This window comes from Trachypithecus francoisi, unplaced genomic scaffold (assembly GCF_009764315.1).
Source record: "Trachypithecus francoisi isolate TF-2019V2 unplaced genomic scaffold, Tfra_2.0 Lachesis_group5, whole genome shotgun sequence".
NCBI classification, from domain to species: domain Eukaryota; kingdom Metazoa; phylum Chordata; class Mammalia; order Primates; family Cercopithecidae; genus Trachypithecus; species Trachypithecus francoisi.
This window is the reverse complement of record NW_022681470.1, coordinates 81,185,102-81,329,280: the sequence shown is the minus strand read 5'-3', so window position 1 is coordinate 81,329,280 and position 144,179 is coordinate 81,185,102. Positions and strand designations below refer to the sequence as shown.

The window sequence follows — 144,179 nt, the reverse complement described above, 5'->3', positions numbered from 1 at the left end:
CCAGGGATCCTATGTGTTCTTAAAACACCCTTCATCCAATCAATCTGCTTTTAGCCCTCCTTCCCCCTCACTTCTAGTAGAACCTCGTACCACCAATTCTTGAGCCTTTTAGAACTTCAGGGGTGAATATTAAATTGCTTTTTGGCTTTCCTCATTTCTAGATTAAGAACTGCTTTCTCAGATGTGCTAGTTAGTTACCACTTGGTCATCAGCTTTTCAAATTCCAAAATTTTATCGCTGTTATGACTTTTCTATCCTTCTTTGTGAGTTTGTGCCTTAGAAAGAATCCTGTTATGTTGATTCATTGGGGTTTTAGGAGGAAGCAAAAATAAACACAGGGTTCCATCTGCCCTTTTAATTTAGTAGTCCCTCAGCTAGGCTTCCTAGTTAACTCCTTGCATTTCTGGGACTATTTCCTATTTCTTTTTCCTTGAAGATCCATTACTGATTCCTTTTTGCCTTGGACTTTTCTTATAGAATCTTTCACAACATTAATAAGATGAAATCCAACAGGGTTGGATAAAAACTGTAAGGTTTTATACTTGGAATTAAAATCCTGATTAAACAACCCAGAATAGAAGAGGTGTTGCTTAATGTCCACATGTGGAAAAAACTGTAAGATAAACATGCAGTAATTCAATGATGTGATATGACTGTTCTTCAAATGCTAATTCATAAGTGGGCCACATTAATGAAGAATAATACTCAGAACAGGGGAGAGAAGATGATACTCCCTCTCGCCTTAGTATTTGCTTCTGGATGCTCTGATGTCCCCTACCCCATACTTTAAGAAGGACAATGACAGCAAATAACAGAAACAGACAGAAGTGAGTGGGTGGGGTGTGGCATGGCGGTGTGCATTTATATTCTCAGCTACTCCAGGAGGCTGAGGCAGGAGGGTCCCTTGAATTTAGGAGTCCAGCCTGGGCAACATAATGAGACTCCATCTCTAAAAAAAAAAGTGAGTGGTTGGAGATAGGGTTTAAAGCCTCAGCATATGGGCCAGACGTGATGGCTCACACCTGTAATCCCAGCACTTTGGGAGGCTGAGGCGGGTCGATCACTTGAGGTCAGGAGTTCGAAACCAGCCTGGCCAAGATGGTGAAACCTTGTCTCTACTAAAAATACAAAAAATTAGCCAAGCGTGGTGGTGGATGCCTGTAATTCCAGCTTCTTGGGAGGCTGAGACAGGAGAATCGCTTGAACCCAGGAGGCAGAGGTTGCAGTGAGCTGAGGTCATACCATTGCACTCCAGCCTGGGCAACAGAGTGAGACCCTGTCTCAAACAAAACAAAATAAAAAAACCTCAGCATATGAGGAATGTGTGAAGCAACTAACGGTGCTTTGCTTGAGACAGAATTTGAGAGGGGAATGTGAAAAGCTGTCATGTGGGTTAAGGATTAAATTTGGATTATGTTTTCCGGGAGACCAGAATTTGAACGAACGGTAGAAAATACAGAGAGAAAGGTGCCAGTTCAAGATAAAAAAGACCTTTCTTCTGATAAGAGCTCTTTGGAAAGGGCATAGGCTGGCCCAGGAGATGCTATTGTCTCTGTCCCTGAAGGATTAGTGGTTGAATTAAGTAACTAAGGTCCTTTCCAGTCCTATTATTCTATGTCAAGGTCAAATAATCATTCAGATCAGGAAGGGCTATAAATGTGATTTAGAAGCATATTCCTCAATTTTTTTTTTTTTTTTACAGAGAAATTGAGAGCCAGCTGATCAGTGCCTGAGCAAGTTCTCCAACCAAGTCTTCTAATTCTCCACTGTGCATTCCTTTTGGTCTTCCACGCCAGCCTTTTATAGTCCAAACTCCATTTGTTATTTTATAGCCCCTACCATATTTGAACATTTATAATGAGAGTTTCCTCAAAAAAAATGTGTAATTTTACATACTGTGCATTTGTATTTGAAAGGATGAAGACTTTCCCAGAATTTGTGCACCTCTTGCAGCCTCTCAATGCTCAGGTCTTAAATAGATACCAAACTTGTCCTCAGGGCACGGGTGACACTGTCAACTCAGCAACAGTGACTACATACGTCTGCATATTTTTGCCCTATGATCTGAGGTGCGTTTTGAGAGCTATGCCTTGTGTTCCCTGACCTGGGTTTGAAAAGTCTTTCACTTGTTAGTGTCCTGACACTGGCTGTAATATATGAACCTCATATATACAATATGCAAAATCTAAGGCCTTATGGCAAATCATTTGTGAACATTTGTATGGTTAATGACTCCTTGAACTGTCTGTCCTCATTAATCATAAACTCTGGGCTTAGCTATTTCAGTCTCACAATGGTTTCTTTCTCCCCAGACTATAAGGATTAGCCTGGTCCAGAAGTCCAAAAATCAGAATTAAGAATTGGGCAGAAGGCAAGGATTTATGCATGCAGAGCAAGTGTTAACGAGTTTACTGTTGCCAGAGGTCAAGGACAGGCTGGAATCTAGGGGGGCAAGTCACAAGCTAAGGGAAGGCAAATTTCCAAATCCAGGCAGACAGGGGGTCAGGCCCAGAGGCCAGCACTCAGAACACTGGAATGGTAACCTCCTGGCACACATCAGAAATCTAGGAGTACGTGGGCATAAACTTGAAAGTCACTTGTCGCCGTAATTATCTGCTTAGAGAGGGGATCAGATTCTTGGTAGAGTCTGCTGGCTTAATTAAAAAATAGCTCTAAGAATGCCACACTTCCTTCTAATTAACCATTTAAGGAAAAAACTGTATGGTAATACTCATAATATTCCTGCCCCAAACACCAATTACTTCATTTCCTTAAACTTTCATTGGGGAAAACAATTTCACTCTTGGGAGATAGGTAAAGGGTAGTTATGATGATGCATTTTCATGTTGCAGTTTTAGGAACTGATGGGACAAAATTTGCAGCAGCTTTTCATATCTGACCATCAATGAGCCACAACCCCCAACATTATTTTATCTTCTATCTTTTTCTGTGTAGGTAAAAGCAGGATAGTATCTCTCTGTTTGATTAGGCAAGGATCAGGAGGTTATGGTGGTGAATAAAAATTGGTGAGCAGTGTTTCTCTGTAGTGACTACATGTCAATTTCTTCATAGGCAGGATGAGTGACCACAGATGAAATGCTCTGTAAGCTATGATGAGGCCACTGAATCATCTAGTTTGACAGGGTACTATTAAAGTAAATCACACCGTGATGAAAGGAGACCAAAAAAGAAGTACTGACCTTCTTCTTTAGAAACCTTTTCATTTTCTTAGCTTAGGCTCATTTTATTTTTAGGAGGTATAATTGTTCTTTTCGGTCCACTCAAATAGGAGCTTCTTTTCTTACATTTTTTGGCAGGACTTGAATATAATAACCTTATCCTAGGAGACTTCCTGATTACCTTTGAAATGAGAGAGAGGGAGAAGCATATGACAATTAAAAATAAAAGCCATGGTTGGAAAAAACTTTTAGAGGTTATTTAATTTAACTCTCCTATGTAGTAGTTTTACTTGAAACCTGTACTATTTCAGGAAACTGAATTTCTTTGCTTGAAGATTCTCGGGAAAACACTCATAACTATCCTAGACATGTAGGCAAGTACTTAAGAATTGGGTCTCAGCTAAATTCACCCTGGTGTTTCTTGCTTCTAGAAAGGATTAAACCCAGTGATAATCTACAGAGCCTTTTTTGTTTTAAAAGATTCAATAGGGAAATTAATTCTTAAAGGGGGGTCGGGTGCAGTGGCTCATGCCTATAATCCCAGCACTTTGGGAGTCTGAGGCATGCAGATCACTTGAGGCCAGGAGTTTGAGACCAGCCTGGCCAATGTGGTGAAACCTTGTCTCTACTAAAAAAATACAAAAATTAGCCAGATGTGGTAGTGCATGCCTGTAATCCCAGCTACTTGGGAGGCTAAGGCAGGATAATCACTTGAACCTGGGAGATGGAGGTTGCAGTGAGCTGATATCATGCCACCGCACTTCAGCCTGGGCGACAGAGTGAGACTCCATCTCAAGAAAAAAAAAAATTCTTAAAGGGGGAAACTACGGGTTGCAATGCTCAAGCTCCACTCAAATTTTCCTTTGGATCTCATCTTAATATTGGTAGTACACTTTTAAAACCAGTACTAGGTGCAAAATTCCTGAGGCAAGAAAAAAAAGTTAAAAAAAGAAACAGTACTAGGGCATTCATACAACTGCGTAAGGCAATTACAGATGAGGAAACTGAGGTACAGAGCGCCCTGGTATACTGTTAGACCATCTGGCTTTTGGGACAAAGATGACGCTTCTTCTCCGGGTAAAGATTTATCCAGATAGTGGTTTCTACAGATGAAAAACGAGTTCCAGTAGAGCCCTCAGCCTTTGTCTGCTCCATATGATCACAATCTAAAATGTAAAGCTGATGGTGATTTGTGAGGTGTGTGCGCTGTTCCTTGGAGTAATTTTTTTTTTTTTTTTTTGAGACAGAGTCTCACTCTGTGGCCCAGGCTGGAGTACAGTGGCACAATCTTGACTCACTGCAACCTCCACCTCCTGGGTTCAAGTAATTCTTCTGCCTGAGCCTCCTGAGTAGCTGGTATTACAGGTGCCCACCACCACGCCCAGCTAATTGTTGTATTTTTAGTAGAGACGAGGTTTCACCGTACTGGCCAGGTTGGTCTCAAACTCCTGACCTCAAGCGATTCAGCTGCCTTGGCCTCCAGAAGTGCTGGGATTACAGGCATGAACCACTGCGCCCGGCCTTGGAATACATTTTTATATTTCAGGGAATTTTTCGTGAGAAAAGTTTTGTTTTTGTTGTTTTTTTTGAGACAAGGTCTCGCTCTGTTGCCCAACCTGGAGTGTAGTGGCATGATCATGGCTCACTGCAACTTCAACTTCCTGGGTTCAAGCAATTCTCCTGCCTTGGCCTCCCAAGTTGCTGGGACTGTAGGTGTGTGCCTTGATGCCAGCTAATTATTTTATTTTTATTTTGTAGAGACAGAGGTCTTACTATATTACCCAGGCTAGTCTCAAACTCCTGAGCTCACACAATCCTCCTGCCTTGGCCTCCCAAAGTGCTGGGATTATAGGCATAAGCCATGGTGCCGGGCCCATAAGGAAAGTTTATAACTGATTTTGAAAAAATTTAAGTAAAAACAGTTAAGAAAATTATTCTTAAAAATGACCAAATAGCAATGGAATTTTCATATATCAACTGCCAGGAATTTTCATATATCAAACCACCCCCCCGTGGGGATGGTTTCGTGGTTCACTTAGGTTGCAACTTCCTTGTACACTTTCACCTTTTACTTCCCTTCACTCTCCTGCCAGAAAGGTGACAGGTGGGGCCTTTCTAGGCAGTCAGAACATAATTACTGTTTACTTTGGCAATCTGTTCTTACAGAAGGTGATACGCTTTTCTTTAGGGTTAGGCTTCTGAAGTAATTGCTTGACCAGGATCATTTTGTACTTTATGAATCAAGAGCTTAAAAAACAGATTTTCTGAAAAGTCTCTTCTTTCCTTTTTATCTTAGTTTGCCTTCTTTGTTTTTCTTTTTCTTTTTCTTTTGAGATGTGACCCAGGCTACAGTGCAGCGGTGCAATCTTGGCTCACTGCAACCTCCACTTCCTGGGTTCAAGCGATTCTCATGCCTCAGCCTCCTGAGTAGCTGGGATTACAGGCGCCTGCCACTGCACCTGGCTAATTTTTGTATTTTTAGTAGAGATGGAAGTCTCACTATGCTGCCCAGGCTGGTCTTGAACTCCTGACCTCAGCCTCCCAAAGTTCTGGGATTACAGGCATGAGTCACTGTTCCCAGCCTCTCAGTTTGTCTTCTGCATGGCACATTATCAGAGTTCAAAAAATCTCACGATTGTCAAAGGAGTGATAAATAATAATAATAACAGTAACAACAACAACAACAGACAGACTTCCCAGTCACTGTTCTGAGATGTGTCTAGCATGCTTTTATAAATAAAAAGCCAAGGAAGCTACCCCTGTTGTCTTGGTAAATTACTTAGCAAATGCTGTGTGCCAGTGGGTACTTTGGGATGAAGATGCCAGCCTTTGCCATTCCTCATTCAAACTCTATGCCAAACCTCACCTTACATCTCACGTTTTCTGAGCCTCTTTCCTAGGGTTTTGGGTGTCTGAGCTTACTAGAAAACACAGTTGGCTTTGAAATCCTTCAAGATTCCCTTCCCTTAGTAAAAGTGCCAAAGTTCTATTACTGTAATAATCTTGCAAAAATTAAACTGAAAAACAAACCTGCCCTACAAAAAGATTTAAATCACTATTGCTCACAACTAAGAAATCTTTATGAGCTGCGGATAAAGTTTTGTAACAGCCAACAAATATTAGCAGCCATACGTCCATAAATTAACTATGAATGTCAAGGAATGTGCCTCTTGAATCAGATACCTGATACATTAGATTGTTTGAAAAAGGAAGGCCTCAAATAACACAAACCAGGAGCCCAGGAAAACATCTTTTCGTCTCCTTTTGTCTAATGTGGGCATGGATAGTCGGGTTCACCCAGGGAGGTGGGAACCCTGGATCTGCTTTCTTTTCCTTCTCTGTTTTCATCCCTCCCATTGTTTCCCTAGCAGGTGCCCAGTGGAACCTCTGCAGGAGTACTCTTTCAAAGATTTGGCTCTCCAACCAGCGATCAGGAGCTCCAAAAAAAAAAAAAAAAAAAAAAAAAAAAGAGAGAGAGAGAGAAAGAAAGAAAAGATTTGGCTCAGAATTCACTATCTTAACATGGTTTCTTTATTCTATTCTGTTCTTGGGTTGCCCATTTCTGCTCATGTAAGCTCCCTGGCTCCTACCCCTAATAAGAGTTTTTCTATTTTCTTTCTCACATGTCTGGATTTAGAAGACATATCCTCTTTGATTCTTTAGTTGCAGTTCTTGCTCCATCTTACAGATTTACCACTGTCTTCCTCATATTTGACTGGCCTCCTGTGCAGTGTTACTATATAATAAGTGCTTTGTAAATATTTGTTGAGATTTGAATGAAAATGAAGTCAGAAAGCTGGAATAGCCTGAGTTTATTACCTGTGAGCTGTGTACAGCTGTAATCTGAGAGCTGGCAGGAGACACCTGAGAGGAGCATGATGAATGCATGATAGGAGTCACAGCCTTGCCCCTCTGATTTCACATGGTTTTTGGATTTTGTTCTCCCTAGGTAACTAGATGTTACACTTATAAATGTCAGATGTATTTATCAAATTGGAAAGTAGGAACTTAGTAGTTTTAGAAAATCATATGACTCATTTAAAAACCTTCCTAAGCTCATTCACTGACAATATTCCATAAAAATGCTTTATTGGGCCGGGCGTGGTGGCTCATGCCTGTAATCCTAGCACTTTGGGAGGCTGAGACAGGCAGATCATGAGGTCAGGAGATCGAGACCATCCTGGCTAACATGGTGAAGCTCTGTCTCTACTAAAAATACAAAAAAAAAAAAAAAAGTTAGCCAGGCCAGGTGGCTGGCACCTGTAGTCCCAGCTACTCAGGGAGGCTGAGGCAGGAGAACGGTGTGAACCCATGAGGTGGAACTTGCAGTGAGTCAAGATAGTGCCACTGCACTCCAACCTGGGCGACAGAGTGAGACTCTTGTCTCAAAAAAAAAAAAAAAAAAGATTTATTGCGAATCATTTCTTTTAAATTGCAGAATAAAATGGCTTTATGAAAATGTCGGACGGGCGCGGTGGCTCACGCCTGTAATCCCAGAACTTTGGGAGGCCGAGGTGGGTGGATCACGAGGTCAGGAGATCGAGACCATCCTGGCTAACACGGTGAAACCCCGTCTCTACTAAAAATACAAAAAAATTAGCCGGGCTCGGTGGTGGGCGCCTGTAGTCCCAGCTACTTGGGAGGCTGAGGCAGGAGAATGGCGTGAACCCGGGAGGCGGAGCTTGCAGTGAGCCGAGATCGCGCCACTGCACTCCAGCCTGGGCGACAGAGCGAGACTCCGTTTCAAAAAAAAAAAAAAAAGAAAATGTCAAGCATCGTGATTATAATAATGCATGCAACCTTATACTGTACTTATCTGATAATTACCCTACAGGTGATTTAAATGTTTAATAAATGCCATTTTTGTGTCTGTGGACTTCTGAGTTCTCTCTAGGTGAAGAATTTGGAGTAGTAAAAGGTTCATTTCTCGAAGATGGAAGCAAAACCTCAAGAACACTGAGTAAAAGAAAACTTTTGCAATTCCCAGCAAATCAGAATTGCTCAGAGATCCCATTGCAGCAGCCTGTTTCTTTGCTTCTTAGAAGAACCATTGAAGGAGCAGCATTTAACACTGACATGCACACCCTCTTCTAAGTGGGGCAAGGTAGTGGTAGAAATAATGGAATTGAAGGCTATGACACCTTTAGAATTGGATTCTCAGTGGGCCACACAGTGTTCTGTGCAAATGAGCTTTTTAATGTTCATAAGGAGAAAGACACAGACTCGATAAAAGGAAAATGTAAAAATTTCTGGAAGGGACAAAGGATGAGTGGCCCCCTGTGGCCTGATGTAAATTCCTTCCCTGGTACTCTTTTTTACATTTTTAAATTATTTTACTTTATTTTTTGAGATAGAGTCTCACTCTGTCACCCAGGCTGGAGTGCAGTGGCGCGATCTTGGCTCTCTGCAACCTCCGCCTCCTGGATTCAAGTGATTCTCCTGCCTCAGCCTCCCAAGTAGCTGGGATTATAGGCACACACTACCATACCTGGCTAATTTTTGTATTTTTAGTAGAGACAGTTTTCCCCATGTTGCCCAGGCTGGTCTTGAATTCTTGTACTCAAGCATTTCACACACCTCAGCCTCCCAAAGTGCTGGGATTACAGGCATGAGCCACCACACCCAGCCTTTTTAAAAAACATTAATCGGAAATCAGCTCCACCTTCCCTAGTACTCTTTAGCCAATTCCTTCCTTCTCTGCTAACACTTAGAATCTTTTTCTACTTTGGCAACACCCTTTTTCTCCTGCCTATAAACATGTTCAAGTTATCTCCCATCTAAAAAAGAAGCTTTCTCACTTCAGTGAAATTTTTAGGGAAAAATGTAAAAAAATGTAAAAGGAAAAGAAAAAGAAAAAAAAACTTTCTTGATACTGCATTTCTGTTTCCTCCTTTATGTCATTACTTGAAAGAGTAATAGTCTACACAGTGTTTGACATGTAGTAAGGTACTTTATAGTTTTAGAATAGCAAAGGCATGCAAGTCGTAAAGACTGTGTCTTCATAAGGTTTTGTAAAATTTGTTTTGTAGAAAAAAAAAATATTTCCTTGAAAAGTAGGCATTGATAAGGAAGAAGAGGAGTTCTGAGCTTTGGTGGTTTTAAAACATGGCCCCCAAATTCTGTGATGCTCTTCTCATTGAGAAGTGGGGTCTATGTCCCCTTTCCTTGAATCTGGATTCTGTGCCTACTTGGCCAATGAAATATAGCGGAAGTGAACAGTGCCAGTCTCCAGGTCCAGGTCTTCAGAACCTGGCAGCTTCCACTTCCTATCTCTTGGACCCAGGCACAATGTGATGAAGAAGCCCAGGTCACACAGAGAGACCATCCTTAGATGTTCCAGCTGAGGGTCAAATAAAATGGTTATGGTACAACAGATACGTTTTGAGGTGGTTTGGTATGTAGTCCTAGATAACTGGAACTGAGCTGGTCTGTTCCTTTTCTAATCTTGCTTTCCATTAATCCTAACTGTCAGATGTAACTCCTTTAACTGGCCTGCAGCCTCCCATTCACTCGCATCTGTAGACCTATCTTGCCACTAGGCAATAGTTACAAACCCAAATGGCTTCAGGGCTGTGCAGGGCAGAGAACAAAAGAATCTAGACCAGCATAGCCTAATAGAATGTTCTGATGGATTCTTAATCTATGAATCCAATACTCTGGCACACAAAATGTGGCTAGTGTGAACAAGGGACTGAACTTTTAATTTAGTTTAATTTAAGTTTAGTTTTTTTTTTTTTTTTTTTTTTTGAGACAGAGTCTCACTCTGTCGCCCTGGCTGGAGTGTGGTGGTACAGTCTCAGCTTATTGCAACCACCACCTCCCAGGTTCAAGCGATTCTCCCGTCTCAGCCTCCCAAGTAGCTGGGTGGGACTACAGTCATGTGCCACCATGCCTGACTAATTTTTGTATTTTTAGTAGAGACAGGGTTTCACCATGTTGGCCAGGCTGGTCTTGAGCTCCAGACCTCAGGTTATCTACCCACCTCGGCCTCCCAAAATGCTGGGATTACAGGTGTGAGCCACCATGCCCAGCCAATTTTAGTTAATTTTAACATGAAATGTAAAAGTCACATATAGCTAGTGGCTAACTATATAGAACAGTACAGTTCTAGACAATGCCTGCTTATATGAAAGAAAACACAGGTCTAATTACATTGTTTTAGCATTTCTTAAGTCAAAGTTTTAGTGTTTTCTGATTCTTAAACATTGCGTTAGTAGTACAAAAACAGCAGATTCCTGCCCCATCTTTTAGTCTCACTCTGCAGAGGCACCCACTTTCACTTCTCTTGAGCATTTCTTTTGATAATTTACCTCCACATATAAAGAATATGTTTAAGCTGTTATTTTAAAATTTATCCTTTTTGGACACTATCAATTTATTTTCTGCTATAATAGATGAAGATTTAGCAAGTATTAGAGAATAGATAGTACCCAATCTTTTTAGCATCATAAAATAAGCCAGCTGGCTTGGTAGCTCATGCCTGTAATCCCAACACTTTGGAAGGCTGAGGTAGGCAGATCACCTGAGGTCAGCATGTCAAGACCAGCCTGGCCAACATGGTGAAACCTCATCTCTACTAAAAATACAAAAATTAGCCAGGCATGATGGTGCATGCCTGTGGTCCCAGCAACTTGTGAGACTGAGGCAGGAGAATTGCTTGAACCCAGACATCGGAGGTTGCAGTGAGCTGAGGTCATGCCTCTGTACCCCAGCCTGGGCGACAGAGTGAGAATCTGTCAAAAAAAAAAAAAAAAGCGCTAATGTATCAGTTTCTTATCACTGCTATAACAAGTAATCACAAGCAAGCCTAATGGCTTAAAACAACACACACTTATCTCACAGTTCTGGAGATCACTAGTGGGACAAACGCCTGGTTGGGCTAAAATGAAAGTGTTACAGGGCTGTGTCCCTTTCTGGAAGCTTTAAGGGAGAATCTGTTTCCTTGCCTTTTCTAGCTTCTAGAGGCTGCCAGATTTCCTTGGCTCATGTCTCCTTCCTCCCTCTGTAAAGCCCACAATGTTGCACATCTCCAACCATTCTTCTGTAGTCACATCTCCCTCTGACTATGAACTTGGACAAGAAAGGTTCTCTGATGAAAAGAACCCTGTGAATGGATTGGGCCCGTCCAGATAATGCACGACAATCTCCCCACCTCAAGGCCCTTAATTTAATCACATCTGCAAAGTTGCTTTCACTCCGTCAGATCCCGGGGATTAGAATGTGGATGTCTTTGGCGGGTTATTATTCCACCTTCTGGATGTACCTTTCCTCTTTCTATTTTCAGTGACATTACCTAACCTTTAAAAACACTGTAGTGGGGCAGTATATAAGATCTTCAAACTGTTCCCCTCAGACTTGTTCATTTACCTCTACTGGATTTGTATTTCACCATGCAGGGCATAACAAACCGTACCTGCAGGTCCTGTATGGAGGCTGGTCTCCAGTCCATGACAATTGCATCAGAAGTGCTGTAAAGAATCCTGCTTCAGTGAATCCAAACTGATGGTCCAATGAGTCTTGAAGGCAGGGACTATTCTCCATTATAGTCCAGAGACTGGCACATACTAAGTGCTCAGAAAATGCTTACCCCAAGACTGAAGGGTCTCTTCCTGACACTGGAGAACCAAGATTAAAGCCACCTCCCTGGGCTGAGGGTCCTTAACGTGTGTGGCCTGGAGCTTTGATCTGTAGGACCAATCCTGACCTCATAGAGAGGCACTTGACCATGTAAATCAACATTCTAGGACTGCCTCCAATTCACCCTTGCTTCTAGACTAGAGGAGTCTGTGAGCTGGTTCCAATGCCTGGTTCAATGTGATCACTAATGTGCTTAGATCTGTCTAGTACCCTTTCTATTCAAATCTCAGAGTTTACTTTCTTCTCACCAGTACCATCTACGCCAAAAAGCCAGTCCGTCCAAGGGCCATGGCCTGGAGATTGGTGGCCTGCTTTCAGCTAACAGTTACACAATGCTAACTCCCTGATTTCTGAGTACTATAGGTAGGGAGGGCTTCACCTGTCTCGCAGGACACCCCGAGACATCATGTTAGTCACTGGGTACTCACTATGACTTTGTATATCATCTGAGTCATTGTTCTGCCTTCCTGTGAGGCAGGAAAATAGGGTCTGGAAGCAGGGAACATTAGGCCAATTCACACTTACCCTGTAACAGAAAATATCCTCTCCATAGGGTGTACGCTGTAAATGACTGTAACTTTACTTCATCCTCTCTATTTACATAGGGCGTACCCAAAGTTACCAATGGAATTTTGTAGGGGGTATTTAAACTCCCAAAAATTCTGTAACAGGGCCTTTTGAACCCTATGCTCAGGCCCACTCCTGCACTGCGGAGTATACATTCATTTTCAATAATTCCTCCATTCCTTCCTTGCTTTGTGCGTTTTGTCCAATTCTTTGTTCAAGACACTAAGAACCTGGACACCCTCCACCTTTAACCCCTGAAGAATGTTCTCTTCGGTGCAGGTGCTGTCCTGCTACCTACTACTGGTCATTCCTCAAGCACCTACCACATTCCTGCTACCAGATCTAGTTCAGATCTACTCATCTTGCTGCCGTGCTAGCACTCAAACTGACATAGCGTGGCCATAGCATGACTCAGTGTATGGAAATGAAGATTACCAGATGGGACAGTGGTAAGTCTAAATAGTTTATGGTGGCACATGATTAGTGGTTTCTACATCATTGCAGAACAAGCAGAGCTGTGTTTTAAGGAATGATGAGCCTGCCATAAGGCAGATTTCATGTGTTTCCAAGTTTTATTATTTTCAGATCACTACAAATTTTTCCCTCTCTGGGAAGTTAAAAGGATATGCTCTTTCCTCCCTCCCACTCCATACACACTCCCTACATTTTGTTTACAGGTTTCTGCATCCAGAATGGGTTTTGAATGTCGTTACTCAGAGTGTCACAGGCATCCATGTTTCTGCCTGACATAGAAATCTCTTCAACTTGGACCCCCCGCCAACCACACCTTGTGTAATTTACTTTTGCTGCCCAAAGAAGCAGAATGTAAAATATTTCCTCTGTTACCCCAATGAGGGCAGAGCAGGGAACAGAATAGCTGAGCACAGAGGTCACTACCAGAGAACTCTCAAAGAAAGAAACACTCAGATCAGAGGCAGCAGAAGCTGTAACCAGCTGTGGGCATTTTGTATGGTGGGTGTGAGGGAAATAAAGAGCCCATATTGGATTTCAGTTGAACTTTGAGTTGGTGTGGAGCAAAGTGAAAGGCAGAGCCTTGATACGAAGTGAGCATTGACCCTCCTGCAGAGGAGCTGCAGGAGAAAAGGAGGAATAGGGAGGAGGTCCACGGAACCAGACAAGGCAGTGAGGGAAACTGGGGATGGAGGCACGTTAACATCACAATTCATCGTGGCCGAATTTGTGTCTTTCTCACTCCATGGTGTGGGTTCCTTCATTATCTTGGTCGTCTTTACAATCCCTGAGACTTATATACAGATGGTGGAAGGGGAAAGAAGGGGCCAGGGGAGCAGGGAAAGAGGCCCTACTTCTATTCTTTTTTTTTTTTGAGATGGAGTTTCACTGTGTTGCCCAAACTGGAGTACAGTGGCATTATCTCGGCTCGCTGCAAACTCCGCCTCCCAGATTCAAGCCATTCTCCTGCCTTAGCCTCCCGTGTAGCTGGCATTATAAGCACTCATCACTGTGCCTGGCTAATTTTTGTATTTTCAGTAGGGTTTTGCCATGTTTTCCAAGCTGGTCTCAAACTCCTGACCTCAGGTGATTCACCTGCTTCGGCCTCCCAAAGCCCTAGAATTATAGGCATGAGCCACCCCGCCTGACCCCTACTTCTATTCTTAAAGGCTTTGTAGCCATCCCTGACATGTGATGGTTAGGTAGATATCCAGACTCAGGACAGTATTCAATCCTAGTGCCAAGAGTAGGAATGCCAGATCAATGGTCCTCCCAACAAAATGCCGCCCCAGCAAGGGCTCTTTCTCCCTAGACGTCGTGTAGTAGCACGGTTAAGAGCATCAACGCTGGAGCCAGATAGACCTGATTTCAATTCCTGGCTCCTCCACCAAGTCATTTTGCGAGGTCATGAAATGTATTGCCCTCTCTGTGCCTCAGTTTCTTCATTTGTAAAAATGGGTAAATAATAGTACATAGCTTATAGCATTCTTGTAAGAATTAAATGCCTTAATACTGTTAAAAGGTTAGCATGACGGGGTGTGGTGGTGCACACCTGTAATCCCAGCATTTTGGGAGGCCAAAGTGGGAGGATTGCTTGAGCAGAAGAGTTCAAGACCAGCCTGGGCAACATGGGGAAACCTGTCTCTACAAAAAATTAAAAAATTAGCATGGTGGAGCATACCTGTGGTGCATAGCTGAGTGGTCTCAGCTACTCAGGAGGCTGAGGTGGGAGGATTGCTTCAGCCCAGGAGGATGAGGCTCTGGTGAGCCATTCATGCCACTGCACTCTGGCCTCGGCGACAGAGTAAGACACTGTCTCAAAAATAAATTTTAAAAAATAAAATAAAAATTAAGAAGGCACAGTGTTTCATATACAAGCATTTAATACTTATCCACTACTATCTTGTAGTGGATACACTATGTGCTTGTTGCCCAGTCTGGAGTGCAATGGCATGACCTCAGCTCACTGCAAGTTCTGCCTCCTGGGTTCAAGTGATTCTCGTGCCTCAGCCTCCCAAGTAGCTGGGATTACAGGCATGTACCACCATGCCAGGCTAATTTTGTATTTTTAGTAGAGGTGGGGTTTCACCATTTTGTCCAGGCTGGTCTTGAACTCCTGACCTCAGGTGATCCAACGACCTCGGCCTCCCAAATTGCTGGGATTACAGGTGTGAGCCACCGCGCCTGGCTCATCCACTACTATTATTTGTGAACATAGAAGAGCAAACTCTCCATTGGACCAGATGGGTAGAGGACTTCAGGATTAATTAGGAGAACCTATGAGGCAAATCAATGCCTTCTTGCTAATGAGGGAAAAAAACTGGTAGACCCATGGTATGGTCTGGCTCTGTGTCCCCACCCAAATCTCATCTTGAATTGTAATCTGAATTGTAATCCCCACATGCTGGGGGAGTGACCTCTTGGAAGGTAATTAGACCTCTTGGAAGGTAATTAGAGCATGGGGGTGGTTCCCCCCCATGCCATTCTCATGATAATGAGTGAGTCCCACGAGATCTGATGGTTTTATAAACATCTGGTGTTTCCCCTGCTGGCACTTTTTCTCTCTCCTGCTGCCATGTGAAGAAGGACATGTTTATTTCCCCTTTCACCATGATTGTAAGTTTCCCGAGGCCTCCTCAGACATGTGGATCTGTGAGTCAACTAAACTTCTTTCCTTTATAAACTACCCAGTCTCGTGTATTTCTTCATAGCAGCATGAAAATGAACTAATACAGTCCACATAACCAAATAACGGAATCCCTTTCCCAATGATCACTATTACTACTCAACTTAAAAATGCTACTGATAGGAGAGCTGCAGGTAAACTCTCCCCTTTTCTTACATGAAAAACCTATTAGAAAATAGAGGTGAAGCATCTGATTATTGAATGTTCGATTTTTGTGTTTTCTCTTTTCTCTTTCTAGAAATAATCCCAAACTTATAGCAGAGTTACGATAGTACAAAAATTTCCACATTTGCTTTGCCCCAATCCTTAACATTTTGCCACATTTGCCCATCACTCCCTATGTTATTACTCTCTATGTATTCACATTACTTTTTTCCTAAATGATTGGTGCCCTTTTACTTCAAAATACTTTAGCAGAAATCTCCTAAGAACATTCTCCCACATAGCCATATGTATTAGTCTGTTCTCAGGCTGGGTAATTTATGAAGAAAAGAGGTTTAATTGACTCACAGTTCTACAGGCTGTACAGGAAACAAGACTGGGAGGCTTCAGGAAACTTACAATCAGGGAGGAAGGTGAAGGGGAAGCAAGTGTGCCTTACCATGGTGAGGCAGGAGAGAGAGAGGGAGAGACGGGGAAAGTGTTATGCACTTTCAAACAACCAGGTCTTGTGATTATTCTATCACGAGAACAGCAAGGGGGAAGTCTGTCCCCATGATCGAATCACCTCCCACCAGTCCCCTCCTCCGACATGTGGGGATTACAATTTGACATGAGATTTGGGTGGGGACACAGAAGCTATCACCATGGCTCAATTAGAAAATTCAGGAAACTTAACCTTGATATAATATTATTATCTAATATTATATCAGTGGCTGTTCAAATTTTACCATTTGTCTTAATAATCTCCTTGAGGTGACTCTTTAGTCTCCTCTAATCTGGAACAACTCCTCAGCATGTGTTTACTTTTCATGACCTTGCTGTTAAGTGTGTAGGCCTGTAGTTTTATAGACTGTCTCTCCATTTGGGTTCGTTTCATGTTTTCTCAGGATGAAATTCCAGTTGTACATGAGAACATGGTGAGAATAGCCAGGAGTGGTGGTTCATCCTTCCTGGGGCTATACATCAGGAAACTCATAACTGTCAGTTTGTCCTGCTGTTGATGATGTTAATTATTTTCTGATGTTTTGATCATTGACAAGCAGAATAAGAACCAGGGGAACAAAGAATAACCAATGTGTTGGAATCCAGTTAAGTGGAAGGATTTCTTAGAAGAGTGCCATGCATCATCTGATTTTTTTTGGTGTCTGTTTCCAAGTTTCCTTTTGTGTACACCTTCTCATTTTCAATTTGTTTGGGAAAAGTAAATAATAGTAGTACTGTGGCAAGATGAATTTAAGGAAGGAGGATTTGAAACATCTCCTGACTAAGCCCAGGCAGGCCCAGGCTGGAGATGGACTGAAGGGCTGGTGGGCACCCCATCTTTGAGTAGCGGGTGTTAAGGTGGATGGGGTAATGAAGGGCATACTCTGGTCCTGGGACTTACCAAAGCCACAGGTGGACCCAAAGATTGGGAGGAGAGGCCTGATCACCCCCTTAATGCCTTCTTTCCTTCACATCCTGCGTTCTAATGTACAACTGGTGCCGGCCATCCTGTTTCCCACTTCTGGCCTTTGCATAGGCATGCTGGTCCAAATGGATGGGAAGAGGAGGGACTCATGTTTTTTGAGCTTCTGCTATGATCCACTCACTTTCATGACAAATAGATGAGGAATGGTCAACTGAGTAATCAGGAAGTAGAGCTCGGTGGAGAAGGGAATCAAACAAAAGCCCAGGGAGTCAGGTGTCAGTGCCCAGAAGTTCCTTTTGAAAGAGACTTTCCTTATCTTTTAAAATGCTTTTTACTTATTATTATCGTTATTTTTTAGAGACAGGGTACAGCTCTGTTGCCCAGGCTAGAGAGCAGTGGCATGATCATAGCTGACTGCAGCCTTAACCTCCTGGGCTTAAGTGATTTTTCCACCTCAGCCTCCCGAGTAGCTGGGATTCATGCGTTTTTAATGTCGTATCAGGACTTGTCACTTGGTGGGGGGTAAGGGGGAGCTGTCTTTCAGGCAGAGAGACCTCTGCTGAGGGTACTAATAATAATTCTATCAAAAATAGAGCTGAAATTAAATGCTGCTATTTTAATTACTCAGACTATCTCAAAGGATATTCAAGAGTCGACTGAATGACGGGAATAGTGTTCAATAATGAATGAGTCATTAAAAAAAGATAGTGAAGCAAAATGTGTATTTGTCTTTGTGAATCAGTTATCATTGTTATTGTTTAATAACAAAATATGTATATTGCCATGTTTCTGGAGAAGAATTAGAGGGTGTGCTGACGCAAAGGGATGGTTTTTTTTTTTTAAAGGTACTCAAATGTCAACTTTATTGTTTCTATATAAACACCTTTTTGTACTGAAAACTGTAAAAATAACAACGTTTGCTGTGATTGCAATCCAAATTTTTGAAAGCCAGAAAATCTAGTTATTATGCTATAGCCAAACTACCTAATGCTTTCTTTATCCACAAGTAACTTTGCTTCAATTTCTTGATGTTGGGTGTCATCTCACTGACTTTGGGCTTCTCAGACACATGGGAATACTTATGTCTTTGGGTCAAATCAAACAGTAAAGCTAAAGTTATTCAAATACATTCAAATGACACAGATCCCTTACAAATGACTAGTATCATAGTAGGAAGAAAAAGATACAAGAAGAAAAATATATCCTAGAACTTGTTAATATTATTGGTGTATAGTCTATACTAGCATAGAATAGCTTTCACAACCTGCTATATAGGATTACCAGCAAGAAGAAAAAGGTGCAAGAACAAGTTTTATGGCTGAAGTGGCTTGGTGTCATAATTCCCTATTCTAGCATTCTCAGAAGGATCCCATCCATTAGACACGCAGAAACTGCAGGGACATTTGAATGGTCTTGATTCCTTCCTAACTCCCTTAAGCCCAGTGTTTGTTAGTGTTCTTTCATGCGTACGAACTCTGCCTAGTAACATGTATCTGAATCTTGCCATCCTTTCTCTCTGCACAGACAGCAATGTTCTTGCTCCTCTCCTCCTGTAAATCAAGTCATCTCTGATTTCCCTGAGGACTGGTGCTCTTGCAGCAATTCCATCTATCACTCGATGGAGTGACTCTTCTGGTAGAGGGGAAGGGGATTCATTAGTGGCGTTGATAGTCAAGTTACTAAAGTTCTTTATCAACATCTGGGAACAGATTTCAGAGGCCCCTGAATCGTCCCGAGAATTTTCTTGGGTCAGCATTTGTGAAGACTCTGGGATGGAGGTTGGATTAAACTGCTGTGATGGGTCCATCTGCGTCTTGAACAACACTAAGCTTCTCCTGGATCTTTGAAACCAAGCAGAAACTGATGACTGACCTTCAAATTGCTACAAGATAGCCTGGAAAGAGCAAAGGGATGGTTTTGACTATTTAAATGCTAAATCTTGATTATTCACATGCAATAGTAATGAATTCTGCACATGGCATTTTCAGAAGAAGGAAGATAGAGATATAGATTGAGTATCCTTTATCAGAAATGCTTAGGACCAGAAGTGTTTTGGATTTCAGATTTTTTCAGATTTTGGAATATTTGCATATATATTTAATGAGATATCTTCGGGCTGGGAACCAAGTCTAAGCATGAAATTAATTTGTTTCATACACATCTTATATACATAGCCTGAAGGTAATTTTATACAGTATTTTATTATTTATTTATTTATTGAGACAGGATCTTGCTCTGTTGCCCAGGCTGGAGTTCAGTGGTGCAATCTTGGCACCTTGCAACCTCTACCTCCCTGCAACCTCCACTTCCTTGCAAACTCCACCTCCTGGCCTCAAGAGATCCTCCCACCTCAGCCTCCTGAGTGGCTGCAGGCGCACACCACCACTCCCAGCTAATTTTTTTATGTTTTATTTTTATTTTTTTGAGACAGAGTTTTGCTTGTCGCCCAGGCTGGAGTGCAATGGTGCGATCTCGGCTCACTGCAACCTCTTCCTGGGTTCAAGCGATTCTTCTGCCCCAGCCTCCCGAGTAGCTGGGATTGCAGGTGCCCATCATCATGCCCAGCTAATTTTTGTATTTTTAGTAGAGATGGGGTTTCACTATGTTGGCCAGGCTGGTCTCAAACTCCTGACCTCAAGTGATCCACCCACCTCGGCCCCCTAAAGTGCTGGAATTACAAGTGTGAGCCACCGTGCCCGGCCAGCCTGGCTAATTTTTTTGTATTTTTGGCAGAGATGGGGTTTTGCCATGTTGCCCAGGCTGATCTCAAACTTCTGAGCTCAAGTAACCCACTTGTCTCAGCCTCCCAAAGTGCTGGAATTACAGGTTTGAGCTGCTATGCCTATGCCAGTTCTGTTTTATGCAATATTTTAAATAATTTTGTGCATGAAACAAAGTTTCGGCTGTTTTGACTGTGACCTGTCACTTGAGGGCAGGTGTGGAATTTTCCACTTGTGGTGTCAGGTCAGCTTTCAAAAAGTTTCAGATTTAGGAGCATTTTGAATTTTGGATTTTTGGATTAGGGATGATTGAAGGTGAGAGAAGGCATGACTGAGGACCCTGGCAAAGATGAAGAGGAAGTAACAGGATTTGCCAGAAATAGTGATGATCTGTTAAGATGCTTCTATATGTATGTGAAGCTAACTAATACATTGTGGTCTGTCTAGGTCCTATTTAGTTTTTCTTGCTGCAGCTGCCCTCCAGGAATCAACTGAGCTGTAATTTTCTGATATAGCCACCAGGTGGCCTTTAATTCCCCTGGGTGACTGCAGGGCAAGTTGAGCCGGCAATTGGCCTGTCCTGGGTCCCAAGGCGGGTAGGGGCATCAGTAATTAATCCTGTCCTGGATATTCTTTCTACCAGTACTGACCTATTACTGTGCCCATCTGGTCCTCCTTGTTGTGTTGGACTGCCTGCCAGATGGATACGCTCTCTTCTGTGAATTTAAACAAGCATTCACACAACATAATGAATACATTATAAACTATTTCCACTCCTCCAAATTAATTTTCTACTTTTGATCATGTCTGCATAGACTTATATAATTTTAACAAGTGCTTATCCATTATTTGGTATACTGCTTTTAATTCAATATTATCTAACATGTTAGAATTAGTCTATCTACATACTTACATTTTAGAAAGTAAAATCATGGCTGGATGCAGTGACTCATGCCTGTAATCCTAGCACTTTTGGAGGCCAAGGTGGGTGGATCATGAGGTCAGGAGTTCAAGACCAGCCTGGCCAACATGGTGAAACCCCGTCTCTACTAAAAATACAAAAAATAGCAGGGCGTGGTGGTGTGTGCCTGTAATCCCAGCTACTGAGGAGGCTGAGACAGGAGAATTGCTTGAACCCAGGAGGTGGAGGTTGCAGTGAACTGAGGTCTCGCCATTACACTCCAGCCTGAGTGACAAAGCGAGACTCTGTCACACACACAAAAAAAGAGAAAGTAAAATCATGTTTTATTATGCTTCTAATTTTGTTTATTAACATAAGTAGCATTGACATGAACCTGGGAGCTTTAGACCCAAAGTAGAACTAGAGGATAAAAGAATGATTTCATAATTCTTATATATTCCTAAATTGCCTTACAGAAATACAAAATTCTATTTAATTGCCATTTTTTCCTAAGGCTGCTTACCCCCAATAAACAAGTAAGTTGCTGGTGCTGATGTCTTGAAAAGTTGTAAAATGCCTCCCTCCCCATCTCCTCTTCTTACCACTTGCCCTCTTTTCTGTGCAGCTGACATGCGAACTTGCTCCTTCCATAAGAGTAGGCTGGATGGGAATTTCCATGTATTTGAACTGATGTGTCTCAGCGTTATTTGGGAAAAGGTACGCACACATCATTCAAATGAGTGGAACCATTTGGAAAGTTCCAGTTTTACTGGTTTTCATTATTGATAGTATAATGCTTCTTGATGTTGCCTAAATCTGTGTTTCTTTCATTAGCAACAAGGCTCGGCCCTCCCCAGCAATGAACCTGCCTGTATTTACTTGTCTGAAACCACTTAACAACTCTGACCACTCATCAAGGGAAATCTGAGCACTAATGCTATCCATTTTTTAATACTATGTTGGTAGGTTTTTCACGCCTATTTTTTCAATTTTCATTAAAACCTTTAAGTTACATTTTTCTAGTGAAGAAGCTGTTTAATTGAATAATTACTTACATTTAAATAGTTTAATAAAAATCCAAAAAGTTTTTTTTTTTTTTTTTTTGAGATGGAGTCTCACTCTATCGCCCAGGCTGGAGTGCAGTGGCCGGATCTCAGCTCACTGCAAGGTCCGCCTCCCGGGTTTACGCCATTCTCCTGCCTCAGCCTCCTGAGTAGCTGGGACTACAGGCGCCCACCACCTCGCCCGGCTAGTTTTTTGTATTTTTTTTTTTAGTAGAGACGGGGTTTCACGGTGTTAGCTAGGATGGTCTCGATCTCCTGACCTCGTGATCCACCCGTCTCGGCCTCCCAAAGTGCTGGGATTACAGGCTTGAGCCACTGCGCCCGGCCCAAAAAATTTAAGACAGCATAAGTGAAAAGTTGTTTCAACATCAACCCACCACACCCCCACCAAGTCTTCCAGCTTCCTCCCCTAGAAGCAACCACTGTTTGGGCTTTTGTTTTTAGGTTCTTTTAGATATATTTAATGGATATAAACTATATATATGTCTTTTTGTTTTTAGACACTGAGAGTAACTACAAATACATCATTTTAGTGTCTTGCCTTTTAAAAAATTTAACAATATATCTTGGATATGTTTCCATGTCAAGATGTGTGAACTATCTCATTGTTTTAACAGCTGTGTAGTATTTCATTGTATGGATGGATATATTGTAATTCAGTGAACAGTGTCTTTTGGATGGACAGAAAGGGTATCCGTACATTTTTGCATCCATCCATGTATGTCTGTAGGATAAATTTTTTTTTTTTTTAGATGGAGTCTTGCTTCTTCACCCAGGCTGGAGTGCAGTGGTGCAATCTTGGCTCACTGCAACCTCCGCCTCCTGTGTTCAAGCAATTCTCCTGCCTCAGCCTCCAAGTAGCTGGGATAACAGGCATAGGACAGCATGCCTGGCTAATTTTTGTATTTTTATTAGAGATGGGGTTTCACCATGTTGGCCAGGCTGTTCTCAAACTCCTGACCTCAAGTGATCCACCTACCTCAGCCTCCCAAAGTGCTGGGATTACAAGTGTGAGCCACCACGCCCAGTCATGATAAGTGTTTAGAAGAGAAATTATGCGTCAAAAGTATCTGAATTTGAAATTTGATAGCTATTCCCATTTCCCCCTCATTGAGCTTTTTTCATTTGCGTTTTAAACATTTTAAGTAAAGTCAGGAATATTTTTAAAATTGCCTTGATTTTTTAGAGCAGTTTTAAGTTCACAGCAAAATTGAGCAGGAGGTACAGAGATTTCCAGTATGTCCTCTGCCCTACACATGTACAGCCTTCCCTATTGTCAACATTCCCCACCAGAGGGGGCACACTTATTACTGTCGATGAACCTGCTTTCACTCATCATTATCACCCAGAGTCCATAGTTTACCTTAGAGTTTACTCTCCATGTTGTACATTCTATGGGTTTGGACAAATGTATCATGACATGCATCCACTATTATAGCATCATATATAGTAGCTTCACTACCCAAAAAATCATCTGTGCTCCACCTATTCATCCCTCCATCCTCCTAACTCCCGGCAACTGCTGATCTTTTAACTATCTTCATAGTTTTGCCCTTCCAGAGTGTTATACAGTTGGAATCATACAGTATGTGGCCTTTTCACATTGGCTTCTTTTACTCAGTAAAATCTTGGTTGCTTCAGGTTTTGGCAATTATGAGTAAAGCTGCTATAAACATTGGTGTATAGGTTTTTGAGTGGACATAAGTTTTCAACTCCTTTGGGTAAATACCAAGGAGTGAAATTGCTGGATCATGTGGTAAAAGTATGTTTAGCTTTGTAAGAAATCACCAAACTATCTAACGCTGTAATGGCCTTTTAGAAAAAAAGAAAACAAACAAACAAAAGAAACCACCAAATTGTTTTCCACAGTAGCTGTACCATTTTGCATTTCCATCAGTAATGAACAAGAGTTCCTGTTGCTCCATATTCTCACTAGCATTTGATGTCAGTGCCCTGCATTTTGGCCAAATAGATGTGTAGAGTATCTTGTTGTTTTAAGGTTAAGCATTTTTTGATATAAGAAGTCAGTTTTTTTTTTTTTTAGACAGTCTTGCTCTGTTACCCAGGCTGGAGTGCAGTGGAGTGATCTCACCGCAACCTCCGCCTCCCAGGTTTAAGCAATTCTTGTGCCTCAGCCTTCAAGCAGCTGGGATTACACGTGTGTGCCACCAGGCCCAGCTAATTTTTGTATTTTTATTAGAGATGGGGTTTCACCATGTTGGCCAGGCTGTTCTCAAACTCCTGACCTCAAGTGATCCACCTACCTCAGCCTCCCAAAGTGCTGGGATTACAAGTGTGAGCCACCACGCCCAGTCATGATAAGTGTTTAGAAGAGAATTATGCGTCAAAAGTATCTGAATTTGAAATTTGATAGCTATTCCCATTTCCCCCTCATTGAGCTTTTTTCATTTGCGTTTTAAACATTTTAAGTAAAGTCAGGAATATTTTTAAAATTGCCTTGATTTTTTAGAGCAGTTTTAAGTTCACAGCAAAATTGAGCAGGAGGTACAGAGATTTCCAGTATGTCCTCTGCCCTACACATGTACAGCCTTCCCTATTGTCAACATTCCCCACCAGAGGGGGCACACTTATTACTGTCGATGAACCTGCTTTCACTCATCATTATCACCCAGAGTCCATAGTTTACCTTAGAGTTTACTCTCCATGTTGTACATTCTATGGGTTTGGACAAATGTATCATGACATGCATCCACTATTATAGCATCATATATAGTAGCTTCACTACCCAAAAAATCATCTGTGCTCCACCTATTCATCCCTCCATCCTCCTAACTCCCGGCAACTGCTGATCTTTTAACTATCTTCATAGTTTTGCCCTTCCAGAGTGTTATACAGTTGGAATCATACAGTATGTGGCCTTTTCACATTGGCTTCTTTTACTCAGTAAAATCTTGGTTGCTTCAGGTTTTGGCAATTATGAGTAAAGCTGCTATAAACATTGGTGTATAGGTTTTTGAGTGGACATAAGTTTTCAACTCCTTTGGGTAAATACCAAGGAGTGAAATTGCTGGATCATGTGGTAAAAGTATGTTTAGCTTTGTAAGAAATCACCAAACTATCTAACGCTGTAATGGCCTTTTAGAAAAAAAGAAAACAAACAAACAAAAGAAACCACCAAATTGTTTTCCACAGTAGCTGTACCATTTTGCATTTCCATCAGTAATGAACAAGAGTTCCTGTTGCTCCATATTCTCACTAGCATTTGATGTCAGTGCTCTGCATTTTGGCCAAATAGATGTGTAGAGTATCTTGTTGTTTTAAGGTTAAGCATTTTTTGATATAAGAAGTCAGTTTTTTTTTTTTTAGACAGTCTTGCTCTGTTACCCAGGCTGGAGTGCAGTGGAGTGATCTCACCGCAACCTCCGCCTCCCAGGTTTAAGCAATTCTTGTGCCTCAGCCTTCAAGCAGCTGGGATTACACGTGTGTGCCACCAGGCCCAGCTAATTTTTGTATTTTTAGTAAAGATGGGGTTTTCCCATGTTGGCTAAGCTGGTCCCTAATGTCTGGCCTCAAGTGACCCACCCACCTCAGCCTCCCAAAGTGCTGGTATTACAGGCATGAGCCACTGCGCCCTGCCAAGAAGCCATCTATTTTTTCTCTCTTGAGTAATATCTGTTCATGTTCTTTGTGCTTTGCTGAGTTTTAAAAATTGATTTATAAGTGGTCCTTTTTAAGGAAATTAGCCCTTTGTCATATGTGTTACAAATGTTTTCTGGAATTTCCACCTATGTCTCATTTTGTTCATTATATTTTCCTACAGAATTAAAAAATATGTAAAATTAAATACATGAAATTAAAGCATATACAGATGTTCCTTGACTTATGATGGGATTACATCTTGATAGATCCATGGTAAATTGAAAATATTAAGTCAAAAATGTATTTAATACACTTCATCTACCAAACATCACCAGCTTATCTTAGCCTACCTTTGAATGTGATCAGAGTACTTGTATTAGCCTACAGTTGGGCAAAATAATCTAATACATTTTATAATAAAGTGTTCATAATATAATACAGTGTTGAATATCTCATGTAATTTATTGAGTACTGTACAGAAAGTGAAAAACAGTATGGTTGTATGGGTGCTAAAAGTACAGTTTCTACTGAATGTTTATCACTTTTCCAACATCATAAAATAAAAAAAATTAAGTCAGGGACCACTTGTATTAAATGCATGTGCATACATAAATACATATCATGAGTTGAGATTCTTATCCAAATATGACATCACAAGCTTCTTTCCCAACTCTTCCTATTCACTATCGTATCTCCCTTATGCCACAGAAAATCTTGTGGGATTTTCTGTGGGATCTCAATTACTTTGCTCATTGTTCTATCCTATAATACACAACAAATAGTTGCAGCGCTGCATCACCAATGCCACTACTGACAATAAACCTGCTAAGTAAAACTCAATATTTCTTTCTGGTTATGGCCACCAAAGGAGTCTCCATTTAATAGCATTGGTCTCCTCGGCCCATTCCTGGCCAGCTATTGAGAAAATTAAGCCTGGATTTAGTACTGAACCTCTTCCTCAGTTCTTTTTGTCCTTACAATATGTCTCACTAATGGTGCATTATGTTAGTAATTTATTGAAATAAATTTCATTTGTGTAGTTATGAAATCAATGTAAAATGTAATATAGTTTATCAGTTTTTAAGAAATGGCATCTGGATTTTGTGTATACTTAGAACAGCTTCCCCTACCAAGATTATGTAGAACTTTCCCCATGTTTCTTTACGTACCTTAGTATTTTTATTTTTACATTCAACTGAAGCGAGGAATGCAAAATTAAATAGAAGAGTAATAGAGGAAAAGAGAATTTTTTGAAAACCACCGAAAACTACCGAAAATATACAAACAGGGCAGGGCTCTAGTCTTGGGAGAACCAGGATAGTGGTGACATTAACAGAGAAGGAATCCAGGGGCGCAGGATCAGGCAAATTCCCACTGCTGGGAGCAGGTGCACAGGGACGGGCTCTGTCCCAGGAATGGATCAGAGGCCCATGCCTTCCTCAACAGCTGTGTGACTTGATGCTCATCTGGGCTGCTCCATATGCCCTGATTCCCCTGTTTGAACACAGACTGGTTTTAGAGCCTGGGGAAACAGGTCCTCTGGCAGGTGATTTTCATACCATTGTAAGAGATTTAATGACCAGAAACTGGATTCAGATGCTTCAAATACTCACTCCCATTCCCCTTATTAAGGATGCTAGTGGTGTGGCTAATTTAAAAATATTTTATAGAGACGGGGTTCACGCTCTGTTGCCCAGGCTGGTCTCAAATTCCCAGCCTCAAGCCATCCTCCCACTTCGGCCTCCCAAAGTGCTGGGATTACAGGCATGAGCCACTGAGCCCAGCCAATGGTGTGGTTTTATTGTCTTGAGCCAGAAGTGGTCTCATAAACATTTTATTTTGTGATATGATTATTGTCAGAAAGAAGGATGGAGACTTCATATTTTAAATTATTGTTTTTGTGGATATTTTGAAAAGGTAGTTGTTATGATAGCAATTTAGCAGCTTGGTTGTTACTTAGGGCTGTGTGTGTGTGTGTGTGTTGTACATTTTTATTGAAGTGTAACACATCTACAGGAACCACAGAAATTGTAAGTGTACCTCCCTATGGTACCTTGATCAGAGAGAACATTACCACTCCCTGGAGGCTTCCCTCATGCTCCTTCCTTGCTCCTTTCTGTCCCTCTTGCAATTTACATCACCACAGATGAGCTTTGCCTGTTTTGAACTTAATATAAATGAATTGTGCAGGGTGTACGTTCTGTGTCTTGAGGCTTTCATGCAACACTATGTTGTGGTGTGCGGCAGTAGTCGGTTATGCTCATGCCTGCATTTCTCAGTGTTTCTCTCCCATTCTACTGTTACTGAGAATTTGGGTTCTTTCCAGTGTTTGATTATAAATAGTGCTGCCATGAATATTCTTGTGCATGTCTTTTGTGAATATATGTTTGCATTTCTGCTGGGTATATGCCCAGGAGTGCAAATGCTCAGTTATGGGGTACACGTGTGTTCAGATTTGGAAGAAATTGCCAAAGGTTTTCCAAAGTGGTTGTGTCCACAAATGTGAATTTTTCTCCTAACTCATAATGACAGATACTCTGAAAATTAGGTTGCTCAAAACCAAATATTTTACTGGAACCCTTTTTTAAGAACATTCTAAGTGAAAACCGTTTTGCCACTGTTCTCCAGTTTAGAACCTTGGGATCTTGCTCACTTTTTCATGTGCTGTGAAATGGGGTTATGGCCACCAAAGGACACTCCATTTAATAGCATTGGTCTCCTCAACTCATTCCTGGCCAGTTATTGAGAAAATGAAGCCTGCATTTAGTACTGAACCTCCCCCTCACCCCACCCCTGGAAAACACACAGTTTTTGACTTTTCATTTTATGGATTTGATGAAGCTTACATAGCTTCTTCAAATGGGGGAATGGAGCTTCATCAAATTGGGGAGGGGGGAGTGATGGTGGGGAAGGGGATGCTGGTGGGGAGGGGGTGCTGGTGGGGGGGAAGTGCTGGTGGGGAAGGGGATGCTGGTGGGGAGAGGGAGTGCTGGAAGGAAGTGGGGTGTCCTGGAGGGGAGAGGGAGTGCTGGAGAAAAAGTGAGAGTGTTTATGGGGAGGAGGGTGTGCTGGAGGGGAGGGGGAGTGTTGGAGGGGAGGGGGTTTGCTGGAAGGGAGGAGGGAGTGCTTATGGAGAGGAGAATGTTGGAGGGGAAAGGGGAGTGTTGGAGGGGACAGGGAGTGTACTGGGGGGGGTGTGCTGGAGGGGAAGGGGTAGTGTTAGAGGGGAGGAGGGTGTTGGAGGGGAGGGGGGAGTGTTGGAGGGGAGGAGGGAGTGTTGGAGGGTAGGAGGGTGTGCTGGAGGAGAGAGGTAGTGTTGGAGGGGAGGGATGGTTTTGGAGGGGAGGGGTTGTGCTGGAGGGGAGGGGTAGTGTTGGAGGGGAGGGATGGTTTTGGAGGGGAGGGGTTTTTGCTAGAGGGGAGGTGGGAGTGTTGAAGGGAAGGAGGTGTATTGAGGGGAGAGGGGAGTGTTGAAGGGAAGGGGTACTGTTGGAGGGGAGGGGGCGTGCTGGAGGGGAGAGGGGAGTGTTGGAGGGGAGGGGGGAGTGTTGGAGGGGATGGGGGAGTGTTGGAGGGTAGGAGGGTGTGCTGGAGGGGAGGAGGAGTGTTGGAGGAGAGGGGTAGTGTTGGAGGGGAAGGGTTGTGGTGGAGGGGAGGGGGGAGTGTTGGAGGGGAGGGGGAGTATTGGAGGGGAAGGGGGTTGTTGGAGGGGAGGGTGAGTGTTGGAGGGGAGGGAGAGTAGGGGGCAGTGTTGGAGGGGAAGGGGGGAGTTTTGGAGAGGAAGGGAGAGTGTTGGAGGGGAGGGGGGTGTGCTGGAGGGGAGGGGGGTGTGCTGGAGGGGGGGGGTGTGCTGGAGGGGAGGGGGGAGTGCTGGAAGGGAGTGGGGAGTGTTGAAGGGGAGGGAGGAGTGCCGGAGGGGAGGGAGGAGTGCCGGAGGGGAGGGGCTGTGCTGGAGGTTAGGGAGGAGTGCCGGATGAGAGGTGGTGTTTGGGTGTACAATTCCTCGCAGTGGGCATTGAAAGGAAATGTAGCTGCAAACCCCACCTCACCTCTGGCAGTCCACCCTAACCTCCACAACAACCTTGCTTTCGGAGATCAGTGTGGTGTGTTTTTGCTGATCTGGATGCTGGCCACTGAAAAGGACCCATGGCCACTTCAACATTTTTCAGACCAAGCATGTGTATTATGTAGGGCTCTATATTGAAGAGTGCACAAGATCTATCTTACTTATGTGAACATTCCATTTCCTCTGGTATTTAGAGTGTTTACTTATACTGACAACCGATATCTGTCAAAAAAGAGAGGTTTTAGATTGTCATTCTGTCTTTTGTAAATATGAGTTTGTAAAACACCGGTCTAGTGGGCTCACCTAACAGAGGCAGCCTAGATGTTTTGGTGATTAAATTGGATAGAAGTAACTGGATGACTGTTCGTGGGCTTATTTCCTGAAAGGCTGAGAAACTCTGCTCTGACTGGAAAATCTATGTAAAGACTCCAACATTGTCTCCCATGCAAGAGGATCATTCACCCATTCATCCATTCAACAAAATATTTAAAATACATTGTGAAAAAAATATATATATAGTGGCCCATGTACTATGTTTCTAGTGTGGTGGGAAACAAAGATAAACTAAAAGTAAAACTTAGATTTACCAAACTTGATTCTTCATATCTAGAAAGGGGTTAGGCCAAATGCATACAGAGCTTGAAAAGAAAGTTCAAGTGTCAAGATAAAACATAAATCAAGTGTGCCAGGGGTCCAGATAAGAGGGAGGTTCTTGTAGCCTGAAGAATTTGGAAAAAATTATAGGGGAGGTGGGATTTGAGCAGGGCCTGGAAGGATGCGGAGGATGCAGACTTGTGGAATTGAAGTAAAGGAATTCTTGTCATAACTCTCAGTGCTGGGGGGCTGGGAGTATCTGATACCGAAGATCAGATGGGCACAGTAGAAGAGAAAAATAACAAAGGCGGAGCCCAAGCTGAGACCCAAAACGTCTACAAAAATGGAAACTTTCCAAGAGGGGAAACAGGCACAAGCTTCTTGGTAGTAGCTGGGGTATATCTGGGAGTGCGCTCTTAAAGGGTGACTGAGAGCGTGCTCCTAGCTGTGACTGACCACTGGGAAACAGAATATGGAGGCTGTTTGTGGCTCTCACCTCTGCTATCTTTTGGTGCACGGTAGGTGCCTTAAAGGGATGAGCTTCATATGCAAAATGCTGCCTGACTATGCCAGGGGAAGGGAATGTATGATCAAAGATCTGAGAAAGGGTTGCCTGGGATCTGTTTAGGAAACTGTCAACAGTGTAGCTCAGTTTGGTCAGCAATGGTGTGAAGGGGAACCAGGAGGCACATGATGTGGATGATAGTTTGGGTGAGACCATGCAGGACCTTGATCACCAGGCAAAGTGCTCTGGACATTTTTTTTCTGAAGGCGATAATATTCCTTTAAAGGCATATGTGATCTGTGCCAGGAAGATGATTCTGGCAGCTGTGTAATAATGAACCCAATCTCCATACTTTGGGCTGTTTTAGAAGGTCCTTGAGGCTAAAGGTACTCATTGTAGTCACTGTTTATTACCATCATCCTCTTTAAAAGGACAAAGTCCGCTTTTTGTAGTGTCTGTGTTCCCATTCCCAAGGCCAAGGTGAGAAAGAGGAGGGATTGGGAGATTTCCTGGGAGCAGGTAAGGGGGCTTTAGCCAGGAAGGGTTTGAGCCACATCCTGGTTGAGACAGAAGGCAACAGGATGTGTTCCTGGAGTAGGCAGCCTCATAGAGGAAGAGAAAGCACAGCCAGAGAGCTAACAGAGGCGCAACAACTTCGAAGGGTGAGCTGAGGATGAAACGGGGTCCTGCTCTAGACATCAGTGGCCTGCAGAGTTGAGACTAGGGCAGACACTTGGACAGTCTGGGACTTGTCTCTAACTTTTTACTAATGCCTGTACATACGAGTTGTGGTGGAGACTGTGGTTGAGATCCTGAGCTCTCGAGTTTGTGTCCTGATGCAGAGATGTGTAAAAATGGTAAAGCAGGAGGAAGAGTGAAAATGCATGTGTGTATTTGTATATATTATGGACTATGTTCATTGCGGGTAGAAGGAAAAAAAATCAGGTATTTTCGTGGGCAACCAAATACTGAAAAATTACTTCCAAGCAAGGTCTTTACAAATGGTATCACTATGACATAGGTGTGACTTCTAAGCATTCTGATGTGAAAAGGGGTTCTTTGGAGGGGTGGGGTTGTTACTAATGGGAATCTAATGGGTCACACACAGGGCCCCAAGTGATACCTCTGAAGGGCTTGGCTCAACCCTTGGATTTTTTAGGTTCTGAGCCTGGATTTTCTTCATCCACCCTGCTGTGTGCTGAATTGACCACAGACATGTTCATCAGAATTCCAGCAGAATGATTTGCAACAGGGATTTCCCCTTACAGTGACAGATTGCCTGGGTCACCAATCCATGCCCTTAGGAGGAGCACTGCCATCATTTCTAGCGGACGGGCTCTCAGGTGACGCATCATTAATCAGAGGGCTCTTTGCTAAGCATGGAACCGGAAAGGAAAGCACCATGGCTGTAGGGTATACGTCACCTGCGTTCCCATAAAGCCTGATGGAAAATCTCTTCTCAGCATAGAATACTTCTCCAGTGACTGGTCTGTGTGTTCAGTGACCCCAGATGCAGAGTCTCGGATGGGGCTAGATGTGTTTGACAACTTATGTCTCCTTGTATCTATTTTTTCTTCCTAGCTCAGTTCCTCTCAGACACATTGTTTTTTTAGATGGCTTTAGTGCTACTGATTAATGCTACAGTCAAGGGCTATTTCTGCTGGCCTGGCAGATGACGCAGAGTCAAATGTTGCAGAATTTGAGGGGTGGATTACTGTCTCAGCTAATACTGTTTATTAAATCAGGAGCTTGGGAAGGATTTCAGCTTCCCTGCATTTTTTTCTACGTTGACTAGTCTGTTATTTATGTTGGGAAATCAACATGATCCCCTTTCCCAGAAGCCCTGATTACTGTCTTCTCTGCAGCCACAGTGAGAAGGGCAAGCCATTCTACAGAAACATTCTAGAGAATATACAAACTCCTGCAACACACCTTGTATTCCCCTCATTGAACTCCTGAACTCAAATGATTCTCTGGCCTCTGCCTCCCAAAGTGCTGGGATTACAGGTGTGAGCCACCATGCTTGGCATTGTCTGATTTCCAGTAGCTTCATTCACAAAAGTAGTAGGTAGCTTTGCTACAAGGAGTGGGCCAGGTCATTACCCTTGACACATTGCTTCCAGTGTGAATCTTTAGCTCACATTTCTCTGGTCTCACTCAGCAACTCTTCATTAATGCCTAATCTCTGACGCTACTTCCAGCATTACATACACCATGTTTCAGGAGTGTGTGTGTGTGTGTGAATATGTTTCCCTAAGAACATCTTAGAAAATCACATGGTAGGCTGGGCACAGTGGCTCATATTTGTAATCCCAGCACTTTGGGAGACCGAGGCGGGAGGATCATTTGAGCTCAGGAGTTTGAGACCAGCCTGGCCAACATGGTGAAATTGTCTCTACTAAAAATACAAAAGTTACCCAGGTGTGGTGGTAAGCGCCTGTAGTCCCAGCTACTCAGGAGGCTGAGGCAGGAGAATCGCTTGAACTGGGGAGGGGGGAGGTTACAGAGAGCCAAGATGGTGCCATTGCACTCCAGCCTGGGTGACAGAGCGAGGCTCCATCTAAAAAAAAAAAAAAGACAATCACATGGTAGAGATCCCCTTTTAGTCCCACTGCAACCCCCTCACAGAATGAGCCTGCAATGTGTGGACACTGAGGCAGAAGGTCCTTCAAATGGAAATCCCAGAGGGTGGAAGTAGGTACAGCTCAGGGTGAATGAATGACCTCAGGGTTGCTGGCAGGCTGATACATGGGCGAGGACCAAGTATGGTCCTCGAGCTAGGATGAGTCATCTCAGGAAACAGAGTAAACAGGTGGAGAGGGGAGGTAATGTCACACTGTGTGCACTTGTTTTAGAGTTAATGTGTTTATTGATCTGCAATGATTTAAGCAAACCATTCGATTCTGTTCTAGAAAACAAACATGGAAAACCCCATGTAGTCACGAGGTTGAGGTAAGAGATAAAGGGCCGTTGACCCAAAGGAAACAGTGCTGACCTGTCTCCTCGGTGGCATATCACTCTTCAGCCACCAAGCCCCCAGGTAGGTCAGGCTTATGTAGTAAGAAGGATGGGATTTGGAATGAAACTGACCTGGGTTTTAATTACAGCTCCTCCACTTACTTGGCTCAGGTTACTTTACCTTTTTGACTGTTGTTTTTTTTCCTCTGTGAAGTGGAGATATAATAAATAACTATTTCACAGAGTTGTGAGAAGTTAGTAAAATGATATTATAGATATGCTCTATAAATTGTAAGCACTCAATAAATGAAGTCTTCATTATCTAGGAGACTGAAAAATGCCCAATTGGAGCTCTGTCTAAAGAGCTTCTTCCTCTTTTTCTCTGTGGTTTGAAATGCAATCCAGCCCTCGACTGACAGTTCAAATGTAACCTGCACTCGTTTCTATTGCTGTGTAACAAACTACCACAAAAATAGCGGCTGGTGTGGTTTGAATATTTGTCCCCTCCAAAATGCGTATTGAAATTTAATGGCCATTGTAATGGTATTGGGAGGTAAGGCCTTAAGAGGTGATTAGGCCACAAGGGCTTCACATATATGGGTGGGTTTAATGCCTTAATAACAGGGTTTTCAGGAGTGGGCTCGCTTTCCTGGCCTTTCCACTTTCCGCCATGTGATCCAGCCGTCCTCCCTTCCAGAGGACACAGTGGGAAAGGCACCATCTTGGAAGAAGAGAATGGCCTCAGCAGATGCCAAAGCTGCTGGTGCCTTGACCTTGGGCTCCCCAGCCTCCAGAACTGTGACCCAAAAAGCTTGTGTTCATTATAAAATGCCCAGTCTCAGGTATTCTGTTTATTGAAGCACAAGTGGACTAGGACAGTGGCTTAAACCAACAGCCATTTATTGCCTTTTAGTTCCAGAGGTCAGAAGTCATAGCAGGCTCAACTGGGTTCTCTGCTCAGGGTCTCACCAGGTAGAAATCAAGGTGTCAGTTGGATTGTGCTGTTACCTGGAGACTGGGCAATAATCTGCTTCCAAGCTCCTCCAGGTTGTTGACCAGATTCACTAGAAATGAGGTCCCTATCTCCTTGCTGGCTCTTGGGCAGGAGTTTCTCCAGGTCTTTCCAAGGCTCTTTTCCATCTTAGCAACAGAGGACCTTCGTCAAGCCAAATTCCCCCTCACACTGAATTTCCTTGACTTCTACCACCAGCTGAAGAAAACTCTGCTTTTAAAACGATTCATATAATTAGATTGGGCCCAGCTGGATAAGCCCTCACTTTGCCATGTAAGGCAACATTATTATGGGAGTGATATCTCTTCATATCCATAGAGTCTGTCCGTACTCAAAGAGGAAGAGATTATACGAGGGTGAGGGGACATTGCGGGGCGGAGGGACGGTGGGGGGGGCCATTCTTAGAATTTTGCCTACCATACCACTTCTTCCAGAAAGCCCTTTTCTGACCCCTTCTTTTATTACTTATTTATTTATTTACTTACTTATTTATGAGATGGAGTCTCGCTCTGTCGCCCAGGCTGGAGTGTAGTGGCGCGATCTCAGCTCACTGCAAGCTCCGCCTCCCGGGCTCACGCCATTTTCCTGCCTCAGCCTCCCGGGTAGCTGGGACTACAGGCGCCCACCACCTCGCCCGGCTAATTTTTTGTATTTTTAGTAGAGACGGGGTTTCACCGTGTTAGCCAGGATGGTCTCGATCTCCTGACCTCATGATCCACCCACCTCGGCCTCCCAAAGTGCTTGGATTACAGGCGTGAGCCACCGCAACCGGCCTTCTGATCCCTTCTGGTGGGAGCTAGCTCCTTCCCCTGCGCCTCATAGCACTATATGCTAATGAATGTATTTTATATGCATGGAAGCTGCTGTGATCTAGCCTCCTCTCTGTACAGGGAGTAAGAGACTCCTGGCTTAGCTTATCTTCCATTCGTCTTTCTTGGTATTGATTCCTCAAAGTTTCTGAATCATTTTTTTGCCAAAATATATATTTAGTACTGTACTATATTTAAATATACAGAGACACATGAAGGACAAAATCTCAAACTGTTCAAAGAAATGTACAGAGCAATGAAATAAGTGAAGTTCTAGGGAAGAGAAAGTTCTCGAATCTAATTTTTATCAATGTTTTCCATGATATTTTTTGTTGTGTCTTCTTGGTGGGTTAATTATGAAATATCCTTCTTTATTTCTTTTATTGCTATTTCTTTAAATTCTGTGATTTTTTTATTGTGATATTAATTCTCTTTTCATAAGTGGTAAGGTATATGTCTTACAAAGATCATTTAGGCTGGGCGCAGTGGCTCATGCCTGTAATCCCAGCACTTTGGGGGGCCGAGGTGGGCGGATCACGAGGTCAAGAGATCGAGACCATTCTGGCCAACATAGTGAAACCCCGTCTCTACTAAATATACAAAAATTAGCTGGGCGTGGTGGTGCGCGCTTGTAGCCCAGCTACCCGGCTGAGGCAGGAGAATCGCTTGAACCCGGGAGGCGGAGGTTGCAGTGAGCCGAGATTGCACCACTACACTCCAGCCTGGTGACAGAGTGAGACTCTGTCTCAAAAAACAAACAAACAAAAAGATCATTTAACTGGAACTTTAAAATCCAATCTAAGAGTCTATCTTTTAATTAGCATGTTTACCATTTACATTTATAGTGATTACTAATGTATTTAGACTTGTCACTGCTATCTAATTTTGTGTTTTCTTTTTCTCATGCTTTTTTTCTTTTTTCCTGTCTTTTATTGAACAGAAATTGTTTTCTTGTTATGATTCTAGGTGCAATATTTTGATGGTTTTCTTAAATTTTTAACATCCACACTCTTTTTTTCCCAAAAAAGTTTAAAGTTAATCAGTATTTATATCCTCTTCCTGAATGAGGCAAGAATTTAGTGCATTTTAACTTCCTTCCAAACTGCACTCCTATACTTAGTCTGATATTGGTATTTGGTTCAGTTTGTTTTTAAACCTACCAAACCCATTATTATTATTACTATTTTTTTTTTTTTTTTGAGACAGAGTCCCACTATGTCACCCAGGCTGGAGTGCAGTGGTATGATCTCGGCTCGCTGCAACCTCTGCCTCCGGGGTTCAAGTGATTCCCATATCTCAGCCTCAAGCAGCTGAGACCATAGGCGTGCACCACCTTGCCCAGCTAATATTTTTTTGTAGTTTTAGTAGAGACAGGGTTTCACCATGTTGCCCATGCTGGTCTCAAACTCCTGACCTCAAATGATCCACCCGCCTCGGCCTCCCAAAGTGTTGGGATTACAGGCATGAGCCACTGCGCCTGGCCCCATTATTATTATTGTTAATTGACTGTTAGTGGTCAATACATTTTTATATTTAGCTATACGGTCATGCATCACTTAATGACAGTGATATGTTCTGAGAAATCAGTCGTTAGGTGATTTCGTCATTGTGCAAACATCAAAGAGTGTACTTACAAAAACCTAGATGGTATTTTAAAATTTATTTGTATTTTAAAATATGGAAAATCAAATGTCCCAGCACTGTTAACTGAATATTGATCATTTCCCCTACTTGATCTGCAATGCCAATATCAAATGCCACATGCCAGATTTCTATATATGCTTCATTACAGTTGTATGGGACCACTGTTATATTGCATCCATTGTTGATTGAAATGTCATCATGTGTCACATTACTGTGTTATCATCTATTACCAATATTTCTGTTCATTCTTATTTTTCATTTTCTTTATCTTCTTTCTTTCTTTCTTTCTTTCTCTTTCTTTCTCCCTCTCTTTCTCCCTCTTTCTCTCTCTCTTTCTTTTTCTTTCTTTCTTTCTCCCTCTCCCTTCCTTCCCTCCCTCCCTCCCTTCTTTCTTTCTTTCTTTCTTCTTTCTTTCTTCTTTCTTTTCTTTTTCTTTCTTTCTTTCCTTCCTTCTTTTCTCTTTCTTTCTTTCTCCTCTCCCTTCCTTCCTTCCTTTTTCTCTTTCTTTCTTTCTTTCTTTCTTTCTTTCTTTCTTTCTCTCTCTCTCTCTTTCTCTCTTTCTTTCTTTCTTTGTCTCTTTCTCTCTCTCTTTCTTTCTTTCTTTTTTTTTTTAGACTGAGTCTTAGTCTGTCGCCCATGCCGGAGGGCAGTGTTGTGATCATGGGTCACTGCAGCCTTGACCTCCTGGGGCTCAAGCAGTGCTCCCACCTCAGCCTCCCGAGTAGCTGGGATTACAGACACGTGCCACCACACCTGGCTAATTTTTGTATTTTTTGTAGAGATGAGATTTTGCCATATTGGCCAGGGTGGTCTCGAACACCTGAGCCTCCAGTGACCCGCCTGCCTTGGGCTCCCAAAGTGCTGGGGTTACAGACGCTGAGCCACCATGCCCAACTTCCTTATTCATTTCTATCCTTTGGTAATTTTTCAGTGAGAGTATTTGGGCAGTAAACGTTCTAAGTCATTGTTTATTTTAAAATAATTTACTTTCCCCCCCTACCTATTCATCCCTGCTCCCTAACCCCTGGCAACCTCTGATTTTTTTTTTTTACCATCTCCATAGTTTTGCCTTTTCCAGAATGTCATATAGTTGGAATCATACAGTATGTAGCCTTTTCATAATTGGCTTTTTTCACTTAGTAATATGCATTTTAAAATTGTACTTCTTTTAAAATATTGTTTTGGTTATTTGTGTCACTTTGTATTTCCAGATACATTTTAGAACCAATTTGTCAGTTCACACACACATTTGTGCATGCACATACATGTGCACAAATACTTGTTAGGATTATGGCTGAGATAATATTGAATATATAGATCAATTTGGGGGAAATTACTATATTTTAAATATTCAGTGTTACAATTTAACCTTTCATTTATTACATTATTCTTAATTTTTCTCAATAATGGCTTATACTTTTCTTAGTAGGGATGTTGTACATCTTAGAACCCTATTAGTTTTCTAATTATTCATTAATTAGCTTGGTAAACTGTACTTCACTAGGAATTAGCCAAGTTCACCTAAATTTGAAAATTCATTGGCTTAAACTTGTTCAAAGAGTCCTTTTAAAACATTTTTCATGTCTTCAGTTTCTATTAAGATGCTTCCCTTTTCATTTACAATGTTGATTATTTGAACTTTTTTAAAAAAAATTCTTGATCATTATCATCAGAGTTTCATCATTTGATTGGGGTTTCCAAAGGGGCCAAGTTTGATTCTGTTGTTCTTCTGTTTTGTGTATTTGTTTACAATTTGTATTGTTGTTATTTTTATTATTTCCTTCCTTCTGCTTTCTTTGAGTTTATTTTGCTATTTTTATATGACTTTCTTGGATTCTCATTGGCTCATTGATTTTCAGCTTGTCTATGCTAGTCTACTGGAGTGAAATGAAAGAATTACTTTTTTTAATTTGTTTAAAAATTTTTTAATAACATAAAATTCAAATATATTCAAAAGTGAATGCGTCGTGATCTTTCACGTATCCATCACAGCTTCAACTACTAGCACGTGGACATCATTTCATCTGTATCATTACTTCTACTTGCTCCCACTGGCTATTAATTATTTTGAAGAAATTCCACATTATTCTTGCAGTGACAACAAACAATAATTCCTTACTATCATCAATTATCCAGTCAGTGTTTACACTTCCCCAATTCAATTCCCCTCTCTCTCCCTCTCTCCATAGTTTAATATTTAAATTAGGATTCAAATAAAGTGCAGACACAGTTTCTCCATCTGTGTGCTCTTCCTATGCCCGTCTCTCACTCCCTCTTTGCTTTGCAAGGTGCTTTTGAAGAAATGGGACCATGTAACCTATGGAGTTTCTCTTTGGATTTTTCTAATTGTGTCTCCTGGGTGTCATCTAACACATGGGTCCGTGGCCTATTAGGAATGGGGCTGCACAGCAGGAGGTGAGTGGCGGGCAAGTGAACATGACTGCCTGAGCTCTGCCTCCTGTCAGATCAGTGGCAGCACTGGATTCTTACAGGAGCATGAACCCTGTGGTGAACTGCACAAATGAGGGATCTAGATTGCATGCTCTGTATGAGAATCTAATGCTTGATGATCTGAGGTGGAACAGTTTCATCCTGAAACCATCCCTCCTCCCCACCTGTGTCCGTGGAAAAATTGTCTTACATAAAACTGGTCCCTCATGCCACAAAGGTTGGGGACCGCTGATCTAACCTGTTGTTTGGTCCCCTGTATTTCCTGTAAGCCAGTAGTTAGATAAGAGGCTTAATCCTTCAGGTTTGATTGCTTTTGGCAAGGGTTTGTATCCAGAATACATAAATAACTCCCAAAAGTCAATAATACAGAAACAAACAACCCAACTTTAAAAATGCATAAAAGATATGAACAGATACATTTCACCAAAGAAGATATCTAGGTGGCAAATAAATACCTGAAAAGATCCTCATTATTAGTCATTACTAAATGATTTAATTTTAATTATTTAAACTAATTCATTAATAAAAATCAACTAATATGATTACATTAATAATTATGAAATTAATCATGAAAATTACTTGCATTAATGTATTTAAATTTTTATGTTAAATACAAATTAACAGCACAATGAAACATCACTGTCTAATTAGTAATCTAATTAGAATGGCTATAATGAAAAAAGACTGACCATACCAAGTGTTGGCAAGAATGTGGAGTAACTGGAATTTTCATACACTCCTGATGGAACATAAGATGGTGCAAATACTTTGGAAAATAGCTTGAAAACTTTTTAAAAAGTTAAATATATAGCTACTATATGACCAATCCTAGCCATCTACCCAAAAGAAATGAGAACATGTTGTGTCTAGGCAGACCTATACACTAACGTGTTCATAACAGCTTTATTCATGTTTTTTTGTTTCTGTTTTTGTTTTTTTGAGACAGAGTTTCGCTCTTGTTACCTAGGCTGGAGTGCAATGGTGTGATCTTGGCTCACTGGAACCTCCACCTCCCGGGTTCAAGCGATCCTCCCACCTCAGACTCCCAAGTAGCTGGGATTACAGGTGTGTGCTACCACACCTGGCTGATTTTTGTATTTTTAGTAGAGATGGGGTTTCACCACGTTGGGCAGGCAGGTCTTGAACTCCTGACCTCAAGTGATCTGCTTGCCTCAGACTCCCAAAGTGCTGAGATTATAGGCGTGAGCCACTGCGCCTGGCCTAACAGCTTTATTTGAAATAGCTCAAACCTGAGAACAACTCAAAGGTTCATCAAGAGATTAATGGACAAACAAATTTTGGTACATCCAGACCATGAAATACTACTTAACCGTCGTGATAACAACAAAGAAGAAATGAAATATTGAGATACATAAAAACATAGATAAATCTCAAAATAATTATGTTAAGTGAAAAAAGCCAGCTCCCCTAAGTATATACTGTATGATTATACTTAAATAAAATTCTAGAATATGCAAGGTAATCTATAATGAGAGAAATCAGATGGTGGCTACCTGGGGATGGAGTCGGGGAGGAAGGAAAAAAGAGGTAGGGATTTCAAAGGGTGCTGAATGTTAGGTTGAAACATAATCCCCAATGCAATAATATGAAGAGGTGAGGTCTTTGGGAAGGGATTAGGTAATGAGGGCTCTGTCCTCATGAAGGGATTAGTGCCCTTATAAAAGAGGCCCAAGAGAGCTTGTTCACTCCTTCTGCCATGTGAGGACACAGCAAAAAGGTGCCATCAATGAAGCAGAGAGTCCCCACTAGACATCAAATCTGCTGGTGTCTTGATTTTGGACTTCCCAGCCTCTGGAACTGTAAGTAATAAATTTCTATTGTTTATAATTCATCCCATCTAAGGTATTTTATTATAGCAGCCTGAATAAACTAAGACAAACGGGCACCAGGAAACTTTGGGATGTGATGGATATATTCATTATCTTGATTGTTGTGACATATTTTCATAGGCTTATGCATGGATCTAAGTCGTCACTTTGAATATTGCAATTTTTTATGTGTCAATCATACCTCAATGTGGTTGGCAGAATAATGGCCCTAAAAGATGTTCAAGTTTTAATCCCCAGAACCTGCGAATGAATATATTCCCTCTATGGCAAAAAAGGAATTCAGGTTACAGATGGAATTAAGTTTGTTAATCAGCTAACCTTAAAATAGAGAGATTATCCTGGATTATCTGGGTGGGCCCAATGTGATCACAAGTGCCCTTAAAAGTGGAAGAGGAGGCAGAAAAGTTGACCATAAAGATGCCACCGGAGAGGGATTTGAGTTGACTTTGAAGGTAGAGGCCGTGTGTGAAGGAAAACAACAACTTCTGGAAGCTGGGAACAGCCCCCATGTTACAGTCAGCAAGAAAATGGGGATGTTGGCTCTGCATCTACAGGAATTGAATTCTGCCAGCAGCAAGGAAATGGATTCTCCTTTAGAACTTCCAGAAAAGGGTATAGCATGCTGACACCTTAATTTTAGTCCAGTGAAACCCATACTGGACTTCTGAACCACAAAACTGCAAAATAATAAGTTTGTGTTGTCTGAAGCCATTAAGTTTATGGACATATGTTACAGCAACAAACTAATGTACTCAATAAAGCTATTTTTTTTTTTTACAATGAATCTATTTTTAAAATTGCACTTCATAGACAGTATTGCATACTTCTGTCAAGAGGCATATAAAGTCTAGTTACCTATCTGTGATGTTAGCTGCCATCAATTGCCTAGATTATTGCCTAGAACTATTAAGTCATCATCACTTCCTAGTGATGGCCTCTCAAGGCACAACATTTCCTTCTTGGTTAATTCAACCAAACTTCCTCCTGAGATTTCTACTCATTGAATCTAAGCCTTTTCTATGCTGTGGCTCCTTAAATATTTGAAGACATGTCCTTACTTTTAAAAATCATTTTATGAAAAAATGTAAACACTATACAAAAATATAATAATACAATGAACCCCTTTATGCCCATTTCTCATCTTCAACAATTATCAACTCCAGACCAATCTCATTTCATTTATACCCTCATCTACTTCTTCCATCCTTTATTATTTTGAAGCAAATCCCAGATCTCATATAATTTTACCCATATATAGTTCTGTATATATGGGGGAAAATTTTTTCATAGTAAGTGTATAAGTTGGTCATAACGGAATCGGGGATAGGTCGCTCGAATTCATAGGAATAGGGAGGTCAAGAGGAGTGTTTTGGTAATAAAGCATGTTGTGAATAATTCTGGTGAATGGATGGGATATAGTGTTCCTAGGAAAATTGTAGCTGTTAGGGCATTTATTATAATAATGTTTATGTATTCGGCTATAAAGAAAAGGGCGAACTTAAAAAATAACCACAATATTATTATTACTCTTACGTTTACAATAATCTCATAATATCATTAACTATTCAATTACTTACTCCTATTGGTTAAGCATATAATCGTTATTTATTTATTTATTTATTTATTTTTGAGAGAGTCTCAGGCAGGAGTGTAATGGTGCCATCTCAGCCCACTGCAGCCTTGACATCCCAGGCTCAAGTGATCCTCCCACTTCAGCCCCCTGAGTACCTGCGACTACAGGCACCCGCCACCATGCCTGGCTAATTTTTGTTTTTTTTCATAGAGACAAGGTTTTACCATGTTACCCAGGCTGGTCTCAAACTCCTGGGCTCAAGCGATACACCCACTGTGGCCTCCCAAAGTGCTGGGATTACAGGCTTGAGCTACCACACCCAGCCTCATATGATCTTTTTTTTTGAAACAATTCTCATGAAAAGATCTTTCTGACTTAGAAAAACAAAAATGAGACACTCAGAAGAGGAGTAAATAATTTCACCTCCAAGTTGCATATGGTGACAATTTTTGTGCACATGATAATGATAGAAACAGGCTCACTGGGAAAGCTGAGTAACCATGTATACTTTGTCATTGGCAAAAACCTTATTCAGACTTACAAAACAATGATGTTAAAATGTAAAAAGTAATGCCTTTATAGAATTCACAATTATATAAAAATGTCATTTTTTAATCCATTGAAAGTTTATTTTTGCAAATGTTTTGTTATAAGTTAATTATTAATTCAATTTTTCATAACCTTATTGCAACTATATGTATAAATGCATACATTTTGCCGTGTTTGCATATGCAAAAACATATCTGCATATGTATCACATGCAAAACAGATCTGCATATGCAGCATATGCAAAAACGCATATTTTGCATATGTAATACCTGAGATGAAATAATAAGTCTGCTATTCCCTGGGGCTGTCTTACAAACCTCCAGTTCCTACACATCCTGACATGCTTCTTAGCAGCCACTCCATGGGTGCCCTAGTTGCCCCTAGATTATTTCAGTACATCATGCTGCTACTGCTGCTTGAGGCATCTGGGTGGCATTTCGTTTGCAGTTAGAACACCTACACCCAGAGATTCTGCCTGCCCTCTTTGCAGCCCTTCTGTTGTGGAAAGCACCTCTTCTCTGAAGCACACGGAGTGAGCAGCTGGATGATCTCATTTCCCAGCTTTCTAGTTAACTGCTTGGGTTCTAGATACAGAGTTGACCACATGCTATGCACCCTATCTTGGTCTTGGACCATTTTGGTAGTTGGTAGCTAGGTTGCTTTTTCTTTTCCTCTGTCATTGCTGTGGTGGATGGCCTGAATTGTGCTCACTTGCTTGCTCTTTCCTGAAAGACACCCTTTTATTATTTTCTAAAATGGTTGACTCAACTCAAGAACCAGCATCTCCCCAGATTCAAAAGGGGTAAATATTCTTAGTCTGTGCTGCTATAACAAAATAGCTGAGACTGAGACTGAGTAGTTTACAAACAATAGAAATGTATTTCTCATAGTTCTAGAGGCTGGGAAGTCCAAGGTCAAGGCACTGGCATCTCTTCAGATGTTGCTTTTTGAGTTGAGTCAATCATTTTGACTTAAGTCTCCCATTTCTCCGTGAGGTTTCACTTCGCCTATATAATAACATCTGATCCCCATAGCAATCCTGTGAAGTAGGAAAAACAGGCATTATTATTCCCACTTAAAGACAAAAACTGAGGCTTAGAAAGAATCATGTAGGGTTTTGAGAAGGCATAGATCTGTGAGGGAATGACTTGAATTAAAAATTCTGGCTGGCAGCTGTGGCTCACGCCTGTAATCCCAGCACTTTGGGATGCTGAGGCAGGCGGATCACCTGAGGTCAGGAGTTTGAAACCAGCCTAGCCAACATGATGAACCCCCATCTCTACTAAAAGTACAAAAATTAGCTAGGCATGGTTGTGCATGCCTGTAATCCCAGTTACTTGGAAGGCTGAGGCACAAGAATCACTTGAACCTGGGAGGCAAAGGTTGTAGTAAGTTGAGTTTGTACCTTGGCACTCCAGCCTGGGCAACAGAGTGAGACTCCATCTCATAAAGAAAAAAAAAAGATTCTTAGTCTGTGCTGCTATAACAAAATACCTGTGACTGAGACTGAGTAGTTTATAAACAACAGAAATTTATTTCTCATAGTTCTAGGAGTTGGGAAGTCCAAGATCAAGGCACCGGCAGATTCACTGTCTGGTGAGGACCCGGTCTCTCTGCTTCCAAGATGCCGTGTTGCTGCTGTATCCTCTGAAGAGGAGAATCACTGTGTCCTCACATGGTAGAAAGCAGAAGGGCAAAAGGGGCAAATGCTAGTTCCTACTATCCGTTCCATAAGGTCACTGATACCATTCATGACTTAGTCACCTCTTAAAGGCCTCGCTTCTTCCCTTCCTTCCTTCCTTCCTCCTTCCTTCCTTCTTCCTTCCTTCCTCTCTCTTTCTCTCTCTCTCTCTCTCTCTCTCTCTCTCTCTTTCTTTCTTTCTTTCTGAGATGGAGTTTTGCTCTTGTCGCTGAGGCTGGAGTGCAATGGCGCCATCTTGGCTCACTGCAACCTCCGCCTCCTGGGTTCAAGCAATTCTCTGGCCTCAGCCTCCTGAGTAGCTGGGATTACAGGCACCCACTTTATGCCCAGATAATTTTTGTATTTTTGTAGAGATGGTGTTTCACCATGTTGGCCAGAATGGTCTTGAACCCCTGACCTCAGGTGATCCTCCTGCCTCAGCCTCCTAAAGTGCTGGAGTTACAGGTGTGAGCCACCATACCCAGCCAGGGCCTCACTTAATAGTATCACATTGGCAATTAAATTTCAACATATAAATTTTGGGGAAACATTCACACCATAGCAGACTGTTTGGGATAAGACTGGACAGCTACTCTGCTTGGGGGAATGCAGAATCTAAAGAATACCATGGAGACCTGGGCTTCAGAGCCAAGGGAGATGAGGATTCTGGATAGAGAGATTCAGAGTTTCCCAAAGACTTTGCTTTACTAATCAACACCAATAGCAAGTAGTCCTGAGTGGGGAGGGGTCTGACTCTAACACTGTGTAAAAATAGTTGCAGCTACCCCTTATGGAATGCTTACTATGGGCCAGGGTCTTGGCTAAATATTTTACATATACCATCTCCTGTAGTTCTCACAGTAAGTGTTTTCCTTATTTTACAGATGAGGAAATAGAGGCTTCCAGAGATTAAATACGTTGTCCAATACCACATGGCTATTAAGTGGCAGAGGTGGCTTCCAGTGGGGTTCTGTTTGACACTGCACCCATAATTTTAGCCACTCTATTTCTTTTCAGGGACTGACGTTCTTGAACACCAAGTGGGCTTTATTTCAGGGGCATAGCTAGGTGGACTTATGTTGTCCCTAAAGGAGCTAATTTTCCCCTGCTTGCGTCTAAGAGACATTTGTTAACAGAGACTCAGCAGGTCTTTGATATCTCTCTCTCTCTCTCTCTCTCTTTGAGACAGGGTCTTTCTCTGTCACCCAGGCTGGAGTGCAGTGGAATGATTATAGCTTTCTGCAGCCTTGAACTCCTGGACTTGAGCGATCCTCTTGACTCAGCCTCTCAAGCAGCTGAGACAACAGGCATACACCACTATGCCTGGCTAAGTTTTAAAACCTTTTGTAGAGATGGAGTCTTGCTATATTGCCTGGGCTGGTCTTGGACTCCTGGCCTCAAGTGATCCTCCTGCCTTGCCCCCCACAAAGTATTGGGATTATAGGCATGAACCACCATACCCTCTTGATGGACCAATCTGTTGCTGTCCTGAAGGTCTTGCTGCCCAATAACTAACATACTTGGTAGAGGTTTTATTCTAGTCTGTTGAAAAATCCTTTTGTTTATTGCCCTGTACCTTTGTTTTTGGAAACTTATTCTCAAGCTTAAAATAAAAATAAATTAAAAAAAAAAAGGGGCCGGGCATGGTGGCTTGCGCCTGTAATCCCAGCACTTTGGGAGGCCGAGGCAGGTGGATCACGAGGTCAGGAGATCAAGACCATCCTGGCTAACATGATGAAACCCCGTCACTACTTAAAAAAAAAAATACAAAAAATTAGCCGGGTGTGGTGGCAGGTGCCGGTAGTCCCAGCTACTTGGGAGGCTGAGGCAGGAGAATGGTGTGAACCCGGGAGGTGGAGCTTGCAGTGAGCTGAGATCACACCACTGCACTCCAGCCTGGTGACAGAGCGAGACTCCATCTCAAAAAAAAGATTTAGGCTCCTGGCATTATCTGAAAGTGACCACTTACCTTACCGTTGTCCACCAAGATCTGCAAAAACCGCTCACCATTTTTAGGTTCAATCTGTTTTGGGTTTGTAGGCTTAACTTACCCCCTGGTTTAATGTGCAGCTTCAGCTCATCTTTATAGTCAACATTGTCATATCTAAACCTACATACATACTCACCGGAAATGACTGTACCAGCTTGTAGCTATGAGGCCTCAGTTCATCTCAACCTTGCCTTCTGGGAGTAGCCAGCCTGTTATCTGGTTCAACGAGTTCTGTCAGTTAACCTGAAGCCCAAGAAGATACTATTGTTGGTTCCATGTATGTCCTTGCTAGGATGTTTAGACCTGCGTCATGTATTTGGGCCCTACCTCAAAATCACAAGGGCTGTGATTTGTATCCCTTTTTATGGTTACCTAGAACTTTTGGTAGCCTTGAATTTGGGGAAGAAATCAGATACTTAGTAAACACCTACGCATTTGTATTCATATAAAGAAGCAGATAAGCTGACCAAAAGAAACCTCTCCCAGTCCTCATGGAATTCTAAGAAATGATTAAATCCTTCTTGAGAATTTTTAATGCATACCCTATCCCACTTCAACTTTTGCAGCGTTGAGCATACTAACAAAAGTGACAAGCTTCAGCCTCTGCCAGGGAACTCACAAGCTGTAGCTGCTGCTCTTACTACTGCTGCTGCTGCTGCTGCTGCTGCTCAGAGTTCCTGCAAGGTTTCATTCAGCTTTAGGAGGCACTACAACTTATGGTTAGGAGCCAAAGCTGTAGCTTCTAATTCTGGTCAAGATGCAATAACTGGCACTGGACTAGCCTTCCTGCATGAACAAACATAAAACTCGATGAAATATATGAAGCAACTGTTTCAGGCATTAAACAACAAGACAGACCAGGATTAAGATCCTTGAGGAAAAGAAAATGCATGGGGTGAGCCCCATTTGCCCTGGCTATCTATCTGGGAGCAATTCCTAGGCTATGACAGCACTAGGTAGAGACCAAACAGAGCGTGAGAGGACTCCTCTGACCTGAGGAGGCAGAGATTAGAGATTAGGGCTGCTGATAAGGTTTAAACCTGTGGGACAGGGCACTGAAGAAGAGAGAATGCTTTGTAGGGGAAAGGGGGCATGGATACTGTGAGACATATAAATCAGTGGGACAGGATGGAGAGCCAAGGAACAAACCTGCATATATACAGTCAGTTGGTTTTTGACAAAAGGGCCAAGATAATTAAACAGGGAAAGGATCATTTATGCCACAAATTGTCCTGGGAAAACTGATTTCCATATAGAAAAAAAAAAAAAGAACTTTGGCTCTTACTTTACAACATTGTATTAGTCTGTTCTCACACTGCTAATAAAGACATACCCAAGACTGGGTAATTTATAAAGGAAAGAAGTTTAATTGATTCACATTTCCACATGACTGGGGAGGCCTCACAATCATGGCTGAAGATGAATGAGGAGCAAAGTCATGGCGACAGGCAAGAGAGCATGTGTGTGGGAATTGCCCTTTATAAAACCGTCAGATCTCGTGAGACTTATCATGAGAATAGCATGGGAAAAATCTGCCCCCGTGATTCAGTTATCTCCACCTGGTCCCTTCGGTGACACGTGGGGATTACAGGAACTATAATTCAAGATGAGATTTGGGTGGGGACACAGTCAACCATATCAAACATATACAAAAAATAACTAAAAATGGATCATGGACCTAAAATTATAATATAAAAGTGCTAGAAGCAAACATGGGAGAAAATGAAACCTTGGGTTAAGCAAGATTTCTTAGGATGCAAAAAGCACAGCACAAAAAAGAAAAAAATGGTAAATTTAACTTCATCAAAATTAGAATGTCTCCTCTTTGAATGACACTGTTAAGAAAATGAAGGGGAGGGGCCAAGAAGGTTGAACAGAAACAGCTCCTGTCTGCAGCTCCCAGTGAGACCAATGCAGAAGGGGTTGATTTCTGCATTTCCAACTAAGGTACCCAGTTCATCTCACTGGGACTGTTTAGGCAGTGGGTGCAACCCATGGAGAGTGAGCAGAAGCAGGGTGGGGCATTGCTTTACCCAAGAAGTGCAAGGAGCCGGGGGACCTCTCAAGGGAAGCCATGAGGTATTGTGCTACCCGCCTGGGTACTACACTTTTCTCATGGATTTTGCAATCAGCAGATCAGGAGATTTCCTGGTGAGCCTACACCACCAGGGCCCTGAGTTTCAAGCACAAAACTAGGTGGCTGTTTGGGCAGGTACCCAGCTAGCTGCAGGAGTTTGTTCATACCCTAGTGGCACCTGGAACCCCAGCAAGACAGAACCGTTCACTCCCCTGGAAAGGGAGCTGAAGCCAGGGAGCCAAGTGGTTTCACTCAGCAGGTTCCACTCCCACGGAGCCCAGCAAGCTAAGAACCACTGACTTGAAACTCTTGCTGCCAGCACAGCAGTCTGGTCGACCTAGGACGATTGAGCTTGGTGGGAGGAGGGGCAACTGCGATTACCGAGGCTTTAGTAGGCAGTTCTTCCCTGACAGTGCTAAGGAGACGGAGAGGTGTGGACTGGGCGGAATTCGCCACAGTGCTGCAAAGCGACTGTGGCCAGAGTGCTTATCTAGATTTCTCCTCACTGGTCAGGGCATCTCTGAAGGAAATGCAGCAGCCCTAGTCAGGGGCTTACAGATGAAGCGCTCATCTCCCTGGGACAGAGCACCTGGTGGGAGGGTCTGCTGTGGGCACAGCTTTAGCGGACTTAATCTTTCCTGCCTGCTGGCTCTGAAGACAGCAGCTGATCCTGACAAGGAGGATTCTCCCAGCACAGCACACCAGCTCTGCTAAGGGACAGACTGACTCCTCAGGTGGGTAACTGACCCCAATGCTGACTAGAGAGTTAAAGATGTGCTGAAGCTACACATTAAACCTCTGAACAGGGGTCAACAGACACCTCATACAGGAGAGCTCTGGCTGGCATCAGGCTGGTGTCCCTCTGGGATGAAGCTTCCAGAGGAAGGAGCAGGCTGCAATCTTTGATGTTCTGCAGCCTTCACTGGTGATATCCAGGCAAACAGGGTCTGGAGTGGACCTCCAGCAAACTGCAGCAGACCTGCAGAAGAGGGGCCTGACTGTTAGAAGAAAAGCTAACAAACAGAAAGCAACAACAACATCAACAAAAAGGACCCCCACACAAAAATCCCATCCAAAGGTCATCAGCCTCAAAGATCAAAGGTAGATAAATCCATGAAGATGAGGAAAAATCAGTGCAAAAATGCTGAAAATTCCAAAAACCAGAATGCCTCTCCAGTAAGGGCATAAAACTGGATGGAGAATAAGATTGACAAACTGACAGAGGCAGGCTTCAGAAGGTGGGTAATAACAAACTCCTCTGAGCTAAAAGAGCATGTTCTAACCCAATGCAAGGAAGCTAAGAACTTTGATAAAAGGTTACAGGAACTGCTAACTAGAATAACCAGTTTAGAGAGGAACATAAATGACCTGATGAAGCTAAAAAACAAACAAACAAACAAAAACAAAAAGCAAAACACAACATGAGAACTTCAGGAAGCATACACAAGTATCAATAGCTAAATCAATCAAGCAGAAGAAAGGATATCAGAGATTGAAGATCACCTTGGTTGAAAAAAGGCGTGAAGACAAGATTAGAGAAAAAAGAATGAAAAAGAATGAACAAAGCTTCAAGAAATATGGGACTATGTGAAAAGACCAAACCTACGATTGATTGGTGTACCTGAAAGTGACAGGGAGAATGGAATCAATTTGGAAAACACATTTCATGATATTATCCAGGAGGACTTCCCTAACCGAGAAAGACAGGCCAACATTCAAATTCAGGAAATACAGAGAACACCACTAAAGTACTCCTCGAGAAGATCAACCCCAAGGCACATAATCATCAGATTCTCCAAGGTTGAAATGAAGGAAAAAATGTTAAGGACAGCCAGAGAGAAAGGCCAGGTCACCTACAAAGGGAAGCCCATCAGACTAACAGTGGATCTCTCTGCAGAAACCCTACAAGCCAGAAGAGAGTGGGGGCCAATATTCAACATTCTTAAAGAAAAGAATTTTTCAACCCAGAATTTCATATCCAGCCAAACTAAGCTTCAAAAGCAAAGGAGAAATAAAACCCTTTCCAGACAAGGAAATGCTGAGGGATTTTGTCACCACCAGGCCTGACTTACAAGAACTCCTGAAGGAAGCACTAAATATGGAAAGGAAAAACCAGTAACAGCCACTGCAAAAACACACGGAAATATAAGACTATTGACACTATGAAGGAACTGCATATACTAATGTGCAAAATAACCAGCTAGCATCATGATGACAGCATCAAATTCACACATAACAATATTGATCTTAAATGTAAATGTGCTAAATGCCCCAATTAAAAGACACAGACTGGCAAATTGGATAAAAAGTCAAGACCCATCAGTGTGCTATATTGAAGAGACCCATCTTATGTTCAAAGACACACATAGGCTCAAAATAAAGGGATGAAGGAATATTTACCAAGCAAATGGAAAGCAAAGAAAAGCAATTTTTTTTTTTTGCTTGCAAGTAGGTTGCAATCCTAGTCTCTGGTAAAACAGACTTTAAACCAACAAAGATCAAAAAAGACAAAGAAGAGCATCACATAATGGTAAAGGGATCAATGCAACAAGAAGAGCTAACTATCCTAAATATATATGCATCCAATACAGGAGCACCCAGATTTGTAAAACAAGTTCTTAGAGACCTACAAAGATACTTAGGTTCCTAGACAATAATAGTGGGGGACTTTAACACCCCACTGTCAATATTAGACAGATCAATGAGACAGAAAATTAACAAGGATATTCAGGACTTGAACTCTGCTGCGGACCTAATAGATATCTACAGAACTCTCCACCCTAAGTCAAGAGAATATACATTCTTCTTAGTGCCACGTGGCACTTATTCTTAAACTGGCCGCATACTTGGAAGTAAAGGACTCCTCAGCAAATGCAAAAGAATGGAAATCATAACAGTCTGTCAGACCATAGTGCAATCAAATTTGAACTTAGGATTAAGAATCTTACTCAAGACTTTCGCTCGCCGAGGCGCGTTATCAGTCGGAATTTTGGGGAGCCAACTGCACCGTCTGTCCCTGGCAAGCCAGCGGCAGTTTAAAGGAGGTGGCGGGAAGCCTGTGTGTGCTCGAATTCGTGACCCTCATGGTCGCTCCGGTTTTTCACACCTGAAAATAACATAGCGAAATAAGCCAAGATGTCTGTGACCAATGACCTATGAGGCCCAGTTCTTTGGCTTCATGCCACAAACGTGCATGCTTCGAATCTACACTACATTTCAAGACTACCTATTTGAAGTGATGCAGGCCGTTGAACAGGTTATTCTGAAGAAGCTGGATGGCATCCCACACTGTGACATTAGCCCAGTGCAGATTCGCAAATGCACAGAAAAGTTTCTTTGCTTCATGAAAGGACATTTTGATAACCTTTTTAGCAAAATGGAGCAACTGTTTTTGCAGCTGATTTTATGTATTCCCTCAAACATCTTGCTTCCTGAAGATAAATGTAAGGAGACACCTTATAGTGAGGAAGATTTTCAGCAACTCCAGAAAGAAATTGAACAGTTACAGGAGAAGTACAAGACTGAATTATGTACTAAGCAGGCCCTTCTTGCAGAATTAGAAGAGCAAAAAATTGTTCAGGCCAAACTCAAACAGACATGGACTTCCTTTGATGAGCTTCAAAATGTTGGCAGGGATCATGGGACTAGTGATTTTAGGGAGAGTTTAGTGTCCGTGGTTCAGAACTCCAGAAAACTACAGAACATTAGAGACAGTGTGGAAAAGGAATCGAAACGACTGAAAATATCTTAATTGCTCAGTAGTCAAAAGGAGGAGCCTGTCAAAAAGTAGAATCATAAGAAATGTATACCAGTGACTATTCAAACCAACCATACTTTTTATTAGATTTGCTTTGTCAACTCTTTCTTGTATTCTGTGTCTTCTTCTTTTTTGGTCCACTTTCCTGAGGTATGTGTGTGCTACTTTGAACTAGGCTGCAGCATCTGTTCCTTAGAGTCTTCTAATGAGTGGGAAGGGATCAAACGAAGAAGCCGTGGCCAGTTAAAGATATTTGCAGAGTTACACCTTGGTCATAAGTCCTTTGTGACCTTGATGATTTTGACTTACTCTTTGGATGAGATCAGATGAGAAAAGGATTAAATGGGTGGCTCCTTTAGTATTATTATTTTTGAGGCAAGGTCCCCTTCTGTTACCCAGGTTAGAGTAGAGTTCAGTGGCACAGTCTTGGCTCACTGCAGCCTCTGTGTCCCGGTCTCAAGTGATCCTCCTGCCTCAGCCTCCCAAGTAGCTAGGACCACAGGTGCGTGTCACCATGCTTTGCTAAGTTTTTTGCAGAAACGAGGCCTCACTATATTGCCCAGGCTGAGTGGCTTCTTTATTAACCAGTCATTACACTGCGGGACAGCCAACATAGAGTACTTGCTGTCACCCTGTAAATTTTCTTACATCAGGGAGTCAATATGTGGTGGAAAGAAGCGTGTAGCAAAAAAGACAACCTTGGTCTTTAATAAAAAAGAAGTTGGTTTATTTCCAAAATAAATCTGACAAAAAACCTGGTGATGTTAAGCAATTTACTGTCTTAGAGTCCTGCCGGAGAAGACCTTAGACAAAAAAAGAACCCACTGGAATAGAGAAGGAAGCATGTAGCATACTCAGTAGTGAAATTTAATTTTACTGACTGTTAGGTATCTATGCCAATTTATTTTCATACTTCAGTTGGTTTCGGAATCTGCCTTATACCTAATATTTAATTATTTATTCACACTCACAAGCATCAAACATTTAATTCCCTCAGTGGGAAATTTGTGTTTAAACTCAATGGAATCTAATATTTCTTTATGTCATTAGTCCCTGTAAAATGTTAGGTCGCCCAAGGAAAGGGGAGAAATAGCAATGGCTGCTCCTAAGGTGTTGCTTGCCCTCCATGTCTTCCTAAAGAGCAGAACTTGGAGTTTCTCCTTTATGTAGAGAAGAAGTAACTTAGGGTGTATTTGCAATGAAATATTCATAGATACTGAAAGCTTGTGTTTACATGAAATATGTTTATTATCAAGAAGTCCTTTTTCCAATTCTGTACATTAAACAAATATGTTTTAAAAGGAAAAAAAAAAAAAAAAGAAACTTACTCAAAACCGCACAACTACATGGAAATTGAACAGCCTGCTCCTGAATGTCTTCTGGTTAAACAACGAAATTAAGGAAGAAATAAAGAAGTTCTTTGAGACCAATGAGAACAAAGAGACAATGTACCAGAATATCTGGGACACAGTTAAAGCAGAGTTTAGAGGGAAATTTACAGCACTAAATGCCCACATCTGGAAGCTGGAAAGATCTGAAATTGACACCCTAACATCACAATTAAAAGCACTAGAGAAGCAACCAGGTACTGTGGCTCACACTTGTAATCCCAGCACTTTGGGAGGCTGAGGCGGGTGTACCACGAGGTCAGGAGTTCGAGGTCAGCCTGGCCAACATGGTGAAATCCCATCTGTACTAAAAATACAAAAATTAGTTGGATGTGATGGCGGGTGACTGTAGTCCCAGCTACTTGGGAGGCTGAGCAGGAGAATAGCTTGAACCTGGGAAGCAGAGGTTGCAGTGAGCCGAGATCCCACCATTGCACTCCAGCCTGGGACAGAGCGATACTCTGTCTTAAAAAAAAAACAAAAAAACAAAAAAAACTAGAGAAGCAAGAGCAAACAAATTCAAACGTTAGCAGGAGACAAGAAATAACTAAGATCAGGTCAGAACTGAAGGAGATAGAGACACGAAAAACCCTTCAAAAAATCAGTGAATCCAGGAGCTGGTTTTTTGAAACAATTAACAAAATAGGCCACTAGCTACACTACTAAAGAAGAAAAGACAGAAGAATCAAATAGACACAATAAAAAATGATAAAGGACATATCACCACTGATCCCACAGAAATACAAACCTCCATCAGAGAATACTATAAACACCTCTATGCAAATAAACTAGAAAATCTAGAAGAAATGGATAAATTGCTGGACACATATACCCTCCCAAGACTAAACCAGGAAGAAGTTGAATCCCTGAATAGACCAATAACAAGTTCTGAAATTGAGAAAGTAATTAATAGCCTACCAAAACAAAAAAAGCCCAGGACCAGAAGGATTCATAGCTGAATTCTACCAGAGGTACAAAGAAGAGCTGATACCATTCCTTCGGAAACTATTCCAACCAATAGAAAAAGGACTCCTTCCTAACTCACTTTATGAGGCCAACATCATCCTGATACCAAAACCTGAGACACACACACACACACACACACACATACATGAAAACAACATTTCAGGCCAATATCCCTGATGAACATCAATGCAAAAATCCTCAATAAAATATGGGCAAATCAAATCCAGCAGCACATTCAAAGCTTATCCACCACGATCAAGTTGGCTTCATCCCCAGGATGCAAGGCTGGTTCAACATATGCAAATCAATAAACGGAATCAATCACATAAGCAGAATCAATGACAAAAACCACATGATTATGTCGATAGATGCAGAAAAGGTCTTCGATAAAATTCAACATGACTTCATGCAAAAAACTCTCAATAAACTACATATTGATGGAACATATCTCAAAATAATAAGAGCTATTTGTTACAAACCCATAGCCAATATTATACTGAGTGGGCAAAAGCTGGAAGCTACGAGCTGCCTGATAGACAGGTCATCACCAACGGCAATGAGCGGTTCCACTGTCCCGAGGCGCTCTTCCAGCCTTCCTTCCTGGGCATGGAATCCTGTGGCATCCGTGAAACTACCTTCAACTCCATCATGAAGTGTGATGTGGACATCTGCAAAGACCTGTACATCAACACAGTGCTGTCTGGCGGCACCACCATGTACCCTGGCCATCGCGGACAGGATGCAGAAGGAGATCACTTAGCCCTGGCGCCCAGCACGATGAAGATCAAGATCATAGCTCCTCCTGAGCGCAAGTACTCCGTGTGGATCGGCACCTCTATCCTGGCCTCTCTGTCCACCTTCCAGCAGATATGGATCAGCAAGCAGGGGTATGACGAGTCTGGCCCTTCCATCGCCCACTGCAAATGCTCCTATGCAGACTGTGACTTAGCTACATTACACCCTTTCTTGGCAAAACCTAACTTGCACAGAAAACAATATGAAATTGGCATGGCTTTGTTTTTTTTTGGTTGTTTGTTTGTTTCTTTTTTTTTTTTTTGGCTTGACTCAGGATTTAAATACTGGAACGGTGAAGGTGACAGCAGTCGGTTGGAGTGAGCATCCCCCAGAGTTCTACAATGTGGCCGAGGACTTTGATTGTACATTGTTCTTTTTTTTTTTTTTTAAATAGTCATTCCAAATATTGTGAGATGCATTGTTACAGGAAGTTCCTTGCCCTCCTAAAAGCCACCCCACTTCTCTCTAAGGAGAATGGTCCAGTCCTCTCCCATGTCCACACAGGGGAGGTGACAGAATTGCTCTGATGTAAATTATGTAATGCAAAATTTTTTAAATCTTTGCCTTAACGCTTTTTTATTTTGTTTTATTTTGAATGATCAGTCTTTGTGGGCCCCCTTTTTTGTTCCCCAACTTGAGATGTATGAAGGCTTTTGGTCTCCCTGGGAGTGGGTGGAGGCAGCCGGGGCTTACCTGTACACTGACTGGAGACCAGTTGAATAAAAGTGCACACCTTAAAAAAAACAAAAAACAGGCCGGGCGCGGTGGCTCAAGCCTGTAATCCCAGCACTTTGGGAGGCCGAGACGGGCGGATCACGAGGTCAGGAGATCGAGACCATCCTGGCTAACATAGTGAAACCCCGTCTCTACTAAAAAATACAAAAACTAGCCGGGCGAGGTGGCGGGCGTCTGTAGTCCCAGCTACTCGGGAGGCTGAGGCAGGAGAATGGCGTAAAAACCCGGGAGGCGGAGCTTGCAGTGAGCTGAGATCCGGCCACTGCACTCCAGTCCGGGCGACAGAGCGAGACTCCGCCTCAAAAAAAAAAAAAAAACAAAAACAAAAACAAAAACAAAAAAAAACAAAAAACAAAAAAACAAAACTTAGATGACGGGCTGATTGGTGCAGCAAACCACCATGGCACATGTATACCTATGTTAACAAACCTGCATGTTCTGCACATGTATCCAAAAACTGAAAGTAAAATTTAAAAAATTAAAAAATAAATTAATTAATTAAAAAAAAGAAAATGAAAGCAATGCACCTTTGGGAGAAAATGTTCTCAATACACATGTTTGTTAAAGGACATTTTCCCAGAATCTATAAAAAATTCTTACAACTCAATAATAAATAATTCAATTAAAGATGGGCTTAAATTTGGACAGATACTTCACAAAAAAATACAGATGGCCAATAAGCATATGAAAAGATGCTTATCACAAGTTATCAGACAATATCAAGTGTTCTCAAATATGTGGCACACCGGTACTCTTTTGTACATTGCTGGTGGGAATGTGAAACAGTACAACTGTCTTGGAAAAGTCTGCCAATTTTTAAAATAAAGGTAAACATACACTCACCAATTCTATTACTAGATATATATCAAAGAAAAGTGAAAACAGGTCGGGTGCAGTGGCTCCCAGCACTTTGGGAGGCCAAGGTGGGTGGATCAAACTCCTGAGGTCAGGAGTTTGAAACCAGCCTGGCTAACGTGGTGAAACCCCTGACTCTACCAAAAAATACAAAAATTAGCTGGGTGTGGTGGTGGGTGCCTATAGTCCCAGCTACTGGGGAAGCTGAGGTGGGAGAATCGCTTGAACCCAGGAGGCGGAGGTTGCAATGAGCTGAGATCATGCCACTGCACTCCAGCATGGGTGCCAGAGTGAGACTCTGTCTCAAAAAAAAAAAAAAAAAAGGCCGGGCGCGGTGGCTCAAGCCTGTAATCCCAGCACTTTAGGAGGCCGAGACGGGCGGATCACGAGGTCAGGAGATCGAGACCATCCTGGCTAACACGGTGAAACCCCGTCTCTACTAAAAAAATACAAAAAATTAGCCGGGTGAGATGGCGGGCGCCTGTAGTCCCAGCTACTCGGGAGGCTGAGGCGAGAGAATGGCGTAAACCCGGGAGGCGGAGCTTGCAGTGAGCTGAGATCCGGCCACTGCACTCCAGCCTGGGCGACAGAGCGAAACTCCGTCTCAAAAAAAAAAAAAAAAAAAAAAAAAAGACAAAGTGAAAACGTGTTCATAGAAAGGCTTGTACATAAATGTTCATAGCAGGTTTATTCACAATAGTCAGAGAAATAGGAAACAACCCAAATATCTCTCTGTAGGTGAATGGGTACAAAAATCGTCGTACATGTAAATAGTGGAAAGTTATTTAGCAATAATAGAAATGAATAACTGATATATGCCATAACATGAATGAATCTCAAAAGATTATGCTGACTAGTGAAATTTGCTAAGAGAGTAAGTCTTAAATGTTCTCACCACACATACACAAATGGTAATTATGTGAGGTAATGGGTGTGTTAACTAACTTGATCATGGTAATCAGTTTACCGTTTATATGTGTATCAAAGCATGTCGTATATCTTAAATATATATAATTGTATTTGTCAGCTATACCTAGTAAAGCTTGGGAAGCCCCTTCACACTTAAAAAATATAACACTGTAAGAGGCAAACAGATGGCAATTCTGCTTTGCACAATACAAGCAAGGTTTGATCTTATTCATATGACTTTTAAAATTGTATATAAAAATGAGACTCAGGCCAGGTGCGGTGGCTCATGCCTGTAATCCCAGCACTTTGGGAGGCTGAGGTGGGCGGATCACCTGAGGTCAGGAGTGTGAGACCAGCCTAGCCAACATGGAGAAACCCTATTTCTACTGCAAATACAAAATTAGCCGGGCGTGGTGGCACATGCCTGTAATCCCAGCTACTCGGGAGGCTGAGGCAGGAGAACCGCTTGAATCCAGGAGGCAGAGGTTGCGGTGAGCCGAGATGGTGCCATTGCACTCCAGCCTGGGCAACAAGAGTGAAACTCTGTCTTAAAAAAAAAAAAAAGAGGCCGGGCGCGGTGGCTCAAGCCTGTAATCCCAGCACTTTGGGAGGCCGAGACGGGCGGATCACGAGGTCAGGAGATCGAGACCCTCCTGGCTAATACAGTGAAACCCCGTCTCTACTAAAAATACAAAAACTAGCCGGGCGAGGTGGCGGGCGCCTGTAGTCCCAGCTACTCGGGAGGCTGAGGCAGGAGAATGGCGTAAACCCGGGAGGCGGAGCTTGCAGTGAGCTGAGATCCGGCCACTGCACTCCAGCCTGGGCGACAGAGCGAGACTCCGCCTCAAAAAAAAAAAAAAAAAGAGACTCAAAATTGAAATCTCTCTTTGAGAAACAGATACTTATCTGTGTAGGGTACAAGTATTTCAAATTATAATTCCCCCCAAAATATAACAACAACAACAAAAACATTATGCTGAACAAAAGAAGAGCAAGACAAAAGAGTACATACTATTTCATTTTATTCATTCTGGAACATGGAAAACTACTCTCTGGCATCAGAAAGCAGATCTACGGTTGCCAGTGTAGGGAAGACTAATACAAAGGGGTATGAGGGTGAAGGAAATGCTATATAACTTGATCTGTTTGTATTTGCAAGGGTGTATACATTTGTCAAAACTCAAATAACTATACATTTAAGATACGTGCATTACTTTGTATGTAAATTATACCTCAATAAAGTTGATTTAAAAAATGAAGAATACAGGCTTTTGCATTAGAGTGACCTGTTACTGCTTCTCATTTGTACCCCTTATATAAGTTACTTATCTAAGTTCAAATTTTTTTATCTGTAAACTGGGAATATTAATAGTATCAATTTCATAGGGTTGCTGTGAGATTTAATAAGATATTATATGTTGTATACGTTCAAGATCTGTCATGGAACTTAAAAATCAAAGGTAGTTCCTATTACTGCTACACATGGTTTTTTTTCTAATCACATCATGAAAGAATGCGGTTGATAATTCAGCCCATTTTTCAGAAGAGCTGCCTTTATAGATCTCACAGTAGATGTGCACCTTTGCCTACCACCCACAGATCAGGCAGGCAGAACATACAGACCACACTCTGAAAAAGCACCTTCTTTAATGCCAACTATTAGCAGGGAAATTAGGCTAAACTTCCTCTCCCAGTTGAGCTAGAGTAAGACAATCTGTGTGCCTGGATACGGGGAGGGGCCCAACCTTTAAATACAGATTGAGACTTCTTTGGAGCAGAGTTACCCAGTTAGCCTAGAGCTACTCCAGGCTGACTCCAGTAAAAATGGGCTCCCTGACCCAGCTAGGTGTCAGAACAACAGATCTGTCTTAGATTCATCTGTGGTGTTATGTTTCAATAAGGTTTTCTGCCCTCCTTGTCTATGACAGCTTGCTTGGCAACTTGAGCCTGCTCTGCCCACAATTTGGTTCTCTGCCACTTACCTTATGATTACTATCTCAGTAACAGCTCCTGTCTGAACTTACCACTCACACACCAGTTTAATCACAGCCTGACTAGCCAGCTCTGCACCACCTCCTGCAGAACTTCTTGCCCAGATGGCTGCTGCCGCCTTGCCCAGATGGTTCTTCTCTTGGAGCCACCAGAAGGGTGAACCCTTCAGGCTGAATAGCTCTCTGCTGGCACCTGGGAGAAGCAGGAAGAAATTTTTAGATTAAGCTTATTTGAACTTCTAATCTGAAGTATCAGAGATGCATTCCATCAACCCTGCCAGGGATTCCAGTCTAAGATAAGAATTGAGGATGCATAATGGTCTGAGATTAAGACCAGGGTTTAATGAAGCAGGGTTTGATACAGCTCATGCATACAATGCCTTATTTGTCTTTGTATCTCCTGTTTTAGAGGAAGCTTTTCTGTTTGCAAGAATTTCCTCTTTCGACTTTTGATTCCATATGTTCCCTTGCCTTTGGATATTGCTCAGGTTAACCTAAAAACACACCCAGTGATGACAACACATAGAACATTCTATTTGTTTCTTTAGGCAATACTACATAGTGGTTTTCACCTTAGGCAGGCACAGATCTGAATCATCTCTGCTATTTATGAGTTGTGTGATTTGGGGTGAAGCCCTCTGCTCTAGCCATTCTGGCCTTTCTTCTGCCTCTCCAGCATGCCAAGCTCACTTTTCCAGGGTTTTTGCATTTGCTCGTCTTTCTGCCTGAGACCCTTTTCATTCAGGTCTTCTGAGGATAGTTTCTTCTTGTCACTCAGATCTCAGTTCAAATGTCATCTCTTTGGATAGAACTTTCCTCACCATTATTTCTAAAATGCCCCACCTCAGTCACTACTGCACCATCTTATTTTAGTGTCTTTGTAGCATTTATCTTATTTACTTGTTTATCATCTGTCTTCCCCAATTGGAATAAAAACTTCTAATCTGGGCATGGTGGCTCACACCTATAATCCTAGCACTTTGGGAAGCCGAGATAGGCAGACAGCTTGAGCCCCAGAGTTTGAGACCACCCTGGGCAACGTGGCCAAATCTTATCTCTACAAAAAAATACCAAAATATTAGCTGGGCATGGTGGCATGCACTTGTAGTCCCAACTACTCCAGAGGTTGAGGTGGGAGGATCACCTAAACCAGGGGAGGTTGAGGCTGCAGTGAACTGTGATCGTGCCACTGCACTCCAGCCTGGGTGATGGAGTGAGACCCAGTCTACAAAAAAAAAAAAAAAAAAAAAAAAAAAAGAATAAAAACATCTAGAGAGCAGGGCAGGTCAGGAGGAACTTATCTTTTTCACCACAGTATCCCTAAAGTTTAGAATTGCACCCAGCACATACATAGCAGGTTTTTAGAAAGTTATCTATTGAATCAGTCAGTAAGTTAGCATCTCCAAGCTTTAGTTTATCTATAAAATAGAGATAATAGTACTTTCCTGTAGGGTTAATGAAGATAATATGAGGAAATGTTTGTAAAGAGCTTAGCATGATGCCTGACATATAGTAATTGTGCTATAAATGGTGGACATATTATTATTTCTGCCTGCATTTCCCCTCTCCTGAGTATATAAGCTCCTCTAGAGCACAGACGATGTCTTATTTGTATACTTCATATTGCTATGGATATAGTAGACAATAAAACTTAGTTTCAATGAAATAAAAATTTTTCCTAGTAAATCAAGGCTTCAAATAGGCAAAATAGAAAATACACCAACTGAACCAACCAAAGATGGTGAGCTCATCTTTTGGACTCAGTTAATCAGCCCTCCTCCCAGTGAAGGCTTTCCTGACTATCTCATCCTGGGAGGGTCAGGGGATAAGGTGACTATCCCTTGTGTGGACTTCAGCCAGAGCACCAGTGCATTTGATTTCAGTCATGTGCTCATAGGTACGTTTTCCTCTGCTAGACTGCATGTGCTTTGAATTACTTACCTTTCACCGGCTGGCCCCTTGCCTTCTCTCGTACTCAGTATAGAAGTGTTGAAGAATAGAGCAGTGGTAAAGGGGCAATAGCACAGGGATTAAGAATGTAGACTCTGGACTCAGTGCTCTGGGTTCATATCCTAGCTTCTGCTACTTACCAACTGGGAGGCTTCAGACAAGTTACTTGACTTCTCTGTGGGCCTCAAGTTCCTTATTCATAAAATGAGGAACAAAAGTACCAATTTCACGAATATGGCAATGAAAATATTTTCTTCCTATAGGTTCTTAAAATAATGCTTTCTTTATTTTGTTTTATTTTATTTTATTTTATTTTACTTTTTTTGAGACAGAGTCTTGCCCTGTTGCCCAGGCGATCTTGGCTCACTGCAACCTCCACCTCCCAGGTTCAAGCAATTCTCCTGCCTCAGCCTCCCGAGTAGCTGGTACTACAGGTTTGTGCCACCACATCTGGCTAATTTTTGTATTTTTAGTAGAGATGGGGTTTCACCATGTTGGCCAGGCTGGTCTTGAACTTCTGACCTCAGGTTATCCACCCGCTGCGGCCTCACAAAGTACTGGAATTACAGGCGTGAGCCTCCACACCTGGCCAAATGCCTTCAATTTTATGTGTCCTTCATTTCACATAGATATGCCCCAAACAGTGACTGGATCATAATAGATATTCATCGTGTTTATTGAATTAAATTGAAAACTTTAATGTAAATTGATAATCGGGGTAAAGAAAAGCATGTTTATTTATTTATTTTTGTAGCTGGGACTATAAGCGCATGCCACCATGCTGGGCTAAATGCATATTTAAATGGACAGGGAGAACTATAGTCAGTTCTTTTGTATAAGCATGCTTTACTTTTTTCAATATCATATTTATTCTATTAGATGTGGTAAATGTGATGTATATTTCAAAATAGAGGCCGGGCGCGGTGACTCAAGCCTGTAATCCCAGCACTTTGGGAGGCCGAGACGGGCGGATCACGAGGTCAGCAGATCGAGACCATCCTGGCTAACACGGTGAAACCCCGTCTCTACTAAAAAATACAAAAAACTAGCCGGGCGAGGTGGTGGGCGCCTGTAGTCCCAGCTACTCGGAGGCTGAGGCAGGAGAATGGCGTAAACCCAGGAGGCGGAGCTTGCAGTGAGCTGAGATCCGGCCACTGCACTCCAGCCTGGGCGGCAGAGCGAGACTCCGTCTCAAAAAAAAAAAAAAAAAAAAGAAAAGAAAATAGATTTCGGGGTATGTGTGGTTGGGGAATTCATGTGGAGGTCAGAGTGGAAGCAGGTGTGAGAGGGTCCAACAGAAGAAAACATGGCTGCCAAAGTGTTTGAGTCCATCGGCAAGTTTGGCCTGGCCTTAGCTGTTGCAGGAGGCGTGGTGAACTCTGCTTTATATAATGTGGATGCTGGGCACAGAGCTGTCATCTTTGATGGATTCCATGGAGTACAGGACATTGTGGAAGGGGAAGGGACTCACTTTCTCCTCCCATGGGTACGAAAACCAATTATCTTTGACTGCCATTCTCGACCACGTAATGTGTCAGTCATCACTGGTAGCAAAGATTTACAGAATGTCAACATCACACTGCGCATCCTCTTCTGGCCCATTGTTAGCCAGCTTCCTCACATCTTCACCAGCATAGGAGAGGACTATGATGAGCGTGTGCTTCTGTCCATCACAACCAACATCCTCAAGTCAGCGGTGGCTTGCTTTGATGCTGGAGAACTAATCACCCAGAGAGAGCTGGTCTCCAGGTAGGTGAGCGATGACCTTACGGAACGAGCAGCCACCTTTGGGCTCATCCTGGACGACGTGTCCTTGACACATCTGACCTTCGGGAAAGAGTTCACAGAAGCGGTGGAAGCCAAACAGGTGGCTCAGCAGGAAGTAGAGAGGGCCAGATTTGCGGTGGAAAAGGCTGAGCAGCAGAAAAAGGTGGCCATCATCTCTGCTGAGGGCGACTCCAAGGCAGCTGAGCTGATTGCCAACTCACTGGCCATCGCAGGGAATGGTCTGATTGAGCAGGAAGCTGCCGAGGACATCGCGGGCCAGCTCTCACACTCTTGGAACATCACCTATCTGCCAAGGGGCAGTCCGTGCTCCTCCAGCTGCCCCAGTGAGGGCCCACACTGCCTCCACCTCTGCAGGTTGACCGGCCACAGCCCCGATGATTCTTAACACCGCCTCCCTTCTGCCCCACCCCAAAAATCACTGTGAAATTTCATGATTGGCTAAAAGTGAAGGAAATAAAGGTAAAATCACTTCAGATCTCAAAAAAAAAAAAAAAAGAAAAGAAAAAAGAAAGAAAGAAAGAAAGAAAATAGATTTTAGAAAACAACTACTTTAAGAAAAAAAATCTTCAGTGGTTACAGTTTGAGGACTCATCAGTTTGAAGTGAAAATTCTCTCTAAGTAGATACTACTCTCCTTTTTCAGTTTTGTAGTCTCCTAAATTTACTTTCTCTGCTGACCTTTTAAAAGCTCCCTCTGGGCCTTAACTAGAGCAATAAAAAACGAGTTTGGCCAAGACTTTTAGAAATGTTACTCTTGGGCGGCTCTCTGAACCTGCCTAATAAAATACAAAAAATGTTACTCTTCCTCAATTAATCTACATTGGGCAACAATAGGGGGTGGAGTGAAATATTCTCAACTGTCAATTAATAACAAACTTAAATGTCACATGTAACAGTTATTAGAAGTGAGTTATGGATTCCTCATAAGTGGGGTTTAAATGATGATATAAAATCATCTAGTTAGTTTTTCTTTCTTTCTTTTTCTTTGAGATGAGTCTCACTCTGTCACCCAGGCTGGATACAGTGGCGCGATTTTGGCTCACTGCAACCTCCACTTCTCTGATTCAAGCAATTACCCCGTCTCAGCCTCCCGAATAGCTGGGATTACAGGCGCACACCACCACGCCCAGCTATTTTTTTTTTTTTTTTGTATTTTTAGTAGAGACAGGGTTTCACCATGTTGGCCAGACTGGTCTTGAACTCCTGACCTCAGGCAGTCTGCCCACCTCAGCCTCCCAAAGTGCTGGGATTACAGGCATGAGCCATCTTTCTAATAAATAATTAGAAAAGGAAAAACTTTTTCCTTTTCTAATTATTTATCTTTAGCTATTCAGAGAACAACTTTTGTGGCAGCAACACATTACATTCATTTAGTAATTGAGAGTCAAACATTGTGTGCTAGGCTAAAGGGAATACCAAGAACTTTAAGAACTGGTCCTTTCCTCAAAGGAACTTAGGCCATGTATCTGTAAAATCAGTGTGCTTTTCATAGGCATTCTTGAAAATTACTTGAATAAATCCCACGTTTAAAAATGATTTAAAAATTATTCTCATCTGACATTGTGTGTTTAAGAGTAGAATAAAGCCCCTTTGCAACGGGGAGAACGGAAGCTGCAACAGACTTTGTTGGTGGCCACTGGGCCTTTGTGAGTTCTTGGCATTTGGAAGCCTATTTTCATTATTTCAGGTTAAAATTCTCCTGCTTGTCAATAGAGAAGCCTTAATTTTTCTTTCTAAAGTCTCAGAGTCTCAGTCTGTTGCCCAGGCTGGAGTACAGTGGCACCATCTTGACTCACTGCAGTTTCCGCCTTCTGGGTTTAAGCGGTTCTCCTGTCTCAGCCACCAAGTAGCTGAGTTAACAGGTACTCACCACCACACCCAGCTAATTTTTGTATTTGTATTTGTATTTTTTAATTTATTTTAAGACAGAGTCTCACTCTGTTGCCCAGACTGGAGTGCAGTGGCACAATCTCCACTCACTGCAACCTCTGCCTCCCGGGTTCAAGCAATTCTCCTTTCTCAGCCTCCTGAGTAGCTAGGATTATAGGCAGCCACCACCACGCCCAGCTAAGTTTTGTATTTTTAGTAGAGAGAAGGTTTGCCATGTTGGCCATGCTTGTCTTGAACTATTGACCTCAGGTGATCCACCCGCCTTGGTCTCCCAAAGTGCTGGGATTACAGGAGTGATCTACCGCACCCGGCCAGTGTAACACTTTTTAGTAAAGATGGGGTTTCACCATCTTGGCCAGGCTGGTCTCAAACTCCTAACCTCAAGTGATCCACCTGCCTCGGACTCCCAGAGTGCTAGTATTACAGGTACGAGCCACCACCTGGCCTCATAAATATAGTTCTTTACGAAAGACAACACCACTGGCCAATCATCAGAAGGGCAAGCACTTTAGGTCTGTATTTCAGCAAGAGATTTACATTCCATAGATCCTTCCACTCTCATTCAATCAGAACTTTTCGTAGGCATTTATGAGATGGCTATTTGGGGTGACAGATATAATCTATGGCCATAGAACTGGGAAATGTACAAAACACTGACTCGAATCATGTAAGCTACAGACAAATGAATAAATCATTCATTTAGTCACTCTTTAATTAATTAATGTATTCATTCTACTATTATGGACTGAGCACTGTTTTAAGTACTGAAGAATCCATGCTAAATAAGGATGAGTAGAGTCCCTACCTGTGGGTTATAGTATTGTGGGAGAGACTGACATTAATTGAATAACCCAAACCAGTGTAATGAATACAGTGAATACAGTGGTGACACATGGTGAAGGTGAGGTCCTTGGAGTTATGCTACAGCATGTGCTAGAGGAAGCATGAAGGGCAAAAGGGAAACTGAAAAAGATGGTGTGGCTGAGTCTCACAGAAGGAGAGGACCATGGTACCTGGTACCACTGAAGGATGGGCAGAGACAGGCATTCAAGGGCTCGGAGGCAGAGTTGAGGAAGGACATCAAGCAGTGCTTTCTTGTGATCAGATTTATAAGAAATGATGGTAGCTTGAATAGCATGGCTGTAGTCAAGAAAGAAAGGGAGTTTGATGAGATATTGAGGAGATGGAATGAATAGAGCTTGATGATTGAATAGATCTTAGAGATGAGGGAGAAATAAGGTCAAACATGATTCTCAGGTTTGTGGTTTGAGAAAATGGAAGAACACTCGTGGCATACACTGAGATAGGAAGTACTAGATGAGAACCAGGATTGGGAATAAAAACTATCCCTTGGTTTTAATAGACATGCTGAGTTCAGACATGTTGATATGGAAATTCAGCACTATTCAATAGAGCTTTCTGTGAGGATGGAGGTGTTCTGTACCTACACTGCTGAGTATTTTAGCCATTACTCACATGTGGCTATTTATATTTAACCTAAAATAAAAGATTTAGTTTCTCAGTGGCACTAGCCACATTTCAAGTGCCCAACAGCTATATGTGGCTAGTGATTTTTGCATTTGACAGTGCAGTTCTAGAGCCTAGAGAAGCAGCCTAGGTTGAAAATACAAAAAATTAGCCAGGCATGGTGGCTTATACCTATAATCTCAGCACTTTGAGAGATCAAGCCAGGAGAATTGCTTGAGGCCAGGAGTTTGAGACCAGCTTGGACAACACAGTGAGATCCTACAGCTATAAAAAAATATGAAGATAGTCTGGGTGCAGTGGCTCATGCCTGTAATCCCAGCACTTTGGGAGGCTGAGGCGGGCAGATCACCTGAGTTCGGGAGTTCGAGACCAGCCTGACCAGCATAGAGAAACTCCGTCTCTGCTAAAAATACAAAATTAGTCTGGCATAGTGGCGCATGCTTGTAATCCCTGCTACTAGGGAGGCTGAGGCAAGAGAATGGCTTGAACCCGGGAGGCGGAGGTTGCAGTGAGCTGAGATCTTGCCATTGCACTCCAGCCTGGACAATAAGAGTGAAACTCTGTCTAAAAAAATAAATAAATACATAAACATTAAAAAATTAAAAAGTTAAAAATTAGCCGTACATGATGGTGCGTACCTGTAGTTCCAGACTCAGGAGGCTGAGGTAGGAGTCTTGCTTGTCCAGGAGTTTGGGGCTGCAGTGAACTATGACAGCACCACTGCACTCCAGCCCAGGAACAGAGCAAGACTCCATCTCTGAAAAAAAAAAAAAAAAAAAAGAGAGAGATGTGTGTAGATGAGGTTTAAGACTGTGAAGACAACTTTCTAAGGAAGAAGGGAAGGTAGTCAGTGAAAAGAGGAAATGGCTAGGACTGAGACTACAGGACCTTCAATCTGTGAAGGCTGGTGAAGAAAAATGAGCCTTCAAAGGATACCAAGAAGTAATGAGGGAGGTAGGAGAAGAATGGTAAGAGCTTTGTCATATAAGTCAAGAGAAAAGGATGTTTTGAAAGGGAGGAATGAGCAACAGCTAAGTGGTTCTAGAAGGTTGAGGAAGACGAGACTGAAGGTGTTTATTGGATCAGTGAAACAGAGGCCATTGGTGACTTTGGCAAGAGCTGTTTCAGAGGAGGGATGAGGCTGAAACGTAGACTAGATGAGTGAGGAGGGGGTGAGGTAATGGAGAAATACTGACAATAGAAGAAGAGAAATCATGAGCTCCTTGTTCCATGGGCTACCAATAAAACAGGGAATTACTTTAGCCAAATCAAGCTAGAGTCATATATCATAGATATATGTCTTCAAAGCACTGCATTTATCCTACAATGTTACCAATTTTGAATCCTTTGTCATGAATATGAGGAGACATACGTCTGCTGGGCTTTATTCCTACTCCAACTACCTTGGAGGGTGAGTATGAAATAGACCATGTGAGGGCCTAGAGGCCATGTTGAAGTACTCTTTATCCTAACAACAATAAAAAGCAACTGAAGGCTTTTCTTTTTTAAAAGCCATTTTATTATCTAAAATGTAGAGCATATAAAAGAAGAGAGAAAAATGTAACTCATCACTCCCGGGTACTATTCATCACCTGACCCCAACACCTTTCAGCCTTTAGTTCTGGCCCATCCATACCCCATCTACTTACACGAAAAGTTTTAACCATGGGAGTGACATGATTACACTTGTGTTAAAAAGACCATTCTTGCTGCTGGGTAGAGCAAAAGTCAGAACATTTCCAGATAGTAAATATTTTAGGCTTTGCTGGCCGTACAGACTCTGTTGTAACTACTTAACTCTTGTTGTAGCTTGAAAGCTGCACTAGATAATATGTAAATAAATAAGTGTGACAGTGTTCCAATAAAACCTTATTCATGGACACTGAAATTTGAATTTCATATAGTTTTTGCATATCACAAAATATTCTTCGTCTTGTTTTGATTTTCCCCCTCACAATTTAAAAATGTAAAAATGAATTTTGCTCATAGGCAATACAAAAACAGGTGGAGGGCCAAATTTGGGCTCTAGTTTGCTAAGCCCTAGGGTATAGAATGAATTGCAGCAGGCAAGAGAAGTTGTAGGAAGACTTGTCTAAGGCTATTGCAGGAATCAGGACAAAAATCTCACTATTCCCGTACCTAGTAAAGAGAAAAGACAGCATGGTAAGCATTAATTAGGTACTATACCATTGAGTATCTATTATGCCCTAGGCACAATGTTAGGTCTGAAGATATACAAATAAATGAATAAGAAATAGTTTTTGCAATTGCAGCTAGTTAGGGAGACAGATGTGCTTTTTTCTGTCATGTTGTAAATACCACAACATGGTACTATGGAATATACATGAAATATTGATTAATTCTGTGTGAGAAACATCAAACATGGCCTTAAGAGTGACATTTAGCCAGTGTAGTGGCTCATGCCTGTAAGTCCAGCACTTTAGGAGGCTGAGGCAGGAGGATCGCTTGAGGCCAGGAGTTCTAGACCAGCCTGGGCAACACAGTGAGACACCGTCTCTACAAAACATTTAAAAATTAGCCAGGCATGGTGATGCATGCTTGTAATTCCAGCTACTTGGGAGGCTGAGGTGGGAGGATGGCTTGAGCTCAGCAGTTTGAGGTTACAGCGAGCTATAATCATGTCACTGCACTCCAACTTCAGTAACAGTATAAGACCTTGTTTCTTAAAAAAAAAAAAAAAAAGAGACATTTAGGCATTTAGGTAGGAACTTGAAAGATGAATAGAAGTTTACCATATAGGGTAAGGTGGACGGAGGGAAAGGTTTTTAAGGCAGAGGGAAAAGTATAAATGGATGCAAAGAGGCTTGATACACAAGCTTCTGCCCCATCTTTCTTTCAGATTACTGCTAACTTGAGGGGAATGTAGGAGGTAACTGAATAAATCTGTACAGGTTAAGGAATCTGTAAAAATGGAGTATCTCTGGTTTCAAGAGAGAGGATAATTGGTGGAATATTAAATGATCCTACATGACCTGGGCACTGGCTACATCTTCCACCTCTCTTACCATTCCCCTCCTTGTTCACTCTGCCCTGGGCACACTGGTCTTTTTGCCATGTCTTTGAGATGCCAAGCACAAGGCTGCCTCAAGCTCTTTGTCCTTGCTGTTCCCCCTGCCTAGAGTCCGATTCCCTCCCTCTCCTCATTCCACAGGGGCCTTCTCTGGCCAGCCTATCTAAAATAGATGCTATTCTCTTAGGTTTACCTCGTTGCTTTTTTTTTTTTTTTTTCCCGTAGCATTTATTATTACCTTATTCATGTGTTTGTTGTCTAGCTCCTCCCAACTAGAATGTAAGCTCCATGAAGGCAAGTCTCTTCTCTGTTACCTCTAGAGTCTAGAACAGTGCCTGGCAAAATACAGCCACATGAGTATTAGTAAAATAGATCAACAAAAGGAGTGGGGAGAGGGTAGAGAAGAACCCAGATGAGTTGGTATTGCAGGAGTGCAAGCTCAATAGTCTCTATTTCGTTGGCTGAGTAAGATGGGAATTCATCTTCTGAGAGGAGACTGGGACTCAAAGTTTTGAACATCTGTGGAAGATGAGAAAGAGTAACACAGGGAGAAAGTTGAGAACTTAAACATTTGAACTCAAGCCAAACAGATAATTAATTGTACTGTGCCAAGGGGAGGGGGGTGAGAACCAAAAGAGAAGATAGCTCCTCCCCACTCAGAATGTGGTAATTTGACTTATCTTTCTTGGAGTTGAATAGAGAATTATAGGGTGGGGAAAACCAAACAGAAGCTCTTGAAAGAATAAGCAGGTGAGGGTGGGAGTGGAGAGAAAGTGAAACTTGGTAGAAAACAACCCATCTGAGGGCCATGTTTGAGTGGTACAGAATCTGAGAGAATGAAACTGAAGCACAGACAAGGGTTCTTTGGTTTCACGCTTCTGTGATTAAAAAAAAAAAAAGGAAAGTCCTCAATATACCTGCTGTTTGGCAGCTGGGAATTCTCAATTGGCTAGAAGTGAGTTTCAGGACATATTGCCAACTGCTGTCCCTTTTCTCCTCCCTTCCCTTGGGCAGGGCATTTGTGTAAACAGACAGCAAAGAAATAGAACTGGACTGTCTTATTCCAATTTTTCTCTCCTTGCTTCCATTTCTATTGTAATTCTTTTATTAATAAGCCAGGGCTGCCAACGCTCATACTAAATATAATTTACTATTGTGTACAACCAGTTTTAGGGTGGTAATGAGACACGGTTTTTTGGTGAGAACTGGAAGGTTAGTGACCAATATCCAGAATTCTTTTTCTAGATGACTGTGGATCATAATATCTTCGGCTGTTTTGGGGGTTTCTTTGTCTGCAAAAAAAATTAAAAAAAAACCCAGTGGAATATGAAGTAGGTTTTTTGGTGTAAAATAGTCCCTTTATGAACTGCAGGTTACCAAAAAGAATTGTTGCTTCCCAGAACTACCATTCAACCCAGTAATCCCATTATTGAGTGCATACCCAGAGGAATACAAATCATTCTACCATAAAGACAGATGCATGTGTCTTTATGTGTTCATTGCAGCACTATTCACAATAGCAAAGATGTTGAGTCAACCCAAATGTCCATCAATGACAGATTGGATAAAGAAAATGTGCTACATATACACCATGGAATACTATGCAGCCATAAAAAATATCAAGATCATGTCTTTTGCGGGAACATGAATGGAGCTGGAGGCTATTATCCTTAGCAAGCTAATGTAGGAACAGAAAACCAAATACTGCATGTTCTGACTTAGAAGAGGGAGTTAATAGATGAGAACTCATGAACGCAAAGACGGGAACAACAGACATTAGGGCCTACTTGAGGGTGGAGGGTGAGAGAAAGGAGTGGAGCAGAAAAGATAACTATTGGGTACTGGGCTTAATATTTGGGTGATGAAATAATCTGTACAACAAATCCCTGTGATATGAGTTTGCCTATGCAACAAACCTTCACATGTACCCCCAAACCTAAAAGTTAAAAAAAAAAAAGTATTGCTTCCCACATACGTGCTAAATTTCAGTATTGGGGTATCTTTTATTATTAAGATTCTGGAAGTTAACATGTTCCCAAATGATCTCCTCTTTTCTGTAACTTGGTCCACTCATGGTCTTCTCCATTTTGGTTTGTGGCAACTTCCATCCTTTGGGACAAAAACTTAGGGCTTCTTTCTCTCATATTTCACATCTGTCAGGAAATTCTATGGGTTGGGACTTGAAAATATATCCAAAACCTGACCACTATTTGCCATAGCCGCTGTTAGCGCCCTTGCACAAGCCACTTACACCTTTTGCTTGGCTTATTACAAGAGTTTCTTATGGTTTTCTGCTGACTTTCAGTTTTCCACAGCAGCTAGAGTGATCCTCTTAAAATATGTCAGCTCACAGCACTCTTCTGTTCAAAACCTTTCCATAACTCCCCATTTCACTCAGAGCAAAGGTAAAGTCCTTAGAATAGCCTGCAAGGCCCTTCTTGTCTGGCCCTTCATATCACTCCATCTCATCTCCTACTATTCTCCCCTCATCGTCTGCTCCAGCTATCTTAGCCTCCTTGATGGTCCCAGAATTTGCCAGGCAGGCTCCCACATTAGGCCTTAGCGCTGGCTCTTCCCTCTGCCTGGAAATCTTCCTTCATATTCGTGGAGTTCACACCCTCGTTTGCTTCAAGACTGTGCTCACACACTGCCTTTTCAGTGAGGCTTACCTTGACTGCCCTATTTAAAGTTGCACCTGTACACCTCATCCCCTTCCCTTCCCTTATTCTATTTTGTTCACAATAACTACACTTGTCTTTCAAACTTTTTGTTCATTAATGTATCCCTAGGACTTAGAAGAATATCTATCATGTGGTAGGTATTTAATAAATATTTACTGAATGAGGGATGAATTTATTTTGCTTAACTCAATATAACCCTCTTAAGAAAAACAAGACTATAAACCAGATTTTTTGAGAACGTTAAATTCTTTCTTTTTTTTTTTTTTCAGGTGGAGTTTCGCTCTTCTTGCCCAGGCTGAAGTGCAGTGGGGCGATCTCCACTCACCACAACCTCCGCCTCCCGGGTTCAAGCGATTCTCCTGCCTCAGCCTCCCGAGTAGCTGGGATTACAGGCATGTGCCACCACGCCCAGCTAATTTTTATATTTTCAGTAGAGACGGGGGTTTCACCACGTTGACCAGGCTGTTCTCGAACTCCTGACCTCAGGTGATTCGCCCGCCTTGGCCTCCTAAGGTGCTGGGGTTACAGGCGTGAGCCACTGCGCCCGGCCGAGAACGTTAAATTCTAATTGAATTAACCGTAATTTAGTATTGCCACATACAGTAGCTGAGATGGTGCAACAGGTAGTTCGATGGAGATTCTGGTTAGGGACATGGTGGGCTAAGAAAGAATTGTCTGTTCTTGAAACTAGATAAACCCAGGGGATTTACTCCCCTTCAGGTTCTAGAATCATGTTATAAAGGCAGAGAAAAGTGATTCTGAGTGAACTTGCACTGACAACTTACTAGAACGAGGCTTCCTGGAGTTAGGGTTCCCGGAGAATGTGTCTCCCTGGAAGGTGGAAGAAGAGCCTGAACCTGCTCTGCTACTCTTTGGAAGAGAGTTCTGCCATTTCCCTAGGCCTTGGCCTCCCTCCCCGGAAAAGGATGGTATCCACCGACTCCCCGTATGGGAGGCTGCTTGCAGGGTGTTCCCAGCACCTCCCAGGGAAGCTCCTCAGAATGCTGCCTGCCACATTTTTACGCTTTTTTAAAAAAATTATTTTTATTGTGGTAAAACATACACAACATAAAAGTTATCCCTTTATCCAGTTTGCGGCGTACATTTGTTAACCTCACAGCAAGTAACACATGAGTTTTAAATTAGAATTTGGACAACGGCAAATGAAATGAAAGGCGAACAATCCGAGAGCCGGGTCACAGAGGAGCTCTGGGAACGCGCCGCGGGCTGAAACCACACGGGGAACTCCATTTTGTCCGGACAGGGTCGGTCCTGGCCACCTCCAGGGAGTCGAGTCGTTTCCGCGGCGCGACCCGGGCCTCCCCCGGGGGTCCGCCCGCCTCTCTCCGCCTGGCCCAGCGACGCGGCCGCGGGAGGACTTTGTCCACTCGCCCAACCTCGGGCGCCCAGTTCTGAAGGCAAAGGGTCCCCTGCCTTCCACAACTCGGAGCCGCCCAGGAGGTGACGGCGGTAGCTCTGGGGCGGCTCGGTGCCATTCACTACCATTCTGATATTCCTAAGGCACCGTCTTCCAATTGCCCCGGCTCCGCTAGGAGGCGCGCGCTCCAGCCGCTCCGCCGCGCGGCCCCGACCACACTTAAGTCCGAGGCGAAGAAAGAAAAGGCTGCCGGCAGCCGCAGCTCCATGTCCGCGCCGCCGGGCCCGCGCAGGCGCGCGCGGCTCCTGTTCTCGCGGGCGCCCCTCCCCCAGGCCGCCAGGCGCGCCGCGGGCGGGGTCGGCGCGGGGGGCGGAGCCGGCGCGGGCTCGGCTGGGGCCCGACCCGGGATTAGTTGGTTTCGGAGCGGAGGAGGGAGCCTCGACCGTCGCGAGCGTCAAAGAGACAAAGCACGTCAGGGGGCCCGGCCGGCGGGGGGGGTCGGCCCGGGGCTCTGTGGTGCCCCAGGCCGCGCGGAGGGCCCTGCGGACCCGCGCGCCGCCGCCGCCGCCTCGCAACAGGTCCGGGCGGCCTCGCTCTCCGCTCCCCTCCCCCGCATCCGCGACCCCCGGGGCGCCTCAGCTCGGCCGGGGCCGCCGTCTGGCCACCCGCTTCCATGCGGTTCGGGTCCAAGATGATGCCGGTAAGGGGGCTAGCGGCCGGGGCGTCGGGCCCGGAAGTGTGCGGGGTCGCGTGCCGGGGGCTGGTCCGCGCCCTCGGGCGCGTCGGGGAAGGAGCCCGGGGCCCGGGGCCCGCGCGGAGGGGCCGGGGGTTTCCGAGTTTCGAGCGGGTTTCTGGAGAGGGAGGCTCCATCCTCAGGGTTCTGCTCCCACAGCCGGCCTGGGGGCGCGGCGAGACCCTGACCGCGAGGCGGGTTCCCCCAGCTGCTTCCGAGTCAGGCGTGCCGCCCGCGAGTCCAGCAGCCACTCAAACTTTTCGTCTTTCACTGGGTCTTGACTCTTTTGCAGTTCTTGAAGGTCAATAATACGGGAACTGGGGACCTTGTTCTTTGCTGGGTCTTTTTTTTTTTTTTCTTTTAACTTTTTACTGGAGTGAAACATACGTTACTGGAACGGGTGCTTTGCTTTGTTTTTAATCGAATTTGGATCTTGATATCCGCAGTAGCAGCTAAGTCACCCTTACCTCTTTGTGGAAACTGGTTGTGGTAAATGCCGTCTCGGAAGTTTTAGATTGCAGGAAAGCGTACGTGCCTGGCTCCCTTCATTTCCCACAGCTTGTTTAGGAAAACCTCCGGAGAGGATTAGTGTGTTCTTTAGGAGCTCTGCAGGCTTTTGACACGGCCACCAGGCCACAGGTGAACAGCAGGTTTGAGACGTTTCTGAAATGTCTCTTGTCATTTAGCGATCGCGGAATGGAGGTTTGCAGTGGCTTGCGGTGGCTTCTGCAGACTTCAGTGGCGAGTTTCTTCGTGGAAGTTGTACTTGCACCTCTCCCACTGAAGTGGGGACATCTTGCAGGCATCCTATGCTTGTGGCTCCATTTGTTTAGACAAAGAAACAAAAAGCTTTTACTTTTATAAAGTCTGTGGAATGGAGTGATGACAAAGTTTGCAGTCACGCATACAGAGTATATAATATGCTGTCCCCTGGACCCCTACTTGTGTCATGGAGGGCGTCCTGAACTCTCAATGGGCCGACTTAACAATTCACTAGATTAGTAATTGGGTTTAGATGGTTTGGGATATTTTGTCCTGCCAGGATAAAAGGAATTTGAAAGTAGCATTATGCATCTTAGTTTAATGCCTGGTTATGAAGTCAGGTTTGTGATGTGAATACCCAATATTGAAATAATGGACCATAGATAAGGGTGATGGATTTTGCTGTTAAGATTTTTATTTCCTGGATTTACATCTCTTTGTGTTGAAATAACTTGTACGGATTGTCTGTGAATTTTTCCTAATAATAGGAGCAAGAGAAACACGTATCAGTTGTTGCTGTATGGTTTCTTCCTTGTTTTTTGTCAAGGTATCCTTTGGAGATACCCTACCAAGGTATCCGTTGTGTAGCCGAATTCATAAAACGTTGTGTGGCTCTTGAGACTACATTCAATTTAGCAATATGGTTCTTCTGATTGCCTTTCTGATGTCAGAATAGAATCCTAACACGGACTCAGTGTGGTGTGATGGCACGTACATCAGCTTTGAAGTCAGACTAACACTTCAGTATTGCTCAGCTACTACCTTTAGTGACTGTAGCCAGTTAAAAAAAATTTGTCCCTCAGTTTCATCATCTGTAAAATGGGGATAATAGTACTCAGCTCTTAGGGTGGTTTGAGGATCTAGCTTCCAATAGGTGGTAGATAAAAGCCTTTGAATTTCCAATGTTGGTTAAACTGGAGATTCTCAGATTTGTGATATATAAAAATATGAAATAATTTTTCATTTAGTAGACTCATGTTATATGTGTCTTTATACTGTAATATTTTGGATATTTGAAAAGAAAACTTTTATTAAGTATATTTCTCATCTTTGGCTTTTAATATGCTTGGATTTTTATTCCAACATGAATGTAATTTTGTTACATTACTTTGAAAAATTCTAACCAACTTACCAGGAAAAGCACATTTAATGTAAAAAAATGGGTAGTCTCAGAATGTAGACAGTTGGCCTTGATATACTTTTATTGTGGTAAAATATATATGAAATAAAATTTACCATTTTAACTATATTTAAATGTACAGTTCTGTGGCATTAGGTACATTCCTTGATTGGCTTTTAAAGGCATTCTGAAGATAATGGTTTACTATTTAGACTGCATTTCTTAAAAATGTGCAAATAGGCCAGGTGCGGTGGCTCATGCCTGTAATCTCAGTACTTTGGGAGGCTGAGGCAGGCGGATCGCGAGGTCAAGAGATTGAGATCCTCCTGGCGGGCATGGTGAAACCTCGTCTCTACTAAAAATACAAAAATTAGCTGGGCGTGGTGGCATGCGCCTGTCGCCCCAGCTACTGGAGAGGCTGAGGCAGGAGAATTGGTTGAACCCTGGAGGTGGGGTTGCAGTGAGCCGAGATGGTAACTAAGAGAGACTCCATCTCAAAAAAAAAAAAAAAAGAAGTACAAATAAATTGTGTTCATGTGTTTTCTCACCAAATGGTACAGGATCAAGTGGTTTTCTTTTATGTGGGACATGAAGCGATAATTGCATCCAAAACCAAAAGTGGAAGATGTATTTTAGAAGGCTAACTAAGAATAAATAGCAAGCTCTGCAAATCACGGTAGAGGTAATGATAGGGTACTGCAGAAATGGGAGTGATAATTACTCTCACTTTCAGATACCTGCCATTGTTGGTATCTCTAGTTCTGTGATATTTCCACAACTTGCTGAGGAGAAACTGGTTATACTTTCATACTTGACATCTTCTTTTTCCTGATGAAAGAAGAGATTATTTTGCACTTTGAGAGTTTGGCTTTTTAGTGATCCATTCGTTGTACTTGATTATCAAATAAAGGGAGGCAGTTATCGCAAGCAAAAATTCTTAGTGATTTGAAAATTACATTAGATATCTTTTATTCATTACTTTGATTTCGTGAAGTGTTATGCTCAGAACAAAAATGTGTTCTTAAGAAAGAGCTTGGCTAACTCTAAAAGCTACTCTGCTCTTTTCAGCGAATAGTTTCATAAAAATTTTTGTTTGTACCTACTATTGAAATGATAAATTAAAAAAAATTATTTACAAAACTACACAGTATTTGGTAGCGCCACCTGGAAAACCAGAAGGCTTGAATTTGCCTGTCACTTGGTAGTTCGAGATGCTGTATATTTGGCCTGAGTGTCCAGCTGTAATGGAAATGCTCTGTATCTGTGCTGTCCAGTATGGCAGTCACCAGCCACATGTGGCTACTGCACTTCAAATATGGCCAAGGGAACTGAAGAACTGAACTTGAGTTAATTTTAATTATATTTAAATAGCCACATGCCTGGTGGTTACTATATGACAATGCAGTCAAACCGACATCATCATATAGCCTTTATACAGATATTTTAAAGAAAATAACAGCTGGGCCAGGCGCGATGGCTACGCCTGTAATCCCAGAACTTTGGGAGGCTGGGGGGGGGGGTGGATCATGAGGTCAGGAGTTCGAGACCAGCCTCAACATAGTGAAACCCTGTCTCTACTAAAAATACAAAAATTAGCGGGTGTGGTAGCGTGCGCCTGTAATCCCAGCTACTCAGGAGGCTGAGGCAGGAAAATCGCTTGAACCCTTGAGGCAGAGGTTGCAGTGAGCTAAGATGGCACCATTACACTCCAGCCTGGGGGACAGAGCGAGACTGTCTCAGAAAAAAAAAAAAAAAAGAAAGAAAATAATAGCTTATTTTAAAAAGCTCAGTTGAAGTGATCATAGTTTAATTTCTAAGTTTATGGCATTTTATCTTTCACTGCTGCTCGGGCATAATTATTTCATGATGCTGCAAAATAAAATTTGAGCTTCTAATTTTGAGGGTCTAGGAAAAAAATGGGATGTTACAGTATCTCCTTTAGCAGTTTGACCAGCTGATCAGTAGAATTTGTATATTTCTGAGCATACCTGCAAAGTGTGCAGCTCCACAGACCAGTAGCTTAACTTTTGCTTAAATACTTGTATTATTATTTACAAAGGTCTGGTTTTATTTGCACAGATTTGCACAAAACAACTGAAATTGTGTTTTGAAACTGAAAATCTTTCAAGTTATGTATTTGGAACATTATATTTGTATGATTTCAAGTTATGTATTTAAAACATTTTATTTGTATGATTATATCATATTTTGAAAGAATTCTTTTTGCTTGAGTAATAGTGTAGAAAATTAGCTTAGATCAGGCTTTATTCCAGAATAAAGTTTAGATTAGGTCCCTAAAGAGAGGTTCCTATCTTTATAGAATTACAGTTACCAAAGGCTGTTAAACAAATAATCTATTTTTAGAAATGTGCAAAATATTTCACATTTCTTTTTTCTTTTTTTTTGAGACAGAGTCTTACCACTCTGTAGCCCAGGCTGGAGTGCAGTAGCACGATCTCAGCTTACTGCAGCCTCCGCCTCCCAGGGTCAAGCAATTCTATGCCTCACCCTCCCAAGTAGCTGGCATTACAGGTTACACTCAGCTAATTTTTGTATTTTTTAGTAGAGATGGGATTTTACCATATTGTCCAGGCTGGTCTTGAACTCCTGACCCTGGTGATCCACTAGCCTCGGCCTCCCAAAGTGCTGGGATTACAGGCATGAGCCACCGCGCCCGGTAGTGTCTCACATTTCATGTGCATTAGTTCTGTTGCCTTGTGACTTCAGCTCTTAAAAGCTGAAAGATGTTTGAAAATTTCTGTATTTTTACCTGTTTCAGAGAAATCAGATTTAGACTTTTTAAAAGAAATTTACACAAGCATACACCTGCTTATATTTAACAATTAAGGAGAATGTATTTATCTGGAAGACACATGGAGGGTCATTTATTCACATACACTGCTTCTAGGAAGAACTGTGTTCCCTCTGTCTTTATCCCCACCGCCCCAGGAGACAAGAAAACAAAACTTTCTTTTCTGGAGCTTTTAAGAATACTGTAGACCTTTATCTCTTTTGGTGATCTTCCATAGTGTGTGGCACTCTTAAAAAGTCTTTCTAAAGCTAACACTGATTATTCTTGAAGCTCGTGTTATCTAGCCTCTCCTTAGCTTAAATAGGGTAACTGCATACCAGTATGTGCTCTCACCAGCTTCTCCACAAGGATCTCACAGAATAAGAAGAATAGCAATTAAGAGTTTAGGAATCCAGAGTGTTCTTTTCAGCTCGTGCCACTTAAGCCACACATTATTTAAATACTTGTTTTTTGATGGTGTGCTAGTTACTGAACAGAACATTCTCTTTAATCAGATGTAACTGAAAAAAGAAAACATAGATGATGTGACTATGTATGAAATGTATAGTTATATTGAAGTGGTAGGTGAGACATTAAAATTCCATGTCTTATTGGGTCATTCGGGGATCCTTTAGGAGCATTAAGTTTTAAGTAGTCAGTGATTTCTTAAAACACTTTGCATACCATCTTATCAAAAAAAATGTCTTATTAAAGAAATGCAACTTTTTTTTTTTTTTTTTTTTGAGATGGAGTCTCACTGTCACCCAGGCTGGTGTGCTGTGGCCAGATCTCAGCTCACTGCAAGCTCCGCCTCCCGGGTTCACGCCATTCTCCTGTCTCAGCCTCCCGGGTAGCTGGGACTACAGGCGCCACCACGTCGCTCGGTTAGTTTTTTGTATTTTTTAGTAGAGACGGGGTTTCACCGTGTTAGCCAGGATGGTCTCGATCTCCTGACCTCGTGATCTGCCCGTCTCGGCCTCCCAAAGTGCTGGGATTACAGGCTTGAGCCACCGCGCCCGGCCAGAAATGCAACTTTTAAACATTTTTAGATAATAGGCAGGAAAAGTAGTTTTACAGATTTAGAAACTTTTTTCTACATAAAATATACTCAAAACCAAATTATTTGTTTGGATAATCGAACCAGATTTTTGATGAATATGTTCATTTGGCCAGTAAGTACTGGACTTTCACTTTTTTGTTTGTTTGTTTGTTTAGACAGAGTCTTGCTCTATCACCCAGGCTGGAGTGCAGTGGCATGGCATCATCTCAGCTCACTGCAACCTCTGCCTCCTGGGCTCAAGTGATTCTCTAGCAGCAGCCTCCCGAGTAGCTGGGATTACAGGAGTGCACCACCACACCCAGCTACATTTTTTTTTCTATTTTTAGTAGAGACGAGGTTTCACCATGTTGGCCAGGCTGGTCTCGAACTCGACCTCAAGTGATCTGCCTCCCAAAGTGCTGGGATTATAGGCGTGAGCGACTGCACTTGGCCAAACTTTGACTTTTGAAGTGCATACTTCAGTTGTTTTTCTGGATACAGGTTTATAACTTAATACGACTTTATTTAAATTTCAAACATATCAACCCAAAATCCCTTAAGGCACAAGCATAGAAAAGTAGTAGAAAACCATGATGAATAAACTGTTATAGATTACCAGTAAACTACTTGTGGTAACAAAAAATGATTAAGGCAATTTACTGTTCTTCCACAGGGAGTGAACAATTTATATGTAAAAGCAGGGAGAGTGGAAGCTTCACTGTAACTTCTCTCCTGGAGATGAAGAGGAGCCCCCTTTCTGTGCCTCACACTGTGCCTGGTGATTTAGGTTGGTCATCCTGTCTAATCCCCTTACTACACTCTGAAGTTGATCTTCCCACTCTCATTCAACAGATGAGGAATTTGAAGCTCAAAGGGTTTAAGTAATATGTTTCTGGTCACTAGTAGAAATGAGATTTGAACTGCCTGCCCGCAAACACGTGCTCTGTTCAAGATGGCAAATGCTTGGGTCAGAATATTTTTATATGTTTGACAGGACAAACAGTGGTAATGATGTTCTTTTGGCTAATTGTAACTTCAAAAATTGCTTTTCAAAGCATAACCCTAGTGTAGTTTTAAAGTAGAAAAGGAAAAATGGGAAAAAAAAGATGGAGACATCTTCCCTTACTTAAATCCATACTGGATGAGAAGATTGGTAAATAGTTCTCTTATGGACTTGTTAAATGATGTGGAGGTGCTTACCTCCCCTGGGCAAAGGAAACATCTCAATAGCTGTTTCTTCCCACCTCTATCTAATAATATTACCATAGAGATCTCAGATCTTCCACATCTGCAGGGAAAGAGAAGGGGTTTGGTAATTAGCTTTTGTATAAGGAGTGTTAAATAGTCTTTCTTGAGATGATATCTGTAAATGTGGTTTGAAGGTGATAATATATTAGGTTGGTGCAAAAGTAATTTCGGTTCTTACCATTACCTTTAATGGCAAAACCACAATTACTTTTTTTTTTTTTTTTTTGAGACGGAGTCTTGCTCTGTCACCCAGGCTGGAGTGCAGTGGCCGGATCTCAGCTCACTGCAAGCTCCGCCTCCCAGGTTTACGCCATTCTCCTGCCTCAGCCTCCCGAGCAGCTGGGACTACAGGCGTCCGCCACCTCGCCCGGCTAGTTTTTTGTATTTTTTAGTAGAGACGGGGTTTCACCGTGTTAGCCAGGATGGTCTCGATCTCCTGGCTTCGTGATCCGCCTGTCTCGGCCTCCCAACACAATTACTTTTGTACCATCCTAATAGGAAAGGAGCAGAGTAGGATAGGCATGTTGGGAGAAGTGGAGGACAGGGACACATACAATGTCTGCTGTGAGATGACCAGTGTCATTCAGCCGTTTCCAGTTACTCGAATGGTGCAGCAATGACTTTGACGTGTCCAGATGGGAGTGGAGTGAGTGTCTCCACTTGCAGCTTCAGGACTGTCCATGTAGTAGGGAGCAGCAATTCAGTGTAGTCAGATACCTTTGTTGGAAATAGATTAGGAGCTGATTTTGAATGAAATCACATTAAATCTTTGCTTTTCATTCTCCCTCTTTAACCATTTGGTTGTTTTGGGATGGCCTTTTGGGGATAACATCTGCTCAAAAGATATTTAGTTACTATATTCTGTATTCCAGGCACTGTTGTAAATGCTATGGAGACAGGAAAGGAAGTTTTCAGGGAGCTTTACCTTTCTTCCATAGTGCTTAATGGGGGATTTGGATGGGGGAGAGAGAAAATAAACAAAAAAGAAAAACATGAGAGTTAAATGGGATTTAAGAAAGGTAACGTGACTGTAATGGCTACTTTAGATTGGATGGTCAGGAAGTGACCTTTCAGCTGAGACCTGAATGACAAGAAGGAGCTGCTCCTGTGAAGATTTGCAGGTGGAGCATTTCAAGTGGGCATGATTCCCAGGCACTGGTGCAGAGGCCCCGAGGAAGCACTAGGGGCTGGGGCGAGGGACGGGGGGTGGCAGGGGCAGGGCAGGTCTTCATGGGCAGAGGGCAGAGTGACTAGAGCTGAGGAAAAGACCTGTCAGCATATAGGTTTTTGTGGGCCAGAGGGAAGGGTGGAGGTGGCATGGGAAGGGACGTGGGAGCCACAGAAGAGGTTTAGTTAGCAAAAGCGACAACCTGATTGATTAGGAAAGCTCACTCTGTTGCTGTGTGGACAGTGGATCTTAGAGGTGCCAGAGTGTAAGACTTGGGCAAGGTGGGAAGAGTAGGGAAGTCTACAGAAAGCTGCCAGAAATAAATTAAAGGGTTTTAATTTTATTTATTTTTTATTTTTTACTACAGGTAAGGCCCAGCTGACAGTAAGAATTGGTTGTGAAGGCACTCAAGAGTTAGTGACTTCCTCTGATAAATTGTTTTATTGACCCTCAGACGCCCCAGGGGTGAGAGGAGAAACAGTAGCACTTACCCAGGGTTGGAAGTAAGACAAGACAGGAATCGTGGAAGATCACTCCTGTATCCACAAGCTCCTTCCTGTGGGACTAAAGAGAAACCATACTTTTTATATTACCAGAGAGCTCTGGAGAGCTCTGACAGCTACACAGAGCAGTTTAAATTTAGGCTTGAGAGAAAGCCTTCTGTCACCATGTTTCTTTAAAACTCAGTAGTGTGTATCAGGTTTCTCAAGGAAGCCATAGTCTGTCCTGAAATGCTTTAGGACAGCTTTACTTTTGATCACATGATCAGAGTGCACTGGAAGCTTCTGATGGTTCAACTTAAAAGTTCCTTGACTCCCCCGCCTTTTTTTTTTTTTTAAATTTTAAAACAATAATATCTTCATTTTTCCGGCATAAAGTAGCGAGTGACCTAGGAAAATCAAGTCAGAGTTAACTTTAATTCTAGAAACGGTCTCTTTGTGCCAGTGTTTTCTGCATCACAGCAAGAGCTAGATAATAACTGCTTAGTTTGTGTTATGTAGGTAATTTTCAAAAATTTTGTTAATTTCCTGAAAAGGTTGGGGGGCATCTATTTTGGATAATGCTTTTATTTTAAAGGTTGATTGGATCTTTCTCTGGTAGGTTTTGCTTGTTGCTTTTAGTAGCCAGGGACCTGGACTTTCATTCTGCTTCTTTTCCTCTCTTCTGTTTTCTCCTGGAGCTGTTGAGTCACCAGGGCACACAGATCCCTGTTTTCCATTCCCTGGGGCGCCTGTTTGGCCTCACCCCTCTCCTACCTGTACTGTTGTAATGCTCTCCTTATCTATGTTCTTACCTTTTCTGTTCTCTGCCCAGTCAGGCCATTTAAGGCACTGCTTCCCTGGTGGTCTTTTAGAAACAGCAGCATGTCTCTTCCCTCTCCAGAATTCTTCAAGTCTGACCTCTGTTCCTTATAGCATAAAATATATAAACTCTTTAGTGAGATAGAAAGTTTCTTTATTGTGTAGCCCAGTGGATTTCAGCCTTTTTGTGTCATTGATACATTTCCATTTCAGAATTTTTAGCTGCATATTGGAAATGATTGAAAAACTCAAAACATCAAGTCATCTATTAAAACACAGTACCAGCTGTGGCACAGTAGTGGGAATGCCTTTTGCTGTGCAGAAGAGCACCCGGTCACCTCGCAGTTCATTCGCCCTGCCTTTGGAATTGTGTTTTGTCTTGCTCACAGCAAGTTGTACTCTGTTGCATATTGCTCTCCACTCTTGCTTATTGCCCTCCATGACTTGCTCCACTCCATCGGACTTTGCCTTAACAGTGTGTGTATGAAACAAATTTTGTGCATTGAAAGTTTTTGCAGCACATTCGTGGCTTGTGGGTTGAGAATTGACCCATCTCTTCTTATTTGTCCTGCCTTGCCTCCCACGTCTGTGCTTCAACAGTTCCAGGACTATAGTTGTGAGGGCATGCCACAGTTTCCTGTGTCTTTATACACAATGTTTCTCTGCCTAGATGGTTTTCTTCCTGCTTGTGTTACTCACCCTACAGTTTCAGCTTAATAGTACTTAATGTTAAGCCTTCTTCTACTGCTTGGAGGGGATTTTTTTTTTCTGTTCTCGCTGGACTTCAGATGCTTTAAATGTACTTCACCAAGAATTTCTCATTTCTCAACATTGCACCCTTTTCATTGTTTGCAGTGCTTCTTCGTTGTTCCATAAGCTCTAAGAGGATGTGGACCATGCCTTTTCATCTTTGTGTTTCTAGCACTTACACAGTGTTTGGCATACTGTAGGGATTTAATATTGTTTGAGTTAATGGATGAATGAATATTCTTATTTTGGATTTTCTTTGGTGAGTGTAGTTCTTGCCTCTACTTCTATAGCAAAGTGGGAGGTAGGAAGGAAATAACTAGAAGCAATGTATTGGTTGTAGTTCGATCATCATGGGTAGATCTTAAAAAATGTAGTGTTTAGTGAGTAAAAATAAAAAATAGAATGAAATCTGTAACAGTACCTTTACATAAAATAACACAGATGCCTGGCACACAACAAGGCTCAGTTTAGAAGGAAGCACACCAACACTAAACTTATCAATAGTTGGAGTCGAGGAGGAATTAACTAAATGTATTTGTTCTTTTGCTTTATACATTGATTGTTTATGACAGATATTGAAGCAGAGTAGCCTAAGATGAGTTGCTTTAGAGGATACGTTCAGAATTTGAAACCTATCTAAATTCAGCTTCAGGCATAGTTGAAAGAAGAGAAAAGATTTCTTAGTTTTACTTAAGCAGAATTCTTTGAGACATTGTCTGACTTTGAAAACGTTCACTGTGAAGTAGTATCATTTATAGAGAAACATTTCTTGATGCTTCAGGATGTGAACATCCTCTTTGTCATGTTCTTGTCGCCTGTTAACTTTCTCCTCTTTGTGGAACTTTGATTCCCTGCGTCACAGTTTCAGTTCAGTCCAACAAACTTGTATTGCATATTTGCTTTGTGTGAGATCCGACAGAGTTTTTTGGGGAGTGAGGTATAATGTAGGAGGAGAAAAACCAGGGAAGAAGCATTGAAGAACCAAAACCTGTGTCCTAAAGAATGTATGGACCAGTAGGACAGATAAGACAGGGATACAAACAACTACAGTGTGAATGGTTGTCAGAGAAGCAAAGAGAATATTTACTTCTGGCTGGAGGTAGGTGTGTGGGTAGGGACGGATGGATTGGAGGAAGTTTTATGGTCTTTGAATTATTCTGGAAGGATGGGGATGACATTGACACTACAGGACAGTGTAGGAATCAGGTGAGCTACTCTGGGGAGAGAAGTGAGGAAAAGTGTGGCTATTTTTAGATTTCTCATTTGGTGACTTGAGGCTATAACTGGAGTAGATAATTTAAAATATGTTTTAGGTCTTAATATTTCTTGTAATTGAAATGGAATTCCTTGAAATTCAAAGTATGCAAATATAAATACCCATGTATATGATCATAATGTATTGGTATTGTTGTTGGGTTAACTACTGGTATTGTAATTAATATATACATAGATTAATATACACTTCTGTTATTTGCTAGCGAAACTCTACATTATTTACAGCAAATTACTCAGAAACCTAGCTTCATGTTACTTCCATGCTCAAAACCCTCTAATGCAGTGGTTCTTTCTTTTTTTTTTTTTTTTTGAGACGGAGTCTTGCTCTGCCACCCAGGCTGGAGTGCAGTGGCCGGATCTCAGCTCACTGCAAGCTCCGCCTCCCGGGTTTACGCCATTCTCCTGCCTCAGCCTCCCGAGTAGCTGGGACTACAGGCGCCCGCCTCGTCGCCCGGCTAGTTTTTTGTATTTTTAAGTAGAGACAGGGTTTCACCGTATTAGCCAGGATGGTCTCGATCTCCTGACCTCGTGATCCGCCCGTCTCGGCCTCCCAAAGTGCTGGGATTACAGGCTTGAGCCACCGCGCCCGGCCAGTGCAGTGGTTCTTAAACTTAAGTGTGAGTACTGGGCCTCACCTCTGGGGTTTCTGAATCAGGAGGTGTGGAGCAGGGCCTGGGACTTCATATTTGACAAGTTGCCAGGTGATGCTGGTGCTGTTTGAGAATTGCACGTTGCAAATCACTACTCTAGTGACTTTTCCCTTGCAATAAAGTCCATACTCCTTATTCTTGACCTACAAGGCCCTGCTCGAGCTAGCCCCTGTTCTACCTCTGCCCTCATTGGCACAAGTCTGTATTCCTGATGTGGCGTTTTTTCTGGTCGTGGAATTACCACTTCCGGGCCTTTGATGAAATGTCTTCCTTCAGATGTTTCAAGTGACTCTGGCTTCTTCAATCTCAGCTCCAAAGTCCCCTGCACCCTGAGGTGTCTTTCCTAATCACGATCAGCCATCCTCTCCTCATCACTTCCATAATTCTTTATCATATCACTTTATGTACTATGCTTATTTGTGTACTACCAACCTCTCTTCTCTGCCCTAAAGAAGGCAAGCTTTTTCATCACTGTGTTCCTTTTGCTTTAACTGTGCTTCCTTAGTAGGTGTTTAGTAAGTACTAATGGGTGAATGAATGAAACTTCTTATTGAAGTCAGCAAGAAGTTAGGATTGAGGGGAAGGCATAGAACCAGGAGCTTCTTTGGCATGGCTGGCTTTGATAGGATATGACTCCTATAAGTTTCTATGTAGAGGTCCCTGTTACCTGTTTATGTATATGAAGTGGTTCTCTTACCAGACATCTGTGACCAGCAGGGCTACTTTATGAATTTTTCCTTAATTAAAGTAACCACTTCATATTTGCTCTATCATTTTCTTCCAGAATGTTGATTATTTCAGAATATGATTGTGTGCTCCAGATGGTATTGAATGGGTGGTCAGGATAGTCCATGCATGATTAACGTTTTAATAGAATATTGTTCAAATTGATATTGAGACTTCACATGTTACTGATTTCTGAATTCTATTAACTTGCTGTAAGTGAGCAAAGAAATAGTTTATGATGTAAAAAAAATCCTTTGAATATGATTTTATGATTTTGCTTTAAATAAACTCAGATGTAACTGATAGGAACTGATGGGTTGATGTTAAAAATATGCCATCATAAAAAGTGGTACACTTAGTGTAGAAGTAGGTTTAATATCATTGAGCCTTAATAGAACATTGGTATACATAACTCATGGTAATTGATGAGGATTTTTAAAAGCAGTTTAATGGCTCCAGGAGTGAACTCTAGAGAAACAGCTAAGAAATCATGATAGGTCTTTGTAAACAGTGATTCTCTGATAACTTTAATAAGGTTGGGACCCATTGTCAGGGAGGTAGAGAGTGTCTCTTTGAGGGAAAGGACTCAAATATGTAGTGTCCCTGTGACTCCCGAGGAAGGTTCCAGAGACCCCTGTGGGTTGCCTACACAGATGTTGGAGAGACGAGGACGGACAGCCCAGGCTGGGGTAGTTGAGCAGCACACTTCTTGCAGAATGCTGGCAGCCTAGCCCACAGCTAGGGTGCAGCATGTCTGAATTAGGGAGCCAAGCTCACCAGTGCCCTTGGTGTGCAGTCCCAGCTGGCAGAGTGAGCACTGGAGCAGAGTTCTAGGTCTGTGCAGAGACAGGCAGAGTATCCTCGAGGACTGGAATGGTCTGCATCTCCTTCCTAAACCCCGCCCAGTGTTAGAAGCCATGGTTGGGCTAAATGGCTGTGTATGAGTTTGAAAGAAACTTTGGTTATATCTTAATTTAATCCCTGCTCTGTATCGCAGTGTTGGGAGAGGTGTTTTTGCTTGACTGGGTTATAGGAAGCCTAGTGGCATCCTCCTCTTACAAAAAATATTTTCAGGCCGTCCTTTGTAAGAGGTACAACAAAATATAGAAACTGAAGTAATAGTTTTACATTTATCTTCCTACAGAGGAATTGTGAAACACAGAAACCATTAGGATTTTCCCCTAATCTCTCTACAAACGTAATTGCCTGGCTGTTCCTGTGGTATTTCCTGTGAGTTGCAAAATTTGGGGAGGATTTGTGTCACTCTTTTTACAGATTGTTCATTTCATAATTTTCTCTTTTTTCCTCTTAGGTAAACTTGAAGGATTTGAGTTTTTATAAATGAAAACTCTGAAGGTACTGTTGTAGAGCTTAATTTCCCTTTGGTGACAGGGAACATCTTATACTCTTGGTTCCTTTCTTCTTTCTGTAGAACTAACTTCACATGATTTTCTTAATCAAATGAATAAACGTTAGCCTTTGACTCATCTTGTAAATGCCCAATCATTTATTTTTGTATTTCCTCTTAGAAAAGTCTTTCAGATTTTAAACTGAAATAATTTCTCTTTGAAATGAGTTGTTCTTGTGTTGGTAGCATAACATCATAGTTACAGTACATACATGCTCTATAAACACAGAACTCTTAAATCTGTGACCCATTATTTTTAAATGAAAATTATCTGTGACTTTGAATTTTTGGAAGGGCAAGTCTTCATTTGGATATGACTGATATGAATTACTGTGCAGCGAGTCTGTAGGTGGCCTGGCACAACTTAACACAGTGTTGTTTTTTTTTTTACCTTTCCCTGAACTTTCCTTCTCTCAAGATAGATGACTATAGGAGGTAGAAACAAATTGTAATCACATTTACCATTTTTGATGAAATATTTTCATGTTCTTTTATCCCAGTTTGTATTAAGTATACTTTTAAATTGTAAATTATTATAAAATTATTTTACTGTTGAGATTTTAAAAATTTAAAAGTGATGTCTTACTTGTCCCTGGTGTCGCTGATTTTCTGTGCGTTTCATACAGGTCAGTATATATATATATTTTAGATGGTAGATATGTGTGTGTGCATGTACCCACATACATATTTCTACTTTTTTTTTTTTTTTTTTTTTTGGGAGACAGCATCTTGCTGTGTCGCCCAAGCTGGAGTGCAGTGGCATGATCATAGTTCACTATAACCTTGAATTCCTGGGATCAAGCGATCCTCCCACCTCAGTCTCTTGAGTAGCTAGGACGGACTACAGGTACATGCTACCACACCCAGCTACTTTTTTTTTTTTTTTTAATATAAATGGGGAAATGGGGTCTTACTGTGTTGCCCAGACTGGCCTCTAGCTCCTGGCCTGAAGTGATCCTCCCGCCTCAGCCTCTCAAAGTACTGAGATTACAGGCAGGTGCAGGAGCCACCCTGTCTGGCCAAGATGGTGTGCGTGTGTGTGTATCTATGTATGTGTGTGTGTGTGTGTGTGTGTGTGTGTGTGTATATATATATTTTTTTTTTTTTTTTTTTTTTTTGAGACTGAGTCTCGCTCTCTCCCCCAGGCTGGAGTGCAGTGTTGTGATCTCAACTCACTGCAAGCTCCGCCTCCCGGGTTCATGCCATTCTTCTGCCCCAGCCTTCCGAGTAGCTGGGACTACAGGCACGTGCCACCATGCCTGGCTAATTTTTTGTAGTTTTAGTAGAGACGGTTTCACCATGTTAGCCAGGATGGTCTCGATCTCCTGACCTTGTGATCTGCCTGCCTCAGCCTCCCAAAGTGCTGGGATTACAGGCGTGAGCCACTGCACCCGGCCGATAGTGCATATATTTTTAAAGTTAAAAAAACTTAGTATTGTTCTGTTTTGTAACTTTTTCTTAACGTTTTCCTAACACTATATTTATACTTACAGGACTTGGTGGCTGGGTCATAGTCCTTCTGGCAAATGATTTTAATTTACTTAACTTTTTCCCTGTTTAAAGACTTTTTCATGTTTTTGAATATTTACTTTTCCATCTGACTGTGTGTGTAGACCTCACACTGTAGTGAAAATCTTCAGGCGTTTAGAGTTTTTCTTCGTTTCAATTTTTTTTTTAGGATACATTCCCAGGAGTAAGGTCATGAGAAATACATAATTCTGTGACTTTTGATACATTATTTATTTTACTTTGCAAATAGGATTTTAAATAATTTATAGTACTACCATTGTGTATTTGAGTAAATAACTTTTATACAACCTCATCTATGTTGGATCTTGTCTTTTAATTGAAGACAGCTTAATACAGGTTGAGCATCCTAAATCCAAAAATCTGAAATCTGAAATACTCCAAAATTGACAGCTTTTCTGAGTGCCTACATGATTCTCTAAGGAAATGCACATGGGTGCATTTTGGATTTTGGATATTTGGATTAGGGATGCTCAACTGGTTATCCATATGTTCTAAAATCAGAAAAAATTCTGAAATACGAGACACTTCTGGTCCCAGGCGTTTCAGATAGGGGATACTCAACCTGTAGCTCTTAAGTGGTACCTCATTGTTTTAATTAATATTGATTTCCCTGCATGTCTTCATATTTGTATTGTCTTGTGGGATCTGTCATTTATATCTTCTGCTCTTAAATATGCTTTAGAGTTTATTGTTTATTGATTAATGTCTTCTCTTTGTGGTTTCTACTATAAAAACGATGTTCCTGATTTCTAAGTTCAAAAGAAGTTAACATTTTAATGTGTATGTGGTCACCAAGAAGAGCTGATCTAATATGCACATTTTCTACCTGGGGAAGAAAAACTACTCTGTTACCAAGTAAGCAAGCTGTCACGAGCCCTTTCGGATGTCGCAGCAATTTGTAGTATGGGTAGATCTGTAACAGCTGTTTTTTTTTGTTTTTTGTTTTTTTGACCTGATTATTGCTGCACTCTTTATGATGAAAACAATTTACCTCAAAAGTTGACAGGAACACATTTATAACTTGATTCAATGAGAATAGTCAGATTTCTCAAAACAGCTTCCCAGAGGCTTTAACTCTAGGTAACCCCATTTTGCTTGGTTCCTTATGGGAAAGGAGCTAATGAAGTCATCTTACATTCTTGAGAATATGGTATTTAAAGAACATAGAGTGTCAGGAAAAGGCATTTTGGAAGTAAAGTTATGACAGATAGTTTAAAAACATTATTTATTTATGCTTACTATTAATTTATGCCTGTTTGCTGAAACCTCATCTACCTCAGTTCATAATCATCCTTTTCATTTCTGAATTTCCATTTTACCCACATTCTCATTCATGTAATAGAGTACTAAATTGTTCTTTTATATATATATATATATATATAGAGAGAGAGAGAGAGAGAGAGAGAGAGCACGAGCTTTTGAGACAGGCTCTCACTCTGATGCCCAGGCTGGCATGCAGTGACCTCCTGGACTCAGGTGATCCTCCCACTTCAGCTTCCTGGGTAGCTTGGACTGTAGGTATGTGCTACCACTCTTGGCTACCTTTTTGTATTTTTTTTGTAGAGACAGGGTTTTGCCATGTTGCCCCGGCTGGTCTGCTCTCAAATGACTGGGCTCAAGTGATCCCCCTGCCTCGGCCTGCCAAAGTGCTGGGATTATAGGTGTGAGCCACCATGGCCTGGCCTGAGATTTTTGTGTCTCTCACATACTAAGCATACAGTGGGCTCTTTTTTTTTTATTGATGTATTCATATACCATAAAATTCACCCATATAAAATGTACAATTCAGTGGTATTTAGTATATTTGCAAGGTTGCGCTGCTATTACTACTAATTACAGAACATTTTTATCACCTGAGAAAGAAACCCCATGCCTTTTTCAGTCACTCCCTATTCCCTCTTCCTTAGCCCCTGGCAATTATTCATCAACTTTTTGTCTGTATGGATTTGCATATTCTAGACATTTCATATAAATGGAATTATATGCTATGTGGTCTTTCATGTCTGGCTTCTATCACTTAACGTAATATTTTCAAGGTTTATCCATGTGGTAGTGTGTATCAGTACCTCATTCCTTTTAATGGCTGAAGAATATTCCGTTCTAATATAGTGGACTTTTAAGATGTGCTTCTTAATTGCTTGTTTTTAATCATTCCTAACTAAATTTGAGGCAAGATAGACAAGAAAAACACTCTCAACAGACATTTGTCTTCCATATCTTACAGTAAGCATCCAGGGAAGGCACAATGTGTATGAATAAAAATGGTATATGGTTATCGTATTTTCATCATTGATTTCTTAAAGAATCAATTTTATTGTGTACGTGGTACATTCTAGAAAACTTAAGCATAGATGAGTTCCTAAAAATTCACATAGTCATCCCACCACCAGGGCATAACTACTGTTAATTTGGTGAATATAGTTTCAGGCTTTTTTCTGTGCCTGTAGATGTGTATGCATAATAGGGTACAGTAAGCACTATTTTATAACAAAACAAACATGTATAACTGAAATATTTTTAATAAAAATGTTTCATTTTTTGTTCATTGCCTTCAAAAATATTTTCGTATCTGATGGAGGAAACTTCTTAGATTTAACAGTTTTATTTTTTATCTTTAAAAATGGTGGATTCTAGGCCAGAATTGTTTTCTGAAGGACTTAGTTGATAGAGTAGCCTAACATTTGTTTTCTAAGTAAAATTTTCAACATGCTGATAAAAACTGCTTCACTAAAATGAAACAAGTGAATTCATTTTTTTATTAGAAAATTCAATTCCTTTTTGACTAATTCTTTTATCATTTTGTAATACAGTAAATTTGTAAAACAAAGATAAAAGGATGCTAGAAATAAAAAGAACATGTGTGCCTGCATTTTCTCATGTTAACATGATAGGTTAGTAAAACCAGCCTCTCTTTCTATTATTTCTCTTATTTTTTTGTTCCTCTTCCAAGTAAAGGAAGGAAAAGGGAATTGATACATATTGGAAAAAAATAACCTTTATAACTTGAGGATATACTTATGTCTGTCATTAGTTTCTTGTCGATACCATTTTCCCTCTCAACTAGGCCATTCCCATCAATTAAAATGATCTGTAAAAACTCTCATCTTGAGATAAAAAGGAAACACTCCTTTTACCATACTGTGTCTCCTTCCCTAGGTGGCTCCATTTTCTCTCCCTTGGGTTAGGCAGAACACACTGGAAGAACTAGTTGTCTGTACTCTGCCTCTGCTTCCTTCCCTCAGGTTCTCTAGCCTGTTCCTGCCAGGTCCTTATACCCATGACTCAGTGCTGGTCAAGGCAGTCGGCAGCTTCCACCTTGCCAAGTCTGATTGTACACTTTTGCATCTTCCTCCCTCACACTTTTCTTTGCTTGATTTCCGGTGTCCTGCACTCTTCTGGACTTCTTCCTGTCTTTTTTTGGTGGCTCTTTCTCAGTCTTCATTGCTGGATCCTTGTCCTTCGTGGGATCTCTGGAGGTTGCTTGATTAGCTCAGGACACAGTCCTCAGCGTTCTTTCTGTCTCTAGCTGGCCCTAGCTGCTCTCATCCAGGCTTAGGTTTTAAATGCCTCTACATGCTCATCTCTTGCTTACTCATCTCAGTCAAACTTGCGTATTAAACAGCCTTCTCATGCCTCCATTTGAACGTTCCATGGGTGTCTCATATTTAACATAGAGGTCTCATCCTGCGGGCCCTTCCCAACCTGTTCCTCCTTCCTCACTTTGTACCTGGTGCGTAGGTAGCAGATCCAGAGTCACTCTTAATTTCTCTCTGCTTTCACATCCCACGTTCTGTCCACCAAGAGAGTCTTACTGGCTCTACCTTCAAATAATAATGCAAATCCAGCCATTTTCACCACCTTTGCTGTTAACTTGCATTCTGTGTTACCATCATATCTCATTTTGTGTGTGGCATTTACCTCTTATTTGTACTTTCATGCCTGTCCTCCTGTAGTTTGTTCACATAGTGAGTTTTTTTAATGGCATGAATAGCTACCCTGTTCAAAATCCTCCAGTAACCTTATTTTTAAAAATTGAGATATAATTCACATACTGTAAAACTAATCATTTTGAAATATACAATTCAGTGGTATTTAATGTATTCACAATGTTGTGCAACTATCACCACTAATTCCAGAATATTTCCATCACCCCAAGAAGTAGCTCTGTACCTATTAGCAGTCACTTCCCATTTCCCCTTTCCGCAGCGCCTGACAGCCACTGATCTACTTTCTGTCTTTAACGATTTGCCTCCTGTGGGCTTTTAGATTAAAATCCACAGTCCTCGCTCTCGCCTTAGACAGTGGTTCTCAGGACGTGGTTTCTAGACCAGCAGTATCAACATCACCTGAGGGCTTGTTAGAAATGCAGAATTTTCAGTCTCCATCCCAGATCTATTGATTCAGGAATTCTTGGGGTGGAGCCCAGCAATCTGTGTTTAACAACAACCCTCTGTCCACACCAAAGTTTGGGAACCTCCAGCCTATAAGGACATGCATGATCTGGCTTCTGCTTGCCTCCTTGAATTAACCCTTTCCTCTTGCTCCCTCTGCAGTGACCTTCCTCTTGTGCAAATGTGACAAACTTGTTTCCTTCTCAGGGGCTTTAAATGTGTTGCCTCTTGTTGGCACATTCTTCTCCCAGACCTTAGTTGGGCTGTGTCCTCACTTCCTTCAGATAGTTGCTCGGTTGCTCAAGAGCCCTCTGACTGCATAGTACAGAGAGGAGGGCTCCTGTGCTGGGTGTCTTTTTTTTGCCCCTCTGCATTCACTTTTCATCTTCCTCCATCCTGCTTTTGTGCCTTAGGAGGTTGACTTCTCTAAATTGCATCAACTGCTTCCCTTGCCGTCTGGTAGGTAGTTGGGTTTGTCCAGTGGGGAGTAGTGGCTGGACATGAGAGGGAAGGAGCCAGGTTGTGGTGTTTATTTTTTTGGCTTCCTTCCTGTGGGCTGGCTGTGTCCTTCTCCACGTAGCTTTCTTTCTCTCTCTTTGAATTTTGTACTGCCTGTAGTATTAGCTGTTTAGTAAAGATTATTTCTACATTAGAACAGAGACCATATAGTAGATGATCTGTAAATACTGAATGAATGAAAATAATATTGAAACAGAGGTAGAATGACGGTAGCAGAATGTTAGCTGAAGAAATGAGAGGACAACACACTCTGTCATTTGAGAGTATATAGCTGTGCTACGTACTACATGCCATACCGTTTAGCACTACCTGCAGCAAAACTGACTGAAAATCAGAGGTGAGATGATGGATTGTGGGCAAACTGTTGTTCTGAAAGACAGAACTAGAGGCAGTGAAACACTTGGCACCGTGTGGTCCAGATTCAGGAGAGTCTTTACCTGTATGCTCTTGAGGAAGGGACTCAATCTTGGTTTTGCCATTTAATAGCTGTGTGACCTGGATGAGTTACTTAAATCCCTCTGTGCTTCAGTGTTTTCTTTTTTTTTTTTTGAGACGGAGTCTGGCTCTGTCTCCCAGGCTGGAGTGCAGTGGCCGGATCTCAGCTCACTGCAAGCTCCGCCTCCCGGGTTTACGCCATTCTTCTGCCTCAGCCTCCGGAGTAGCTGGGACTACAGGCGCCCGCCACCTCGCCCAGCTAGTTTTTTGTATCTTTTAGTAGAGGCGGGGTTTCACCGTGTTAGCCAGGATGGTCTCAATCTCCTGACCTCGTGATCCGCCCGTCTCGGCCTCCTAAAGTGCTGGGATTACAGGCTTGAGCCACCGCGCCCGGCCCAGTGTTTTCATCTGTAAAATGCAATCACATTTGCAAGATTTAATACGTAGTGTATGCTTGTTACATAGCAGGCACAGTTCTAGGTGCTGAGTATACAACACCGAACAAAGACAAAACCTTTGACTGTATGGAGCTTACTTTCTAGTGGGAAAGGCAGATAATAAAAATGAGTTAAATAAATACACCATATGGAATGTTAGTGACTGTGCTAAGGAGGGAAATAAAGCAGAAGAATGGGCTAGGGTATGTGTGTGTTTGTGTTTGGTGTTGGAATTCTAGGTAGGGTTCCTAGGTAAGGCTTCACTGAGAGAGTGACATCTAAGTAAAGGCGTGATGGAGATGAGGAAGTAAGATTTACGCTGGCATACGAAGAGCAACATTCCAAATAGAGGAACAGCAAGTCCCAGCTCCCACGTGGGAACGTGCCTGGTGTGTTTGACGAACAGCAGAGAGGACGCTGATAGAGCACAGAGTGAGGGGGGATTAGAAGGAGATGGGGGCCAGATCATGACTACAGCAGACCTTGTAAGCTGCTGTAAAAATGTTTACTTTTACTCTAGTACCTAGTAAACATTTACTTTTAAAATAGTAGCTCTTAGGGAACTGTTTTAAAAAAAAATTAATTTTAATTTTAAGTTCCAGGATGCATGTGCAAGACGTGCAGGTTTGTTACATAGGTAAACGTGTGGCTATTGGGGAACTTAAAGACTCGTTTTGAAGATGAGGATGCTGAGTTTCAGAGAGGTGACATTACTTGCCTAAGGTAGTCTAACTAATTATGAAGTATTCTGGAGTTTGAACCAGATCTCCTGCCTGGGAATTGACAAAAATAGCATGTTGCTGGCCCAGCATTTCATACTGCTGTACAATTACTAAAATCACCACAGAGCTAATCTCCATACATGACAGGTAGAAATGGGGTCAACTCATACATGTACTGTGGATACTGGTGTTAAACCTGTGGGAAAAGTAACCATAAATAGAACACATCTGTCATCATTCTTAATTATACTTTTAAATAAATGAAGCTGTTGGTTTTCCAGAAAGTAGAAGATCAGATCTCTGTTAAAGTGTGGGTAACTGGTTAAATGGAGCATTTCCTAATATTTTCTTTCTATAAAGCACAGCTTAAAGAATAGAGGATAGATCAGAAGAACAGAATTGTACCGTTACCTTCCCATTTCAGTAGGCAAGTAGATCACTTATCTGAGTCTTTTTCTTCATTTATAAAGAGAAAGTAACACCTGCTGTTTATCTGAGAGTTGATGTACGTTTCTGAGATAATGTGTCTGAAAGATGAAGTTTAGGGAGGTAAGGTGCTATCTCACATAATAGGCTTTTATTTGTTGATAAGGTGTGTGTTTAGCATATACTCTGTATTTCCAGTATTTCTGTAACTTAACACTTCTAAGCCTCATGTTTACAATGAAAAGTTACTATTTTCTAAGTGATAAACTTCAAAGCAAGTTTTCCTTTCGGTAGGGAGTATGGAGAGGTAGTATTTAATGCTAAAATGTACATTATTTGTTTCCATCACTGAATATGCTGTATACTTTGGGAGCAGCAGATGAGTGTAATTCTGTGCTGTTATTTTTTCCATGATTTAGTCAAGCCTTTATGACTTTTGTGTCATAATTTTGAGTGCCACCTTGTTGCCTAAGTTGAACCCTAGAACTATGTACCTTTATGTAGTCAAAATGTGAAAAACCTGAGATAATTAGCTTGAAAGCTTCTGAGCTCATACTGGGAAAGTCTACAGTGTTTTTTTGTTTTTTTTTTTCCATTAAAAATTGTTTCAACAGTGTTCACTATTCTAATTTTTCCGGATCACCCTCTGTTTTAGCTGTTCATGTGAGTTAACAGCTTTGGTTGCAGAATGTGGAGGCTTGGACTGGCTTGAGTGCAAGGGGCCACCCTTTCTCTCATGTATATCTTCTCTTACTCTGACCAAATCTTGAGGCACTGAGTCTGATGTCTTAGCCAGTTTCCATTGTCATCCCTAACCAGGTGCTGCCTTTTTGCAAACAACGTCTTAATGCAGCTTTCTCCATTTGGGGGTAATGGACAGAGACATTTAAACTGGAAGGGGAGTTGTGTGACTGTTGGTAGGCCCTCCGATTCCTGTGTGATGTCCTCGTGTCATTGTGGTCATAGTGTATATCCTACTTATTCTGCTTTTTTGCAGTCTTAAAACCCAAACTTTTCCCAGTGCTTAGCATAATTTCATTAATGATTTTAAAAGACTAAACTTGTCCCTCAAGTTTATGTTCCATAGGTTATGCATTCTTTCTTTGATTGGAATTATTTCCACAGGATGTATTTTCACTGTGAGGTAATGCTTTCAAATTATTATTATTTTTTAATCCTGATACATATTGATTTGCATGGAGTTACTCATTGAATTTAATAAACATAGGGGCTTACTAATTTGCATCACCATCAAAAGTTTGTTTCCTGTTTTACTTAGTTTCTTCAGCATTGGAAATTAACAAGATTTTTTTTTTGTAATTTAATAGGTGTGAAAACTTTAATTCTTTAGTAGCAGTGTTTCTAAGATACAGCGTCTTTTTTTACTAGGAGAATGATTGTTAAGATTGTTAGTAAGGTTTTTTTTTTTTTTTTTTTTGGGTCAGGGTCTCACCCAGGCTGGAGTGCAGTGGTGCAGTTGCTTCTCACTATAAGTATGACCTCCTGGGCTCAAGCAGTCTTCCCCACTCAGCCTTCCAAGTAGCAGGGACCACAGGCATGTGCCACCATGTCTGGCTGATTTTCTTTTAATTTTTGGTAGAAATGGAGTGTTGCTTCCTTGCCCAGACTGGTCTTAAACTCCTGGACGCATGTGGTCTTCCCAACTTGGCCTCCCAGAGTGTTGGGATTACAGGTGTAGGCCACTACACCCAGCCTATTAGTGAGTTTTAAATGTAAACCTTCTGTTGGTCTCAGTGTTTATATACAAGGTCATGTAGGTGTTAGCATAACAGCTACTCATTTCTACTTAGACTTTGTTAATGAAATCTTACATTTCAAAGTAGGTATGTAATTTGCTTAAAACATTTTAGAAGTACAATTTTTTGGCTGGGCGCAGTGGCTCATGCCTGTAATCCCAGCACTTTGGGAGGCCAAGGCAGGTGGATCACCTGAAGTCAGGAGTTTGAAAGCAGCCTGGCCAACATAATGAAACCCCGTCTCTACTAAAAATACAAAAATTAGCCGGATGTGGCGTGGTGTGGTGTGGCATGGCATGAGCCTGTAATCCCAGCTACTCGGGAGGCTGAGACAGGAGAATCACTTGAACTCGGGAGGCGTAGGTCGCAGTGAGCCGAGATCATGCCATACACTCCAGCGTGGGAGACAGAGTGAGACTCTGTCTCAAAAAAAAAAAAAAAAGTACAGTTTTTTGAATAGTTAATGTATGCACATTATATAAAGATTAGGTTATACAGCCCCATAAGCTCTGTTCCCATCCCCCTCCCACTTCAGAAGCAGCATGTTATGTTCTTATGTGTCCTTCCAAAAAAGAGACTATGCATAAATAAGTATATATGGATGAGGTTATCTCATCAACCTTTACAGGATTAACAGGAAGATATATTTGTGATATGAGTCCAGCATATATAAGTATTTGGCAAACAACGTGAATAAAACTGGCAAAAACAGATTTAATTTGAACTGATGTGACTGTATTCCAGGGTCACCAAGGGTTCTAGAGCTACTGCCCATGGTAGAGGCTGGGCTCCAGGTCTCCCTCAACCCCCAGTCAACACCTCATCTTTGGCCGGGTGACAGCCAGACTGTTCTGTTGTACATTTGCACTTCCAACTGAGATTTTGTTTGGAGAAAGGAATTTAAGGTGAACACCACATTAGGCAGACAGTACCAGTAACTGTCTTAATTTTCTCTCTTAATTTTTAGATGTTTCTCACCGTGTATCTCAGTAACAATGAGCAGCACTTCACAGAAGTTCCAGTTACTCCAGAAACAATATGCAGAGATGTGGTGGATCTGTGCAAAGAACCCGGAGAGAGTGATTGCCATTTGGCTGAAGTGTGGTGTGGCTCTGGTGAGAGACGCTGATGGCCTCGTGCTTCAGTTCTTCTGTCTTCTATTAATGTTGGTTTGTAGATGTGGCACTGTGTGAGTGCTCATGTTTCTCCGGGGAGAAACTGTAGAATAGCATGTCTGGCAGAACATAGTGTTCCTGATCCAGCTTTGGTATGATACATGAAGTCTTTTTGCTGTTTTCTTTTTCTGCAATAAAATGGAGACACCACAATATAAAATATAAAAGGTCATCTGGGATGTTGTGGTCCAATGGATAGTGCTCAACAGTGTCTTTGTATGTGTAAGCTTTACTTAATTAAAATTTGAGGCATCCTAATTGATTTGCCCTCTCTCAATTTCTGTAAGTTTTTAGAGGAAGCTACTCAGTGTTGAGGAACTGTAGTGGCAGACAGCAGTGGTGAACTCATGGGCATTATTGTAAGCCTTGAAATCAATCCCTCTGTATGGTTCTTTGGAGCTCTAAAATGGGATAACCTGGTTTCTTTTTGGCTCCATAGGAGTTGGTAGATGTGGGAGTAATTTTTCATCATTTCTGCCTTGTTCCTACACAGGCTGGGTGAACTCCTGCTGGTTTCCTTTTTCACCTCTGGGGATGCCAGATGTCCCCAGAGCAAGTTACACACAGTGTTAATTGAGTTCATGCCATTCATGATAGCTAACTTCGGCTGAGCTCCCCCTTCTTTTCAGGCAAGTCCTTTTATTCATCTTTGGTTGACTTTTCTACAATTGGATGTTCTAGAAGGTCTTCTGCAGTCTCTCCGAATTACTTTCTTTTCTCTTTACGTAGGAACCAGATTAGAACAATCACATGAAGAAACCCAAGGGATCTTTTGAAAACGAAAATCAGATAATTTCACTTTCCTGCTTAAAACTAGCGACTTCTCCTCCACTTAGAATAAAATCCAAACTTTTAATATGAGGTTGTGAAGTTCTGTAGATTCTTAGTCTTTGCTCTTATCTGGTACCATTTTCTTCTCTGCTTCTTCCTGCAGCTTTTAAAATATTTCTTGAATATGCTAAGCTCATACCCACCTTAGAGTCATTGGTGATAGCCATTCCCACTGTTTGTATTGCTCTGTCTCCAGATACTGTCATTGCTGGTTCCTTCTGGATTGCAGCTAAAATGTTAACCTCCTTGGAGAGGCTTTTCCTGAGCACCCTGCCAAAAGTAACCATGAAGTTAGTTCTCAGTTATATCATCCTGATGTAATCCTCTGCGGAAGGTGCATCACTCTGACTTTGTGTGTGTTATCCTGATAGCCCCAAACATATGCACTAGAATGTAAACTATTTAAGGATAGAGACCTTGTTTATCTTGTTCATTGCTGTATCCCCAGCTCAAGGGGAGTGCCTTGTACCTAGCAGGTGCTGTAGAAATATTTTTGGAATGAGGAAATGAACTTCTAGCTGCTCCTGGTAACTTCCTTGCATTCAGCAAATTACCTTGCTTTATTCTTTACTGAGATAATCGAAACCATCCATTGTGTGCTTCCTCAGTTTTCTTACTCTGTACCTTAGATTCCCTCTGTGTGTCTCCCTTTTTTTCTCATTTTCATAGAGGAAGAAGCGTGCGTTCTTTGCTGGTGCTATACTCTGTTCCTTGACACTTTTGATCCCACTTATTCCTCTTGCTCACTTGAATTTAATAACCTTTACTATGTGATGATGACATGTAAAGGATTTTCTTTCTTACAACCTTTTTTTTTTTGAGACGGAGTTTCACTCTTGTTGCCCAGGCTGGAGTGCAATGGCGCGATCTCGGCTCACTGCAACCTCCGCCTCCCGGGTTCAAGCGATTCTCCTGCCTCAGCCTCCCGAGTAGCTGGGATTACAGGCATGTGCCACCATGTCCAGCTAATTTTGTATTTTTAGTAGAGACGGGCTTTCTTCGTGTTGTTCAGGCAGGTCTCGAACTCCTGACGGTGATCCGCCTGCCTTGGCCTCCCAAAGTGCTGGGATTACAGGAGTGAGCCACCACACCTGGCACAACTTTTTAATTAAAAAAACTTTTGGCTGGACACGATGGCTCACGCCTATAATCCCAGCACTTTGGGAGGCCGAGGAGGGTTGATCACCTGAGGTTAGGAGTTTGAGGCCAGCCTGGCCAACATGGTGAAATCCCGCCTCTACTAAAATAAAATACAAAAATTAGCCAGGTATGATGGTGGGCACCTGTAATCCTAGCTACTGGGGAGGCTGAGGCAGGAGAATCCCATGAACTTGGGAGGCAGAGGTTGCAGTGAGCCGAGGTGGCGCGACTCCACTCCACTCCAGCCTGGGTGGCAGAGCAAGATTCTGTCTCAAAAAAGGAAAAAAAAATTATTTTTAAATGACAACACCGATACGTGTTCTAGGTTTTTTTGTTTTGTTTTTCTTTTCTTTTTTTTTTTTTTTTTTTTGAGATGGAGTCTCGCTCTGTCACCAGGCTGGAGTGCAGTGGCACAATCTCGGCCCACTGTAACCTCTGCATCCTGGATTCAAGTGATTCTCGTGCCTCAACCTCCCGAGTAGTTGGGATTACAGGCACGCGCCACCACACCAGCTAGTTTTTTTTGTATTTTTAGTAGAGATAGGGTTTCATCATGTTGGCCAGGATGGTCTTGATCTCCTGACCTTGTGATCTGCCCGTCTTGGCCTCCCAGAGTGCTGGGATTACAGGCGTGAGCCACTGCGCTCAGCTCTAGTTTTTAAAAAAGGAAGTAATGTAAACAGAATGGATGTCTCTCTCCTAAGCAATTCCCTTCGTCTCTTGATGTAATCACTTTAGCCAGATAATTTCTCAGACCTTTTCTCTGCATTTGTAAGTAACTGTAGAAATATTTTTGTGTTGTTTCTATATATTTTCTTTATGTAAGCAATAGCATACATATCAGTGTTCTCCAATTTACTATTTTACCTTACAACATAGCTTATGGATCTTTCCTTTTCAGATTAGTATGTATAAATCTATATCTTTTTTTTTTTTTGAGACGGAGTCTCACTCTGTTGCCCAGGCTGGGGTGCGGTGGCACCATCTCGGCTCACTGCCACCTCTGCCTCCCAGGTTCAAGCGATTCTGCTGCCTCAGCCCCCCAAGTATCTGGAACTACAGGCACCCACCACCACACCCAGCTAATTTTTATATTTTTATTAGAGATGGAGTTTCACCATGTTGACCAGGCTGGTCTTGAACTCCTGACCTCAAGTGATACACCAGCCTCAGCCTCCCAAAATGCTGGGATTATAGACATGAGCCACCATGTTATTTTTATTTTTATTTTTATTTTTATTTTTTTTTGAGGCGGAGTCTCGCTCTGTCGCCCGGACTGGAGTGCAGTGGCCAGATCTCAGCTCACTGCAAGCTCCGCCTCCCGGGTTTTACGCCATTCTCCTGCCTCAGCCTCCCGAGTAGCTGGGACTACAGGCGCCCGCCACCTCGCCCGGCTAGTTTTTTGTATTTTTTAGTAGAGACGGGGTTTCACCATGTTAGCCAGGATGGTCTCGATCTCCTGACCTCGTGATCCGCCCGTCTCGGCCTCCCAAAGTGCTGGGATTACAGGCTTGAGCCACCGTGCCCGGCCCCCACCATGTTATTTTTATTTTTATTTTTATTTTTATTTTTTTTTGAGGCGGAGTCTCGCTCTGTCGCCCGGACTGGAGTGCAGTGGCCAGATCTCAGCTCACTGCAAGCTCCGCCTCCCGGGTTTTACGCCATTCTCCTGCCTCAGCCTCCCGAGTAGCTGGGACTACAGGCGCCCGCCACCTCGCCCGGCTAGTTTTTTGTATTTTTTAGTAGAGACGGGGTTTCACCATGTTAGCCAGGATGGTCTCGATCTCCTGACCTCGTGATCCGCCCGTCTCGGCCTCCCAAAGTGCTGGGATTACAGGCTTGAGCCACCGTGCCCGGCCCACCATGTTATTTTTAAATTATCACATAATTTCCCCCAGTATGCATAAACTACAGTTGAGCTAACAATTGCTTTATTTACAAACGTTTAAATTAATTATCTTGTTTTAATAAGTGCTGAGTAAAAATCCTTTTAGGAACTTCTTCTGATCCTATGCAAGCATTTCTCTAAAGGGTGGATGCCAAAAATGGAATTCTTTGGTTAAAAGTTCATAACATTTTTTTAATTTTCAAAAAAAATATTTTTCTTCTTCTTTACTCCCCTCCCCCTCCTCTCCCTCTCCTCCTTGCCATCCTCCTCTCCCTCTCCCTCCTCCTCATGCAGTAACTGATGTGAAATATTTTATTTTTTTACTGAGACAAGGTCTTGCTGTGTCGCCCAGGCTGGAGTGCAGTGTGGTGCAGTCTTGGCTTGCTGCAGCCTTGACCTCCTAGGCTTAAGTGATCCTCTCATAAGCCTCCTGAGTAGTTGGGACTACAGGAATGTGCCACCACACCCAGCTAATTTTTCTGTTTTTTGTAAAGATGGGGTTTTGCTATGTTGCCTAGGCTGGTCTGGAACTCCTGGGCTTAAGTGATCCTCCAGCCTCAGCCTTCTAAAGTGTTGTGATTACAGGCGTAAGCCACTGTGCCTGGCGAGGCCACACATTTTTAAAATTTTTAAAAAATTTTATTGTGTATATTCAAGGTATACAACATGATGTTATGGGATACTTATAGGTAGTAAACAGGTTACTGTCATGAACCAAATTAACATAAAGTTTTGCACATTTGAAAATGTAATATATATTGTCAAATTTTCTTCGGCAAAGGTTATATCAGTTCATACCCTTTCCAGTTATTTCTAGATGTATTCCTCATCAAGTTATAATATTTTAACTTTTACTAAACTGATAGCTGAAAACTTGACTTTTGTTTAAATTTGCATATTTCTGATTTCAAATGTGGTTGCCTGTTTTTTCATTTGTTCGTTGGCCATTGGCTTTTTGGTTTTTGAAATTGTTTCTTTATATCCTTTGCTCATGTTTACTCTGGCTTTTTCCCTTCCCTCTTGATTTGAAGGCATTGAAAAACCATTCAGGATCTCAGGCCTATATGTGTGTTATTAAAAAAAAATTTCTTATTCCAAAGCTGTAACTTAATTCTCTAAGTGTTAAGCCTTTCTTCTCCTCTCTTGTCTTCCTCTTCTTTCCTTTTCCATTTCCTCACTACCCACTTGTGCATTTGCTTAGTGGATATTTCTTGGATGCCTGTTACGTGCTAGGGACTGCACTTGATGGAGAGGGATAGAGAGATGAAAGTTGCCTTCAGGTATGTTACAGGGCACAAAGAAAAACAAGTATCCACAGACATTTATAATACAATGTGATAGTTGCAGTAATAGATGTGTTTCATCTGCAGGAAAAAAGGGTGCTGGGGGGCGGATGATGCATGGTAGGAATGGCTTGTTCAGAGTCATATAGGCAGGAATGCCAAGGAGATACAGTCGTGGGTCACTTAATGATGGTAATATGTGCTGAGAAATTTGTCATTAGGTGATTTTGTTGTTGTGTGAACATCATAGAGTATACTTACGCAAATCTAGATGGTATAGCCTACTACACACCTAGGCTATACGGTATATAGCCTATCACTCCTAGGCTACAAACCTGTACAACATGTTACTGTATTGAATACTGTAGGCAGTTATAACACAGTGGTATTTGTGTATCTAAACATGTTTAAACATAGGGAAAGGTACAGTAAAAATATGGCCTTACAATCTTATGGGACCACTGTCAACATGCAGTGCATGACTGTAGGTGTGGTTGGCACACAGGTGTTAGTAGGGAGCTTTGAGAGCCTTTGAAGTGTCTGTTTCAGTTTATGCAGGCCTGTGCCTGATCTTTTGCCATCATAGGCCCATTGGGATGTCAGCCTGGAGCTTATGAGAAAGTCCATATCCTTCTGGGGCAGTCCGGCGTGGATTGCAAGCTACTTTACTTCCTTTGAGTTGTCTCTTTGCTCCTGAAACCTGGAGATTTTACTTGTTTTGAGTACAGCTTGTGTGTGTGTATTTTGTAGGGGTAGGTGGAAGGGCTACTCAGAATTTCTTTTGGAGGGTTTCTCTCTAACTATGGTATATCCTTTTTTGGGGGTCTTAGAATATGTGTGGTTTATAAAAGGGGATGATCTGTGTCAACTCTCAGTATGTTATGTGACTGGAAGTAGAACCAGAACCGCACTTTGTTGCAGCCAAGCAGGTTAAGTTCAGGGTTGGTTCACCAAATTGGCTGCTTGAATTGAATTGAATGCTTGCCTGCTCTGTTCTCTCCCATGTTTATTTAAGGTGTTGATTACTAATAAATGTGTTGAGTTTTCTTAGGGTATTTCAACATTCTTATATTTAAAAATTATGTTGACATTACTGGAGTTTTGTTGATTTTAAGCAGTTGCTGCCTCAAACAGTATGTCTTGTTTTTATATCCAGATCCCTTGAGATTGGAAGATTTTTTTTAGGACAGCTTGAGATATTGTTTCTCCTGAGGCTTCTATTTTTACTACGTGTTTAGGTGTGCCCTTCTTTTTTTTTTCCAGAAAAATTCTGACACTGGTATTCTCACTAGAAGAAGGGCAAATATAGATACATTTTACAGCAGTAAATAGACTTTTATTTGGAAATGGATAGGTCTGATTTTTTTAAACATAGTTTGTAAAATTATAATTTAAAAATAGCCTGTATTGAAAACTACAATTAAAAAAAGAAAGATTAGGCTATTTAGAAAGTTGCTTTTTAATTTTTTTGTATATTCAGAGAATCATGAACATCAGTGTTAGAAGGGACTGTCTGATCTAATATAGATTTTACAGAAACTTTTGGAACTACAGAAGTTAAATGGCCAGGCACGGTGGCTTACGCCTGTAATCCCAGCACTTTGGGAGCCCGAGACGGGTGGATCACGAGGTCAGGAGATCGAGACCATCCTGGCTAACATGGCGAAACCCTGTCTCTACTAAAAATACAAAAAAATTAGCCAGGCGAGGTGGCGGGCGCCTGTAGTCCCAGCTGCTCAGGAGGCTGAGGCAGGAGAATGGCGTGAACCCGGGAGGTGGAGCTTGCAGTGAGCCGAGATCACGCCACTGCACTCCAGCCTGGGCGACTGAGCAAGACTTCGTCTCAAAAAAGAAAAAAAGAAAAAAAAAAAGAAGTTAAATGGCACGCCTGTGGCCAGCATGGAGCCCACTGGATTAGACTACTGAGCTCCCGACAGCTGGCAGAGATGCATTACCCTTTCTAGTATTCCACCCTGGTTTGACTCTGATCGTGTGTGTGGAAAATCTGTGTTACTTCATTTTCTAAGATGTGTTTTAATGAAAAAAATTTACCTGAGATACTAAGCATTTGGTGTTCTATAATGTATAATTTGCATGAAGGATAGATGATGAATGATATATTTATCTTTCTTTTACCTGAAAATAATGTGGTTTCTACTCATTTGCTTTAGAACGTCCAGTTGCAGATAATGAGCGAATGTTTGATATTCTTCAGCGATTCGGAAGTCAGAGGAACGAAGCTCGCTTCTTCCTTCGTCATGAACACCCCCCTGGCAGGGACATTGGTAGGTAGTGCTCTGTGAATCGTGACAGATATTTAAGCTTTTATTTTGTGCTGGTAGCGCATGATGAGAAGCCAGGTAATTTGAGAGGTGAAGGAGAGGTTAGGAAATGTAAACAGTGGAAATAGGATGAAGAGAAGTTTGACTATAGTTTTTTAATGCGGGTGGGAAGGAGTCATTAGAGTAGGGGTTTGAAACTCTAAGAAAGAGAATACTTGTTAGTCAGGGTCCCTGATTAGGTCCTTCGACAGCCCTGAGGCAGAAAGTCCTCTTAGACAAGAGGAAGGATCCCTCTTCCATAATAACAGGACAGAAATAAAACTGTGGCAGATGTGGCTAAATTTGTGCATTTTGTGGGAGTAAGTTGAGGGATTTCTCATCTAAAAACATTTGTTTTCTCTGAGGTAGGAGTGATGATGGAGGTGGGTGGGAAGTTTGAGCTGTTTTGGAGATTAGGAGAGAAGGCTTACTAGGGAATCCAGGCTGCTGGGAGCCATTGAGGCCAGTTGAGATGAGAGACCATGAGACCATACATGATTTTTCTCCAGTGGTGGTCTACAGCCCAGGTGGGTTGTAAGAAGAGAATAAACCAAAGGTATCTAGACAAATTCTTTCTAGGCAATTGTCTAGAAAACCCAAGGTTTCTAGACAAATTCAGTGGAAGGTCAGTGGGGATACCTCAGCTGGGTGGGGAAGAAGTGAAGACAGGAGGGACTTTGGGGAAAGAGTAGACAGAGTTAAGAGGCTGCGAGTCTCAGATGAAAGAACAGGTGTCGTGAGAGGAAATGAGTGAGACAGGCAGATTGAAAGGAAATAGTGTTCAAAAAACAGAAGGTTTGAATTGAAAATTTCGGAGGTAGAGGGCGTCTAGTGTTGTGGTCCCAGGTGGGGCCCTGAAATGAACCTGAATTAGAGTGGAGACGAGAAAACTAGAACTGAGAGGCTAGCATTTGGGCAGTAACGTCATCCAGAATGAAGGCAGAACTTGGAGGTGGAGAGAACAAGGGAGTCAACTGGTTACATTGTTAGTGACCAGGATTGTGACCAGAGTTTATAGATGACTGTAAGGGGAGGGTGGAGGAGAGTGTGGGTGGGAAGCAGCAGTAGACACTGGGGACACAGCCATCCCTGTGACCCAGCAGTCTTGTAGGATGTGGGAGAACGAGCAGGATTATTGGACATTATAAAAGCTCAGTTTTGGCTGAACGTGGTGGTTCATGCCTGTAATCCCAGCACTTCGGAAGGCCGAGGCGGGAGAATCACGAGGTCAGGAGATCTAGACAGACCATGCTGGCCAACATGACGAAACCTCGTCTCTACTAAAAATAAAAAAATTAGCTGGACGTGGGACCTGTGATCCCAGCTGCTCAGGATGCTGAGGCAGGAGAATCGCTTGAATCAGGGAGTTGGAGGTTGCAGTGAGCCGAGATGGCACCACTGCGCTCCAGCCTGGCGACAGAGCAAGACTCGTCTGAAACAACAACAGCAACAACAACAACAACAACAACAACAAAACCAAAATTAGCTGGGCGCCTGTAATCCCAGCTACTTGGGAGGCTGAAGTAGAAGAATCGCTTGAACCTGGGAGGCGGAGGTTGCAGTGAGCCGAGATCATTTGCACTCTAGCCTGGGCAACAAAGCAAGACTCTGTCTCCAAAAAAAAAAAAAAGCTCAGTTTCGTTAACTAACTGTTGCATTAACACAAGTGTCTATATGGTACCTGACCATTGGGAATGATTAAATTTAGAGTATGGGTTAGCTGAGGGGCAGAATTGACTTAGTTTGGCCCCTTCTAACCTACAGATGAGAAATGCTGATACTTAGGGGTTAAGTGACTTGTCAGAGGCCACACACCTAGAGGCAGAGCCAGGAGTGGAACCTGAATCACCTCAGCCAAGCTACCTGGTTGCCTTTCGGTATCACTGGTGTCTTTTATTTTATTTTAAGTAAACATGTATTTTTTCTGTAGGCTTTTTTTTTTTGTAGTTTTATATTGGCATTTGTATCTTATTTTTAATTTTGTTCTCTATTTACATCGCATGCACTCTTTTCTAATTAGTTGAATTTTACCCATTCATCTACCTGTTCAAATATCTTGCTGTCTAGTACTGGATAAATTATTGAATAGTCTCTCAATAGTGCAATATGCAGTTTCAGTGTCTGTAATGTGAGAATTATAATCTGAAGATAAAGGAGCTATTTTCACGTTGTCACAAAACACCAGTGCCACATAGTGTTGAAATTGGGATAAAACAGTATTGTTTTTCAGTCTCCTTTATTAAGGTGTTAACTTACTCTTTTTGGTCTAGACCTCTCGATTAAGGATTACGAGACTGTCACCATATTCTTTTTCCAATTCAATTAGGACCCGTGACCCAGAATGTATATGAAATTATGTTTAAGGCTCTTGCTGCTTTCTTTAATTAGATAACTGATTATACAAAGGAGAAGCTAGTTAAAGTGCTCTCTCTTTAAGACAGCAAAGAAGGCAATTATTCTGAAATTATAGAAGTTTTTTTTTTTCCTCACAGAAATATTGTGGCAGATTACCTGAGCTATTTTGTCAGATAATTGAGCTGCATTTTAAAAATAAAAGCTGATTGTATTAGAATTAGTTGTAAGTGTAATACTTGGCTCTGAGTAGATGTGTTTGTTTGTTTGTTTATTAGCAATGGGAATTTGTGCTAAGATTCCTGACAGTTATAATAGGCATTTTACTTAAGTTTCTTGGGAGGTAATTTGATAATTTTTTTAATTTCTGGGAAGTACAGGTATGAGCTTAATTTAATGTATTTTTAAAATTCTCTGTTGGTATTTTTGCTTCTTATAATGTATTAGTTTAAGATGTTTCCTTTTATGATTCATTAAGTGGTACTGAAAGACCCATGTATTTTGACTTTAAAAATTCTTTTTAGCCAAAAAAGCAGAATATATAGTGTTTCCGGATAGTTCCTTCACAAACTTAAACAAATATTTTGCTTAAATAAATGTAGAAGTACTTCATAGTACTTACAAATTACCACAAAATGTTTGCAGTAAACCAAATAATTAAGATACTACTTGTTCCATTTTTAAGTGCTTTCTTCTCATAATAATTTAAAAATATTGTTAGTGAGTACAAGGATGCATTGATGTAATTTTCAACTATTTCAGTGAAGCTTTTTTTGATTTAACTACTGAGTAGCTAAATAGATGACTAGGAAGAGCAACTATCAGCAAATGGTATGAATTACTCATAGTCAGAAGTACATTAAGTTTGTTAAGTTTTCCTCCTTTGGTATGTGAATCAGACAGGTTTCCTAATGACTAGGCGGCATGTGATACTTAGTAGTGCTACGTATTCACTGTTCCATGAAATTAATTTTGCAGAACACACTGAGTTATGAGACCTTAAGTCCATTGCTATTAGAAAGTATTTTGTTTTAAGAATACATTCAACTTGAAATATCAAACAGCAGTAATGACAGAACTTGGAAATGAACTGGTTCTTAAAATATCTGTCAACTCTAGTGTTAATGCATAATTTTTGGATTTTGTCCTTAGTGAGTGGACCAAGATCTCAGGATCCAAGTTTAAAAAGAAATGGTGTAAAAGTTCCTGGTGAATATCGAAGAAAGGAGAATGGTGTAAGTTGTTTTTATCCATACTATATATACCACAGTCTATGTATTTTTTAACTTCAAATCTTATTCATTATTACTATGTTATTCAATGGGCTAAGGATGGCCCCTATTTTAAATTTGTTTCATAGGAACTATTAATTTTAATGATCTCTTTATGGCTGACTATTGGAAGAAATTGTATGTTTAATGTGACACAAATTCAGAACAAAATAAATGCTGAGCAAGTTTGAGGAAGTATTTCTTATTTGGTGATTTTATTTGTTGCTATCATCACTTTATTAAAAATGGAAAATCGGCCAGGTGCGGTGGCTCACGCCTGTAATCCCAGCACTTTGGGAGGCTGAGGTGGGTGAATCACCTGAAGTCAGGAGTTTGAGACCAGCCTAACCCCGTCTCTACTAAAAATGCAAAATTAGCCAGGTGTGGTGGTACATGCCTGTAATCCCAGCTACTCAGGAGGCTGAGGCAGGAGAATCTCTTGAACCCGGGATGCAGAGATTGCGGTGAGCCTAGGTTGCGCCATCGCACTCCATCCTGGGCAACAAGAGTGAAACTGTCTCAGAAAAAAAAAGGAAAATTATATATTTATGCTCTTGCTATTGCATGTGAATTTGAGCATGCATCTTTGGTATATTTGGAAGACATTTCTTTTCAGAGGTCACTATTTTTAGTGCCATTAGGGATTAGCTAAATTACCTTTTTCCAATCATCAGTACATTTATAGTAGAATGCAGATGATCTTAAGTACCATTTGCTCTTACTGTGTCTTCAGATTATTCTTTTTCTTTTCTTTGACTTACTTATTTTTATTTTTATTTTATTTTACTGTTTTCTGGGACCAAGTCACATTCTGTTGTCCAGGCTGGAGTGCAGTGGCATGGTCTCGGCTCACTGCAAGCTCTGACTTCTGAGTTCATGCCATTCTCCTGCCTCAGCCTCCCAAGTAGCTGGGATTACAGGTGTGTGCCACCACACCCAGCTAATTTTTGAATTTCTAATAGAGATGGGGTTTCACCATGTTGGCCAGACTGGTCTTGAACTCCTGACCTCAAGTGATCCACCCACCTCTGCCTCCCCAAGTGTTGGAATTACAGACATGAGCCATGGCACCCAGTCTTTTCTTTGATTTAATAATCATCTTACAATGATGAAAGGATGATATGCAAATGATAAAAATGATCTTAGCCATTGTTTTAGGCTGAGGCAGGAGGATCACTTGAAGCCAGAACTTTGAGACTAGCCTGGGCAACAAAGTGAGACTGTGTCTCTATTAAAGAGATAAATTATATCTTTATATATGTATTTTTAAAAAGCTGCCAGATGTTTCCAAAGTGATCATATTATTTTACATGCCCACCGGAATTTTACTGTTTCTACATCCTTGCCAACGCTTGGTATGGTCAGTCTTTTTAATTTTAGCCATTAAAATATATGTGTAGTGGTATTGCATTGTGGTTTTAATTTGTATTTCTCTAATGACTAATGATTTTGGACATCTTTTCATGTGCTTATTTGCTCTCTGTGTTTCTTCTTTGGTGAAATTATTTGTTCAAATCTTTTGCCCAGGTTTTTGCTCTCTTACTGAGTTTGAGAGTTCTAATAGTCTGGATCCAGTTTTTTTTTGTTGTTGTTTAATGGAGCATACTTTTAGTGTTGTATCTAAGAACTCTTTGCCCAACCCAGGGTCACAGAAATTTTTTTTTTCTTTATTTTCTTTTAGAAGTTTTGTAGTTTTCAGTTTTACCTTTAAATCTATAATCCCTATTGAGTTAACGTTTGCATATGGTGTGAGAATCAAAGTTCTTTTTTTTTTTTTTTTTTTTTGAGACAGAGTCTCACTCTGTCGCCTAGGCTGGAGTGCAATGGTGCGATCTTGGCTCACTGCAAGCTCCACCTCCCAGATTCAAGTGATTCTCCTGCCTCCACCTCCTGAGTAGCTGTGATTATAGGTGCCCGCCACCACGCCCAGCTAATTTTTGTATTTTTAGTAGAGACAGGGTTTCACTATATTGGTCAGGCTGGTCTTGAACTCCTGACCTCAGGTGATCCACCCGCCTCGGCCTCCCAAAGTTCTGGGATTACAGGCGTGAGCCACTGTGCCCGGCCCTAAAGTTTATCTTTTTAATATGAATATCTAATTGTATAAGCAGTATTTATTGGAAAGATTATTCTTTTTCCACTCAGTTGCTTTTGCACCTTTGTCTAAAATCAGTTGCCTCATGTATGGGGCTATTTTTGTACTCGCTATTCTGTTTCATTGATCTGCTTGTCTATTTTGACGTCAATACCACATGCATTGGTCACTGGAACTTTTATAAGTCTTGAAGTCAGATAATGTAAGTTTTCCAACTTTATTCTTCTCAGAGTTGTTTTGGCTATTCTAGATGCTTCGTACTTCCATATGAATTTTAGAATCAACATCAATTTTTACAAAAATGCCTGTTTGTATTTCAGTTGAGATTTTGTTGAATCTGTAGATCAGTTTGAGAAGAATTGCTGTCTTGACAGTATTGAGCCTCCAATTCATGGACATGGTATAACTCTCCATTTATTTGGATTTTCTTTCAGCAGTTTTTGAGATTTTGGTATATACATCTTGCATATTTATTAAATTTATCCCTAAGTATTTCGTATTTTTGATACTCTAAATGGTATTTAAAAATTTTAAATTTATAATTGTTTCTAATATACTGAAATGTACTTGACTTTTGCATATTTGATTTTTTTTTTTTTAATCCTGCGGTCTTGCTATGTAACCTATTTATCTGGTAGTTTTTTTTGTAGATTCCATAGTATTTTCTTCATAGATTATTATATTGTCTGTGAAGGCAGTTGAACTTCTTGCTTACCAATCTGGATGCTGTTTATTTATCTTTCTTGTTTGTTGCATTGGCTAGAACCTCTAGCACAATGTAGAATAGATGTTGTGAGAGTGGATGTCCTTGCTTTATTTCTGATGACCCAATGTGTCCTGAATTTTTTAGTGCTATTGTATTTTTAAATGATATTCCAATGACTAAATTCTGGATTTGCTGCCAGTGCCTCAATACCATGTTTAATATGATCAAACATATGATCTTCTGTTGTAATATAAATTACAGAACAAGGTAATTCTGAATTGTTCCATTTATGTCCCTGACTGTTGAAACTATTTAATTTTAAACTTACAACTTAAAATAAAAGATTATTGTATATTAGTATATTTTACATCTTAAAAAGTCAATGTGATGAGTATTAATGTAAGAATTAATGGTCTGCTTAAAATTATGAAAGAAAAATCACTAAGTAATTTTGTCGTAGTTGGTTCAGATGAAGCTTTTACATACACTTTTGAGGGTAGAATCTCTGTGATAGTTTTATAGTAAGTTGGGATTGTGTTTATTTGTGTTTTTACTTGTAGGTTAATAGTCCTAGGATGGATCTGACTCTTGCTGAACTTCAGGAAATGGCATCTCGCCAGCAGCAACAGATTGAAGCCCAGCAACAATTGCTGGCAACTAAGGTAGTATCTTCTTTTTGTTTTTGGAGATGAAATCTCACTCTGTCGCCTAGGCTGGAGTGCAGTGGCACGATCTCCGCTCACTGCAACCTCTGCCTCCTGAGTTCAAGTGATTCTACTGTCTCAGCCTCCCAAGTAGCTGGGATTACCGGCAAATGCCACCACACCTGGCTAAATTTTGTATTTTTTGTAGAGATGGGGTTTCACCATGTTGGCCAGGCTGGTCTCAAACTCCTGACCTCAGGTGATCCGCCCACTTTGGCCTCCCAAAGTGCTGGGATTACAGGTGTGAGCCATTGTGCCCGGCTGGTAGTATCTTCTTTTAAAAGACCTAACAGGCCACTATTGTTAATGTATGTGTAAGGCTATTTACGTTCTACCCCCGTTAAGCCAATTACCTCACAGATATGAGGTGACATTGTCAACCCAAAAGCCACCTGCTGTTTGGTGCTCTTTTTAAGTCCTTACTACAGCATTTTGTAGAAATCCTTATATCATCCTAATTGTTCAAGATCTTCCTGACTCCTGATTCTGATCAAGATTAACTATGCTATGCTGGTTGTCAGTCAGACAGGAAAGGTGGAAAGAGCCCTTCTTCTTTGCTCCTAGGAACTACTGTGGGCCACAGCAAGAGGAATATTAAAGTTCTAACATGGCATGGTTAATCTTGGATCAGAATAATCTAATACTGTCCCCTTCTGGAACTTGGCACCAATAATGAGCTGCTTGCCTTTTTTTGGGGAACATTCTTTATCCACAAACTAACCCTAGTCCTGGCCTTGAACAAGGAAAATATAAGAAGCCACTCTGTTACCATCAGAACTGCTGCTTCTCCTGCGAGCCATAGGCTTCCAATCTGACCCAAAAGCCAACAGACCTTTCTCTGTAAAGGGCTACATAGTAAATATTTTGGGCTTTGCAAGCTTTGCTGCCTCTGTTGCAACTACTCAACTCTGCTGTTATAAGCTGTCATGGATAATGGGTAAACAGATGGTGTGGCTGTGTCCCAATAAAACTTTACTTAAAAAAACAGGATAGCAAGCTGGATTTGGCCTGCAGGCTATGGTTTGTCAACCCCTGGTCTTAACACCCAGGATCCACAACTGACCAGTCCTTTAGTGATTATAAGGCCACTGAAGCAGGGGTAGACACTTGTTGGTTTGTCATGGGCAAAGTTACACAATAGGGCTTTGAAATAATGGCCAGGAATTCTTCAAGGCAGTTCTCAACACGCAGTGTGGACTTTCATTTCATACTTTATAGGGTTCCTGTGTATCCATTTCTGTTTGTAATACCAGACCCCAGTTTTTCCAAAATCATGTATATCATTGCTTCTCAAACTTGAAGATACATGTGAATCTCCTAGGGATCGTGTTGAAAATGCCTATTCTGATTCAGTAGGTATGAGTTGAAATTTGAGCTTCTACATTTCTCACAAGCTTCCAGGTGATGCTCATGCACATTACATTGAGTAGTAAGGATATATAGTCAAATAAAAAGGTTGGTTGTTGAAGAATAAATTGCTAACCTTTTTAGTCTTCAAGGACTAAAAAACAAGTGCTTGTGGGGGTTTTTTTTTTTTTTTCTTTTGATATGGGTTCTCACCGTGTTGCCCAGGCTGGACTTGAATTCCTGGGTTCAAGTAATTCTCCTGCCTTAGCCAGGGTTTTTGTTTTGATTATTTCCATGTTACTTACATGTTTTAGGTGTATTAATCTAAGAACTAGTTTACCTGTGATTATAAATTGTGTGGCTCTGTTACTCAGTTTTAGTTAAAAATTTTAATGTAATAAAAACAAAATTTCTGCTATAACAAAAGTACCTTGGGGCAGGGGAAAGAAACAGTTTCAGATTCCATAATTGCAGCTTTCTAAAGGTGTTAAATATTTCTTTAGCTCTTTTCAGTGACCATTTGTTGAGAATATACTACATAAAATACCATTCAAAGACATTTACATTTCACATTTCATTTAATCTTCACAACAGTAACATTGGTAGTTACTATTGATCATCCCCGTTTTATAGATGAAGAAACATAGACTTGCATACTTAGTGAGGTTATGCAGTTTGTTCAAGGTCTCATAGCTAATAAGTGGCAGAGCTTGGGTTCGAATCTAAATGTACTCCAAATCTTATACATTTAAATACTTTCTTATAATGCTTCCCATTTCTACATGAGCTGCTTTTTAAAATTGTTGCAACAGTTTATGAAAACTAGTTCAAGAATCGCTGCATCCTTGCTGCATAAGAACCACTTGGGTTAAAAATACTGATTCCTGGATCTTATCCCCGAGATTCTAGGGTGGGCTCAGGAGTATCTGTTTTGAACAGACTTCCAATGTGATTCTGATGGCAATGTTTAGGAAGAAGGTGAGAACAGACCAGGGTTACAAGTGTACCTCAATCTCAACATTTAAGTGTTGCGGTTAGGCTATTTTGAGCTTAGTGGTGTACCTACCTAAATGACATACCTAATGATTACTTTTATTTTTAGGAGCAGCGCTTAAAGTTTTTGAAACAACAAGATCAGCGACAACAGCAACAAGTTGCTGAACAGGAGAAGCTTAAAAGGCTAAAAGAAATAGCTGAGAATCAGGAAGCTAAGCTAAAAAAAGTGAGAGCACTTAAAGGCCACGTGGAACAGAAGAGACTAAGCAATGGAAAACTTGGTGAGTTGTTCCTCATAGATTTACTTTTTTCTACATTTTTTGGTCTTTTTTTTTTTTGAGACAGGGTCTTACTATGTTGCCCAGGCTGGTCTTTTTTGAACCCTGGCCTCAAGTGATCCTCCCACCTCAGCCTCCTGAGTAGCTGGGGTTACACGTGCAAGCCACCATGGTTGATCTGTAGATAACTTTAAAGGGAATCTTTCGAAAAAAATATTATTCACTGCAGTTTTGATGCCGCAGGTTCCTCTGAATTGGATTCAGCTGTTGAATGTTTTATACAGGATTTCTAAGATACCTTTGGAAAATGTAGTATTTTTTCCCCTCTTAACATTTTTTGGCCGGGCGCGGTGGCTCAAGCCTGTAATCCCAGTACTTTGGGAGGCCGAGGCGGGCGGATCACGAGGTCAGGAGATTGAGACCATCCTGGCTAACACGGTGAAACCCCGTCTCTACTAAAAAAATACAAAAAGCTAGCCGGGCGAGGTGGCGGGCGCCTGTAGTCCCAGCTACTCCGGAGGCTGAGGCAGGAGAATGGCGTGAACCCGGGAGGCGGAGCTTGCAGTGAGCTGAGATCCGGCCACTGCACTCCAGCCCGGGCGACAGAGCGAGACTCCGTCTCAAAAAAAAAAAAAAAAAAAAAATTTTTTTGACTGAGAGTTGATGAAGGCGAGGATTTTTATTCATGTAATAGGTCCATCTATTACAATATCATTTTAATCAGAATGTTAGTGATTTAATAGACCCACCTAATCTTATAAAATTGAAAGTTCTAAAGAAATTTTCATTGTTTCTGAAATTTGGAGTTTAATAATATTTTAAATGCAAATTCCGATAACGATACATTGAGATTGAAGCACAGAGATTTAAAGATGTCTCTGTTGATTTCAGGTGCTTCTGAAAGAAATAGGTTGCTTCTAGGACATTCTGAAAAATTTTTCTACTGTTTATTAGAAAGTTTATTGTAAAGCCCGGTTGCCTGGGAAGTGGTCCATTCTTATTTTTCTTTTCAACTGTTGTTGCTATTCTCTCTCTTATCTAGTGGAGGAAATTGAACAGATGAATAGTTTGTTCCAGCAAAAACAGAGGGAGCTCGTCCTGGCTGTGTCAAAAGTAGAAGAACTGACCAGGCAGCTTGAGATGCTCAAGAACGGCAGGATTGATGGCCACCATGACAATCAGTCTGCAGTGGCTGAGCTTGATCGCCTCTATAAGGAGCTGCAGGTAGACCATAGCTGTTTGCCAAATGCTATACAACCTCCTTTCCAGAAACAGAGTTGCTCATATAAGTAGCAAGAGGTGCTAGATTTCAGTTGCCTTTCCTTAAAGAGAAGGCAGGTTGTGGGGGGAAGCTAAACTCCAGAGAATCCAGAGTAAACTTTATAGTACTCCAGACAGGAAATTTGAGACATTCCTCATAACCACAGCTGGTGGTCTTGCACAGGTGTCACTTAATTTTAAACCATGAGATGAGAAGTGTGGAGGGGTGGAGGGACCTCATATTTTTAGAAATTATGTAATAGTTAACCATGTGATTAACTGTTTGAGACATTTTCTTCCTACTCCTTGGCTACCTTTTTTCCCCTCTCTTTTATTCAGCTAAGAAACAAATTGAATCAAGAGCAGAATGCCAAGCTACAACAACAGAGGGAGTGTTTGAATAAGCGTAATTCAGAAGTGGCAGTCATGGATAAGCGTGTTAATGAGCTGAGGGACCGGCTGTGGAAGAAGAAGGCAGCTCTACAGCAAAAAGAAAATCTACCGGTAAGTGGGCCGTTTTGTAATGGTTTGGGGGAGGAGGGAAAAGGATGACCAGCCCGGTGAGGTTACTCATAGGCACCTTCTTCAGAATCATTACTCAGTGTGCCCTCAGAAAACAGACGCTGTTTATGGGTCCTCAAAAGACAATCCGCTGCTTTTTTACTTTTTAATGTTACTACCTGTGTAGCTCTGTTTGTCTTTCTAATACTTGTAATAAAGTGTGGGTGAGAGTTCATTGGGGAGTGTTTATTTTGGAATTTTTTTTGTAGACTCTATGGCTAGATTATGAAAGTCCTCATTTTAAAAAAGAAAATGTCACATCTTAGTTTCTAAGTCTGATCTCCTGAGGTGATTTTTAATACTGAAGGACCTGTGCTTCTTTCCTAAGGTTTCATCTGATGGAAATCTTCCCCAGCAAGCCGTGTCAGCCCCAAGCCGTGTGGCTGCAGTAGGTCCCTATATCCAGTCATCTACTATGCCGCGAATGCCCTCAAGGCCTGAATTGCTGGTGAAGCCAGCCCTGCCGGATGGTTCCTTGGTCATGCAGGCTTCAGAGGGGCCGATGAAAATACAGACGCTGCCCAACATGAGATCTGGGGCTGCTTCACAAACTAAAGGTAAAAAGTCCTGCAGAGCCTAGTTCTTTCCTATCCCCACTATTCTTTCTCCTAAGTTTGAGTTTTAAAAAAATCTCTCTTTGTGTTTATTCATGTTTGAATTCTAAAAATCCTTTTGTATTCTTTGCTAGTGTAATGATAAGTTAAAAAAATTAAAATTGATACCATAGTTGTACAAAGATGATTTTTCTTAACCCTGAATAATACAATTCTATTCAGGAAATGAAATAAAATACAATATCTTTATAAAGCTGAAAATTGTTTTAAAAAGTTCCTTCTTGTTGCTAAGGAAATTTTGATCTGATATTAATAACTTGAGAACTTTTCTTTTTGTGTAAAAACATATGTAAGTGTGGTGTCATCTTTACAGAACGTGAGGTTCTGAATCTATTATGTTGATGAGTGATGTTAAATATTCATATCTGCTTACATGTGAGAATTTGCTGATAATTTTTAGAATAACATTAAACATATTGGGAGATTAAAAGTGAAAATAGCAGAGGCTCCTTGTGTTAGTGATGTTTGCATTCTGTATACTTCTCAGATACATGGAGAGGTGCAAGCCAGTGTTTTGTAATGGGAGGAGAAAGTGTAGGGAGAATTGTAGGAAAATTGGGAGTAAAGCATCCTTTAATGACCTTGCCATTCAGACCCCTGGACAGAAGAAGTAATAGCTAGTGTTGTCTCTGTTCTCTAACCGTTATCATGTGCAAAAAAAAAGCTGATTTTCAAATTATTTGTTATTTTCCCATAATTACTACTGTGAAACAATAGTACCATGCAGTCTGGATTTTATTGTGGAAAGAGTTATATTTGCTTTGTTTCTGTGAGTAAAAATGAAAGCGGTGGCTTTTGAAATTTAAGTATCTGTGTAGAAAAAACCTGAATATGCTTATCTGTGAAAGACTGCAGTTGAAGTCCTAGAGTAAGAGTCCACATATTTACTGTTGTGCATGTGTCACTTAAAATACCATTTATAAAATACACCTTAGACCCTTAGGTCTCTTGAATTGGAAATTATTTTCTGGGTGTGATGGTGATGTTTTCTAATACAATGAAGAATAATGTGCCTTTGCTGGTTCAAGCAGACTTGCTGTGACTACTTTTAAATTGCTTGAGTAAAGTACTAAATTAGAAATATAAAATATAATACAGTATTTTCTAAGTAAATTTTTTGGGGGTGTTGTGAGTCTGGAATTTAAAGCTGTTTTTAGAGATTGAAAGTCTTAGTAGTAAAAATCATTAAAAATATCTTTAGAATGGTGAGTTATTTGTAGCTGCTTCTCTGTATTTTAGGCTCTAAAATCCATCCAGTTGGCCCTGATTGGAGTCCTTCAAATGCAGACCTTTTCCCGAGCCAAGCCTCTGCTTCTGCACCTCAAAGCACTGGGAATGCTCTGGATCAAGGTGAAATTTATTTGTGCTACTCCTGGACATTAAATTTTGGTCATCTAAAAGGTGCTGTGTATTCTTTTTAGATAGTTCATTTTCTTTCCTGTCCTTGTCCTTGTCCTTTCCTGTCCTTGTCCTTTCCTTTTCTGTCCTGTCCCATCCTTTTTGTTTTGTTTTTTTTTAAAGACAGGGTCTCACTCTGTCACCCAGGCTGGAGTGCAGTGGTATGCTCATGGCTCACTGGTGCAGCCTCCACCTCCTGGGCTCAAGTGATCCTCCTACCTCAGCCTCCCTAGTAGCTGGTACTACAGGTGCGTGCACCATGCCTGGCTAATTTCTCTATTTTTTGTAGAGATGGGGTTTCACCATGTTGCCCAGACTGGACTTCTGGGCTTAAGTGAACTACCTGCTTCCACTTCCCAAAGTGCTCGGATTACAGGTGTGAGCCACTGCACCCGGCTGATAGTTCATTTTCTAGTGTGTTACCACTAGGGACAATATTTAACAGTATTTAATTTATTTCCAGAACACCTTAATTTAACGGGAGAACTCAGGTGCGATCATTATAGTGCTTGGGTTATCCTTTTATTAATTTAATTAAAAAATAGGAACGTGCTTTGTGGACACAGATTTTCAGGAAGATTTAGGAGAGAGAAATTTATGAGTGAATGAGATATTTTATTCCAAACAGTTTGAATGTCATTGTGATTTTTTGGTCTTTAGTTGATGATGGAGAGGTTCCACTGAGGGAAAAAGAGAAGAAGGTGCGTCCGTTCTCAATGTTTGATGCAGTAGACCAGTCCACTGCCCCACCTTCCTTTGGTACTCTGAGGAAGAACCAGAGCAGTGAAGATATCTTGCGGGATGCTCAGGTACCTACAAATATCTGGGTTTTACAATTTAATAGTAATTCTATAATGTAGTGTTTAGAAGGGATAAAGTATTATGTGAGGGAGAGCAGAAGAAACAGGATATACCTAGGAGATTAGAAAATACATTAGCATTCTGTTATTTTAATTTCTCTTGCGTGAGTCTGTTTGTGCTCTCACACCTGGTGGGAGAATGACTGACGTGCTTATTTTGGGTCATATTTCGTGTGATTCTCTAAAAAGTATAAGTGCATCAAAGAACACTGTATTTGTATTATTCAAGTATGTTATTTCTTCAAAATTGCAAAATGATTGTGTGGTGAATTTTCTGTAACTGTTGCAGTCTTAATCCTTGTTAACCAGGTTGTGTGTGAGTGCTCCAAGTTAGGTGTGTTTTATTACAGTTGTCTAGGTTGCATGAAATTCCAGTGAACAAGAATGGTTTCCCATTACTGATGCCATCTGAGTATCAAAGATGACAGCAAAAGTTTTCAAGTGGGCACTTAAATGTATTAAAATTGCCCAGATAGGAAGTGGAAACAAGGTGGAAGTCATAAAGGGGAGAGATTGTATTGCATTTATGAAGTTCATTATTAAATGTGAGTAAATACAGAGATTTAAAACTAGTTAACAGCCAGACGTGGTGGCCCACACCTGTAGTCCCAGCACTTTGGGAAGCTGAGGTGGGAGGAGGATCACTTGAGACTAGGAGTTCGAGACCACCCTGGGCAACAAAACGAGACCCTGTCTATACATAAATAAAAGAAATATATATATAAAAACAAAAACTAATTAACAATTTAAAAATATGAGTTAATATATATATATTATTTTCTGAGATGACGTCTCACTCTGTCGCCCAGGCTGGAGTGCAGTGACGTAATCTCGGCTCACTGCAACCTCCACCTCCTGGATTCAGGTGATTCTTCTGCCTCAGCCTCCCGAGTAGCTGGGACTACAGGCGCCCACCACTATACCTGGCTGATTTTTGTATTTTTTTTTAGTAGAGATGGGGTTTCACCATATTGGCCAGGCTGGTCTCGAACTCCTGACCTCGTGATCCGCCTGCCTCGGCCTCCCAAAGTGCTGGTATTACAGGCATGAGCCATTGCACCCTGCCAGAGCTATTATTTTTATATTGTATACTTACATTTGTGAAATTAGGTTATATAGAACATCCTGTGTACCCAGTTATATAGTATTTTAACTGGCTTTTTATGTGTGTGTTATAGGCTGCAAATAAAAGTGTGACTAAAGTACCACCTCCTGTTCCTACAAAACCAAAACAGATTAATTTGCCTTATTTTGGACAAACTAATCAACCACCTTCAGACGTTAAGCCAGATGGAAGTTCTCAGCAGTTGTCAACAGTTGTTCCGTCCATGGGAACTAAACCAAAACCATCAGGGCAGCAGCCGAGAGTGCTGCTGTCTCCTAGCATACCTTCAGTTGGCCAAGACCAGACCCTTTCTCTAGGTTCTAAGCAAGAAAGTCCACCTGCTGCTGCTGTCCGGCCCTTTACTCCCCAGCCTTCCAAAGACACCTTACTTCCACCCTTCAGAAAACCCCAGACCGTGGCAGCAAGTTCAATATATTCCATGTATACGCAGCAGCAGGCTCCAGGAAAAAACTTCCAGCAGGCTGTGCAGAGCGCGTTGACCAAGACTCATACCAGAGGGCCACACTTTTCAAGTGGTAAGGTTCACGTTCGTAGGTGACGTGCTTAAGTTCTACACCAGAGCTGCCATCTCTCAGCAGACCGCAAAATAATCCCTATTTTGACTGATGCTAAGGGTTTTTAACTGTGGCTTCTGTTCTTTACTGGGAGTTTAAAAGAGTGCTTGCTAAATGTCTGCTCCTACAGTAGTAGGCACGAAAGATAATAGATGAATAAAGTGTGGTCTCAAGTCTGGAGGGGCTTATTGGTGAGTGGGAACCAGATATACATGGGTCATTACAGTGCAAAAGGAAGGTGTGTGTCTTCACTGTCGGTTGACCAGATGTTCTTGTCACATGGAGTCTGGGGGGCAGAGGACTGGACCACTGCCCTGTCTGTGTGTGTGCCTGCGTGTGCATGTGTGTATGTGTGTATATATACATGTATGTGTGTGTGTGTATAGGTATATACACATATATAAACATACATAGACATGTATATGTAGATATATATACACACACATCATACACATATGTGTGTGTGTCTATGTGTCTATATGTCTTTATATATATAATTATTATTATTAAAAATATTCTCTACTGTGACCGGGCGCAGTGGCTCACTCCTGTAATCCCAGCACTTTGGGAGGCCAAGGTGGGCAGGTCTCCTGAGGTTGGGAGTTTGAGACCAGCCTGACCAACATGGAGAAACCCTGTCTCTACTAAAAATACAAAAAATTAGCTGGGCATGGTGGCACATACCTGTAATCCCAGCTACTCAGGAGGTTGAGGCAGGAGAATCGTTTGAACCTGGGAGGTGGAGGTTGCAGTGAGCCGAGATGGTGCCATTGCACTCCAGCCTGGGCAACAAGAGCGAAATTCCGTCTAAAAAAAAAGAAAACATGCATGTATTCTCTACTGTGTTTTAGAGTCATTGTAATGAGGACATAGCCACTAGCTAAATGTAAAAACATAAGGTTAGTTCGTATTAAACATACACAGTTTGGACATTTGTTGGGTTCTTTCTAAATTATTACTTCATAGGACTAGAATAAAACTGACAATGTTTTAATTGAATGAAAATAGCTTTGTAGTCATGAAATAACAATGTAATTGTGACCTAAGATGCCATAATTGAAATTAGACAGCAAAGAATCAGTATATATGCTACCTCTTACTCTTTTCATGGGTCTTTGGTGAAAATGGAATAATTTGGGAAGTAGATAATTTTAATATAATCAGAATGTTAACAGGGAATATCTTTGGTAACTATAAGTGGTTCTTAATAATTTTATAAGCCAAATAGAAGTTCTCACTTTAAAAAGTGAAAGATGTTTCGTTTTAATCTGGACACATAAGAGGATTATCTGTATTCATTGGTTCTAAATGTTTTTCACATTTTGTTATTTTAAATTTGGATGCTACAGTCAGTGATTTTTTTTGGAGACAGAGTCTTGCTCTGTTGCCCAGGCTGGACTGCAGTGGCGCGATCTCAGCTCACTGCAAGTTCCAGCTCCCGGGTTCGTGCCATTCTCCTGCCTCAGTCTCCTAAGTAACTGGGACTACAGGTGCTTGCCACTGCGCCTGGCTAATTTTTTGTATTTTTAGTAGAGACAGGGTTTCACCGTGTTAGCCACGATGGTCTGGATCTCCCGACCTCGTGATCCTCCCGCCTCGGCCTCCCAAAGTGCTGGGATTACAGGCCTGAGCCTCCACTCCCGGCCACAGACAGTGATTTCTTAAAATTGGCAACATTTTCTTATTGTTTCATGAGGTATGGTGCATGTTACACTCAGTGGGGGTTTTGATTCTGTAATAAGTTTATTATGCAAAGATGGGTTCCCTGCTTTGTAATTTGTTATTTTTAAAAATTAATTATATTTGAAGGGGATTGTGTAGTAACAACTATGAAATTAAAAGAGGCTTTAGTTATTGTTAGCTGTTTCTGTTTCTTGCCAGTTTTGTTTAATTAATGCTAATCAGGGCTTTTTTTTTTCCTTTTCCAATTAGTATATGGTAAGCCTGTAATTGCTGCTGCCCAGAATCAACAGCAGCACCCAGAGAACATTTATTCCAATAGCCAGGGCAAGCCTGGCAGTCCAGAACCTGAAACAGAGCCTGTTTCTTCAGTTCAGGAGAACCATGAAAACGAAAGAATTCCTCGGCCACTCAGCCCAACTAAATTACTGCCTTTCTTATCTAATCCGTACCGAAACCAGAGTGATGCTGACCTAGAAGCCCTACGAAAGAAATTGTCTAATGCACCAAGGCCACTAAAGAAACGTAGTTCTATTACAGAGCCAGAGGGTCCTAACGGGCCAAATATTCAGAAGCTTTTGTATCAGAGGACCACCATAGCGGCCATGGAGACCATCTCTGTCCCATCATACCCATCCAAGTCAGCTTCTGTGACTGCCAGCTCAGAAAGCCCGGTAGAAATCCAGAATCCATATTTACATGTGGAGCCCGAGAAGGAGGTGGTCTCTCTGGTTCCTGAGTCATTGTCCCCAGAGGATGTGGGGAGTGCCAGCACAGAGAACAGTGACATGCCAGTTCCTTCTCCTGGCCTTGATTATGAGCCTGAGGGAGTCCCAGACAACAGCCCAAATCTCCAGAAAAACCTGGAAGAACCAAATCCAGAGGCCCCCCATCTGCTTGATGTGTATCTAGAGGAGTACCCTCCATACCCACCCCCACCATACCCATCCGGGGAGCCTGAAGGGCCAGGAGAAGACGCAGTGAGCATGCGCCCGCCTGAAATCACCGGGCAGGTCTCTCTGCCTCCTGTAAGTAGTGTGCTATCTCATGGCCTTTTCTGGAGTCGTTTACTTGGTTATGGTCTTCTTGGTGGTCACATTCTTCTTCCCAGTTTGCATTTTTATTTTACGATTCCCTTGGCACAGAGTGGATCTTATAAATGTTTTCATAATGCAATTTATTCAATATAAAGAACGTTTTTCTGTTTTAGAGAGAACCCATTTATTTGTGAAGGAAACAGAGTTTTGTTCTTACCCCTATAAACACTGCATTTGCTGTTTCTTCTCTAGCTGATGTCACATATTAGGGAAGCAGCACTCGACCGGGACTCAAAAGACCTGGGTTTGAAACTTTGGTTACTAGCTTGGCTGTGTGAAATCAGGCAGATGGTGTAACTTCTCTCATTGGTGATGTCAATCTTTTTCAAAATTTTCTAGCGGTGAAATTTTAAAAAAATGAAATGTTAGGTGAAACCTCAAACTTACAGCAGTGGTAAAATTGGAAGAGTTCTGGATGAAGTGAGGGCAGGGAGGGGTAACTGGGCTGAGGGGCCCCTCTTCAGCCTCTTCTTCCCCTTCAACAAAGTCTGAAAATCTCTGGTGAACTTGGTGATCCCTAAGATTTTTTTGTACTTTAACATACGAAAGTTATTCTAAAATTTTGTATGTTTTGACTTGGGTGCACCTTCCACACTCCTTCCAAATGGTAAGCTTTTGTTTGAAATTTAAGCATCAGTTCTCTCACTTTGAAATAGGTGACAGAAAATAAAAATCCCAGAATGTCTGAATGAAGTATGCTTTTTCATAGTTTAATTTGAAGCCACTTTGCTTCAGTAAGCACGAAAGGAAGTAGAATGCTGAACTATGAGTTTAAAACCTGGTCAAAAGCAAAATAGCGTTAAAAGAATTTTTTGTAAATGTACTTTGCATTTGATTCCTTGTTATCTTTTAGATATGATAGTATTCAAAGATAATGATTGTCCAGAGTTATTTTTAGCAATTGGCTACAGTAAATGTTTGCTTAAAACTTTTATGTACTAAACATTTGAAGCTAGAAAAAAAAGTTTTAAAATAGAGGTTAACAGTTTTTAAACAACTCTGTGGCTCCTAAGTTCTAAGGCTTGATTCTCTTTGAGTTTTAAACATAAGAAAAGAAGGAAGTTTTATGCCACATTGACCAAAACTAATCCACGTTACAGCCATTTGTTATTTTCTGGCCTTTTTGTTGCTATGTCAAAATAATCCACATTTTCCAGGAGAAAAAAGGAGAAATAGAATTGGTAAAAATATCATACTTTCTTTTTAATTAAGATTCTGCTGTTCTTTTCCTAATAAAGTGTCTTACTTTTTTCTTCTCGTTTTAAGTAAAGTAGAAGCAACTATCTCGTACATTCTTTAACAGTGGGATTGGCAAGTGTCGTTATACTGTACTGCTTATGATTTATATTAACCACAGTCAGCATTCAAAGAACAACATTTTAGCCATTGCACATTGTGAAGTATATTGTCACTTAATGTTTTTTAAAACTTGGCAATTTTCCACATCTGAGATAAAATGAAAGAAGCATGTGGAGTACATGTGTCACAGTTCACGACAGTAAATGTCTCTACTTTGTTGGGTGTGTTTAAGAAACCTGTTTTATAAGATGTTGGATCTAGTCTTTAAAATTTTGCCTTTTTTTTTTTAAGCCTGATTCATTAAAAGTTTAAGGTGATAGGATTTCTTCTTGTTATACCTAAGACAGACTAACAATCTGTATTATTTACCTTAATTATATGCTTTCCTCTGAGGAGGCATTCTGGTGTGAAATGGTTAAGATGGCAGACTTTAAAGAAGCCAACTTACCTGGATTTGTGTCCCAGCTCTGCCATTTACTAGCTGTGTGCCTTGGTTTCCTTATCTGTAAACTAGGGATCATAGGGTTTTTGTGAGGGTTAATGAATAATCACTTAATATAGGTTAGCTGTTGTAGTTCTGAACTGCGCTGTTGCCCACTTGAAGAGAGTGGAGTTTGCTATACTATATTAGGTAGGCAATCTAAAGACCAGTCTTGGCTAATTCTGATACTTGACAGAAAGCTGGCCTATTTGCCACTTCTAATTATACTCTTAGTTTAATTTATACTATAACGTATTACCCAAATGTAATTACGTTAGTTTTTTTAAAGTTATGTTCCTCCAACTTTGCTTCATGGTGTTTGTTTACTTTGTGAAAATTCATTACGCTGCATATTAGTTTTGTATACGTTTCTGAATAATGTTATACTTCAATAAAATGTGCCAAATCTATGTTGTTAAAGTTCCTCTCACTAACGTAGCTGAGAAGTCATTCCTTCCCATTTGTTGATGTTGTTCTCTTGCTTAGACCAGGATCCTAAATTTTCCACCCATTTTCTTTACAGGGTAAAAGGACAAACTTGCGTAAAACCGGCTCAGAGCGTATTGCTCATGGAATGAGGGTGAAATTCAATCCCCTTGCTTTACTGCTAGATTCGTCTTTGGAGGGAGAATTTGACCTTGTACAGAGAATTATTTATGAGGTATGATTATAATTATAAATTTCTAAATATGACCTTGTATTTTGTTTTAAAGCTCTAATTAGAAAACTACTGTAGAGAAATTGTATTTTAAAATTGTTTTCCTTTTAGGCATTGTGGGGTTGTGTTCAGGAACTCTTGGGCATGCTTTAGAATAGGCTATGCTATTTTAAATTCTATGCTATCGAATTGTCATCATTTGGAAGTTCAGTTTTCACTTGGAGTCCTCTAGAGTACTTTTCTTTCTTAAGAGAGATCATGACTCCCCTTTGGAAATTGTTCGTGTATGGATTTGTACTATACTGTATTAGGTTAGAGATGCGGTCTCTACTTTTAGAAGCCTACTATTTAAAATATTTTTAGTTGACTTAAAAAAAATTTTTTTTTCTTTCCATAGCAAATGCAGCTTCTACTTAGAAACTAATTTGTGGTGAGAAGTTGGGAGGATAAATAAACAAAAATGACTATAAGATATAGTTTCTCGTGCTACTTTTTTTAAAAAAAAAAAAACTTTTTATAGTGACTGCCTACTTAATGTGGTTATTCTGTCTGTCTTATTTCTAGAATTGTTCTTGGTATAGTTTTCTTGGCTGCTTTAGGTTTTAATTATGATTTTTAAAAGTGTCACAAGAGTCTGTTTCTGTCCTCTTGACCCTAAAGTAACCAGTTAGTAGTGACAGTTCAGGTGACAAGAAACTAGAGTTATGTTCACCCTTCTTATTGATACAGGTTGATGACCCAAGCCTGCCCAATGATGAAGGCATCACGGCTCTTCACAATGCTGTGTGTGCAGGCCACACAGAAATCGTGAAGTTCCTGGTACAGTTTGGTGTAAATGTAAATGCTGCTGATAGTGATGGATGGTAAGATTTTCTTTTAAACTCCAGTCAGACTTCAGTTGTGGGAATCGGTTTATAAGCAGTGTCATAGTGCTGTTGGAAGACAAAGAAGTATGTCAGTGTATGTCCTTGAGCTTGTAATCTAGCTAGAGAAATGTGGTATCTATTTTTGAGGAATTAACATGTGTTCATGTAACAGTCATCTCATTCCCATCCTGGAAGTAGGTAGAGTTTTAACAAGTTTAGTAGTTGATGATAAAAATAAGTGTAACAAAGTAGTACGCAGTTAATTAGCATCATTAAGCAAAGCTTAAGAGAGAAGTGCTGATTTAGGCAAGGTATCCCCAAGCCCCTGAAATGGTTCACAGTCTTCAGTATATTAATGTCCATTCTATATCTCCAAGAGGGGATTATAACTTGCAACATATCCCAAATATATTTGACCATGGAATCTGTTTGTCATGGAACCAGGGTGTACGTAAAACACAAGCAGTACTACAAGTGATGAGTATTGTTTGCAGGATAGGAGAAATGTTAGTCAATATTAAATAATAACAATAAACGTCCTAATAAGATCCTGTCACCCCCAAAACTAGCAGAATAGATAGCAAATTTTGTATTTTATTTTAAAAAAGTTTTAAGTTATAATGTGTTACTTTTGTGGAAGAATACAATTTACTTTTTTCTTTATAGGATTTAAAAAAGTTGTAATCACACTATATTTACTCCAATATTTTAGTTTCACAACTTGTTTTTCTCATAATATGGAAAATAGTTAGACGATATAAAACTCTCATGTATGCATATATAAATTGCATGCACACATACATACATCTCTGTTAGCTTCATATTACTCTATCACATGACTACATACTCATTGTGACAGTCTCCCTTTCATTAGACATTGAGATTGTTTTCCAATTTTTGTTTTAATGCTTGGAGAAGCACTTTAGTTATAATTTTTAAACATTTATATTTTAATGTGAGTCCACTGTGGAAAACATGCAAAATAAAAATAAGAGGAAAACAATCCATCTGTATCCCCACAGTGTGCAGGTAAACACCATTCATATTTTAATATATTTTCTTCAGGGTCTTTTTAAAAATAAAAAGTTATTTTTATTTTTATTTTTATTTTTGTAGAGACAAGGTCTTACTATGTTGCCCAGGTTGGTCTCGAACTCCTGGACTCAAGTTATCCTCCTGCCCCAGCCTTTCAAAGTGTTGGGTTTATAGGTATGAGCCACCGTACTTGGCCCAAGCTCTTTTTCATATGCTTTTCACAAATGTAGTTAAGCTCCTAACATATGTAATGTTAAAGCCTATATTTTTAGTTTAACATTATAGCATAAACAAAACAAATTCTTACTGTGTCATAATGCCCTTGTTTTCCTAACGTTGGGTGTTTATATTGTATATAATTTTTCATTATTAAAGAACATGCAATGAAACAATCTATAGTAATATTTGCCAAACTATTAGTAATAGTGTTCTGGCCAGGCATGGTGTCTAATACCTGTAATCCCAGCACTTTGGGATGCTGAAGCGGAAGATCACTTGAGCCCAGGAGTTTGAGATCAGCCTGGGCAACATAGAGAGACCCTGTCTCTACAAAAAATTTTTAAAAATTAGCTAGGTGTGCTGGTGTGTGCCTATAGTCCCAGCTATTGGAGAGGCTGAGGTGGGAAGATTTCTGGAGCCTGGAGGTCAAGACTGCATTGAGCCGAAATTGCATCACTGTACTCCAGTCTGGGTGACAGAGCAAGACCCTAAAAAAAAAAAAAAAAAAATCTGGAATGGGGAATTTAAAAAAATTTTTTTCTTTCTTTTTTTGTTTTTTTGAGTCAGGGTCTTGTTCTGTCCCCCAGGCCAGAGTACAGTGGCATCATCTTGGCTCACTGTAACTTCTGCCCTCTGGGCTGAAGTGGGCTGAAGCAATTCTCCCATCACAGCCTCCCAAGTAGCTAGGACCACAGGTGTGTGCCACCACACCTGGCTATTTTTTTGTATTTTTAGTAGAGATGGGATTTTGCTGTGTTGCCCAGGCTGGTCTTGAACCCTTGAACTCAAGTGATCCGCCCTCCTTGGCCTTTCAGAGTGCCAGGATTACAGGAGTGAGTGACTGTGCCTGGCCAAAAAAGAAAAAAAAAAAAAATAAGTTTTTCTTTGAGACGGACTCTTGCTGTGTCACCCTGGAGTGCACTGGCATGATCTTGGCTCACTGCAACCTCCGCCTCCTGTTCAGGTGATTCTCATGCCTCAGCCTCCCCAGTAGCTGGGATTACAGGTGTGTACCACCACGCCCGGCTAATTCTTGTATTTTTAGTAGAGTTGGGGTTTTACCATGTTGGCCAGGCTGGTTTCAAACTCCTGACCTCAGGTAATCTGCCTGCCTCGGCCTCCCAGAGTACTGGGAGCCACTGCGCCTGGTCTATTTTTTTTTTTTTTCAAGTCTGTATACCCAGGGAGAATAAAGAGGAGAGGAAACAGTAGAGAAACTAAATCTTATGTACTTCAGAGCCTGATTAACAGTTTCAAACTCACCTTCTGAGTTTGGGCAGTGGTACTGGCTCTTGTTATACCTTTACTATTAGTCTAGGGTCGTTTATAATGTTATAAAACATTTGAGATGCTGGAGAAGGTTCTTTTAATGGTATTAATAAATTGCTGCTGACCAGTTACCTATAGTAGATTGAAATGTGTGTATTTTACAGTCACTTTTCTGGTCTCAATTGATTTGACAAATTTTTTCAATTAAAATTTATTTTAACTTGGGATTTAACAAATATAAAAGTAGTTCATATATGCAGCTTAATTCCTTCAAAATTGGTAACAATAAATAGATATATTTAAAGGCCAGTGTTTTGAGTGAAGGTGTGTAACTTAAATAACTTAAGGACTGTTAGACCTTCTAGTCTGACAGAAAGAATTAGGCTGGGTGCTCCAGAACATAGAACTAAATCCATTTAAATATTGTTTTTCTTAAATTTTTATACAGATTTCATTTCTGTTTATCCACATCCTTGATTCTTCTCACCCTTTGCCAAGCTCCCAGCCCTAGTGTGGTCCATGACTCTCTGAAATTTTCATTTGTGGCTGTAATTCTTTGATGGGTTCAATAATCTATGTTGAACTGGTTTTTAAAAAACTGTTTAAGAGGTTTTCAGAAGAAAGATTGGTAGATGAAAGACCCAACAACTTTCTTTCCAGATATCTTATCACAGCAGGTGTCATTCAGTTTAGGAAAACAGTTCTAGCCCTTGTGTCTTGCTTCGCAGGACTCCGTTACATTGTGCTGCCTCATGTAACAACGTCCAAGTGTGTAAGTTTTTGGTGGAATCAGGAGCCGCTGTGTTTGCCATGACCTACAGTGACATGCAGACTGCTGCAGATAAGTGCGAGGAAATGGAGGAAGGCTACACTCAGTGCTCCCAGTTTCTTTATGGTATGTGACAAGTAGAACTAAATGTATTGATTACTGCATTCATTTATTCATATCTCCAGGGTGTAATTCAATAAGTATGTTTGTTTGGAAAAAATCTTGTATTATCCACAGTCTTGGACCTTGAAAATACAACAGCCTTGGTCACAGATAATACAACTTCTGTTTGTATGCTTAGAAACAGCTATTGTCAGGGACTTCTTCAACTACAAAAGACAGTGCTGCAGCATCTGACCTAGTGGTGTTAATGACTCTACCATCAAAAGACCCTCTATTAAGGCTTTAGTACTTATAGATTGATGGTGTATCCTTGCAAATAAGTAAACAGACCCCCCTCTCCAAACAACATGAGCAAGAGAAGTGCAGGATCAGTTTAAGAACCCAAATGGTCCAAGGTTTCCTAAAAATCAAACTTGTCATACAGTGAAATAAAGGCAACATATATTTTGGAGCTGTCTTTTATTTTTTTTCTCTTTTGTTTTTTTGATTTTGAGTTTATGGTTCTGATTGCTACCATCAGATCTGTACCTAGAGGAAAATGGACTTGAAGTTTTAGATGGATATATGTTGATTGGCATTTGTATTTACAAGGAAAATTTTTTTTGTTTACAAGGCTTAGAAGTTGAGGTAAATTTTCCTCTTTAGTTGGGCTTAAGAGGAATTAAAGAAGGAGGAAAGACAGAGACAAATGAGGAGGTCCCAGAACTCCATACTGCTCAAGTTTTCAGTTAACTCCTTTCCCAGTTGATTGGAAGACCCCTAAGGGTAAAACAGACGCCTCTGCCCTCTGTGCTGAACACTTTTCCCTCTGTCTCTAGGCCTTTTTTCAGGCCCTAGTCAGAGAACCACAAACCTCAAATTCCCTTCTTCATCTCTCTCAGCTGGTAGTTTTTATTGTTGATATTTGTGATTATTTTATTTTATTTTTTTAGAGGCGAGGTCTTACTCTGTCACCCAGACTGGAGTGCAGCAGCATGGTCATGTGCAGCCCCAAACTCCCAGGCTTAGGTGATCCTTCTGCCTCAGCCTTTCAAATAGCTGGGACCACAGGCATCTGCCACCACATCTGGCTGATTTTTTATTTTATTATTATTTATTTTTGAGGTAGGGTCTTGCTGTGTCACCCAGGTTGGAGTACAGTGGTGCAATCACAGCTCATTGCAACCTCAACTTCCAGGGCTCAGGTGATCCTTCCACCTCAGCCTCCCAAGTAACTGGGACTACAGTTGTGCACCACCACACCCAGCTAGTTTTTGTATTTTTAGTAGAGATGGGGTTTTGCCATGTTGTCCAGGCTGGTCTCAAACTCTTGAGCTTAGGCAATCTGCCTGTCTTGGCCTCCCAAAGTGCTGGCATTACAGGTGTAAGTCACCATGCCTGACCTTTTAAATTTCTTTTGGAGATGGGGCCTCACTCTGTTGCCCAGGCTAGTCTCAAGCTCCTGGCCTCACAGAATCCTCTTGTCTCAGCCTCCCAGAGCTGAGATTACAGGTGTGAGCCACATGCCCAGCCTTTTATGTTTTGTTTTGAACTCTGGACCATAGAATATTTTGATATAGTAACATATTTAAAAATTTATATATATATATATATATATTTTGTTTTTGAGACAGTCTCGCTCTGTTACTCAGGTTGGAATGCAGTGGTGTGACCATAGCTCCCTACAGCCCTAAACTCCTAGGCTCAAGCAATCCTCCCACCTTGGCCTTCCAATGTGCTGAAGTTATGGGCGTTAATGTGTTGGCCGGGTGCAGTGGCTCATGCCTGTAATCCCATCTCTTTGTGAGGCTGAGGCAGGTGGATCTCTTGAGGTCAAAAGTTTGAGGGACCAGCCTGGCCAACATGGTGAAACCCCGTCTGTACTAAAAATACAAAAATTAGCCAGCTGTGGTGGCGGGCACCTGTAATCCCAGCTACTTAGGAGGCAGAGGCAGGAGAACTGTTTGATCCCGGAGGCCAAGGTTGCAGTGAGCTGAGACCATACCATTGCACTCTAGCCTGGGCAACAAGAGTGAAACTTTGTCTCCAAAAAAAAAAAAAGCCGGGCGCGATGGCTCAGTCCTGTAATCCCAGCACTTTGGGAGGCTGAGGTGGGCAGATCACGAGGTCAGGAGATTGAGACCATCCTGGCTAACACGGTGAAACCCCGTCTCTACTAAAAATACAAAAAATTAGCTGGGCATGGTGGCAGGTGCCTGTAGTCCCAGCTACTCTGGAGGCTAAACAGGAGAATGGCGTGAACCCACGAGGAGGAACTTGCAGGGAGCTGAGATTGTGCCACTGCACTCCAGCCTGAGCGACAGAGCGAGACTCCATCTCAGGGAAAAAAGAAAAAAAAAAAAAAAAAAATATATATATATATACACACACACACACACCACACACACACACACACACACACACACACACACACATAATGTGTTAATATATATTTTGCTGTATTAAATTTATTGACCATCTTGACCTATATTTAGATATGGAGTATGTTTTTTTAAACATTAGAGATATTTGGTCAGATTCTTAAAATTTATGAAGTATATCATAGATACCAGGATGTGCTGTTTAAGTAATGATAATAGATTACACACAGTGAGTAACTATGTACCCAACTTAGGAAGCAGAACATAACCACTATCTCTGACATCGTTTGGACTCCCCTCCCTGATGTGGCCCCTTCTCACGTCTGTAGTGACCACTGCTTTCACGTTTAACACTGCTTGTTGTATAAAATAATTGCATCATTTGTATATGAATCCTATAACTAATATTTTCAGTTTTGCTTGTTTTTGCCCTTTGTATAAAATCATACTGGTGATTCTGTGGCCTGCTTTTCTCATTCATCACTGTTTTTGAGATTCACTCATGTTGCCTGTAGCTATAGTTTATTTTCACTGTACAATTTATCTTTTTATTCTACTTTCGAAGGACGTGTGTGCTATTTCCCTCCTTCCCTCCCTCCTTCCTTTCCTTCCACTATAAACATCCTTGTGAACATTTTGGTACTTGTCTTCTGGTGTTTATCTACAAGTGGACTTGGCAGGTCACAGTGATACACATCTATCTAGCAGAGGGTTCTTTTTACTCCACGTTCTCTTTAACTGTTGGGGGATTTGGAATGATACCTTGTTGTAGCTTTAGTTTGCATTTCCCAAGTTACTGGTAACATTGAGCATGTTTTTACTCCCCTCAAAAAATTTTTTACAAAGTAATTTACAACTCTTAATCTGATAAATAGCAAAGTAATGAGAATTTTTCTCCATTCCTAATGACTTATTGGAGGCGGGGTGCAGTGGCTCAAGCCTGTAATCCCAGCACTTTGGGAGGCTGAAGTGGGAGGATCTCCTGAGCCCAGGAGTTCTGGACCATCCTGGGCAAGACCCTGGTCCCTAATTTATTGCAAATTGGGACTTGAGCTGTTATTTTGAGTATACTAAAATATCCAGAATCTCCTCCGTCTTTCTTCATTCCCATCTCAGACACTGTGGCCATTTTAAAAACTTTGTGAAGTTATAGTTATATAAAGTTTGATTGCCATGTGAGTCTGTCATGCTTTGCATGTCATCTTTAAACAAGAAAAGTTGGAAATTGTCTCTTTAGATTGGCAGAGCCTTCTTTTAGAAAAGAACAATTTCTTGTTTCAGTTTTTCCCAGAGAGAGAAATATACTGTGTGCTATATCATTAGTTGATATAGGAATAATTTCATAATCAATAGTTTAGTGCTCGCATAAGCTGAAAAAGCTAACTATTCAAAAGCTAGCAAGTATTTTCCTGGTTTTTTAAAAATTATAAAAGTGAAAATAATAATTCTGAATTGTGGAGAACTTTATTACCTTAATTATTTTCCTTCTTCTCTGCTTTTTTCCTATTGCCTGCCAGTTGATGATTGTTATTTCTTACTAGCATTGCCCTTTAGGATAGGAAGGTATAAGTGAAGAAAGGCAAAACTTAAATGTGTAGTTAAGTTGCAAATCTGTTGAAAGGTGGACTTCTGAGGATTTTTCCCTTCCTAGTTTGTGGATTTCAACATCTTTTAGAATTCTGATTCTTACTATATTAAGGTTGATTATGTGAAGACTTTGATCCTGTCTAAAATGCCATATTTTTGCATTCTAACGTATTCTATATATATTTTTTTCTTCTGTCTTTCCCCATTTGGAAATTCGTAGAGACCATTGTGCCTCTGTTTTTTTCTCTGTCTGCTCTGAATTTTGAGTGAAGAATGAAGTAATGTTTCTAGAGTTCCTTAGTCATTACATTTGGGCTTAGACTGAAATTGGACAGGCATATCGTTCACTTTTTTAATATCCTAGATTTGAATTCTTCTTTTAGTTCCTAAGCTTGCAAAAGTTTTTGTACTTTGAGTAGTTCCTTTAAGAGATGCTTATAAAGTGCTAGGTTTTAGGATTGTTTTAGAGATGATAGCATATATTAATGTGTTCTTCGTATGTTCCCTATACATTGTTGCCTTCCATTGCACTCTACCCCCCACCTCAGGACATTTTATTGTATATTTAATGTAGTACTAACATTCCAGCCTGTGCCTGTTTCTTCCCATTTTGTTTCATATAGCTAAAAGTTATGGAGTGGTGTACTCCGAGTTGTATATTCTGTGCTTTATCTTACTGTCATGATTTTAGGAGTTCAGGAGAAGATGGGCATAATGAATAAAGGAGTCATTTATGCACTTTGGGATTATGAACCTCAGAATGATGATGAGCTGCCCATGAAAGAAGGAGACTGCATGACAATCATCCACAGGGAGGATGAAGATGAAATCGAATGGTGGTGGGCGCGCCTTAATGATAAGGAGGGATATGTTCCACGCAACTTGCTGGGAGTAAGTTATTCTGACGCTTATGGTGTTTTCCTATGTGCCAGAGAGGGGCCTTATAAAACCGCTGTATGTTACGGATACAGTACACCCAACTGCCCTTTGTTAATAAGACATGGAATTTAAACATTTGATAGTCTTAGGCTTAAAGCCACATTTTCAGTGATTCTTATTATGATCAATAACATATGTTTGCCAGCCTGGAGGTCAGGGGTCCTCCCTACAGTTATGAACAGACTAAAGATAACTGGATAATATGATTGGAATTGAGCCTGTGACATCTGAAATCAGTTTTTAATCTGTCTCAATCAGGATTTGCAAATCTGGTAGAGAGCTTCAACAGGGCATTAAGGATAAGATTCTTTGTTTTTCTCTACTATTTGATTTATATTTCATAAAAAACGAGAAAACAATGTCATGCCAGCACATATGTACCACTTCTATAGTGTAGTACAATGGGACTGCTGTCATCATGTAAAGATTCTCCTGGAGTATTTTCAGGGGAAAGCTGGCATATGGTCAGACAGAGGAGAGAAAGCGAGAATAAGAGATTCCAGGGCTTTGCATTAAGCTCTTTGTAGATTCAGCTGTTCTCTTATAGCGGTTTTGTGTGTGCAGGGGGCGTGAAGAGTGTATGAAAGAGTGAGAGAAATGATCAGGGTAATTGAGAGATTGAGATAAAAGTTTAAAGTGCTTGCACAATCTGCTCTTGGTGAGGAAGTAAGGAAAGGGTTGAGGAAAGGAAGAGCCAGTTGTGATACACAGAAGATGGTGTATAGGTTGTGGGCACTGGCCTCCACATTGCTTCAACTCCATCTGCTGCACCTGCTATCTGGGTATCCAGACTGCAGAAGGAATGTGGGGAGGGCTGGAGAATCCTGCCTCCTAAGATTGGTGTGAGGGTAACTCAGAGGTCTAATAGAGAGCAAATGGTAGATGCTATTCTTGGTCTTTTCATCAAGTGTCGGACAGACATGGCCTCCACCCACATGGAGCTTTTACTGTGGCATCTAGGCTATGAACAGGATTCTGTCTGCGAGTGACCCCCTGCCTAGGCATTACTTTCAATGGGATTCCTTGAAATGACTTCAGTGTTGAAACCTGACTGCCTGGATTCTGACCAGCATCTCTCCCTGACTCTCCCTTCCCCATTGTTGTTTGTCTAACGTGCAGTGTAAATTACTTATATACCTTGACTGCTGCTGTCCTGACAGCAAAATTTATTATGAAATAAACATTTCATAATAAGTTTTGAATAGATGATTAGACAGTATTCATTTGGGTGATCATAATGTAACTTTAAAGAATAATGAAAGTGAAAAACAAATAAAATTAGGCTATGGAGCCCTTAAAAAAAGCCTTCAGGGGTCAGGCATAGTGGCTCACGCCTGTAATCCCAGCACTTTGGGAGGCCGAGGCAGGAGGATCACTTGAGGTCAGGAGTTTGAGACCAGCCTGGCCAACATGGTAAAACCCTGTCTCTACTAAAAATACTGTAATCCCAGCTACTCGGGAGGTTGAGGCAGGAAAATCGGTTGAGCCTGGGAGGCAGAGGTTATGGTGAGCCGAGATCCTGCCACTGCACTCCAGCCTGGGTGACGGAGTGGACCCTGTCTTAAAAAAAAAGCTTTCAGATTACCAGAGGAAAGTAGAAATATAAAGGTTGTTGTCTTTTGAGCACCCTCAGTTGCTTCTCCAGAGTCCCTAGCACTAGAGATGTACAGTCTCTTGCCTGCAGCCACTTTCCTTCTCTGATAAACATCAACAGTAAATAAGACCTTTTGTTTTGTATAGTTTCTTGTCTGGGAAAGACTTTACCTTCTTAGAACTAGTTGCTTACTTGAGTCTTTTCTTTTTTTTAATTGGCAAAAATTGTATATATTTATGGTGTATAACAATTTGAAATATGTATACTTGTAGAATGGCTAAATTGAGCTAAATAATACATGCATCATCTCACATGGTCACCTTTTTTTGGTGAGAACATCTATTTTCTTAGTGATTTTCAAGTATATAATACATTATTAATTACAGTCACCAAGTTGTACAATAGATCTTTTGAATTATTTAAATTTTCTAACAAAGAGGTCCTGTGGTTAATGACATGGGAAGCAGTGGTTCAAAGACTGAGTTCTGTCTCGTGTGTGTGGTGCTTAGAAGATTCTGAAATTACCAGACTGGACTGAAGATTTTCATTTTAGTCCTAAATTTAGATTTTCTTAGTACTTTGAAAATCTTTTCTTGTTAGAAGTATCCTCTACACAACTTTTTTGGTTTGTTTTCCTGATTTTTTCTTTTTTTTTTTTAAAGGAAAGTGCATATATGTTGTCAGGGCTCAGATAGAAGTCTAGAAAATTGTATTAGCTAAATGTCTTTTTTTCAGATAGAAAAATAATAGTTTCTGTAACATGGATCTACCAGTTAGTGTTTCAGTTTTGACTGGAAGTCTGACTCTTTTTCTTTTTAAAATTATTTATTTATTATTTAAAAAATTTTTAATTGGGATGTAATTAAAGCCTATGATTCTACTTTCTTCGAGTAAACCTTTTTTTTCCTCCTCTTTTGTCAAGAGGGGCTGCTTTTGTTTGGTGTGTCAGTTGAATTTACCAGTTTGACTTGGTTCTGGCTCAGGCCTAGAGGCCTTGCAACCTTCACTAGGACTCACCTTTACAGCTCTTGTGGAAACACAAAACCACAGAATTCTAAAGCAAAAAACTCCACCCAATCTTCCTTCAATTTGTAGACTTTTAATCTGTGGTATTTCTTTTTTTTTTTTTTTTTTTTTGAGACAGAGTCTCGCTCTGTCGCCCAGGCTGGAGTGCAGTAGCCGGATCTCAGCTCACTGCAAGCTCTGCCTCTCGGGTTCACGCCATTCTCCTGGCTCAGCCTCCCGTGTAGCTGGGACTACAGGCGCCCACCACCTCGCCTGCCTAGTTTTTTTTTTGTATCTTTTAGTAGAGATGGGGTTTCATGTGTTAGCCAGGATGGTCTCGATCTCCTGACCTCGTGATCCGCCCGTCTCGGCCTCCCAAAGTGCTGGGATTACAGGCTTGAGCCACCACGCCTGGCCAATCTGTGGCATTTCATTTCCGACAGTCTGAAGTCCCATGACACAACGTCATGTCCATTGTGAATAAAGGTAAAAGAATTCAGTCTCTTTCTTCCTTCCTAATAGAAGCTGGAGCATAGAGCATACAGCAGTTTACCTTCCTTGTTAGAGCCGATTTACAGCTCAACAAGCTGTGCAGATTGAGTTAATACCCAGAACTGTCATGGGTTTTTATATTGCTGCTTTGTAGAGTTGTCACAGTTGACGGACTCTTGTGATCTTTGAACGTCCTGTGCAGTCTAGCTGATGAGTACGTTGCTAAACGTAAAGCTCTAGGTGTCACACACACCACAAAGAGTGCTTTTCTCACTTTGATTTCCTTCCCGTGACATCTGTCCCCTAACCTCATTATTTCTTGAAATTTTGTTATATTCCCACACATCTGTTATATTATGTAAATATTTTTTTAAACTCTCTTGCAGCTATACCCAAGAATTAAACCAAGACAAAGGAGCTTGGCCTGAAACTTCACACAGAATTTTAGTCAATGAAGAATTAATCTCTGTTTTTAAGAAGAAGTAATACGATTATTTTTGGCAAAAATTTCACAAGACTTATTTTAATGACAATGTAGCTTGAAAGCGATGAAGAATGTCTCTAGAAGAAAATGAAGGATTGAAGAATTTACCCTTAGAGGACATTTAGCATGATGAAATAAAGCATCTACATCAGCAGGCCATACCGTGTTGGGGCAAAGGTGTCCCGTGTAGCACTCAGAGAAGTATACAGCGACAATCCTGTTTTCTACAAGAATCCTGTCCAGTAAATAGGACCATTTATTGGGCAGTTGGGAAATCAGCTCTCTGTCCTGTTTAGTGAGTGTTTTCAGCACCTGCTCCTAAACCAGTCCTCGTGCCAGAAAGGACCAGTGCCATCACATCGCCGTCTCTGTACCAGGCACCAGCAGGCCGTTGCGGGGCTCACCTGAAGGCTCGAAGGCACTGCACACTTGTATATTGTCATTGAAGAACTGTTAGTTGGTCGTCAGTGAACAGTAACTTTATTATATGAGTTCTTGTAGCATCTTAAGAATTATACATATGTTTGAAACATTGAAACTGAGCTACAGTACCAGTAATTAGATGTAGAATCTTGTTTGTAGGCTGAATTTTAATCTGTATTTATTGTCTTTTGTATCTCAGAAATTAGAAACTTGCTAGACTTAACCATAGTATTTGTCAAGATCCTAGCTGACTTTAAAAACAGTTGTAATAAACTTTTTGATGCTAAGCTGTTTACTGGTTTTTGTTTTTGATGTCATAAATAGACTTTGTTTAATAGTCACAAGCCATTAGGATATCTTACCCAGCTGAAAAAGAACAAGCTGCTTAACATAAGTATATGTATTGTAATAAGAATTTTTTTTACCAGCCAAGGGATTCAATGTAAGTGGTTTTTAAAATGAAATACTGTAGAGATCATGGTGATAGAAGCCTACTTTACATTTTACCTAAAGCCTCTAATAGACTGTTTTAGTGTCCTCATTGATTTACGGGGTGAAAACTTATATAGGCAAAATCTCCACATCATTTTATTAATATGTTAATAGGTTTGTGAATTGTTTCCAAACCCATTTGCTTAGTGGAACTACTTTAGTAGAAGATGCAAATGAAATACCATGGTCACTCTTCTTACACATTTTTATGAGTAGCTAAATTCTAGAAGAGAAAGTAGATGAAAGAACATACTGTAACTTTGAGAATACCACTTTTGAGAGTAATGGAGAAGGAGTGACAACAGAAACTAAACATCAGAAGACGTGTGGTAGGCAGAATTCTAAAGGTACCCCGTACCTCATCCCTGTCTCCTGGTTACTCCTTGTATCACTAGGTACAGTAAGTCCTTACTTAACATCATCATTAGGTTCTTGGAAACTGTGACTTTATTTATTTATTTTATTTTATTTTATTTTTTGGAGACAGGGTCTCACCATGCTGCCTGGGCTGGTCTCTGATGCCTGGCCTCCTGCGGTCCTCCTACGTTGGCTTCCCAAAGTGTTGGGATTACAGGTGTGAGCCACTGCACCTGGCCAAAACTCA

General features: G+C 41.3%; 3 protein-coding genes, 1 long non-coding RNA gene and 2 pseudogenes across 8 annotated transcripts in view; 5 read left to right on the top strand and 1 right to left on the bottom strand.

The window, feature by feature from the left end:
* The window catches only part of LOC117075001, an 11,824-nt gene extending 9,617 nt beyond the window's left edge, over window positions 1-2,207 (top strand). The window contains exon 2 of the long non-coding RNA XR_004433809.1: window positions 1,703-2,207. This is a non-coding gene — a long non-coding RNA (uncharacterized LOC117075001). The remainder of the gene's footprint in view (window positions 1-1,702) is intronic.
* Window positions 2,208-18,422: 16,215 nt separating this feature from the next.
* On the bottom strand, window positions 18,423-18,976 carry LOC117074958 (developmental pluripotency-associated protein 3-like). The gene has a single exon (XM_033196922.1). The coding sequence runs from the start codon at window positions 18,915-18,917 to the stop codon at window positions 18,423-18,425; it is 495 nt and encodes a 164-aa protein (XP_033052813.1). The 5' UTR covers window positions 18,918-18,976.
* A 33,138-nt stretch (window positions 18,977-52,114) lies between these two features.
* On the top strand, window positions 52,115-54,212 carry LOC117075439 (protein MIS12 homolog). The gene has a single exon (XM_033197801.1). The coding sequence runs from the start codon at window positions 52,303-52,305 to the stop codon at window positions 52,903-52,905; it is 603 nt and encodes a 200-aa protein (XP_033053692.1). The 5' UTR covers window positions 52,115-52,302; the 3' UTR covers window positions 52,906-54,212.
* On the top strand, window positions 53,574-56,804 carry LOC117074095 (annotated as a pseudogene). Its single transcript, XR_004433513.1, has 2 exons — window positions 53,574-53,592; window positions 55,777-56,804. The product of XR_004433513.1 is annotated as an actin, alpha skeletal muscle-like (transcript).
* Window positions 56,805-63,740: 6,936 nt separating this feature from the next.
* LOC117074869 lies at window positions 63,741-64,816 on the top strand (annotated as a pseudogene). The gene has a single exon (XR_004433740.1). The product of XR_004433740.1 is annotated as a prohibitin-like (transcript).
* Window positions 64,817-75,141: 10,325 nt separating this feature from the next.
* Window positions 75,142-143,371, top strand: TP53BP2 (tumor protein p53 binding protein 2). Of its 3 annotated transcripts, XM_033197350.1 has the most exons (19): window positions 75,142-75,455; window positions 81,874-81,987; window positions 100,911-101,058; window positions 108,432-108,545; window positions 112,086-112,168; window positions 115,566-115,667; window positions 118,159-118,333; window positions 119,373-119,554; window positions 119,930-120,094; window positions 120,480-120,708; window positions 122,005-122,115; window positions 122,824-122,972; window positions 124,202-124,664; window positions 126,636-127,411; window positions 129,784-129,921; window positions 130,648-130,781; window positions 134,036-134,202; window positions 138,838-139,037; window positions 142,563-143,371. In XM_033197350.1, the coding sequence occupies exons 3-19, from the start codon at window positions 100,911-100,913 to the stop codon at window positions 142,602-142,604; spliced, it is 3,378 nt and encodes a 1,125-aa protein (XP_033053241.1). In that variant the 5' UTR covers window positions 75,142-75,455; window positions 81,874-81,987; the 3' UTR covers window positions 142,605-143,371. The 3 variants fall into 3 exon arrangements, with proteins under 3 accessions (XP_033053241.1, XP_033053240.1, XP_033053242.1); XM_033197349.1 differs by lacking the exon at window positions 81,874-81,987; XM_033197351.1 differs by lacking the exons at window positions 81,874-81,987; window positions 100,911-101,058.
* The last annotated feature ends 808 nt before the right edge of the window (window positions 143,372-144,179 follow it).

Coding starts and splice junctions, on each gene's coding strand:
- LOC117074958 (XM_033196922.1), bottom strand. CDS start 18,917: ATGGACCCATCACAGCAGTTTAATCCAACCTCCATCCCAGAGTCTTCA.
- LOC117075439 (XM_033197801.1), top strand. CDS start 52,303: ATGACCTATGAGGCCCAGTTCTTTGGCTTCATGCCACAAACGTGCATG.
- TP53BP2 (XM_033197349.1), top strand. CDS start 75,429: ATGCGGTTCGGGTCCAAGATGATGCCG. Junction 119,555..119,929: donor GCCTCTATAAGGAGCTGCAG/GTAGACCATAGC, acceptor TCTTTTATTCAG/CTAAGAAACAAATTGAATCA. Junction 124,665..126,635: donor AGGGCCACACTTTTCAAGTG/GTAAGGTTCACG, acceptor TTTTCCAATTAG/TATATGGTAAGCCTGTAATT.